Source organism: Schistocerca cancellata, chromosome 2 (assembly GCF_023864275.1).
Source record: "Schistocerca cancellata isolate TAMUIC-IGC-003103 chromosome 2, iqSchCanc2.1, whole genome shotgun sequence".
NCBI lineage: Eukaryota > Metazoa > Arthropoda > Insecta > Orthoptera > Acrididae > Schistocerca > Schistocerca cancellata.
Window position 1 is genome coordinate 601,058,642 of NC_064627.1, and position 144,179 is coordinate 601,202,820.

Sequence of the window (144,179 nt, forward strand, 5' to 3'; positions counted from 1 at the left end):
CATTTCAAATGGTTTTGCTATTTTTCACAGGTAAAGTATGAGTATTCACCAGAATCCTACAGTATGAATGTTTTCCAATTGACAACTGAATGAAGTCAAAAAGCAAAATTTGCTTGGACAAGCTGAACATTGTTTATTCAGTTCGAGTTATTATTATTATTATTTATATTAAAACAGTTCCCGAGAATCTATTTTGTTGACTTTCTTGGTCTAATTTTCTATATTTAACATGTCGGTTATGACATGCTTGGTGATGAATGTTTTGTCACCAGGCATATGGCATCAGGTGTGTGGCTTTTAGTGACAGTACTGCAGTCGATGTGTTAACAGCTTTTCGGGACCTTGAGCATGAAGTATATGCATCTAGAAGTCTTGTTTAAAAAGTGCAGCCAAAATTCTAATGTCTGTCTGAGGAATTTTCCTTTAATGGAATGTTTTTGCCCAAAATTCAGTTAATGTCTGGTAATTACTTAACATGGTAAGTGCTATGAGGCCAACACCAGCCACAGCAGAGCCGTCTGCCATGGCTGCTGGCAACTTTGTGACATTTAAGGGATAATATACAAAAGTGGGCTGTGCGAGAAGTTCAAACTAGTTTTCTTTGGTTAAAGCAATTAAAATCAAACTTTTGAAGCATGTTGAATATCACATACTCCTCACCATAATTTAAACGTTTACATTGAAATGGTTCTGACATGTGCATAATATATGGAATTGTTATGGTTTCTTGAAACCTTAAGAACCAAACCCGTTGGTTGAATTAACATATGAGTAAACCCATCACAATAGCATTATGTTATACATCAATTAGCTGTAGTTATAGGATAAGTAAACATGTACAGTAAACTTTTCATACAATTTTTTTTATAAAGCTTACAAAGGTTATAAAAAAGATGGGCAACAAGATAAACTTGTGTAGGCATCATTGTAAATACGTTTTTACTTCAAGAAAGCTGAATTGGATAATTATCTCAAGATGCCTTAAATTGCATGACACATATCACTAATCAGGTATTTTCTGTTGGAGAAATAGTACATGCATGTAGTTTTGGTGACCCAATGGCAGCCATCTTAAGGCTGTATGCAAACCACCAATAAACATGTGTACGTAGTTGGTCTGCATTGTGCAGGTCCCAGCAGTTTTTTATTAGATTCTGTGAATGTCTCCTTCAGCTCCATGTGGATGTCTCTGACATAAAAGTATTATGATAATTTTATTAAATGCTTTCTTGCTGTGTTGACCTATATCAATGGTGACACAAGAAAATTTTTACTGGATCGGGATTTGAACCCGTCACTCCTGCTGTCAAGGCAGTTGCACTGACTACTTCACTACCCAGACACAGTGCCCATCACGACTATGTGGATTACCTCAGCAAGTCTCCCATCTTACCCAAAATTCCATATGTCACTACTACTGCAGTAGTACCCTCACTACAGCAGTCCATCTCACTCGCCGTCTCCATGAGATATTCCTGCAAATGGCTCTGAGTGTATGAGTGCATCTGAACTGAAGAAAGTTACCCAATGCCAAGCTAGGCTATGTATAGATAAAATTGTATGCATGGTGACTGTTCTTTCGGCTGTCTGAAAGAATGGATACCATGCATATAATTGCAGAAATATAACTAGTTGTCTTATGACTGAGGTGTCCACGTCAGTCTGAAGAAGTCTGTGGAATCTAGTAAAAAACCTGGTGGCACCTGCATAATGCAGACCAACTATGTGATATATTTATCTGGTGGTTTATGTATAGCCTTAAGATTAATGGGATGCCGAAACTAGTTGTTATAGTAAAGAATTTATAAAAAGTAAAACAGCTGTTTGGTACAAGGTTTTTCACAAGAATTTGAAGCCAGCTGAAGTCCTATATCCTACCTCTGATGGATTCACAAAAAGAAGAAAAAATCATTCATTGCCCTAAGAATTTCTCCAAAAATATTACCCATTACATGGAATGACCAGATGCTGCATTCAGAACAAGAATTTTGGAGACCTATGCAGGACCAATGCCTGGTAAGTGCTAAATCAGAATATGACCTCTCCCAACACCTCTTCATTTTCTACCTCGTTTCCATTTTCTTCTTCTTCACCTAACTCTGAATTACTGTCATGGCTGCTATATAATCCAGATAAAGGCCCAACTCAGCGTTGTAGCTGGTTACTTTCCGTAGAAGAGGGCAAAAGGAAGTCAGAAGTCCTAAATTTTGCATTTAAGAACTTGTTCACACAGGGTGATCATACAGACACACTTGATTTTGCCCATCACACAGACTGGCATGTGATTGAACTTTAACGTGGCATCAGAGCTCACTCCCCAGAATTTACAAGAATTAGAGGACTTGTGTGCACAGATGTGGTGCCAACTCCCTCCAGCGACCTATCAAGGCTTCGCTGATTCTGTGCAAAAACGCATTGTCACTGTTATCTGTGCCGAAGATAGACATACCGGCTATTAGGTAGATGGTCAAAAGGTTCTGGTTAATCAGTGTGTGTAGCTATACTTAGTCAAGGATAGACTGTAGCCATTCATCGAGTTGATCACTTATTTTCATTTCTTTACGAGAATATAATATCGTTTGAATCTATAAGAACAGGAAACAGTTCACTAGAGAAATCCCACAAGCAGTATGGTGGGGTCAGTCTGGTCCCAAACTTACCTGCTCTGAACACAACCCCTTGGTTTTACAGTTCAGAGTGCAAAGGATGCACACCTGAAGCACTACAATTTTACAAGCATTCAATCTAAACATAAACAAAATTCCCTGGCATCCGTATTAACCCACCACACTGGTTATCAGTTAGATAGGCTACGCCAGATGACTTGGCAGACATTTGTAAAAGAAAGAAATGAAGGTAGTTAACTGAGGTGATGGAAAAAAAGAGGCAAGGGAAAGTAAAGAGTAAGTATCATTCAAGTAAAGATGCACTTGAAAATGTCATAAAGGAATTAAATTTTGTGAATTAATTGGAAAATATTTCAAAATCTTGCAGCGTACAGAAACAACTAACTTTCAGTTTATTTAAATATTACTATTTGCCTGAACAAAACACTTGCATAATATTGTACATACCGTATTTACTCGAATCTAAGCCGCACTCGAATCTAAGCTGCACCTGAAAAATGAGACTCGAAATAAAGGAAAAAAAAAAAAAATCCCGAATCTAAGCCGCACCTGAAATTTGAGACTCGAAATTCAAGGGGAGAGAAAAGTTTTAGGCCGCACCTCCAAATCGATACAGAGCTGGTTCATTGTAATATGAGACACAAGGGGGGGGGGGGGGGGGGGAATCGTCTCATTAGCGAAACAATGACAAGAGACGTTACTTACACTGCTGCGTTCTTTGATAATGATCAACAAGAATCAAATAATAGACAGGGTATGATAGAACATGTTCTGAACGAGAGTTAGGCGAAAATTTTCTCCGTTTGAAAATCTTTGCGGCCGCTTCTTTATTACATCAAATTCTGCACAGAAATTAGAGTCATCTTAGATTTAAAAATCTAGTCACTTGCCGTGCTTCATTTCTGACTGTATCACTATTAGGCATAAGAATAATACGAATATAAACATGACACGATACGTATATTCTTCCGCGTTTGCTGTTGTCTCACTCTAGTTTCGTAGTTTATTAGGCAAACAGGATTTAAATGAGATAGCAACAAACACGAAAGAATACATGGCAAAATGTTTATATTCGTATTATTCTTATGGTGAAGAGAATACTGTATGTGATTCAAATTTCATCAGGTTCCGATTAGCAACCATCTCTTCTCACAGATAGGAAAAATTCAGAACGTAGAGTTGGCCATATTGACAAACATCCCAGTCAGTCTTGCCAGTCAGATTTTCGTAGTACACTGAAATTGTGCTACATTCGAAGATGAACAATACGGAATTTGTATTTACTTCGTTGGATAATGTATGAAAATGCAGTGGTCGAAACTCGCAGCGGAGAAAAAAAAGCTCGTTTTCCACTTTTTTAAAAAAATTATTTACTGACGCAGAGGTTTTGGCGCCAGTATTTATCTTTGTGCCTACAAAGCATGCCCGCGTAGCGCTACATATATTTGACGGAAGAAGTTAGTTGTGGTGGCACGTACCAACATTTTTCATAACTTCCGCTTGCTTTGCACTCGATTCTAAGCCGCAGGCGGTTTTTTGGATTACGAAAACCGGTAAAAAAGTGCAGCTTAGATTCGAGTAAATACGGTACATTTTCAATAAAAAAAGGTTTGGTTGCCAGCAGCTTTTCAAGAAGTATGTATCTTATACAAATTCATCCCACCAAATACAGTAGGCCTAATAAATTGTAAAGTGAAAGAGTTAAAATGACTGTTTCGATAGTTTTCTGTAAAGTGATCGGAACAATTCTGCCATCACATAAGTAGCTGTTATAACATACCACTAATTGACTTGGTTGTAGAAGTGCTAAGTTCATTTGTCATATTTTGACAGATAATTAACAAAAATCAACTGAAAAACCATAAAAACAGTACATCATGCTAAATGATTTTTTATGCATTTAGGAAAACTAATAATCACAATTGAGAGTGCAAAGATCACATTGGAACAAAAGTACAGTTTTAATGCAGGTGGTATGGGCAAGAGATGGACGGAAGGGAGGCTTCCAAATTAATCTCAGCTTATGTAAATGTGAACCAGCAATCTCTGGTATTAATAAACTTAAAATAGGGAATAGAGGCTTACTGTAAGTCTATTAGGTATTGCGCATACAAATAATAAGTTGAAGGTGAAATTTTTTTATAGTGCATAAACAGGTTATTAAATTATTCCAGCACTTAGGTAAGAACACACAATATATCCAATATAATGTTATTCGAGTGGGGAGAAGCCATCTGCCTCTGTCAAACAGTAGTAACTCACATATTTAGCTTTTTTTTTGTTTGTTTTCATAGTTTAAATCTTAAGTTAGAAATGGTAGGGTGGATAGGGTGTGTGTTGGACACAATAGGAGCTGGCTACAGTTCATGATTGGCTGAAGGTGTTTTTAACTATGGTCAGCTGTCTTCAGGCTGCTGCATTCAGGTGTAATGGTGGCGGAGAAACTGGTGCATTGCTTGGAACAGCTCAGGTATCATTTGTTTCACCATAGGCTCTGCTGTTGAGGCACCTTCTAGTGTATCTGATGTGGTGGGTCTGCCCTGACCATAGGGTGAGTGGCAGTCGGTAATACATTTGCATCACTTGAGGCAAAGGGTCATCATTGAGACAGGTCATTGGGACGGGGGGAGTGGACTGCACATGGTAAAGTGAGCATTCATGATCAAGGAAAGATGTAAGCAGAACACGGATTAAAGGGTCAGTAGAAGGAGGGTTTGGGCATGGAGGTGTACAAAATAAGAGCAGAAGAGAGGAATATCGTTTGATTGTGGAACTTCACTCCAGAAAATACCCTCTATGTTTTGATGGGTATCAATGTCAACACTAATAGGTAAATTTGGATATCGTCTTATAATGTTTGATATTGGCAGTTATTAGGTGTAGTATGATGGTCTTTGTGATACTAGTCTGTTCTGTGATTTTGGAATCAGCTGAAGACATTTTTCCTTCTACACTTGTTTTGATATATACACTCCTGGAAATGGAAAAAAGAACACATTGACACCGGTGTGTCAGACCCACCATACTTGCTCCGGACACTGCAAGAGGGCTGTACAAGCAATGATCACATGCACGGCACAGCGGACACACCAGGAACCGCGGTGTTGGCCGTCGAATGGCGCTAGCTGCGCAGCATTTGTGCACCGCCGCCGTCAGTGTCAGCCAGTTTGCCGTGGCATACGGAGCTCCATCGCAGTCTTTAACACTGGTAGCATGCGTGGACGTGAACCGTATGTGCAGTTGACGGACTTTGAGCGAGGGCGTATAGTGGGCATGCGGGAGGCCGGGTGGACGTACCACCGAATTGCTCAACACGTGGGGCGTGAGGTCTCCACAGTACATCGATGTTGTCGCCAGTGGTCGGCGGAAGGTGCACGTGCCCGTCGACCTGGGACCGGACCGCAGCGACGCACGGATGCACGCCAAGACCGTAGGATCCTACGCAGTGCCGTAGGGGACTGCACCGCCACTTCCCAGCAAATTAGGGACACTGTTGCTCCTGGGGTATCGGCGAGGACCATTCGCAACCGTCTCCATGAAGCTGGGCTACGGTCCCGCACACCGTTAGGCCGTCTTCCGCTCACGCCCCAACATCGTGCAGCCCGCCTCCTGTGGTGTCGCGACAGGCGTGAATGGAGGGACGAATGGAGACGTGTCGTCTTCAGCGATGAGAGTCGCTTCTGCCTTGGTGCCAATGATGGTCGTATGCGTGTTTGGCGCCGTGCAGGTGAGCGCCACAATCAGGACTGCATACGACTGAGGCACACAGGGCCAACACCCGGCATCACGGTGTGGGGAGCGATCTCCTACACTGACCGTACACCACTGGTGATCGTCGAGGGGACACTGAATAGTGCACAGTACATCCAAACCGTCATTGAACCCATCGTTCTACCATTCCTAGACCGGCAAGGGAACTTGCTGTTCCAACAGGACAATGCACGTCTGCATGTATCCCGTGCCACCCAACGTGCTCTAGAAGGTGTAAGTCAACTACCCTGGCCAGCAAGATCTCCGGATCTGTCCCCCATTGAGCATGTGTGGGACTGGATGAAGCGTCATCTCACGCGGTCTGCACGTCCAGCACGAACGCTGGTCCAACTGAGGCGCCAGGTGGAAATGGCATGGCAAGCCGTTCCACAGGACTACATCCAGCATCTCCACGATCGTCTCCATGGGAGAATAGCAGCCTGCATTGCTGCAAAAGGTGGATATACACTGTACTAGTGCCAACATTGTGCATGCTCTGTTGCCTGTGTCTATGTGCCTGTGGTTCTGTCAGCGTGATCATGTGATGTATCTGACCCCAGGAATGTGTCAATAAAGTTTCCCCTTCCTGGGACAATGAATTCACGGTGTTCTTATTTCAATTTCCAGGAGTGTATATACAAACAATGTTTTTTATCCTCATGAATATTATTGAATTGTTGTGTGTGTTTGCATATTCAGCAAAGCATGATATTGTTTATAATGTTTGAATTCTTTGCAGTATTAGGCGTGTAATATATGTATTGGCTATCTATGCAAATTCCCAGTTGGAAGTAAGTTTGCTAATAATTCAGATAGAACACTACTGTATAAATTGGGATCGTGCCTATGACATGTAGTCCGTAGTCTTGTCATAATGCTGTGACATAATCTTTTCTGGATTTGTATTTGTTACGACTCAAAACCACCCCCCTGCCACCACCATTTAGTCATTTATTTTACTTATACCCTTGAGCAAACCTCCTCATCTTCCCACTGCTCTTTCACAATCGCCCCCCCCTCCAAATAAACATTCTATATATGAAATTAGGTCAATTCTGTTGAAGAAATCAACAGCCAAGTCATTAGGACAAAGACACAGCATGGCTTCCAATCTGTGATGCAATGGGTAAGTTAGAGTGTAAACAGGCAAGGAATCAGATGAGTCTTTCTGTCACCAAGGAAAATTAAAGAAAGGTTGTGACCTGACAAACATACTCTTAGGCTCAGTGTACCAGGGATTTATAATATTCCATGTGAGTATGGTATCAGTTACGTGGGACAGCCTATACAAACTACTGCTAATTGCTGTGTTGATCATCATCTCAAGCATGAAAAAATGAAAATCAGCAGTTTCCGAAAATTGTTTAGTGAGTAAATGCAAGAAAGCCTTTAAGCAGATGAGGATCTGGCCCAAATTTCTAGCTGTTGGGTCTATGTAATTACGGAAGCAGCTGAAATTAGACTGTATGATCACAACAATATACACACTGGCTATGTAATTATCAGTTTATTTATTTGCTATTTTTTAATACAAGAACAGACCACATGTTGCACATGAGGCAGCATATATGAATATAACACAATATTTTCACACAATTTCAAATTAATTAGTATAATTAAGCAATGCATGGAAGCATGCACGTCAGAAAGAAAATTAATTTAATTCCTTATTCAGCATTGTTTATCACAATGCCATGTGAACATAACCCGGATTCTGAGAACTAGACACGGTGTAGGAAGACGCAGTTCGAGCATAACAATGACATATAGTTCCTTGTTTACATAACAACGACCAAAATTGAAGCATAACACATACTTTGCCAGGAGCACAATATTGGGACACCCCCCTGGCAATCTGTTCTATGGACTTCTCTCTAATGTTGTCCGAGGCCCAGGTTAGTTGAAGGGTGATAATTTCGTTAGTTGTGGAACTCGTAAAGATTGGGTGTGGGATAATTGTTATGGTGACAAAGGGACATATGGCATTGCCTAATATTTACGTTTGCATTATATTTTCAAGGTACCATATTTATAGCACTTCTCACAATAAAACCTAAAAGAACAAGGTAAAATCGGAAAATATAGTTAATGAATAAGCATTCAAAGAATATTTTGATACATATCATGAACAATATCATACATAAACTGCAGAAAATGCAAGGAATATGTATGTAACTTTTACATATATTTGGTCCGCTTTTCGGCATTTGCCACAGCTGCAACCGGGTTAGTCTGTCACCGCATTATCGATTATTCGCATTCGAACCAGGTTTTTACATTTAATTCCCATAAGTTAAGCTCCACTGAATAATCTGGACTTCTTTCACGTTCCAAAATGACAGCTGTGGGCAATCTACATGTAATTTTTAAACAACAGGTGAGCGACCTCGCTAATGTCAATAGCGCTAATTATACTTCTTGTCACCAGGTGGCACTGCTACATACGTTCTGTCTCCCTGATGATGTCATGAGCCTCAACCAATCAGCAGACCCAATTCCCTGGCGTCCCCTAGACGCAAGTTCTCCACACGACCGATTGACGTATTCGTTCGATAGCATAGTTTTCCCTAGGCAAGACCCAGCGTAAAAATACAAATAATATTTACAAAACAACCAATTATACATCGACATAAATGCATAAATATATACAAACAGTAAAACAATTACAATATATAAAGAGACAGAAATGTCATATCTTGAGGTAACAAAACAAGGAAAAAAATTATAGTACGATAGATGGAAATAGGAGGATATGCATTTCCGGCGTTACACATGCCCCACATTGACTGAGGATGTTCGTGTAACCTAAACAGACTCAGAAAATGTCCCAAAAAAGAAACAGCGGAAATGCATATGCACAAAAATCAACAAAATTTAGCATTCGTCTAATTAACCATAAACCAATTTTTAGACGATAATAATTGAGTGGAGACACTCCTAATCTTATTCCACTCTGTCATCTTGCACAAAATAAAACAGGTTGACAACATATTAAAATTCATAGAAAACATAAAAAATGGTTTAGCTATTCCAAAATCGTCAAAATTCGTAACACTATCAAGAAATGGAATACTATTTACAAAATTAATCAGAGTACATGGTCATAAAAACAGGTAGATCAAAATATGCAAATTAATTATTAATTACATATTATACACATTTTTATGTAACCTTTTCATAATTAATACTCTCGCCATGTAAGTCCACTTAATGCTAAACAAGAAAATAATATACAGCAGATCGACAAAAACAAATATTTACAGCAGAATTCTTTCACATAGGCTGTCCGGGAAGAAAAACTACTCCGCCTCCCATACTCGCAAGTACAAAGAATGCCGATAGCGGCACAAGAGCCAACAGCGGCTCCGCCTCGCGAGTACTGTTGCGCCCGCCTGTGCGGCACGCTTGATTTCACTCGCCTGTGTAATGGCATTTCCAGAACGTCCGTTTCACTGAATTCTTTAGGAAAAACTCACTCCCGAGTAATCTCAAGGAGTCCCTTAATACTATCACAGTAGATAACTCAACACTGTCCATCATCACACGCATGTACTAGCCTGAAACTTAAAACAGCGTCTAAGTACATCGGCAATGACTAGTAAAACACACATTCATGAAATCTGATAGCTAGTTACAAAAGCATATTTACATTCCTTAATCTACTGTGACTCAGCTGAAAACTTAAACTAGCAGCTTGGATTTTTCAGATGATTACTATTCAGTTACTCTTAAATCATTTAGTCAAAATTAATTTCTTATTAATTACAACTTCTTTAATGTCCTCTTGGTTAGGCAAATGCATGGAAATCTAGCAAATCGTGAAATATTGCACTCTATATTTACATACTGTACAAATTACCCATTCTGTGGTATTAATCAATACTAGGTTGGTACAATTTCAAGTCTACAATGTTCCGTATACCTAATAGTCTTCCAGAGCTTGGATACTCTAAGCAATAAGCATTTGTGTGAGGTATACCAATGACTTTATATGGTCCATTATAAACAAACTTAAATTTAGAGATTTCATGGTCTATCTCGCTCGATTTCTCATGAGCTTTTACAAGTACTAAGTCTCCGATTGCAAACTTAGCAAAACGCGCTTTAGCGTCATGACGACGTATGCGAGCATCGGCTTTTAGCTTCATTACTTCTCGCAAACGATCTTTTTAAACACCAATACTAATGTCAATCCGTGGAGGGAATTTGATTATCTCTTCCACTAAACTTTTACTTCTGTCATCCAACAGGATTTCCTCTGGAGAAAATCCCGTCAATTCATGTCTCAAGGTGTTCATAATTCTCTCAAATACTGCTACATATCTACCCCATGCCCTATGGTTGTGATGGCAGTAGGTACGGCAAAGTCGGCCTAGCTCGCGCATATACCTCTCAGCGGGATTCCCAGCCGGACAATAAGCTGAAATATGGATCACCTCGACCCCATTACTTTCCATGCCTTCATTCCACAACTTAGAAGTAAATTGTGCCCCATTGTCTGATAGAATCGCCTTGGGCTTGCCAATATGAACAAAATAATCGTTCACAAGCTTTCGCTGTAGCTTTCCTAATCAGGTATAGTTTGATGAACTTGGAAAAAGCTTCTAGCACTACTAAAATGTAGGCAAAGTTTCCTGATGACTTGGGCAAAGGTCCGTACAAGTCCATGCACAGTAACTCAAAGGTGTCTTTAGGCCTTATACTTTGCATAGGACCACGACTCGTACAGTTGGTAACCTTCACCTTCTGACAGAAATCGCAAGTTTTCACTCTGCCAGTAACTCGTTTTAACATGTTGTTAAAATGCACTACTTCACTTAGCTTTTCCGTACATTTCTTCGGTCCACAGTGACCATACGCCAAATGGTAGTAGTCTATTATTTCCGTGACGTATTTGGTGGGCCAGCATACCCGCCAAATATTACTATCTTCACCCTTACGTATGTACAAGATATGATCGTATATCTTGTAATACTTCCTTAATTTCTCTCCTTCTGGACTCCTTTCATCATATCAGGTTTTCACCATATTTAAACAACCATCCTCGTTCTGATGACTATGTAGATTCTTACAGATGTTCACTATTAATTTGCGTCCCTCAACTTCTTTAAAATAGTATAATTTGACCACTCCATTTGACTCATCTTTCAATACATCTTGATTAGACTCGGGCAACCGCGACAGCGCATCCGTTACGCAATTGTCGGTCCCTTTTACGTAACAGATGTCATAGTTAAATTGCTGTAAAAACAGCGACCACCTAGTCAGTCTTTCGTGAAGTAGTTTACAATTCTTCAGATAAGTGAGCGCCTTATGGTCCGTATGAATAATCACCTTACGGTCCCATAGGTAACCCTTGAACTTCTTGAATCCCCACACGATAGCGAGACACTCTTTCTCAGAAATCGTGTAGTTTCGCTCACTTTTTGATAAAGTTCGACTCGCGAACGCTATTGTCCGGTGTTCCTTATCGTCTCCTTTACCAACTTCTTGGAACAGTTCTACCCCCACCCCGTAATTCGACGAATCCGTTCCCAGATGGAAGGGTAGCAATAAATCAGGATGAAATAGTATGTTAGATCTTAACAACTCGTCTTTTAATCTCTCGAAAGCAGCCTGATATCCGTCACTCCACACAAACTGAACATTTTTGCGTAAGAGGTTATTCAAATTTTCATCATTAAACACTTGTCCTTTTACAAATTTACGGTAAAATCCTGTTAGCCCTAGAAAACTTTTTAACTGTTTCCTAGACTTGGGTGGAGGACAATTCCTTATTGCCTCTAGTTTCTCTGGGTCCTTCTTAATACCAGCAGTGGTAATTACATGCCCTAAAAATTTCAGTTCCTGCTTCACAAATTCGCATTTCTTTAGCTTTAGAGTCATTCCGCCATGGCGCAATGCTCTAAAAACTTCATCTAACAGGTCACAATGGTCATGCCAAGTGGCATTGGCCAACAATAGGTCGTCAACATATACAGTTAATCTTGAACTCAAAGCCGGTCCTAGCACTTTATCTAGGGCCCTGATGAATACGGACACAGATATATTAAGTCCAAACGGCAGTACTCTATACTGATAACACCTGCCCACAAACAAGAAGGCGGTGTATGGCCTAGATTCTTCTTTGAGTTCTATTTGCCAATAACTATCCGTCAGATGGAGGCTAGTCATGAACTTAACGTCATGAAAACATTGCAAAATCTCCTCCATACTCTCTGGTCTGTGTTTCACGTTGTACGACCCTATTCAACGTGCGTGCGTCAATCACAATACGCACACTACCATCCCGTTTTGCTACAATGACCAAACCGTTATTGTAGGGACTCTTACTTCTTTCAATCACTCCCCATTCGATTATCTTATCTATCTCCCACTGCACTGCTTCCTTTTTGGACAGCGGTATAGCATACGGTCTCACGAAGAATGGTTCGTGTGGAATTACATGCAACTTGCATTTATATCCTTCCACAAGTCCCGGTTTGTCTGAAAACACACTCTTATTCCTCATTATTACTTCATACAGGCCTCGTCTTTGTTCGTGTGTTACGTTTGACACACCGTCTACAATACTTTCCAATTCACTTTCTACACTATTGTCAATGCCGAGATTCCTCACATTACAATAGTTCAAATTCATACCTACGTCAATAGCATCCGGCCAGTTAACAATGTGTATAGGCTGGTATTGCCTGTGCACACCGTCTCCTACCTCGTCAAAACTAACTACGATTGTTTTATCTTGTGACGTACATGTCAAAGTTTTGCTTTCGCAATTAATTACTGCACGATACTTTAATAGCCAATCTAACATGATAATTACTTCCGTAGTTAAGTCTGGCACGACGACAAACTCTTGTTCAAATCGTGCCCCACATATCTCGAAGTTGACAAAAATCTGTTGTGTGACCGGTTTACTGGCCTTCCCAGTAGCACCGATAATTTTCACTCCTGTTACTGGCACAACTACGATGCCAGGTCTGTCTTTCAGTAACTCAAATATTTTCCCAGATACAGCACTCAATTCTGCACCGGTGTCAATCAACACGTTTAGTTGTAGGTCGTGCATATTAACAGACACTACTATCTGTCTACACTTGTCCTCGACTGTTTCTTTATTTTCCCACAGTAAATCCTCGTCTATATCCAGGTCATTCCAGAAAAAACCACCCGGCTTTGATCCTAAATCCGGCTTATCTGGCGGCCTTTTCAGCCTCTGTTCACATACAGTTTTAATTTCAACACGTTTGTCCTGAGGCTTGGTCTGTAGCTTCACCTCCAACACCGAAACTTTTTCCTGTAACTCGTCAAATTGTGAGTGTTGCTTTGCTATCAATTCACTAATTGTCACCTTCGTTGATTCCTCTTTGGTCAGATTGATCTCATCTGCCAATCTACCTGGAGGAATGTGCCCAGTAGTATCTGCAATTACTTCCTCTGGATCTGCGCAACCCACACTGCTACCGTCTGACCGTATAACGTCAGCTCGAACCTCATACACGCTGTAATGTACATGCTTTTCTACCAACCGTGTCCAGCTATCACTAAAATTTTCGTAATCTTTCTCCTTAATACTCTCGCAATGTTTAAACTGGAGGTTTACGTCGGATGGGTCGGCTACTTCTACCACTACAACTTTCGGTAAGGTCTGCCGGTTAGGGCCACAACTTCCCTTACTACTTCAACATCTAACTCCTGCGGGACGAAACACGACGAATCTTGCTCGTGCTCCCCATTAACATCAACTATTTCTGGTAAAGTCTGCCGGTTAGGGTCAGAATTTTCTATCACTTCACAAATACTATCTTCCTGTGTGACGAGACGCGGCAAATCCTGCCCGTGCTCCCCATAAACACTTCTCCCGTACAGGCCCCTATAATCTCTTAGTTCGTCGTAAAAGCGACCGAACTGCCTTAACCAGACCTCATCCCTCTCTGCATCCCCTCGCTCGATGATGGACGTTTTATCCGACATCTGATCTTCTCTTAACACTTGCGAATCATCCTTAAACTCAATCTCCATTTCCGCTGTGGGTATTACAGCTGCCACTTTATAATCGATTTCCGGAACACTACTTAAATTGTTCTCACTGACAGTGAATGTATTTTCTACTGCCGTGTATACAGCTGATCTACTACTTGTGGGTGCACTCCTTTCTCTTAACACTGGCACACTCTCTCGCCATTGATTATTCCATACGGAATTTTCATGACGACGACACCTGGGTTTTCTCTTGTTATTGGGCCTCCAAAATTTCTCCACGCCCGGTCGGCCCACCACCGGCGCGGCTAATGTTTTCCCTGTCTTGTCCCAGCAGATACGCTCCCTGGATGCTGCTGAGGCGGCTGATCACACCCTCTGGCGTTATTACTATTCTGCGAAGCCCGTATCACGCTAGTATGATCTTGGTTCCGCCATTCCTGTTATTATTTGCATTGTACCGATTGTCATTACGGCCCGAACCACTATTGTTATTGCTGCCATGGTTGCGGTATGCATTATTCCCATGGTTATCGTTGTTGTGGTTGCTGTGGTACCCGTTGTTGTTACCACGGCCTCTACCACTGTCGCGATTATTGCGCCAATTGTCCTCGTCCTCAACTCTTTCCAGGAAATCATTGATTGTCTTGTAATTGCTTCCTACGTAGCGTTTTGTATCATCTGGAAGCTTCTTGTAGAGTTCCCAGACTATTTCGGATTCTGTGCGGCAATCACACAAATATTCCAACTTGCGGAACCAGCCCTCACAAAACTCATTCATCGAGCCGCGCGAATTCGCATCGAAAGGCCTCGATATGACAAATTCGCGCCAGACTCTTTGTTGTTTTTTCTCTGACCAGTATTCAGCCAGAAACAAATTTTTAAATTCGTCGAAAGTCAGGTTCGTAATGTCGACGTTTAAGCCCCAACGCTTGGCATCACCAGCCAACACGTCAATAACCGCATTAATATTCCTCTCATTAGTCCATGATCTGGGTAAAACTCTTTCACGATTCTTAATGAAATCCATCGGGTGTATACCGCCTTTTTTCAAGGGGTCGAACCGCTCCTCTTTCGTCAACAATTCCGAACTATGTGGACAGATTGGCACATAGCTCTGTTTTTCGTCAAGTTTCTTTTCTAATTCTGAAACTCTCGTAATTATTTGGCAAGTGGTTGTCGCAAGCGTTTCTACTTCCCTTTTTTTCTCTTCGCAGGTATTAGCCTGCTTCGTCACTTTAGCATCAACCTCAGACACTAAAGCCTTTGAAGTTATCACCTTCTTTTGATCCTCTTTTTTCACTAATTGAATTTGTTCCTTATTCTCGATGATCGGAGCAACTGCTTCTCCTACACTTTTCTCAATTCTGCTAATTTCGCAATAAAAACGAGTATTTATGCTCGCAATTTCCGCCTGAACGCCTATCATTTCCTGTTTAAGATTACCGATTTTGGTATTAATCACAACAATATCTTCTTTGATTTTATCAACTTTTGTGTTAACAACTCCAACATTGTTGTTAACAACATTAATAGCTTTGTTCTGATTGTCTAGCTTCCGTTCAATTTTTTCAGACTGACTCGTGATTTCGTTAATCAAAACATTCAACAAATCAGTTAAATTCCCAGAAACTACCGGTTTTACTTCCGTAGCGGCTTCCTCTTTAATTGTCCTCCCGTATTAGTCATCAAGGGATTCATATTTGATTTTCACTTCCGATTCCGAAACATTTTCTAAAGTTTGGAATTTCATTTCTGCTCTTTGTTGCGTTTCGGCGGTTGCGTCTTTCATGCTAGCCGCCTGCCCCTGAACAATGGGTTCCGCGGTGTGTGTTTCCCACTGTTCAACCAATTGTTCCGTATCCAAGTCTACCAAATTTTGGTAATTGTTGCCTTCACTCATTTTAATAATTTTCAATATAAATGCCAAATCTCAAATCTAATTAGGATTGCTCACACTAATATTCTCGCTGACGTATCTACCATTTCGTAACCAGTACTTTGTTACAAGATTTGCACAATGCAAAATTCATGTCCAGAACAACCTCAAATCCGAAGATTGTCCTGTCACGGTCGCCACGTGTAACCTCCCCCTCACTTATCGACCTTAATGACAGTGAAAAATTAAACCGCGTGTACCTAATGGAAATTTGGGAAAAGCAATCGTCACCGAAGTTAATCTGTCGGTAAAGAGGGAGGAAAGGGTTACATCTAAATGAAAGGAAAAATGCAAATGAAACTGGTGGAAATTAATTTTGAAAAGGGGTAAAGTTAATAAAGAAAGTAAATGTGCAGCCGTTACGTTAACAATTAACCAGCGGTAATTAGATATTTGAGATTTGGGGGAAATTACGGTCGCCAGTCCTAGGGACAATTACTATAGTAACTGAAAAAGAAAGGTTATTACACATATAATTAGCACTAGAAGCGTGGCAACTGAAGGTTGACACGTGTTGTGTGAAAACTGAAAGTTTGTCAGAAGTAATAAATTTCGCTACACTCTGACTTAATTTAGCAAAAGAATTAATAAAACCGGAAAATCGAAAGTTAATTTAGTGACTGAAGTTAATAGTGAGCTTTCTTTCTGAAGCACATCGAAATTCAGTAAAATACGGTTAGTCTTGGACTACGTCAACAATCATTTCAAAAGCTACTTGAATCTACGCAATTTAGAAATAAGAGATTTAACTTTGAACTTGAATTAAATGACTCTGAACAATTAACAATAGCAAAATTTAGTATGTACCAAGCTGAGCTGCAGTCACAGGTAAGCTAAAATACGGCAACAGAACTCGCACTCTTAATTTGTGCTTGTGTAATCTAAATATTGTGGCCAGCTATGAATACCTTAAATGAACTTTGAAATTAAAGCAGTGACATTGAATAATTGTACTTTAATGCTGGCGTCTGAATTTCAACGAAACTCAGGTTCATTTCGGAAAAGGAAGGGACCCTGCTTGGTAATGCAATTGGGACAATGAGCAACAAACGTTCATGCTAAGTTGCTGTAATTTTGTGATGCAACAATTTTAAAGTTTGAAAAGCTGAGGTCTGCCATACAGTTCTAAAACTTTACGTGCTTCCAGTGTTCCTTGTTGGTTGATTGAAGGTTTGAAGCCGTCGATCGAGGAGGTGGCGACAGTCACTCATTGTCGGCTGTCGCTGTTGCAGAAGCTGGATGTTGGCGCGCGTTCTTGACACGGTCACCAGGCAAAACGGGCTCTTGAGGTGCGCCAGCTAATGCTTCCCGTCCGCGACACCATGTCAGAAACTATCATAGCAAGTCGAGCGCAATTACATGCTGCCCAACCCCGAAAGCGCGGCAACTAGCGGGAGCGTCACACAACACACCTGCTCCACTGCACTACCCCAGCCAGACTCTCCCTCCCGCGCTCCACGCGGCAGAGTTAACACTACCAAAGATCCTAAACACTCTGGTTCTCCACACGACCTATTGACGTATTCGTTCGATAACATAGTTTTCCCTAGGCAAGACCCAGCGTAAAAATACAAACAATATTTACAAAACAACCAATTATACATCGACATAAATATATATATACAAACAGTAAAACAATTACAATATATAAAGAGACAGAAATGTCATATCTTGAGGTAACAAAACAAGGAAAAAAATTATAGTACAATAGATGGAAATAGGAGGATATGCATTTCCGGCGTTACAACATGCTGTATGACATATGGTACACTGTCCCACCAGCCTACTCGCTATGCATATATGGCGCAGTAGTGGCCTATGTGGCATAGGCCACATTGTGCCCCATTTCATATGGCACTGCACTGTGCATAAGCAACATCCGACGCTGCCACACTGTCCATGGCATCTGAATACATGTCCAGAGATTGTAGGACGTAATGGTAGGGCTTAAAGTGCTGTTCTGTGTGAATATTTCATTTTTTCCAATAATGTGGGTTATGCCACTACTGCACTGATAGCCTCATATTTGTAAGGAACAGGGTTCTAAGCATACACAGGTATTAAGAGTTAATACTGAAATAGACTGGATGCTTGACCTAACACAAGTCTACCTACCTCCTATCAAGCCTCAGATTAAACAATTGGTGTAAAAGAACCCCCCCCCCCCTTCATATGTCCCATTAAATAGAAACAATTTAATTAATTTACAATGGAATTAATTAAATTACAATGGAATCAATATTGTTATTCAGTGTGTTTTGTATATTTTTGTACACTCCTCGTTAAATGATTGCAATTAAGAAATAGACACAAAACCAGGTTTTGCTTTTTTTAAGACTTCATATTTAGAATTGGAAAAGGGTTTTGTTGTCAAAAACTTTTGAGAACTGTTGGCTTATAGGACTTAAGGGAAATTCACATGATAATTCACCTTCCCATCGCAATTTTTGTAGCCAATTCTGTACTTTATTATCCAAAATGTTCTTCATATATTTCTCAGATGAGTAATAAAACAGATCACACAATGTTTAAAAATATCAGGTCTATAGTTTAAGCATTTATACAACGAACAAAATTACTATTTTCTCTCTTCTTTTTTCCAGTAACATTGAAGATTACAAAAGAAAATGCAAAAGTACTCAGAAAACTAACATGTAAAAGCCAACTTAAGAAAAGTCAGTCAACAATCAAATTAAATAAAACACAGAACAATAATGAGGAATAAATGCAATTCAATGAGGAGCCCTTAATAATGAAGACGCAGATAGTGCGGCGTATTTTTTTTATGCTGTTTCACATTGCAGTAACTTCAATATCCTGAGAGTTCTCACAAGTGTGCTATCCCAATCATTAAATACAGTGGCATTATTTGCCTTCTTGCATTAAAGGCAAAAAAATGTGATTCCTACACCTAAAAACTGGTAAAAGTCACATCCTATCACAGTCCACGACAACATGGGAACTTATTTAGTGAACCATCAATCAGTTCAGCTTATTAATTGTTAACAATTGAACAATGTAGTTCCAAACTGTTACCAAATTAGTTAACATTTTGAAAAATCTTATGAAAAATTGAAATGATCTGTTCAATTAGGGACATGTACATTCTTAACACTATCCCATATTTGAGTGCATACAAAATAAGAAAATGCTGTCCTTATTTGTGTATCACAGATGTAGTACTGTCCATTTAAGAATTTTGTACTGTGTTGGTAAAACCATGACAGTACAGCTGGCATCTACAGAAGCAAGACAATCTCTGATGGTAAATGTATTGCAACAATTTCTGTTGTGTTACATTTAACGTTTTTCAAATTTTCTGGTAAAAGTGAATTGTGGCCAAGAATGAACTAAACAATCAGATCATCTATCCTCAGAAGTAAATTGGAACACAGAAATTTCAGTACCATATTTTTGTTATTAATATATAATTATGTACTTTCTTTAAATGAAATTCAGGAGTATTGAGTGACACAGAGATCAGAAAGAGACAAGTTTCAAGCACAAAGAGGAGACAGGGTTCCTTCTGAAAAAGTACAAGCTGCATTTATTCGACTCTAGCATCAAAATTTAAACAGGATGTTCTGTATATCATGTTTCCCTTGAAACTGTTGTTATATAATTTCAGTTGCGATTTCCTACTATCTCTCAATATTAAGTGCAAGGTTTTTTTTCTTTTTTTCCAGCTAAGGAGAGCTGGAATGTCAACAAGTGGAATGCAGACTACTGGTAGCTCATTCAAACTATTCTGAGGTTAGCTATCTCGGTAGTTTACAGGCCCTTGTTGTGTGTGTGGACCAAATTAAAATAAAACATTTAAATCAAATGGCATCTCCCAGGCAGACTTTCAAATTCTGTTAAATGTATTTGGTATTTCTGTGAAAACAAATCTCTGAATGTAAGAAAATTCCAGGGATAACTTAACTTATACATAAACAGCCTTCGCAAACAGGTCAATTCAGGAAATGGATTTCAAATTATGATGACAAAACCATAGCTAATGAGCTAGCTATGAAATGACAATCATGTTAAGAACACAATATTGCTTTTGCTAATTACAACAATAAGAAACAGATATACTGCTGACCAGTTTTGACAACTGCAATACAGGTGAATAGGGTGGAAGGCTTCTGTACAAAATAGCACTTGATATATAACACTGTATCTAACTACACACTCATCACTGAACAAAAATTTATTACAAGCACACCACTCTGTAATTACTGAATCGCTGATTTAGTGTTTGAACTGTGTTTGCTGGATGTATGATCCTCTTTTTATCCATGTTACATTCATTATGTCTGTGAATCAGTTGGGGAAAGTCTGAACTTGATACAAGTACTGGTAATGAGTCATTTGTACCTGTCTGTCTGACATTTTCATTTGACACATATACACCATCATCATTAGTAACTTTTCCTAAAGATGGATTTCGAATTATATAGCCATTAACCATTGTTTGTGGAGGTACAGTTAAGGCTTCTGATGGCTTGAAACCCAGTGGGATGGAACCATTTTCAACTGTGAACAGAAAGAAATATTTTTACTTATCTAAATAGGGCACTTTAGTATTACAAAATTTAAACTGATCACAATCTCAATGCACTTTTGTTTTTATCAGAATACTTCTATATTGTTTATAAAAACAGTGGTATAAAAATTACACAGTCAACTACTCAATAAGAAGACTATATAGTCGTTAAACCAACTCTGGATCAGTTTCCCCTAATTTAAGTACAGTACAAACAGTTGGAAATATCAGTTTTTCAGTTTTTTCACCAATAAACTGAATACATGCCTTATCCTGTGGTCATTTAGTACGCAAAAGTATCCATTGTCTAATTAAGTATTGTGCAATGTGTACTTACAAAACCATTTCCTACAGTATGACTGAAGGACAAACTGATTGCCCGGAAGATAATCCTAAAGTTTATATACAGAGCCCTGTTCATTGCACTTATAGTCGTCTCTATTTGTACATAAACTGACCTTTTCTGACACCTTTCTGCTGTTTATATTGTGTTGCCTACTTCATTTAAATGAGATTATTGAATGAATTTGCTTAGTTCTTAGCTTTGTTCAGGCAACAAAAACACCTCCTTTTGTCGCAAACTTCCTCCAAACAGATTTTTCTGATAAAATATTGATGTCAATAGTCAAATCATTATCACCTGTAACAATCTGTGACCCTTACAGAGTTTGATTAATGGAAGAGAGAGAAATTAAAACAGCATCTATGTGATTCATCATGGATTTGTTTAGCTACAATTAGCGTGCCATCAAAATGCTAGACAAACTGCAGTGAGAGACAGTTGCAAGAGAGATGGTGTGCATCACAGTGATCCTTATTCACAACATTCCAAGACCATGTTCCAAACTGACTCAAGAAACACAATCTCTCATAATGACTAAGATGTTAAAATTAAGGTCCTTCCTAAGGAATACTGACAGTCAATCTTCTTGAGTGCCATCTGTGAAAGGGACTGTGGGGAAGGAGGGTGGGATGGGGGAGGGGAGGATTGATACATAGGGTATGACCTTCAGCATGCAACACACAGTGGCTTGCAGAATACAGATATAGAACAGTTGTTTTAAAAGTCAATTTTATAAAATCAAATCTGTAGAAACTGTTTGCTTACTTTTAAGATTTCTTTCATTGCAATGATAATTTCATGGACTTCAATTTTCTGCAATTCCCTATATCTACTTCCACATTGCTGTCACATGTGTGAAGCGCACATGTTCATGAAATTCAGATAGCTACAGAACCAGATACGAATCTTGGTGCCTTGTCATATATATGCTCAAGTTGTACTTAGTGTAATTCATGTGACAGGCCTGCAGATGATGTGACTGAAATGTCAAAGCTGGTTGCCTATAAAACAATATCAAAATAATAGCTGTTGGTACAGTATTATTACATTTCATACACCAGCTGCTGTCCCATGCTACTGAGTCCAAGACAGTCACATTTACTTCCATATTTAGTTCTGAAAATAAAATACATCATGCTTGAGACTCATTTTTTCCTCCTTATGTCACTGGCACTAGATACTCTCAATAGAACAGTTATTTCAAATTCTTATGCAGACATAAACTAAACATTACATTTGCATGCTTGCCACCATTAACAGATGAAAAATGCAGTGCAACACCTACCAAAAATGGTTTGTGTGGCAAAAGGCACTTTACATTATCACAGTGTCTTAAACTTCTCAAATACTAAGTTACATATAATGGCCAGGTACCAACATTTGAGTATGTCTGTAGCATATACTTCAATACACACTTTAAATCCCTATCCCTAAAGAAACTGGGTAATCAGTATTTCTGCACCATAATGGTTGCCAGAATAGACACACTTTTACTTATGGAAATAGTGTGTGCGTGCGCGCATGTGTGTGTGTGTGTGTGTGTGTGTGTGTGTGTGTGTGTGTGTAAATAATGGTTACTTGGACAATAGTTTGCTTTTCATGTTATCTCAAATTGACAGTCAGCTTAAGTGAACACTAGTTTTTCCCACTGATATGACTGACACTCATTAGCATTTAAGTTAGTTGGTTGGTTGGTTTAAAAGGGTGGAGGGGATGGGGGTTAAGGGGCCTAACTGCGGGGTCATCGGTCCCTTGTTCCCAGTAGAACAATTACCCAAGAGAAAGAAGAAAACTAAGAAGACATATGGCACAATAACAGGAAAAAGGGAGAACCAGAAGAACGACAGAAGGACAACAAACATTATACTGGACACAACAGGACAAGAAAAGCAGAGAGAGATGCAAAAAACAGGGAGAAGAGACTAAAAACAAGAAAGCAGATTACCATGGCTGGCTGACCATGAGAATAAAAAAGGAGTAGCCAGCCACTCTACAACACATTAAAACCTCCACCCTAAAACTCCTAGGGTGGAGGACAAAGAGGGACAAAGGACATGCACTAAAACTCAGATCAAATGATAAAACCCACCCTCACAAACAGAACTTAAAACTAAAGCTGCCATTGAGGCATTGTTGCCCAGCACCGAAGGTAAGGTGCTGGGAAAGTTAACAGTCCGCCACAGGCAGGCTAAAAGTGGGCAGTTCAGCAAGAGGTGGACGATTGTCATTTGGGAGCCACAGCGACACTGAGGTGGATCCTTGCGACGGAGGAGGTAACAACGTGTGAGCCATGTACGGCCAATGGGCAGCCGACAAAGGACAACTGATTCCCTGTGAGAAGCCCGCAGAGAAAACTTGCACACATTCACAGTCCCCTAACAACACATAGTTTGTTGTGCATACTGTTACGCCACTCCGTCTCCCAAAGCCGAAAAACCTTGCGGCATAGGACAGAATGCAGGTCAGTTTTAGAGATGCCCGTCTCCAGGAGTGGTTTCTGTGTATTCTGTTTGGCCAGCCTGTCAGCAAGTTTGTTGCCTGGGATTCCGATGTGTCCTGGGGTCCACACAAACAACACTGAACGGCTGGACGGTTCCAGGGCAGAGATGGACTCCTGGACATTTGCTACCAAAGGATGGCGAGGATAGCACTGGTCGATAGCTTGTAAGCTGCTCAGGGAGTCAGAACAGAGAATAAACGACTCACCAGGACAGGAATGAATGTACTGAAGTGCACGAGATATGGCCACAAACTCTGCAGTGAATACACAGCAGTCAGTGGGCAAGGAATGCTGTTCAATATGGCCTCTGTGGACATAGGCGAAGCTAACACTACCATCGATCTCGAAAGGGGTGGGTAGTGTAAAACACACACACACACACACACACACACACACACACACACACACACACACACACACACCTTTCAGACGACCCTCGCAAACAAGTGTGACTGATTCCTCACCATTTGCCGTTCCATAGGAGTTGCTAAGACTTTTATTCAGGGGCTTCAAAAGTGAAGGTGCGAATGTCGGTTCTGCAGGAGACTTATCATCATACCTCCTCTGGCTTCTCACTCAAGTACCGGCGAAGTAGGGATCCTGGGGAAGCGGGGTGGGAGGGTTTTCCTGTCTTTGGGGGCTATCTTCTTTTCCTCCTTAGATCTTAGCAACCATCTCTATTTTTTCCTTTCTTATTTCTCATCTGAGTACCAGTCAATCTTTCCCTCTTTCCACACGCATATACTTCTATCGCTGAAGTCATTCTCATTCTCCGTGGTTTCCTACAACCTACTTCAAATAAGTAGGCCGAAGAATCAGCACATATCGACACACACAAAATTACACTTAGATACAAGCATGAAAATTACGGCCTATAAACCTAAAGCGATGTCAGAAAGGCCAAGGGAGGGAGGGGAATAGAGACATATGTACGTCTGGGTAGATGCACATATTGTATGTTTGACATATGACAGTTCTGCATCGCCCCTTTTTTTCTTTTGTCGCTCCTTATACATAGGTATAAGAACAGAGATTGTTCTATATCACACAAGGAAGTGTGACAAATGAAGGAGAGTAGAAATTAAGGAAGAACTAATGAGCACAAGCCGGGGAAGAACTAATGGTGGTGATTATTTAGGAATATCAGTCAAATATTTGCTCTGATGACTCTCAGGATAGTGGGACAAGTATAGAATAAAGAAAGGTATGATACATTGAATTATATATTAATATGAGGTCTGCTGAAAGCATGTAAGTTGAAAAGTAGTGGAGGACTCTAGGGTATCAAATAAGGCACCAAGAAATAAGTGTGAAGTAGAATTGAATTTTTCCTGGTAATATTTAGCGACAGTATACACAAAGATGTACACTAGGGCAATGAACCATGGGGTATACTCACGAAGTATGGGGGGGGGGCACCCAGCTTTTACTGACTGAAGAAAAGCGCAGATAAGCAGACCCAAGAGAGGCTGACCTATACTGTGCGGGCAGGGGCATCAAAAAGGGGATTGACCTGTACCACAGAATATAGGAATAAGAAAGGGGCAGACATACCAAAATGGAAAGAGGTAGTGCATCCATAGGACCAATCTTTTAGGTAAAGTATAGGTACTGTACCTAAAGGGGAGGACAGTATCGTGATAGAAGTCCTACAATTTTAGAGAGATTATTCTGGTAAGTTTAGATTCTTTACAACGACAACGTTATTAGGAGTTACGAGTGTCGGAAAGAACACATTAATTTTTTTCCAGTTTCCTCCAGACTACAAGTTACCGTAGGAAATGAGACTTAAGTACTAAAGAAAAAACAGTTTAGAGAATTATACTAAAGAATGAGGCAATAAATGTCTACGACACCTGGAGTTTGTGACTGGAAATCAAAAACGTTGCCTGCACGATTCATGGATGTAAAAGTACTCACTCCAACATTGGGTGAAATGCTTAGATAAGCATTGGCGAAATGAACAAAAACAAAAAAGGGAAAATCTAGGTATTAAGTACACAAGGACTAAAAGAGGTATATTGTATATCATTTAAATATAAATTAGTGTTGTGGTGGATATTAATGCACATGATGAATACGTGTAAAATATTGCGTGCTCAAGCTAAGGGGAGGGATATGTAGTGCTTCGAGAATTTTGGGGTAAATTCTAGAAACACCTGGCTCTCCACAGTCTAGAACACTCGATATTTTAATGACAAGGGTGAGAGAGCCTTCTTACTGCACCACACATATCTGTGTCAGACAAGTGGCCCTCACAAGTGGTTACCAGCAGCGCCTTGGAATTTATATAAAAAAAGTAAAAGTGTGTTTGTATAATATTCCGTGGTTTGTGGTGTCATCAGGATTGGTACACAGAGAGATGAAGTGTGTATTGTATAGAGGCTCTTACTTCATGTCTTGGCTCTGCAAGAGGCAGAACGTATGTAATTGTATGAGTGTTTAGTCGATTCTGACATTTATCTTGGAACCAGTTTGCTTGCTGGAGTCTGTACAGAATAATTGTTACTTTGGAATGAGAGTTGAAAATATATTGTTGCTTAACGGACAAGATTCTACGAGTACATGATTTATTTCAAGAACAGAGAATTGGTTAATATTATTCCCTTTAACCTGATACAGTCTTCGGAGAAGAATTAAATGATGAGAGTGACGTAGCTGATGACCCAAAGAAGAGGATCCGCTGCCCGCACAACGTATGAGTCGACTGGAAGAGACATGTGAGTCGTGCAACCCATCACAGCACTGTCTCTTGTCATCCAAGAAAGCGTTAGAACCCCAGAAGGTGTTGCTCAGACAGTGGAGAGTTTTAAGGTTCTGCCAGCACTCCAGCTTAAGCTGACGAAGGTGAGGTAGCCACATCAATCAGGTGTTGAAAACCAGTCCTAAGACTCAATAAGTCTCCACTACAGAAAGTGGATCAACATTAAGGTAAAGTTCAGGTTCCGGATGAATGGTACAGCGTCGACAGAAGTGCATAACACACGACTTCACGGCTGAAAACTAGAGCCCATGACTGCGTCTTGTGAATGGCTCCCTGTAGGCACCACTCAGCAACTCCAGTACTGGATGAGCAATACGAAATGCAGAAGTCATCCGCACAAAAATAAGGGAGACCTACGGCTCTACAGCTGCTGCTAGGCTGTTACCTATGTTAAAAAAGATGGCAACCAGGTGTTGGTGTCTGGAAAAGGCTGTTCAGATGGCACACTTGACGGACACAAGATTATCAGTGGTAGAGCGACCCTGGCGGAAGCTGCCCTGGCGTGGAGCCAGTAGCCCATGTGACTTATGGACCCAACCCAAAACTGCCAACACACGTTCCAGAAGCTTACAGAGTGTTGGTGAGGCTGATGGACCGATAGCTATCCACATCAAGCGGATTTTTACCGGGTTTTAGCACCGGAATGATGGTGCTTTCCTAACACTGTGATGAAAAGACGCCATCGCACCAGATCCGGGTGAAGATGATGGGGAGATACCGCTTGTAGTAAGATGAGAGATGTTTAATCATCTGACTGTGGATCCAATCCAGCCCAGGAGCTGTGTCTGGGCAATGTGCAAGGGCACTGAGGAGCTCCCACTCTGTAAATGGGGCGTTGTAGGGTTCACTGTGGCCTGTAGTGAACAAGAGTACTTTCCTTTCCATCCGCCTTTTGAGGGTGCAAAAGGCTGGGGTTTAGTTCTCCAATGCAGAGGACCGAGCATAGTGCTCAGCAAAGTGCTCGGCATTCGCATTTGCGTCGGTAGAGAACACGCCATTGATGTTAATGCCAGGGACACCTGTTCAGGTCTGGTACCCCAAAAGACGTCTGATCTATGTCCAGACTTAGAAAGGTGACGTATGGCACCCAATGGTCGACATGTACCTCTCCCAACAGCCCCATCTTTTTATAAGCAGGCGAACGCGGGCATGGAGTCGCTTGCAGTCTATTAGGTGCTCTAGGGAAAAGTGCTGCTTATGTTGCTGTAGAGTTCGCCGATGCTCTTTAATCGCCTCAGCAACTTCCGGCTACCATCAAGGGACTGTTTTTCGCTGGGGGCACCCTACAGAACGAGGGATCGAATCTTCTGCCACAGAAATTATTGTTGTAGTGACCTGCTCAATCACAACATTGAAGGCACCACATGAGGGAGGTTCAATGGTTACAGCAGAGGTGAAGGCTACCCAGTCTGCCTTGGTTAAAGCCCATTTGGGTAGGCGTCCATGGGCATGACGCCGGAGGAGTGGCAGGAAGATGGGGAAGTGGTCACTACTACACAGGTCGTCGTGTGCTCTCCAGTGGATAGATGGAAGAAGTCCTGGGCTGCAAATCGATAAATCAATGGCTGAGTAACTACCATGAGACATACAGAAATGTGTGGCAGTCCCAATATTTAAGAGGCAGAGGTCGAGTTAGAACAGTAAATTTTCGGCATCTCTGCCATGGCCAGTAAGCATGGTACTACGCCACAAGGGGTTATGGACATTAAAGTCTCCCAAAAGTAGGAAAGGTTTATGGAGTTGAGTAATCAGTGCAGCCAATGCGTTCAGGGGTACTCCACCATCTGGATGAATATATACGTTGCAGACAGTAACGTCCTGCGCTGTCCGTATCCTGAGAGCCATAGCTTCAAGAGGAGTTTGAAGGGGCACAGGTTCACTACATACTGAGGTCAGGAAATAAATGCAAACTCCATCTGACACACTATTATATTCACTACGATTCTTGTAATATCCCCCTGTAGCCACGAAGGGCAGGGGTCCGCATTGTTGGGAACCAGGTTTCCTGAAGGGCAATGCAGAAAGCAGGTGTAAAGCTTAACAGTTGCCGTAGCTCAGCCGGGTTGTGGAAAAAAGAACTGCAATTCCACTGGATGATCTGTTAGAGCAAACAGAAATCAATCCAGAATTGTTGAGCTGTGTTATCATTGGTGAAGAAAGTTGGTTTTTCCAGTATGATCTGGAGACAAAACACCAAAGTTTGCAATGGTGCTCAATGGGATCATCCAGACAAAAAAAAGCTCGCATGTCAAAGTCAAAAGTGAAATGCATACTTGTGTTGTTCTTTGATTCCAAGGGAATTGTTCATAAACTGTGGGTGCCTCTTGGACAAACAGTTAACCAATATTACTACAAAGAAATTTTAGAAAGACTTCTTAAAAGAGTTCTTCGTGTCCATGCCAACATTGCTGATAATTGGATTCTGTATCATGATAATGCGTCCTCCCATACTGCTCTTTCAGTACAGCAATTTTTAACCTCAAAACAAATTTTAGTACTACCACAGCCACCTTATTCACCAGATATCGCTCCATGCGACCTTTTTCCTATTTCCAAGAGTCGAAATGGCGGCCAAGGGACACCATTTTCAAACAACACAAGATGTCCAAAAAGCTGTGACGAGGGTCTTGGAGGATATTAAAGAAGATGAGTTCCAGAAATGTTAGCATCAATGGCAGAAGCACTGGAAAAAGTGTGTGCAATCAGAAGGGAACTACTTTGAAGGACACATTGGTAAACTTGACTAAAACGGTAAGCCACATTTTTTTCACATCAGTCTCATTACTTTGTCGCACCTCGTAGGACTCAAATTTCCTCTTAGCCTCAGTGTAGGTCAGGCGGTCCAGGGTCTTGTATTCCACTATTTTCTTTCCTTGCTGTAAAATGCTGCTGTCTGGTGAGCAAGGGGATCCATTGCTAACCTAACCAATGCTCTCTGCAGTTGACACAGATGGGAGGCGGGGCACATGGAGTACTGGGATGGGATGGACATCCACAATCTCACCTTGTGATGCTGGAAGTACAGTAGGAAGACATATGCCTGAACTTCCAGCACTTCAAGCACCGCATTGGGGGAGGGATATAGGGCTTGACCTCACAGCGGTAGACCATCACCTTTACCTTCTCGGGTAATGTGTCACCCTCAAAGGTTAAGATGAAGGCATTGTGGCAACCTCATTATCCCTTGGACCCCAATGGATGTGCTGGATGAAATGAACTCCTCATCACCCTAAGTTGGTGCGCAGCTCGTCATCAGACTGCAAAAGAAGGTCCCTGTGGAATATAATACCCTGGACCACATTTAAGCTCTTGTGAGGGGCAATGGTAATGGAAACATCCCCAGCGTGTCACAAGCGAGTAATACCCGTGACTGGGCAGAGGATGCTGTTTTTATCAAAGCTGACCCTGACTGCATTTTGGACAAGCCCTCCACATCCCCAAACTTGTGCTCTACAAAAAACTGAGGCTTCATCGAGACAAAGCAGTCACCATCAGCTTTCATACATAAGAGGTACTGGGCCAAATAAGTTTCGCTGCCATTCTTAGCCTGGCATTCCTCCCTCAGTGTGGCCAGGGAGGAGAACGATTTAGGATCATACTTCCTTGCATTGTACTGAGACTTGGAATGCTTACAGACTGCTGGCGTTTGATCACCAGCAAGTGAAGATGTGGCATACTTCATCGCACATCATCTGCCCTGATGCCACCCACTCTGACCAGGGGCCCTCCACAGGGGTGCCAACCAGTCGCAGCAAAGGCCACCTGGCAGGATGGCCACTGCCAAGAGTCCCGATGCCCCAGGATAATGGGCATCTACTCCTCGGCATACCTGGGGAGTTACCAGTGCAGGCATCAGCAGAGCAATCCCTGTGGAGTCAGGGGGCTACAACCAACAGGGTACATGGCGGTCCTACCACAACAGACTGGCTACCCTGCTGGATATGAGGTGCAAAGAATTCCATGGTCATCGTCGGCGCAGAAAACAACACTGCATAGTGGGTGGAGGAAAACACACCCAGGAAGGTGTACTCACTCAAGAGCTGCAGCATGAGAAGGACTGCAATCCCATGACGAGAAAGTGGGCTAAAGATCTCAATGCATGATGGACATGATGCACCATGTAGGGTGCCCTTCCTCAAATGGCTCACTCTTCGGAAAAATTTTGAAAATTGGAGGTCAAACCCTATAGGGGACCATCACAAAGGCCGAAAGGTGTGAGACTCCTTTTAGTCACCTCTTACGACAGGCAGGAATACCTTGGGCCTATTCTAACTCCCGCGCCTGCAGGGGGAGCGCATTAAAGTTCAAACCAATGCATGCTCCCTGACATTTATATGCGCGGAATTTAAGAATCAGTAAGTAGAAAATCGATGAACACCAACTTGGGGGGGGGGGGGGGGGGGGGGGGGGCAGGGGGAGAGAAGGAAAATCTACGTAAATTTGATATTAGGTTGAAATGTTTGTATGTTCTATTTATTATCCTATACTGATGAAATCAGTATGTATCTTATGACTCAGGACTGTTACATATACACCCATTATACAGAGGTGTGTACTTTAAGCCACTGTCATTTACTCTTTTCCTCTTCTGTATGCAAACTGTGCATGGTAAGTACAATTAGCAGTAAGCTGGCCGTGCGGGGTAGATGCGCGGTCTGTGGTGTCTTTTCACGGTCCGCGTGGCTCCCTCTGTCGGAGGTTCAAGTCCTCCCTCGAGCATGTGTGTGTGTGTGTGTGTGTGTGTGTGTGTGTGTGTGTGTGTGTGTGTCATCCTTAGCATAAGTTAGATTAGGTAGTGTGTAAGCTTAGGGACCGATTACCTCAGCAGTTTGGTCCCGTCAGACCTTACCACAAATTTCCAGCAAGCTCCATATAATCTGTTTTCCCAGCGTGGTCATTTTGCAAGATGTGAGGGGACAAAGTTATATTTTGCTTGACTCTACTTGGAACATAATGCTTATGTTGTTTTAAGAGTATAGTTATCTGCGACACACAATGTCTCTTGTTTATACCACTGAAATTTAAATAACATCTCCAAGATGCTCTTGTACTTAGTACATGAATATGTGATAAACATGTGATGTGATAAACATCAACTTTCATGTGGAACTTCTATATCTTGTACCTGGTGAGGATCCTCCACTGATGAGAAATGCTCAATAATAGATCAAAGAACTGTTTTGTAAGCTATCTTTTCTGTGGGTACAAAATCCCTTCCTTCGTTCACATTCATTGATGGCATTTTCATGATCTGGACTCATGACAGGGACAACGTTCACTCTTTCCTCCATAATCTCCACACCTATTCTTAAATCCACTTCAAGTGGTCCTTATCAACCCAATGAGCCACCTTCCTAGATCTCTATCTCCACCTCTCAGATGGCTCCATTAATGTCCTTTCATATCAAGTGCACTAACAACATACAATACCTCCACTTTGACAGCTGTCACCTGTTCCATGTCAAAGTCTCTCCTCACGGTACCGTTTCAGCCATGTTTCATGTGTTGCTACTGTTCTTTGTCTGCAAGATGTGTTTTCAATTACCCTGTGTCAGCGTATTTTTACTAAGGAGATTTTACATATTTTGGAGAAATCTTAAAGTGAATTAGAAAGTGACTTACAGGATTCTGATTATGATTTTCTGCCAGATGCAACTAATGATGAAAATAGTGAGAAAGGTAAGGTTATCATGTGTAGATATCTCTCCACAATAGTATCAGCAGTCAACTGAACCAACAGTGAAGATGGTTGCCAGAGACGAAACGGAATTGACAGTCACTAACACGCTGTCTTCTAGAGCTGCTTTGAACATATTAAAGGATAGCCACAGCATATCCTTGCTACCCATGGGATAATTCCATTATCAGTGCTAACTCAGTTCTTTTTTATGAACTGGTGCTCTCTCTCTCTCTCTCTCTCTCTCTCTCTCTCTCTCTCTCTCTGTCTCTCTCTGTGTGTGTGTGTGTAATACTACTTGGGTCCTGTCGAAGGAGGAATTAAAGGTAATGAATGGTGTCATGTACGTCAGACGTGCATTTTTGCTAAAAATGTTTCCTTGGATGATCTTTGGACACATTCTTGAGGGCTAATTATAAGACACAGATTCAGTGAACCTACAGTTTCAGTGAACTTATAGATTCCTCTCCTTTGATAAGAAGTCATTTCGGTTCCAACACATCCCAACTGATGAGTTCACTATTATTTCTGAAACATGAAATAAGTTTCTTGAAAACTATCTCTGCTGTTACTGTCCTGGTGAAATATTGCAACTGATGAGCAGTTACTTAAAAAAGAGGGGGGGGGGGGGGAGAGAGAGAGAGAGAGAGAGAGAGAGAGAGAGAGAGAGAGAAGGAGGAGGAGGAGGAGGAGGAGAAAAAAATGGTTATTTTGCTGTCTCAGTTGCATCTTTATTTTTATGATGACTGGCTTGGGTCAAATCTGATTGTCTTCAGATATATGTAGTTGCATGAGCAACCCATTGTGTCCCTGTGGAATTAAGAGATTAGAACATAGTTACTTAAAAAAAAGTTTATTCATCATACACCAAACAAATCTGACAAATACTGACTCAAGTTTTGGGCAGCTGCAGATGTGGGATCAAAGTAAATTCCATGTACAATGATATGAACGGAAACTGACCAGTCAACAAGCCACTCAAAGAGTTCTAATGGCTCTGAGCACTATGGGACTTAACATCTCGGGTTATCAGTACCCTAGAACTTATAACTACTTAAACTTAACTAACCTAAAGACCTCACGCACATCTATGCCCGAGGCAGGATTCGAACCTGCGACCGTAGCAGTTGCGCTGTTCCAGACCGAAGCACCTAGAACCGTTCGGCCACACCGGCCGGCTTGATAAAGAGTTTTACATTCTTTGCCTCATGGAACCATTTATAAATGAAGGAATGAACTTCACAGACAACTTCGTCACATCCCTTCAGCTTGCAAATAAACTTCAACAGACGAAAACATCATTAATTAGAGCAATGAACTAGATTCACCGAGAAATCCCCAACTACTTGAGCAACAATTCTGACACATTCCATCATTATCTTGAAACAACTGATAAACCAGAATGCACCCTGACAGTATACCAAGGGAAATGGAATAGAAATCTCATTATCTGAAATTAATTCTCTCACTGAATCTTTGAAATCGGCTGTATTAGGTATAGATCTACTACCAAATAGTGATGTATGAAAATTTGTGCCAGACCAGGACTTGAACCCAGATTTCCCACCTACTGCAAGCGGTCACCTTAACTGCTTCGACTAACAATGCAACTTCACTGACCTACTCAAACTTCCACATGTCATGCTGCCTACATCCGTATATCAGAGAGTTCACTAAATTCACAGTCAGCAAATTAATTTTGAAGTATTTCACACACTTTTAGACTGTCAACAGTGTTCTTTCAGACAATCATGTAAGTAATGTCATTATTCTCAGCCGACTGCATCCTGAAGCTGCAGTAAATGAAGGAAATAAACCAGAAATGGTTACCTTCTATAGTGCCGAGAAGGATGTTCAGATACTGTTTATCACATGTTTAATAAAGGTGTCAGTTCTTCAAGCAGTAAATGAACTCATGACTGGGGAACAACAAAGAACAGGACAAGTGCTACAAAACAAATCAACCGAAGGTACGACTGTAGGACCAGACAAATAATAAGAGTCAAACTGGAATGTGGAAAGATAGTAAGACCAATGATATCTTTTGGGGGGAAAACCTTCCTATGGAAAATATGCACAAAAAGTATCAATAATCTGCTAAAAGTGGGATTCCAATGTTTGGAATCAAGAACTGGAATAAAAGAATACATTTTTGAAACTTTATGAATAGGGTGCATTACTGAATAGATAAGCAAGATTTTTGTATCCAAAACAGTAATCTAAAAGTGTTCAAACTTGACAAAGCTTTCACTGAAATTTATGCATGCCATATACATGAATGGTAGTAAATGGGTCTTAGATTAACAATCTTGATTTTTAATGTGATACCCATTTATGGTTAAGCAACCCCTTCCTGCTGTTCTAGGGCTGTAACATTTTCCAGGGTCCTGGTGTCAATATTTTTTACTTAACGTATTCCTCTGTTCCACAAAAGTTTGACAATGTTACAGTAAACAGTGTTACAACATAACAGAATAAAACAAACCAAACTAAAATTTTATTATTTGCTCTTATTTTTTTACAAACTTCTTTTATCCTCAACCTTACCTGTACGTGTGCGAGTCTGGGAGTTTGCCAGTTCATTTTCAAACGTAACACTCAATGTTCCTTCTGAGTAATTTTTTGTGTGAACTCGTTGCCTGCCTATACGGTTATGTGAAATCCTGTTACAATCCCCGATTTCAGAAAACCTTTGTTAGGCAAAAACACAAGAAATGGCACGATTACTCTCAGTAAAAAAAAAAATAACAAGTCCCAAATAATATTGCTTATGATGCATTTAACAACTAGTGACATGAAAATCATATTATGTTTAACTCAAATCTAGTTATATCATACATATACTTATGCAAGACGAAGTTATGGACTTGTATTGCTGGTTGCAAACTGTTTATTATTAAACAAACAGTATCAGTTGCATAACAACAGAACTCTTGTCTGCACAGAGCAGATACTGCATAGTGAATAACTTTAAAAAAAGATAATATTAAGTATCCTACTTGCACCTGTTATTCAGTTGTTAGGGTAACACACAAATCTGTAGCAGTAATACTACAAAAAACAATACATGTATGGCATCGCTTGCTCGGAGACCCCGTCTGGGGTGGTTCGGCCGTGTGGTGCAAGTCTTTCTACTTCACACCACTTTGCTGAATTGCACATCAATGAATATGTGATGAAATGTTGATAACAACACAAAAACACTGTCTCCAAGTGAAGAAAATCTCTGATCCAGCTGAGAAATGAACCCTGTAACTCTTGACACTAATCCCTACCACTAATCCATAGACCATGAACTGCAGACATTAGCAGTACAACGTGGTAGTCTTGATAAAATTTATGGATCTAGACATGGGCTTTTTAGCAGTCTACACAAAAAAGTATGGTTAGAACAATGTTTAAGAGTTGCTGTCAATCTTTTGTTATTTGGCTTTCAGCCACTGATGGTATCTTTGTAGAAATTTTTAATGAACAAAATTATACTATGAAACAAATAATCAGTAGCCTCTCAGACCATGACATGCAGTTCCTTTTGCTGAACGTTACTACCGATCAGGATATAAATTCTACTTAATCTGGGTTCAAGACGATAGTCAGTAAGCCAAATATTGATTATTTAGGAAACTACTCCAAGTCATGAATAGGAGGATGAGTACAATGCTCATAGCACAGATGACGAATACAACAGTTTTATTAATAATGCTGTTAACTTATTTGAAAACTATTTTCCTCCAAAACTGACCCAAATTAGACCAAAGTCTACAACAAAGCCATGGATTCATGGATTACTCAAGCAATAAAGGTATCCTGCAACACAAAATGGAAACTGTATCTATCAGTCAGAAACAGCTATGATGTACATGATACAGATCATTACAAAGCATACTGCAAAATATTGAAGATAGTAATATGGGTATCAAAGCAAATGCATTATCAGAAAAGGGTAGTCACATCAGATAACAAAATAAAGACAATGTGGGACACAGTGAAGGAAGAGACTGATAGAACCAGAGATGATGATGAGCATGTAGCTTAATAGTAAATGATACACGGGTACAGATGTGTGCAGTGTTGCTGAACTTCTCAATAAGCACTTCATGAGAGTTACTGAAAAGATGGGGTTGTCAGGTGCATTCTATACTGACATGGAATATCTCAGATCAGTCACTACAAGTAACTATAATAATATGAGTAAGGCCTCCACAACACCAGCAGAAGTAATGTCTACCACACATTCCTTAAAATCAAAAAATTCTAGTGACTATGATAATATATCAACGAAGTACATTAAACAGTGTGCCTCTGACTTTAGTGACATTTTAAGTTATTTGTGTAACTAGTCATATCAGTGGAACATTTCCCAAATGGTTGAAATATGCAGAAGTTAAGACTGTATAAGGAGGAGATAAAGAAATACCGTCAAAGTCCAATTTCACTTTTGCCCATATTATTAATAATTTTTGAAAAGGTAATATACAGCTATTGTCTTAAACATCTTACCACAAAATATTATTCAAGTCACAATTCGGATTTGTAAAGGTTTCTATATTGGAAAGGCTTTCTATACACACAGTGAGAATGTACGTAATTCATTAGACATTAATTACAGGCTACTGGTATATTTTGTGATCTGTCAATGACATCTAACTGCATTGACCACAATATCATTTTAAGTAAATTAGAATATTATGGCGCAAACAGCAGATTCTGCAAAATGGTTGAAATCCTGTATCTCTGACAGAAAAACTACAATGAATGAGGAAGCCTTTCTCTTTATCAGCAGGCTAGTTGCCAAACTTAATACTGCAACTGGTCAAATGAATAAGACAATGACAATAAATTTGAACATTCAGTATACTATGTTAGTAAAGGAAATGTTGATTTGTGGATCCTACATATGTGAGAAAACAGAATAAAACAGGATAATGTATGGGGTGTTAGCACTGAAATGGGTCCAGCTGAAAGTTTATGTCTATAATGCGGGGAAGGCACTCCCCATGTGTCTGCTCAGGTGCAACAACTAGAAGGAACACTTAATTTTATTATGAAATATGCTTTCTCTCAAATTCTTGGATCTGTTTTGCATAGGGAAGTGTAATGCTGGTTCCCTCTCCAGGTTGGCCAGGGTGGCATATACTGCAGTTATATGGTCCATGATCAAGTCATCAGATTCAAACATGAGTTAAACCTCTCGTAATAGGATCAATTTATGAGAGTACTACGAGTAGCACATCCATTGTCTGCATAGCATAACTGACTCTGAACAAAGTCCTTGATGCAGTGGTAGCCTTCTTAACCATTCTTAATTTTTTGACAGTTTTTGTTCCCAAGCCATTGACATTCTGTGCCTTAATAGCAACCACAGATCAACCAAAGGGATTCTGAGATTTAATTATCCTCATTACAGCTTCCTTCACCTTCCAAACTGCAGATTCATTTTCTGAGATGTCAATGTGATTCAGAGTCCAAATAAATGTTATGATGCTTGACCAATCTAACCTGGATTGTTTGATAACAGCGTGTTCTACAGGTAGCACTGATCAATAGCCGCTAGGCAGCTCATTTAGTCCAAGCATAATATGACATCAACTTGGCAGTGAGAATACTTCACACACTCTGCAGTTTGTGGCCTTTAGTACACACACAAAAACAGGGAACTCTAAACTGGCTCCAGAGTCATCTGTACATGTCTGTTCTGAACTGGGACACTCTCCACATTTACCTGATAAGACGAGGCAGTCTGTTCGACCTACTGGTCTCCAGTTGTAAAAAAATATACATGTTCTCCATGTTTTAATATGGGCACAATTATACTTTCTTAAGGAAGCAATCTTCATTCTTGCTATAGAAAGTTCAAGGTTTCACAAATACTAATTTTATTTTCATTGCCAAGGTATTTCACATTTGAACTTTTGTCAGGTTATGCAGCTGTCTCTTGATACTGATGGTCCTGTTCACTCAATGAAACATGATATGGGACAGAAGTAGAGGGTCATAGTTGCTGGATTCAAAATTTCAGTTAAGTGTGAAGAAAAGTGTTTGCCATGGGTAAAATGGATTTAATACAGAGCAGAGAGGAGAGGAGGAAGCGTATGTTTTTCTACTACTAAATAATTCCCCATCAGTTTATTTATAGGCAAACTTTAAATAATATTTTGATATCTACATACATTAATAAGTATCAGAAAATAATGTCTTTCAGGTGACTTCCTTCTTATTGGACACAAATTCTGAGCTTCCTCAAAGCTCTGGACAGCTTTCTCAAAATTTGACACAGCTTCAGTTTCTCAATGAATGTAAATTTTCCAGTTTTTCCACATCCACACATGATTTTAAATAGCTCCAAAATAAGAAGTAACAATTCAATAACACTGGGAGAGAGTCCAAGCTACAAAACATCACTGAATCATACCAGTTCCTCATCATCTGGTTGGAGTCACATTTATCTTAAGTTCTCCCAATCCCTTTCCAGTTCTGGACCACAAGAAGTTGTTTAACATTTTGATATAGCCTGCTAATCTAACAGCAACTGTGGTCCCAACCCCCTCTTCAAAAAAGTAAAGGCCAACAACCCCTTTCTTGGAGACACTGCACCACACTGTTGTTACTTTTGTGCTGTGGAGAAGTTTTTTGTATTGTTCACTCAGGGCTGTCAATTCTGGTGCCTTGCGGCAACATACAAGCTGTTTCACTGACTTAATTCCACGTAAATTTTAATAAGAAGACATTTACACTTAGTGCAGCTGAAATGGAAACCAAGTTTGACTCCATATGGACTTTATTCATTTCAAGTAGTAAAGGGTACAGCAATCAGTTGCAATTACATTTATTCCACATCTAGATTTCGATCACTGCGTGGCCCCTTCAGTACAGTAAATGTAAGTTACAACTTTACAACTGTAAACTGCAGCCTCAACACCTGACATGAATATTCCACTTGGGACTATGGGCATATACAGGTGTTTTTAATGTTTTAACTTCCATTTACTGCTCTGAAGATGGCAACAGATCTGCAATGAACATCACTGCGCTTGATTGCTGTAGCCTATACTACTTCCAATGGGAATGCTTTTTAATTTATTTTATTTGGTTTTACTGATGGTCACACATAGCATATTACTTGAAATGAGCTATTGTGCTTGACTCTTGTCATCACCAATATGTGATTTTACATGTTGTAACACCTACAGCACCTCTCTGTGTTGAAAACACAAAAATAGCTCCCAAATTAGCTCCCATGTCCTTAAAATATCAATTCACAAAATGACCCAAGTCCCTCCACAAGTAGTAATTACGAAAAATAAATAAAAAACAAATAGAGGGAAATATCTAGTATAGAAAGCAAAAGAAAAGAAAAGGAAAATTTAATTATAAATTTTAGAAACATGGGAAGGGGGAAAAACAGTAGAAAATATTAAAATATTAGTTATTCCAATATGTAAGAAAATCAATTTTATAGTCATAGAACGTAGGTCTGGGACACCAAAGATAGTGCTTATTAAAGTATAAATAGCCATATGTTGTAATTACGATACTCCAATCTCTAGTCTGTTCTAGTTCGGAAGATATTTAGGACGTACAGCTTTAGAGAACAACAACAACTGGGACTTTATTAAACGGGGATCAAGAATAGATCATGACAAGATTGTTTTTGAGGATTGTCAATTCAAGACTTTGATTTGGACATTTATCAGATTAGATAAATGGGAAGGTGAACAGTAATCTCATTGGCTTTAATGTCAATTCGTGTGAATATTTAAATACTTTACTGAATTGAGAATTTTAACCGGATTCGGACTTTGAATTGTGATAGTGGGAAACTTTAACTTCACGCGACTAGTAATCATAGTGAATGACAGTTTGCGGATATTAAATAGAAATGACTTATTTACCGAAAGTTACAGGATATTATCCAACATCTTTGATGCTAATGGGAATCCTACTTAGACATCTAATTATAGAACTTCTTTGAGATCGTATGAGTGAACCTATTTATTAATAATTCTTGTCAATAAACTGACGTCGTTAATTTGAAACATAATACAAGTCTTGAACATTAATTTAACTTAGATTAATAAACGTTAAGGTTACGTGATCTATGCCAAGAGCAAACTAGCGATTTGTAACTAAAACAATTGAACGAAAGGTTAAAGTATCATCGTCTGTTAACATTGGTAGTAAAGCTACTAAAGATTTTTTCTCTCAGAGTTGGGAAGACTATACGTGTAGTGACCCACGTTTAACATTGGGTTTTAAAAGTAATCAAACTGATACTTAGCAGGGACAATATTAAATGAAAGTAAAACCCTTCAATGACAGTCAATGTGTAAAAAATAAAATCAAACTTTCACCTATTAGACGAAAAAGTGAAAACAGAAAAAGGGCTGCTACAATGTCCATGAAAGAAGAAAATTTTACAACTGTTGAAACCATGGTTAAGAGTTGTTAATAAACCTTTATACCTGCAATTCGCTGGTCGATTTTCTCACATTGTTGTTGTTGTTGTTCACATAATTCATTTAAAGTAACACACATTACATATTGAGCTGAAATTCATCTGCTTCTTCAGCTAAACACTCCAAAGCCTTTACACAGGCATTATACATTGTAAGAATGTTGCAATTTCTGATGTTTGTAGGCTGTCTGCCTTGGTTCTCCTGGGCAGCATTATCTGAAAACCTGAACACTTTTTTATTGATGTTAGGTCCACCTGATCTCAACATAAGCCATTTATTTATGGACAAGTTGGCTTCAGAAACTGCTTCACGTAATTTATGATGTAACACATCACTGTGAACTTTGCTGACTAAGAAAGCTGTTGAGTGATGTGTTGTTGTGCAATGCAAACTTCCTGATCTAGATTTAATGGCTGCCTGGAATTATTTATCTTTAATACTTTGGAGACCAAGCCCGAGCATTGCTCGGACCACAACTTTGTGTTAAAAAGACTGCACCCAGGGTACAGGTCAGGAAGCAATTTTCCCAGTGCATGAGCCACCTGTGGCTTGAAGACTGCACTCATTTCGCATGAAAACAATGTATAGACATCTCATGACCTGTGCCTTGACTGGAGCTGCCTTCTGTTGTCAATTTCTAGAATTATTTCAAAAGAAACACAAGAGAATGTAATAGCTGCTGTCAGTATGATCCTATTGACAGAATTTTGTGTGTTTACTTGTTAGGTTTTACAGTTTGCTGTAATCCTGCTACAAAAAAGTCGTATTTGTTGAGTGAGCAAGAACTTTTGGAAGTTTAAGAGGAAGAAATTGCTCAAAAACTCACCCTACACCAAAGAACTAAAGTATATACGAAAAATAAATCTTGGAACTTGGCTCTTTTAGTATATATTACTCTTGGAGATACATCAATTACATATGTGCTAGTAACGCTTTAAATAACTGCATAAATGGCTGGTTTCTTAGGTCCAATATTCTTCCACGGTTGCAGTTTTCAAAGTTTTGATACTTTCATGGAAACTCCATGTGTAATATGATGAACATGCTACTTCTAACATATATTCCTAGGAATATGGTGCCAGTCCATCAGTCATTAGGCATTTCATTTTTTTAGATGAAAGAGAAGAATGTTCAGGAAGAATGACAGGTATCATCATCTTAAAAAAAGTTATAAATGTCATTTGACAAATCCATATACCAACTGGAAAACACTGAGTTCATTGCCCAAATCAATTTAATGGTGGTGGAACTATCCGGGGTACTTAACACATAGACTGTTGACAAAGTATCGAACTTAAAGGTTGTGACTGATCTGAAAGTTATAATGTAACTGATGTTGACCCATATTTAATCTCGAAGTTACACTTATAAATTGTTGTAAGAGTCATTAAAAACTGGCTGAAAATCTTTTGTCTCAAAATTAATACAGCAAGAACACACACTGCAAAATATCTCACTTTCACTAACTTTCCCTCCCACGTGACACTTCACTTTTCAAACAGTCTTTCAAGCCAGTCATTATGGAATTTGGACTTTCCCACCTCACAGTTTACTTTCGAAATTGAACAGAATATCACAGCAGCACAATTAGAATCTGGAACAAAAAACAGAAGAAGGTGTAATAGAGGAACAATCGATACTAAACTTTTTTGCAAAATATAAAAAAAAGCCCTCAAAAACTGAAAAATGAAGAATCTATCTCAAATTTCAGAAGCCCCACAGGTTAGATTTCATCTTCTATCATCATTGGAGTATTCCAAAAAGTTAAATGAATGAACATGAATCCAGATACACTGAAACAAAAGTAAATAACTTAATTCCTAAAAGGGTGAAAAGGTTGAAAAGGTGACTGACTCTTCACCTTGAACTTCTCCTACAACACTGTGAAAACAGTCCATTTAAAATCAATAAAATAATCAGGAATATCTGGCAACTGATGTGTAAAACATTTCAGTAAAAGTACTAGAAACAAGCACATGAAAATAGATGCAGAATGAAAGCATACACATTTGAGCAAGGGTCTTCACATATCGTGTAATTTGACTGCTATTTAAATGCAAACCGTAAAACTTTACAGGTCCATTAATTTTGATCATATGGCAGATGAGTATACGTACAAGGCTGGAAACTCTTGCATATTCTCCACTCTGTAGTGTGGCATCTGCTGGAAAAAAAGTAATGACTTGCTGTAACATATCTTAATCAACTGAGTGTTTCTGTGTAACAAAGTAACGTGGTAAGATTTATACAGCAAAAAACACACATTTGTTACAGCACATCTCAACAGTTTTAAAATATATAGTTGCATATTACACAGTAAAATTAAACACTACAAAACAAATGAGAAAATGGATGGGAGGAGCAGGGAGGGAGGTGTGTGTGTGTGTGTGTGTGTGTGTGTGTGTGTGTGTGTGTGTGTGTGATAGAGAGAGAGTTTTCTATGAAACTGCGTCTATGCTATCCTTTATTTTTCAAAACACAGCAAGAAAGTTCGACAATCATTCTGTGATCCCTCCCTCACGTATGAATTGTCAGTAGCATTGATTGAGTGGTTAGGAAAGGTTCCATAAATAATAGTGTCACTGATCAGGATGTCCCTCAAGAACTCAATGTCCTAGTTTAAGAGGCCTGCTCGCACAGTTACTCAAAAATGTAGCACTTACTCTGATTTTATAAGGAAAGAGGAATGGACTGACCTGTTCAAGTCCATAAAATACCTCACAGATTCTGTTCATTACAAGGCCTTGGGCAACTAAATAACAAAATAGTATAGGCAACCAAAACATCTGCCACTGTTTTTCTTTACCCATATTACTTGGCAAGGTGAACAGGTTACCTTGCTGTAGTAAGAGCGAACTCCATCACGTAACTAAGTACAGAATCTTGAGTACAGTTTTTATTTATATATTATGTGGATAACCATCAATATGGTTGGATATACTTCACCTCTGCTTGAGTCATCCATACAATTTGGTTCTTATAGCATGACAGTCTTGAAACTGACTAACTCATTTATATTTTTAAAAAATGGGTATTTTTAAGTCTTGCCCCCTTCTGGAAAAATTTCTGTGGACACATATCTGAAAGTTTACACTGTTACTACCTCCTTTCCCTGCTTCTTGGATATATAAACTACACTGCTACCGCCGCAGTCTGGTAACCAGATCTTGCTGAGTCATGCAACTACAAGAATATTGTAGCAAAGCCATCAAGTACAATTCTTTAGGAGAACCAAAATTCAGCCCACATGAAAAATTTATGAAGAGACTCATAATGTACTAATAGCAGAAAATCCTGATGCAATACAAACAAAATGCGTAAAGGTAACCACCCACTATGTAGATGAATCAGAGTAATGAATGGGCACATTAAGAATTAAAAACAGACATGGAAAAGAGAACCCTAACATTTTGCATGGTTCATGTATAGTATAAGGAGATGCACAGAGCTGAATGGAAATTGTGAATGGAAAGCCAACTTTCTCACAATACTCTATTGTGTAAATTTTGAGAACCAGTACTATCCAGTACTGTACACTACAGTTCTGTTGCCCCCATTGTATGAGGGCGTGCTGATAAGTAATCCTCTGAATCTTTTATGTGAAAACTAAGATTTTTAAATAAAACAATCTATATTAGCATTCTACATTTTTATTTTTCACGCCTGGATATTTATTTCTCAACACAACCATCTTGGCAACAAATACATTTTTACCTACGAGAAACTGGTTATTTGAAACTGTCACTGTAGAATGTTTGACTTCGTTCATGGAGCCACAATATTACCTCTCCTTGCACTGCTTCATCACTGTCAAAGGGAAGTCCTTAAACATGTTCTTTAAGTTTTGGAAACATACAAAAATCGGGTAGGACCAACTCAGGAGTGTATGGAAGACGATCAATGACAGTAAACTCAAGGCTCTAGGATAGTTGCAGATGTCACAGCACTCCTGTGTAGTCTGGCACTGTCATGCTGAAGGAGCGGGTGTTCCAGATGTAGATGAACTCTTCAAATTTATGCTTTCCGCTTCCCACACACTGACAAGGCTACGATACACGCCACCACGTTACAGGCTACCATTTGAAGCTCTCTAACAGAAGAGGGTCACAACTTGCATCGGTGAAGCAAGAATGTCAACAGAGTAGTATTCATGGTGTGCAATATCTCAACTGACATTGAGAACTGAATAAAAAAATTTGGAGACATTACTTTTCAGAATACCCTCATATTTCGAGGAAATGGTGATCATGAAAATAAGGTGAGATAGAATAGGGCACGTATCAAGTCATACAGAAAGCGACACTGACAAAACTTTGCACATTGCATGGAATGGTGAAACAGTAATTTTTTGAGAGGGAGCTCTGTCCATAAACGCATCATATGGCAGCTGCTGAACACTGAAGTCCGATAATGGTGGTAGCCTAATTTAGTTATGCAACCTACTAGCGATCAATGTAAGGTGGATGTACAGTCTGCCATTATTAGTATTCTTGCACATACAATGCATTTTCCGAAGTTCTTTGTGGTCATCATAACTGGGTAGTCCAGTTGTGTACCAGTGCAGTAAAGTTGACAGCGTTACAACACATACTAGTACACAAATAACAAAATGACTGACTCAATTTATGTATGGTAAAGTTGACGGCAATGGCAGAACTGCTGCATGAATGTGTGTGAAAGGCTCTTGAACAAATGATGGTGGTGGTGGTGATTGTGATGATGATGATGATGATGATACTGGTTTCAGAGTGATCCGGTTATTGGTGCCCCTGTAGGATATGAATTAATGCTTAGTGAGGATAAATCTTCCCTCACAGGCAATCTTCTTGGGACAATGGCCCTCTGATATACATCAGGGAAAAAAAAAAAAAAAAAAAAAAAAAAAAAAAAAAAAAAAAAAAAAAAAAAAAAAAAAAAAAAAAAAGAAGAAGGGGGGGGGGGCGCAGTGGTTGCTTATTAACATATTAAAATGGATAGTAAAAATCACACATGGGAATGTTTGTCTACATTCACATTCAGGGCCTTTCCTCACACCTAAATAAAACCATTAAATAGTCATGACAATTCTAAATAAAATAAGAATCAGGCGAAGAAATAAGAATCAGGCGAAGAAATAAGAATCAGGCGAAGAAATAAGAATCAGGCGAAGAAATAAGAATCAGGCGAAGAAATAAGAATCAGGCGAAGAAATAAGAATCAGGCGAAGAAATAAGAATCAGGCGAAGAAATAAGAATCAGGCGAAGAAATAAGAATCAGGCGAAGAAATAAGAATCAGGCGAAGAAATAAGAATCAGGCGAAGAAATAAGAATCAGGCGAAGAAATAAGAATCAGGCGAAGAAATAAGAATCAGGCGAAGAAATAAGAATCAGGCGAAGAAATAAGAATCAGGCGAAGAAATAAGAATCAGGCGAAGAAATAAGAATCAGGCGAAGTAGTGACTATAAGAAAGCGTTCAGCTAAAACCTGAGCCATGTCATCAGTCATGTCCACCAAGACCCCATTTCTCCGCAAGCCCTAAAGCAGAGGTGTACTGCCCTCAGTTGACATCTGCCTTATTGAGTCCCAAACTTGCACAGTGGAAGTGGACTCATAAATGGAAGTTGCAAATTACTTCCAGGAGATCCACTTCATTTTTTTTTTTATCACTTGTCTCACATCCCCGATGGTACAAAGGTTTTCTGTAGATGCATAGAGTTTGAATTTCCGCAAAGCTGCATGCCTGTTTCTAATTGCTGAGTGATATTCCTCATTTCACCAAGCAACAGGTTGGTGTCAGAGGTTGTTGCTATACTGGTGAATGGATAAATTGTTGGTGTTTTTGGCACAACGTAAATTTTACTTTACGCGAAAACAAAACATTAATACTGGTTGACGTACCTCCTGTCAAGCACTGTACAAAATATGATAATTCCTGTAGCTGTTTCCATCCACTATAAGACAGTTTCACTATACTACCAACTATCTACCAGGATCAGCAAGGGAAAGCTTTCCAAAGATATGTGCCTGTTGAATGGATCACTAGCACTGAAATTTGAATGGGAAAATTTGTGGTAACCATGTTACAAGACTATGTTAAACTACTGTGTCAATTACGTACAAAGGAATCTTCTAATACTTCACGTCTGTACTGTTGCAGCTGTTTGAGGTATGACTGGTGTCTAGCATTTAGTATATTTTTTGCAATTTGCACTCTCTTCTTTGCTAGCTGCAACAGCTGTAAAGATGTTGTTGGCCGACGGACTGATGTACTGGAAGCAGAAAAACCCAGACGGTGTTTTCGTATGTTGACTCCCAATCCATTTCGCCACCCCATACGCTGCACAAAAGTTGGTTTCTAAAACAAAAATAATGACAGTGAGTACACCATGCACTGCAATTTATGAAATATTGGCTTTGCATATGTTTACTATAATCTGAAATTCACTGCAATGCAATTGAGACACAGAAGCTTAGTGTAAACTAGTCAGTATTTGAACATCACAAATCCAAAAAGCTTATCAATTTTAGAAAATATTTACAGAAAATCCACCCTTAGAACTAGTCAGTGCAACATGTGTCACAAGACAGAAGCAAGAAATCATGTTGAAAACTAGAGGAGTTAATGCAATATGTCTAAAAAATATGCATTCGGAATAACTCACATCCACACAAAAGTACAATGATCATACAGAAATTAATTATTATTATTTGAAGGGAAAAAAACTATAATTACAGAAAAAGGTTAATCTGTGGACCACCACAACACCTGCACTTCTCATTTCACACCTCTTGTTTTGAATGCCCATTACGGTTTATGCAGTGTTTCATGGTAATGATCAACATTCATTTTTTCGCCTCTGGGGATGAGGTCAATGAGCAGAATGCCCTACCTGTCCTACCGTATTTACTCGAATCTAAGCCACACTCGAATCTAAGCCGCACCTGAAAAATGAGACTCGAAATAAAGGAAAAAAAAATTCCCGAATCTAAGCCGCACCTGAAATCTGAGACTAGAAAGTATTTAATGTAAAGTATGATGATAGCTATCAAACTTTTTAGTTTATTTACAGTTTCAAGATTGAGATAACCATGTTTTCTTTCTAATGGGGAGATGAAACAGGGAGAGGGAGGTTAAGTTGTAACCAGCCAGACACACACACACACACACACACACACACACACACACACACACACACACACACACACAGACAGACAGACAGAGAAAGGATTCCAGAATATCCATTCTTTGGTTTGAATGCAATCATCATCTGCCTGAAAAATTGAAATTTTGCTATAAATGCAAATTCTGCCTCAAAATGTGAATACACAAAATTACCTAATAAGATACTATTTCATAGCAAATTGTTCCAGATGAAATATTTTAACAGAGACAGTTTGAAATAGCTTTATTTTCTACACATAAATATATTTAAAATGCAAGTAATTTTCAGTTACTGGCATTGCACATCATCCGAGCCCAGTTTGAAAAGGTAACTTGGGTATGACAGTGTTTGCAAGATACGAAGTGCACAAACGCAACAACGTGTAAGTGCAATCAATGCTCTGGTACCACACCAATTGTGGGGTCTGCATAACATACACACTGTATAATGCAAAGCAGTACTCTGCAGTGGGACATAGGATCTTAGAACAAAGAAACAAGTATCTCCGTCTGCTAGCTAAAGCCAAAGAGTTGGTGTCAAGTGGATGCATTTAACACAGCTGTTTTAGGAAATAGCTGTTTTGAACTGCACTTTAGTCAAACTATGTGATGTATGTGATGGTTCTTTACCATGCTATCAGGTGGCAAAGTAAAGTCTGGTCAGGAGGTACGACTTCCTATTTTTCAATCTTTCTCATCTTGTTATTTCACCACACTCGTCAGCTTCTTCTGACCAAACTTCATTACCCAAAGTGCTGCAGTTACTGCTGGAAGTGAAGAGTACAAACCCAACAGCCAATTCTTGAAATAAATACGAGGCTTCTCAGAAACAATTTATCATATATTGTACTCTTGTTTGAAATGACCAATAATTACAAATTTGCTTCAATCACAATTACACCGATAAGTAGTAAGTTGAAAAATGGCTGATCTTACTTAAAAGATTCCAACTGACTGAGCCTATAACAAGTTTTCTCTTGTTCCCATGACGTCATAGGCACTATCATGATCGCTCTTCCTCTGTGACTCGCACAATATCTCCAAGGCAGGACCCGATGGCATAGAATAAACTGCCCAACCAGCACGTACTGTGCATGTTGTACAATGTCCAGCATTGTTCTGACTTGCATATATGCTGTGTCCACCCATTTCATAATACATGTGCATAAATGAAACCTATGTCCAAAGAGTAGGTTAATCTAATTCATTGTCAAAATAAACTTGACAGTGGAGATCACCATTTATCCTTCTGAAAAATGCTTCTGCAACACATTTCATTGAAGTGATATGTTACACTACAGATTTCTCCCCTTAGATGAATGATGATGTCATTGCTGTGAAACACCGACCGAACCGTAAATACTCAAAAGTTCCAAAACCAGTTTTAACCTTTTTATCTACAAGTATCAATATCTTGTGTCTATTTGATGTGCAATAAATATTCTTTATTATATTTGATAACCATGAAATGTCACACACAATACGTTGTAAACTATCAATCACGGGCATGTACTTACCTCAATTTCACTTTGACTACTTTTTTTAACAGTACTGCCTCGTCCTCATTCTTTTAATATGGATATGGGACCTCAGATAAGCAATATTATTACCCCTGTTGCATTTAATCAAATATAATGCTTCCATAAGTCAGGCTTTTCTAGCCATGCTCTTAACACTGAAAAGTCACTGGATGTGTGGCACACCATGGGTTAGGAAACCGAGAGTCCTTTAGGAAGAGTATATGAAACTCTCCAAAACTTCTACATCTACATCTACATCTACATCTACATCTACATCTACATCCATACTCCGCAAGCCACCTGACAGTGTGTGGCGGAGGGTACCTTCAGTACCTCTATCGGTTCTCCCTTCTATTCCAGTCTCGTATTGTTCGTGGAAAGAAGGATTGTCGGTATGCCTCTGTGTGGGCTCTAATCTCTCTGATTTTATCCTCATGGTCTCTTCGCGAGATATACGTAGGAGGGAGCAATATACTGCTCGACTCTTCGGTGAAGGTATGTTCACGAAACTTTGACAAAAGCCCGTACCGAGCTACTGAGCGTCTCTCCTGCAGAGTCTTCCACTGGAGTTTATCTATCATCTCCATAACGCTTTCGCGATTACTAAATGATCCTGTAACGAAGCGCGCTGCTCTCCGTTGGATTCTCTATGTCTTGTATCAACCCTATCTGGTACGGATCCCACACTGCTGAGCAGTATTCAAGCAGTGGGCGAACAAGCGTACTGTAACCTACTTCCTTTGTTTTCGGATTGCATTTCCTTAGGATTCTTCCAATGAATCTCAGTCTGGCATCTGCTTTACCGACAATCAACATTATATGATCATTCCATTTTAAATCACTCCTAATGCGTACTCCCAGATAATTTATGGTATTAACTGCTTCCAGTTGCTGACCTGCTATTTTGTAGCTAAATGATAAAGGATCTATCTTTCTGTGTATTCGCAGCACATTACACTTGTCTACATTGAGATTCAGTTGCCATTCCCTGCACCACGCATCAATTCGCTGCAGATCCTCCTGCATTTCAGTACAATTTTCCATTGTTACAACCTCTCGATACACCACAGCATCATCTGCAAAAAGCCTCAGTGAACTTCCGATGTCATCCACCAGGTCATTTATGTATATTGTGAATAGCAACGGTCCTATGACACTCCCCTGCGGCACACTTGAAATTACTCTTACTTCGGAAGACTTCTCTCCATTGAGAATAACATGCAGCGTCCTGTTATCTAGGAACTCCTCAATCCAATCACACAATTGGTCTGATAGTCCATATGCTCTTACTTTGTTCAATAAACGACTGTGGGGAACTGTATCGAACGCCTTGCGGAAGTCAAGAAACACGGCATCTACCTGTGAACCCGTGTCTATGGCCCTCTGAGTCTCGTGGACGAATAGCGCGAGCTGGGTTTCACATGACCGTCTTTTTCGAAACCCATGCTGATTCCTACAGAGTAGATTTCTAGTCTCCAGAAAAGTCATTATACTCTAACACAATACGTGTTCCAAAATTCTACAACTGATCGACGTTAGAGATATAGGTCTATAGTTCTGCACAACTGTTCGACGTCCCTTCTTGAAAACGGGGATGACCTGTGCCCTTTTCCAATCCTTTGGAACGCTACGCTCTTCTAGAGACCTACGGTACACCGCTGCAAGAAGGGGGGCAAGTTCCTTCGCGTACTCTGTGTAAAATTGAACTGGTATCCCATCAGGGCCAGAGGCCTTTCCTCTTTTGAGCGATTTTAATTGTTTCTCTATCCCTCTGTCGTCTATTTCGATATCTACCATTTTGTCATCTGTGCGACAATCTAGAGAAGGAACTACAGTGCAATCTTCCTCTGTGAAACAACTTTGGAAAAAGACATTTAGTATTTCGGACTTTAGTCTGTCATCCTCCGTTTCAGTACCATTTTGGTCACAGAGTGTCTGGACATTTTGTTTTGATCCACCTACCGCTTTGACATAAGACCAAAATTTCTTAGGATTTTCTGCCAAGTCAGTACATAGAACTTTACTTTCGAATTCATTGAACGCCTCTCGCATAGCTCTCTTCACACTACATTTCGCTTCGCGTAATTTTTGTTTGTCTGCAAGGCTTTGGCTATGTTTATGTTTGCTGTGAAGTTCCCTTTGCTTCCGCAGCAGTTTTCTAACTCGGTTGTTGAACCACGGTGGCTCTTTTCCATCTCTTACGATCTTGCTTGGCACATACTCATCTAACGCAAATTGTACGATGGTTTTGAACTTTGTCCACTGATCCTCAACACTATCAGTACTTGAGACAAAACTTTTGTGTTGAGCCAACAGGTACTCTGAAATCTGCTTTTTGTCACTTTTTCTAAACAGAAAAATCTTCCTAACCTTTTTAATATTCCTATTTACGGCTGAAATCATCGATGCCGTAACCGCTTTATGATCACTGATTCCCTGTTCTGCGTTAACTTTTTCAAATAGTTCGGGTCTGTTTGTCACCAGAAGGTCTAATATGTTATCGCCACGAGTCGGTTCTCTGTTTAACTGCCCAAGGTAGTTTTCAGATAAAGCACTTAAAAAAATTTCACTGGATTCTTTGTCCCTGCCACCCGTTATGAACGTCTGAGTCTCCCAGTCTATATCCGGCAAATTAAAATCTCCACCCAGAACTATAACATGGTGGGGAAATCTACTCGAAATATTTTCCAAATTATCCTTCAGGTGCTCAGCCACAACAGCTGCTGAGCCAGGTGGCCTATAGAGACATCCAATTACCATGTCTGAGCCTGCTTTAACCGTGACCTTCACCCAAATCATTTCACATTTCGGATCTCCGTCAATTTCCTTCGATACTATTGCACTTCTTACCGCTATAAACACGCCTCCCCCTTCACTGTTCAGCCTGTCTCTGCGGTATACATTCCAATCTGAGTTTAGGATTTCGTTACTGTTTACGTCTGGTTTCAGCCAACTTTCTGTCCCTAGTACTATATGGGCGTTGTGATCGTTTATTAATGAGAGCAGTTCTGGGACCTTTCTATAGACGCTCCTGCAGTTTACTATTAGCACATTAATATTGTTATTCCCTGTTGCATTTTGCCTACTCCTATCTTGCCGCGTCTCAGGAGGCGTCTTGTCGGGCCTAGGGAGGGGATTCTCTAACCTAAAAAACCCCCATGTGCACTCCACACGTACTCCGCTACCCTTGTAGCCGCTTCCGGCGTGTAGTGCACGCCTGACCTATTCAGGGGGACCCTACATTTCTCCACCCGATAGCGGAGGTTGAGAAATTTGCACCCCAGATCTCCGCAGAATCGCCTGAGCCTCTGGTTTAAGCCTTCCACTCGGCTCCAAACCAGAGGACCGCGATCGGTTCTGGGAACGATACTACAAATAGTTAGCTCTGATTCCACCCCGCGAGCGAGGCTTTCCGCCTTCACCAATTCCGCCAACCGCCTGTACGAACTGAGGATGACCTCTGAACCCAGGCGGCAGGAGTCATTGGTGCCGACATGAGCAACAATTTGCAGTCGGGTGCACCCAGTGCTCTCTATCGCCGCCGGTAGGGCCTCCTCCACATCTCGGATGAGACCCCCCGGCAAGCAGACAGAGTGAACACTGGCTTTCTTCCCCGACCTTCTCGCTATTTCCCTAAGGGGCTCCATCACCCGCCTAACGTTGGAGCTCCCAATAACTAATAAACCCCTCCCCCCGTGTGCCTGCTCGGACCTTGCTGAAGGAGCAGCCACATGTCCCCTCACAGGCAGAGCGGGCGATGCCACACGGCCAGCCTCCACATTGACCTTCCGCCTCGTGCGCCGCGAATGCCGCTGAACCCGCCACTCCCCTTGGGGAGAGGGTGGCCCAACCGCGCCCGGTACCCGCGAAGATGTCTCGACAGCAGGGACAGCAGGGACAGTGGGTGAAGCATGTAACACCTGGGGTGTACCTTGCGACGCACCAGACTCCCCACTGCCGCTACACTCCGAGGCAGCAGCCTGAAGACGGCTGACCACGGCCATCAACACGCTCAGCTGTTCGCGAACAGTGGCCAGCTCCTCCTGCATCCGTACACAGCAGTCACACATCCTATCCATCCTAAGGAAACAATTTACTGAAGAGAGTTAATCAACCTTTAACTAGACTGCTAATTCACTAAAGGCGGCTGCTTATTCACTAAACTGTGGTTGCTAGCCACTTCTTGTAGAAAACAATGAAAATAGCGCTACCTGTCTCTGGACTGTATTGAAAACAAACTCTAGCACTACTGGCACTATGGTTGACTACAGGGACTCTCTCTTACTGTATTCAAAACAAACACGAAATCTATGGAACACTATTAAGAGCACTCGAAAAATAAAGCTTCCTAAAAGCAAATACACACGGAAGAAGAAGTGACAAGTAAGAAAAATACAGTTAATACTTAAATTAAGGTAGCTCGCTGCACAGCAGACGTGAAGCAGGCGGCAGTTACGACGACACTGGGATATTGCCCTGTGTATGTGTTACATCTCTTGTTATGAGGCCAGTTTCCTCACCAAACACCTAGAGCAATCAGACTACCACTGAACCAGAGGAGTTACATGTTTTGAACAATTAACAAGCAGTTGTTGTTGGGCATTCTATAATCAGATAGCTATCTCTACAATAATGAAGGATAGCATGCAAAACTCTGACAACTGTCTCTTTCTTCTGTTATCTTTAAATTAGGATATGGAACATATCAAGAAATCCATGTAAATTCCGCATCTTTGCTACTTTGGAGAAGTTTTGAAACTGACAGTACCAACTGATGTCAAGATACACCTCTTTCCACAGAAAGATTATCATCAAATAATATTTTAATTTTCCACAGTGATAGTGTTCCTATTTGAGTACTTTCCTTTTTCTCTCATGTGTAAAGGTCACCTTTTTCTTCTAGGTCTATCTCTTTCCATCACACCATACTTTCATACAGATTAGGTACAATATCCTGCTAATAGCATTTACAAATCTACCTTCTCAATTTTGCACATATCGTGGTAACTTACTCATACTGTAGCCCATATTCATGTCTGGATTTCAATCTGTCTTGTGAGATATATTTTACTCCTCTGTACCTACTCACTCACTACTGTTACTCTGAATACCCTCTTATTATATGGTTCAACAATCGTATGTGGTTACAACGGCTGTCTGCAAGGCCTTGCCTTGTGGCCAAAAGCTCAAATGTATAGCAGTCTTTTAGCTGTGTTTTCTGCAATTCTGTCTCTCTTCCATATGCGGAGTACCAATATATCCTTTCTATAATTTTGATGGTATGTATGTTATAGTGGCTGTTTTTCTTTTTGATTTGAAGGATCTACTAAGAAAACAGCCTTCAGATGTGCAGTCACTATAATTTTGTAAGTACCTTCATAATGATGGAAAAACTTGCTCGTTTCTTTCTTTAATTGTGAACTGTGATTAAAGACTTTTGTGGTATCATCCAGAGATCATGGTGCAACACTAAAAACAGCAATGCCAATTCATACCTCAGGCATTACTGAGAGCTCACTGCAATCCATAACAACCAATGGGAGGCATGCATATCAGAAGATCATGCCTCCCTCTCAGCAAAGCAACACCCTCATGCTGAGGTCAGTCTAGTGTTGGGTATGCAAGAGCTCACTCCAGTTCATCTCCTTATCTGAGGGAGTCAACATCACAGTATACAACTAACGAGTTGTTAAAGTTTCTTATGAATATGTACTTTGGTAAATGTTGAACATAACACCTCAAGAGAACAGTTTGCTACTCTGTGCACCAAGTGATGCTTTCACAGTCAATGGCAGTTTTAAATTATCAAGAAACCCCTCTGACAAAGACTTGTGTCAAAGTTAAATAAACCTTTTATTCATTTATTAAAATTATTTAATCGTATAGATGAAAAATCTACTCACCAAACGGTCGCAGAACACACACATAAAAGACTGTTATGATTGGTAAGCTCTCTGAGCAGGCAGAAGGGTTTCCGGGTAGATTTTGGGAAAGTCACCCAGAACTGAGGGTCAGGGGACACTTACCATATGTGATAAGAAAAGACTGAGTGTTAGGGACTGCATCAGATGTGATTTGAAAACCTGAGAGCTTAAAGGTGGAAGACAGGGTAATCTGCAAGACAGGGATTACTACTAAAATGTTTTTCACGAGATAGTGAGAGTGAGAAGCTAAGTGCATTGTACACAACAGAGGAGGGAACGGGTGGTGGAAAATAGATGGGAAAGACAATGAAAGATGCAGAAAACTAAAACGGAGTGAAGCAAAGAGTTGTTACAGTGAAGAAAAGCTGAGACGGAAGAACTTATCGTACATTAAGGACAGGTGGGTGGCGAGAACCAAGGACATGTTGTGGTGCTAGTTCCCATCTGCGGAGTTCTGAGAAACTCATGTCTGGGGGAAGAATCCAGATGGTGCGTATGGTGAAACAGGCGTCGATGTCACAAATGTCATTTTGTAGAGCATGCTCTGCAACAGGGTGTTGCAAGTTGCCAGTATATACTCTCTGCCTATGCACAGTCATCTTAATTGATAAATTGGTGGTAGTCATTCCGATGTAGAAGGCTGTTCAGTGTTTACATAATAGGTGGTATATGACGTGTCGTTTCGCAGGTGACTCTCCCTTTGATAATATATGTTTTGCCGGTTACAGGGCTGTTATAGGTGGTGGTAGGAGGGTGCATAGGGCAAGTCTTGCAGTGGTGACAGTCGTGAGATAGGAGGCATAGGGTAGGGAGATGGGTGCAGAAAGAGTATATGGTCTGACAAGAATACTGCAGAGACTGGGAGGGCAACAGAAAGCTATTCTAGGTGTGGAGAGCAAAATTTTTGACAGAATGGATCTCATTTCAAGGCATGATTTTAGGAAGTCATGGCCCTGTCGAAGTAGCTGATTAACACATTCCAGACCAGGATAATACTGAGTCACCAATGGTGTGCTCCAAAGCTGTTTTGTGGAGGGATCAGCAGTACCAGGATTGGAAGTGATGGCCAGGGAAATCTGCTTTTTAACTAGGCTGGTGGGGTAATTATGAGCAGTGAAGGCTGAGGTGAGAATGATGATGTATTGCTGTAAAGAGTCTGCATCTGAACAAATAGGTTTGCCTCGGATGCCATGGCTGTATGTCAGGGAACGTGTGGCATGGAAAGGCTGGCAACTGTCAAAATGTAGGTACTTTTGTTTGTTGGTAGGTTCAATGTGGACAGAAGTGTATAGCTGGCCTTCAGAATAGGACCATGTGAAATTTAACTGGGAGAAGGTATTAAGAGATTCCAGGAATTTTAGCATGTCAGCCTCACCATGAGTCCATATGGTAAAGATGTCATCAATGTATCTAAACCAAACCAGGGGCTGAAGACTTGTGGATCTCAGGAAAGCCCCTTCCAAGCAACCCATGAAAAGATTGGCACAGGAAGGAGCCACCCTGGTTCCCATGGCCGTAACCCTGATCTGTTTCTATGTCTGCCCCCTAAAGGTGAAGTAGTTGTTGACAGTATAAAGCTGATTAAGGTGAGTAGGAAGGATGTCATAGGTTTGGAATCAGGTGGGCACTGACTGAGAAATGTTCAGCAGCAGACATACCATGTATGTGGGGGATGTTGGTATAGATGGAGGTGACATCAATGGTGACAATCAAGGTATGTGGTGAGACTGGGATGGGCACAGATTTCAAACGATCTAGGACAGTTGGTATCTTTGATGTAGGAGGGGAGTTTTTGTACTATGGGTTGCAGGTGTTGATAAACTAAGGCAGATATACGTTCAGTGGGTGCTTTGAATCCAGCAACTATAGGATGGCCATCATGGATGGCCATTGTGGATCTTAGGAAGAAGGTAAGAGGTGGGGGTGCATGGTTTGGGTGGGGTGAGAAGTTCTATGGATTGAGGTGGCAGTCCTTGTGAAGGGAATGAGGTGTTAAGGAGGGTCTGCACGTCAGTTTGAATCAAATGGATGGGTTCTTGATGGCAGACACTGTATGTAAAGGTGTCGGACAGCTTGCGCAGATCTTCACAAACATAGCCCTTTCGGTCAAGTACTACAGTTTAGATCCTTTGTCTGCTGGGAGTATAATGATGGAGTCATGAACTTTTAAGAAATGTAGATCCTGGAGTTCTGTAGACAACAAGTTAGGGTCATGTTGTAGGAACCTGAGGAAGGGTTGTGAGGCAATGCTGGGTGTGAGGAATTCTTGGAAGGGATGATTTTGAGGTAGTGATGGTGGATCAAGTTGGGATCGTGGTCTGAACTGTTCAAGACAGGGTTCAATGTCAGGTTTGCAGTTGTAAAGGTTTTGGGGTTGGGTTGCAAAGTGATATTTCCAATGAATATTATGTGTGAAGGAATGGAGGTTCTTCACCAAAGCAGCGTGATCAAATGCAGGTTTAGAGCTGAAAGTGAGGTCCTTAGATAATACAGATAATTCAGGAGGGGAGAGTGCTTTAGATGAAAGGTTAAGGACACTGTGCTGTTGTGACTAGTCCTTGGGATTATGCATTCATGAAAGAAGCACAATTAAATGCTCGTTTAGGGCTGAAAATGAGTCCCTTTGATAGTACAGATAATTCAGGGGGTGAGAGTGCTTTAGACAAGAGGTTGAGAACATAGTACTAATGTGACGGGTTTTTGTGCTAGTGTGTTGTTATTGGTCTGGAAGGTGGTGGCAAATGCTGGAGGATGTTCAGGAGATTGGCCAAGATTTTTGCCACCCACTTGGCCTTAATTTCTGTTAATTTCTTTTGTCTCTTCAGTTCTTCACAGCACCTAATCCTTTCTTCACACCTTTAATTTTTTTTGCATTTTTCATTTCTATTTTCTGCCGTCTCCCTCCTGCCTCTATCATATACAATGCACTTAGCTTTTTGCTCTTATTAAATTGTGCTTTATGTTCTAGCAGTTCTCTGTCTTTCATATTACCTTATCTTCCACTATTAATGTCTCAGCTTTTCTAATCGTGTCTGATGCAGCCTTCATCAATCAGTCTTTCCTTCTCATCTTGTCTGGTAAGTCTCTGCTGACCTGGAGTTCTGGGTGACTTTTCTGAACTCTACCCATTTCCCTAAACCTCACCAGTCCTCTTCTCCTTCAACCTTCCTGCCAGAAGAAGGAGCCACTGGCTCCGAAAGCTAGCAAATTTTAATACCTTTTACATGTGTGTGTTCTTGTGCCGCCACTTGGTGAGTAGACTTTATCTATTCAATTACTTATATTTTTTCTAAATCTATTTTGTTGATATATTAACCTGTGTGGCCATCACTCCTTCTCATGTAACTCTTATCAATCTGTGTTCAAACTACCATCCATTTTCTACCTTATGTGCTAGTCCGCATGTTTAATTATCTGTACCAGCTAAATTAGCCAACATCTGGCCCCTAAATCTTTTCAAGTAGTGATTTCCATGAACATGGGTGGGTCCATTGTTCTTTACATAATTGTTTCATGTTTTGTGGCTTTTTTTTTGTCAGACCACTGTGATTGACTTTTACCACCATCTCTAATTTCAAGTAATTTTCCAAACACGATAGATTAAATGTTCTCCAATGGCTTTCTGTTTCTGTTAGTCCAGTTTTTTAAATTTTGCCTCTTCTCAAGACTTTCCCAATAATTTTTTTCCCAATCTTTTTTCGAATATCATAATAGGGCACGTTTCTGTTGAGACATTCTCACCCGTTCATTAGCTCTCTTTAACCCTTGTCTGTTCTCACAATTTTCATATGAATTTTTCCAATTTTTGCACTCTTCTCCTTGCTTTTCTTCTGTTTTTCTATGCTCTGCTTCTCTTCTTTGCCACTCCCACCATCTCTAACACTCCAAACCAACCTCCCTCACCATGAGGAATCCCATCACATATTACATCCATTCCTTTTGAAAACATGCATTTCCACTATTGGAACTAAGGTCCCACATTCTGTTTCTTGAAACCTACTTGTCCCTTGGAGTGACTCCCCAAGGCCTAACATTAAAAGTCCCCATTTTCGGATGTAATCCTACTGCACTTATTCTGCTAATCTGTGACCTATATGCCTCATCTACCAATTTCCACTCCATCAGACTTCTCTCCTTTCACAAAATCCTGCAGTGATCTGCCTGTCATGTTCCCTTATATGGTCTCATCCACCAAGCCAATTTCAGACTGCAACAACATGTCAGACTTCACCTCAAAAAGCTAACCCACTTTCTGCTAAACTACCTCAACTGTGGTGCTTCCCTTTTTGCCCCTCTGCAGCTTCCTAAACATTTAAACCATCATCCACCACTCCTCTGCTACAAGCCAAGCTTGGCCTTCACCACCGTCTCCCAGACCAATAACTCATACAGTGTTCTCAACTTTTCGTCTAAAGCACTCTCACCACCTGAATTATCTGCACTACACATGGGTCTCATTTTCAGCCCTAAACATCCATGTAATTGTGCTGTGTGAAGGAGCTACTTTCCTTCACAAGTAATGACAACTGGAAATATCATTTGTGGCCAAATCCCTAAACCATTCCAATAGCAAATCTGGCACTGAAGCCTACCTTTAACAGTTCCAACTACAGTCCCAACTTCATCCACCACCACTACCTCAAAATCATCCCTTCCAAGAATTCCTCATATCCAGCATTGCTTCATGACCCTAATCCATCCTCTGCACAACTCCAGGCTCTTTGTTTTCTAAAAACTGATGGCTCCATCATTAGCATCACAGCAGACAAGGGATCTACCACTATGGCACTTGACCAAAGCTGTCTGGCACCTCTACATACAGCACCTGCCATCAAGACCCCATCCTCGTGATTCAAACTGACCTGCAGTACCTCCTTAAAACCTCAGATTCCTCACAAGGACTAACACCCCAGACGATAGAACCCCACCTTTTACCTTCTTCCTAAGACCCACAGACACAATCACCCTGGCCGTCCCATAGTTGCTGGCTTTAAAGCACCCACCAAACTTATATCTGCCATAGTCGATCAACACTTGCAACCCATAGCTCAGAGACTTTCCTCCTATATCAAAAACATCAATCATTTCCTAGATCACTGAAATCTGTGTCCATCCCACTCCCACCACACAACTTGCTTGTCACCAGTGATGCCACCTTTCTCTATACCATGTACATGGTCTGTCTGCTGCTCAACATTACCTCAGACAGCACTCACCTTACTCTAAACCTACGACATCCTTCCTGCTCACCATAATCAAGCTTGATTTGTTTTAGAGCAATTGATTGACATCTTTGCCACATGGACTCATGGTGAGGCTGACCTTTTAAAATTCCTGGAATCTCTTAATATATTCACCCTATTAAATTTCACATGGTCCTATTCCAAATCCCATGCTTCTTTCCTTGACACTGGTCTCATCTTTACCGTAGGTCAGCTACTGTTCACATTAAACCTACTAACGAAGAACAATACTTCCATTTCGACAGTTGCCATCGTTTCCATGTAAAACGTTCCCTTCATACAGCCTTGGAATTCAAGGCAAAAGTATTTGTTCAGATGTAGACACTTTACTGCACAACAAAGCCATTCTCACCTCAGCCTTCTCCGTACATGATTACGCCACCAGCCTAGTCAAAAGCAGATTTCCTGGGCCATCACATCCAATATGGGCACTGCTGGGGGGGAAAAAAAACGAACAAACAAACCACTTTTGAGTACACCTCTGGTGGCTCAATACTATCATGGTCTTGGACGTATTAATCAGGTACTTCAACTAGGCTATGACTTCCTAAAATCATGCCCTGAAATGAGGTCCATTCTGTCATGGAATCTATCAACCATATACCAGCTGTTATGTAAACACTGTGCGGCCTTTTATATCGGCATGGCTTCCATCAAGTCATCAATTAGGACGAAAGGGCGTAGGCTGAGTTTGCATGCTGGCATTGCACAATAGTGCGTTGCAGAACATACTCTACAACATGACAGCCGTGACCTTGGTGCCTTGGTTGGTTTGTGGGGATTAAAGGGACCAGACTGCTACGGTCATCGGTCCCTCCTTGGTGCCTGTTTCGTCACACATGGTATCTGGATTCTTCCCCAGACATCACTTTCTCAGAACTCTGTAAGTGGTAACTGGTGCTCCAACATGTCCTCGATCCTTACCACACACCTGCCTTTCTCTTAGACAATGGAGACACAGAACCACATGAGCCCAAAGCAAAGGAACAAAGTTTTGAGAAAAATAGATGTCTGTGAAAATTAACCACCAAAAACAAAAATACAAGCCACACGATCTCTAAATATATAAGAAACACAACTCTGTCCTTTGGTGAACGACAAAAAAAAATTTATCTGCTGCTGTTAAATCATGTAATGGTTTAGGAATCTCTGGATACGATGAATAATTTATCTATCCATTATTTTCTTTAACATTCGGACCAAAGTCATAACTTATTAATATCATTTTTACTTCTCTACCTTGATTTCTAGAATAATATAATTGTCATAGCATACTCTACCATATACCAAAATGTCCATACCCCGAATCATATCCTCTACTACTATTCAGTACACACAGTCTCCAAAATAATTTATCCACTCTGAAGAACCAGTTCTTTTTATCCTTTACTAACATCTTCTGTCCACAAATTTATTACTTTTACCAAATGTTCATCAGTTTTCAGCCCATCTTTTATTTTCTGCAGTCTGCTAACAATACACAGTGACACAAATTCATCTTAACACTATTCTCGCTATTATTGTTCTCCAAAAATAAACAAATAACTGTGTAGATAATGCCACTGCCTCAGGTAAGTAAATAAATTCACAAAATCTTAACCTACATTGAAAATTACATAAAAATGTTTCCACTTCAGATACAGATTTTCAAGAGGCACACAACATGAGGCATGCCCTCTGGTATCCTCGGCATGAAATAACTGAACCGGCTCCAGGATTTGAGCAATATACACATCTTAAATTTAGGTTTCTGATTCTTTCACCAAACGGTACACTTCTTCCTCTTCAGCACCAAACACCTACATAAAGTAGCATGCCTAAAATTACACAGCATATATTGCTTATAAACCTTACAGCTTCCACAGATAAGAAGAAGTGCAACAGCTTACATAATACACTTTCATGGAATAATGCTCCATTCAAATCAATATTCTCCTTCAAATACTTCTTTTTTTTAAAAAAAGAAGAAGAAGACGACACACTAAATGTGCTTTGGTACATCCGCTCATATCCCATTCTCCAATAAACCTGTGCTTAAGGCTTAAAATCTTCATCAGCATACTCATTACAGTTAAAGTACCTTTCAAAGCTAGGTTTCCGTCCACAGAGTACTTCAGTACACTTTCTGGGACACACAAATGTTTGCTCGAAATCTACTTCTTAAGAATTTGTTATGTCATAAACTTCTGTCATTAGGGCACCAATAGCTTCTTCCGATCCTTCCTCACTATCTGTGCCAGTGTATCATAGCTTAATTATGTACCTTCTTGAGATTCCTTCCTTAGCTGAAGTCAACTCATCCCAAATTTTTGGTAGTTCACACTCTGTTCTACCTGTTTCTGCATTAGAATGAGCTGTATCTACAGACAGTTCACTCTGATGTCTTACTTTATTACAGACTATGTCAACTACTGGCACCTCCAAACTAACAAGTGTGGAGCCTGAAATTGTGGCCACATGTGAATCTTTGCTTTATGCCAACATTCTCAACATTACTTGATTGCCTGAGATTTGTACATGTATTGTGTTGAATGCCTGCCCAGTTAATTCTTTTAATTGTTTCAATTCCTTCTTCGCATCTCTAAATTGCTCATTCACTTCATTTTGGACTAAATTGCACTGTTCCAAATTTCCAAATTTAGCTCCTCAGTAAGGTAGAAAGTTTTGTCTGTAACTGCAATATGTTACTGTGGATCTCTCGCTTTTCCTAACATGGCGCACTGATAGGCTGTTTGAGTGTGGCATTTGTGCAAGTTTCTTGTTTGGTTTTTTATCTCATGTTTTAATTTGCTTTTAGTGTTGTCTCCTGTCACATTTATTGTTTCTATACTAGCAGTTAGCTCCTTTAGGTCATAACTCAATTGTGTACTTCAATGTTCTAAACCACATAGGCACATACATAACCATTTTTCTTGTTGCCACAGACAAACAACATCTACAATAAAACATTTATTTACCTTGGCTTAATATTGTAAAAAAGCTAGGTATGATGCTGTAGTACAGCCACAAACTCTGGTTGCAAAATCACTTGCAGTTTGCCGCCCCCCTCCCCCCCCCCCCCCCCCCCCAAACACAAACACCACCCCCAAAAATCTTTTGGAAACTACTCACCTCACATTTTATACAGTTCACAAGAATCTAGCCATGTGTAGATGCCGACTGGAAGCTGAATCCATCTGTAGATTGTGCTGTGTCACCAAATGTGAGTGTGCTGTTGACACTGCTGCCATTGCAGGCTGATGAGCTGCAACTGCAATCCACGACTGCTCTTGTAGATTGGTCGTGGGATTAATACGACAGAAGCCTTCTTTAATCAGTCAATATCTTCCATCTCATGGACTAGTAATTTTCCTCTCTGTTGTAATTTTAGTTAATAATTATTCATCGACTACCCAAACAGCTTCAAAATTCTTCATTCTCAGTGCTAGAATTTGAGTCTGAACTGCAGTGTAATCTTTGCTGTTGATCTTCATTACTATTGATAACAGATATCAACTCTAGTAAATCTCTGTACTCAAAATTCATCAATTCTCTTTAAAATTTCTGTTTACTATTCTTGTTATTTACTATTCTTCATAACTTCTGTTTACTCTCAGCCATATTTGTTCTGGGTTGTTGTCATCAGTCACTACATGCAATGTTCTGCTGGCTTCTTACCGTGATATTGGGTAGCGAAGTAAAATTTGATGGGAGCTATGACTTTCTGTTTTTCTATCTTGTTCAGATTATTACTGCAGCACACTTGCCAACCTTCTCTGATCAAACTTCGTTTATCGAAGTGCTGCAATTACTGTTGGAAGTTAAGAGTACAAAAGTAATATCCAATTCTCAAAATAAATACAAGGCTTCACATAAACAACATATCAATATGTAATACTCTCATTTACAGTGATCATGAATCATGAAATTGCTTCAGTATTTGGAACATCACATTTATGTCAATAAGGACTACGTCCAGAAATGGCATGTTTTATTCAACTGATTCCAACTGTATTTATAACAGGTTTTCTTTTGTCCGTGTTATGTCACAGGCATTGCCATGGCCACTCTTCCTACATGACTCACACCACATCTCTAAGGCAGGACCCAACAACATGGAATAAACCATTCAACCAGCAGGTACCGCGGACATGGTACGATGTTCAGTGTCATGCTGGCTTGCACATACACAATATCCATCCATTCGTTAATACATGTGCATCTATGAAACATACATACACACAGTAGGTTATAATAATTCATTACGAAAATAAATTTCTTATAGTGGCAATTATCATCTGTTATTGGTTTGAAAATGCCTGTGCAACAAACCTCTTCACCAAAGTTATATGTTACTCTACAACATCTCATTTCTGATACTGCCAACCTTAGCACGCAGTTCCCTGGTAACTGTTACCACGTGCTTTGTGTTGTGCATTACTTGATATTTTCTTATTTTTAATTGAGTGAAGAGACTAATCCTGGTCCAACACGGAGTCTGATTATGATCCTCACAATACCAGAAGGGGCTGACAACGATCACTACGACCATGTTCCAGTTTTGCCTTCGCAGAAACACATTACATTGTTGTAGGCTGGCTGCCCTGAGATTGGGAGGTGGTGCTTATTTCCAAGCACTGTTCCTCACCCTCCCTCTGGCAATCTCAATGCTACCTATGCTCATGTTTGCTGCCAATTGCCAATTTAATGTTTGTGTTCTGCACTATAGTGATCAGAAAACAAAACCTGTCAAAATATTGTGTCAGCATCTAAATTCTTCCCCTGACATGCGAACCGAGTTATTTTTGGTTCTATTTCTGTGTTAAGCATCTTATCACTTTCATCTGTAGCACTGGACAGTATGGGTTGCATGACTGAGTGCCTACAAAAGGTTGACATTGATATTCTGCAGAGTTTGTAACTATCAAACTGGTTGGGAAAAGAAAAAAAAGAAGAAAAAAAAGTAAAAAAAATGAATTCAACCAGAAAAGCATTCAGTTCATTGGCAGGAAAATGCTGTCATTTCTCATCTGATACAATCACTTGTTTAAAGCTTAAATAGAGTTGAAAGTAGAAAACTACAAAGACCATTAAAGAAAAAGAAGAAAGAGAGAGAGAGAGAGAGAGAGAGAGAGAGAGAGAGAGAGAGAGCACTGTTGTTGTTTTCGTAAAAAGCAAAATTTACAAAGCTCCCCAATCACCAATTTTTTGTAATAATCAATTTTAAAGCACTAAGGCTTTATCTTCAGGCATGTAGTGTCACATCCTCTTAAATTTGTATGTCCCCCTCTTTCAAACAAAACTTAGATATGAATTTTACAAAAATAAACGAAAACTATTTCATAAATAATTGCTTCATTTTCAGGTCCATAGTGATCTTGGTCTTGGGAAAACTTTTTTGCCATGAGAAATCCCATTTGTTGTATTGGTCACTATATGATACATAATGCTCAGAATTTAGGTGTAGATGAATACTTCTATTCCTCTTTCATGGCAGTGGAAGGCAGGAGTTTAAGTTCCAGACACTGAGGCTGAGGCAAAGTGTTTTGCTCTAGTTCTTCAATAATTATGGTGCGGTCAAACTGAGTGATGTTTAGTCACAAATAGTATCACAGTAGAGGTACGTCAGAGGATATGTTCACTTCTCCTTGGGAGTAAGGATCAGATTCAAAGAAATAATGAAGGTATGCCAATCGGTATTCTTTAAATTCCTGGATGAGGCGGATTGTGACGGGTATTAGTGTGGCAGAGGAAGAACAATTTTGAAGAAGTGGCAGTGGTCACATAAATCATGAATTTTTTAATAACTAGGTATGTGAAAGCAATGAGCTACAGACTGACAGATGGATGGCACAGTGGATGCTGTATGCTGGACTACAATCAATGGGAGACCCCGAGTTTAAACAGACAGAGTGAAATTTGAAACATACTTGTTCCGGTAGATTGCCCCATTTGCGAGTTTTTTGAAATGTGTAGCAAATGGTTGTGGGCACTACGAGGGGCTACTGAGATAGGAGGAAAGGGCGGTGAGACTGAATAGGTGACGAGTGGTAACACTAAAGAGAGCATGTGAGAGGAAGTGAAGGCTGGAGCGGTATCGTTTTCATGGTTTCAAGAGCGACAGAAAAAATTTCAGTATGCAGTCACTAACAATACATTGTTGCCTTTATAAAGAAGCAGACATGCACCATACAGATGTATTGAAGAATGAAAATTATTTTAACTAACCTGACTGCAAAATGAATAATTTTGACGTGGTCGACTTCTGCCTCGAGGTGGAACAACTGGTACAGAAAGCAGTGATGGAACTGGACTGTTACTTCTGTATGAGGCCTGGCTCCTGCTTCTTGATCGTGGGGGCAGGTTATCAGTTAAATGCTGCTGTCGACCTCGTTCTAGACGCCACTGCTGGCCTCTACATGCGTTGCGACTGCGGCTCCTACTGCGGCCCCTCTCATCTTGTGTACATTTTCTACTGCCATGCAGTTTAGGATGGCACAATCTGCTGGTACGGATTATGTCATCTGTTCAGGAAGATTATTAATGACTGTAAGTAAATTATTTAAATTACTTACACTATTCAATTAATTACATAATTTCTGAATTTGAAGAAATGACACACACACACACACACACACACACACACACACACACACACACACAATATGGATGTCATTCTTGATAAGAAATGGAATTTCTCAGCATCACAGTAAATTTTTTAAAGCAGTGGTCAGCTTTGCAGAGAGTGCATGAAGCTCATGGACAGGAATATTGCTCAGACTGCAGGGAGCTTGAAGGATAGTGCTTGTCAAGTTACTCCAGGTTTTGTTAATTATTTACCAATCAACATCTCACGTATATAGAAACCTGTCTTTGGTTGCACACAGATAATCTTGCAAAAGTACAAGACTTACAGGTCAGAATTTTGCTGATAAACAACTACAGAAATGGATGCATGCTGAATGATAACAGACAAGAGAAAAACAGTACAGTAAGTCCAGAACGAGATTTTCACCCTGCAGCGGAGTGTGCGCTGATATGAAACTTCCTGGCAGATTGAAACTGTGTGCCCGACCAAGACTCTAACTCGGGACCTTTGCATTTCGCGGGCAAGTGCTCTACCATCTGAGCTACCGAAGCACGACTCACGCCTGGTACTCACAGTTTTACTTCTGCCAGTATCTCGTCTCCTACCTTCCAAACTTTACAGAAGCTCTCCTGCAAACCTTCATGGGAGCATCTTTATACTCTAGCAAACAATGTATAAAAAATTGGATTACATAAATATCACACTACAAGATGCCTTCATAAGCAAAGAGAAGCCAACAGCAGTTAAAACAATCCATGAATAGTAAACCAACCAGTTTCAAATACCACTGCAGAAAAAGAAATCACCTGGAGTTAGGGGTGCCTTCCAAACAATACCAGCTGCCAAGTGTCTACAGAAGACCAGATACCTAACTGTAACAGAAAACAATTTCTTCAAGTGTAATTTGAGGGAAGGGGGAGGGGGGGGGGGAGATCTGTTGCTGTGGTCTCCCAATACATTCCACAAAACATTTGTTTCCTGATGACACCAGTGAGAATATGGTTGGTGTCTGATGCTGGCACCACGCTACTCTGATGATTACGAGGCAGTCTGAGGGTGCTGCGCTACCAGTGTCATAAAAGGAGACTTTTTGGTGGTAGAGTGTTTGTATCACACTCAGAACAAAAATCATTTTGTAGTTGAGTTTCCCAAAGTGAAATTCCCTGACAGAGTTTTAGCATTTTAGCCTGACAAAAAATGTAAGAACTTCTATATTTCTGAACATGTGTTAACTCAGAATTAGAGTGAAAAGAAAGTTATTGTCTCCTTTGCAGGATTTATGATCTAAAGAGTGAGTAAACAGATATGTTGTGTAAATAAATGAAAGTGGTATCACCACCCAATAAGCCTCACTAAAAGTGATTGATACTCTTCTCACTTCTCTTGTGGCTTGCACGGAGATCCAAAAATTCTTACTGACCCAGAAGTTGTGTGAATTCTTTTTTAACTTTATCACAGTCTTTAGCACTCATCCAATCCTGAGAAAAGAGTTTCTGCAAGGCATATGACATTCTGCTCTTGCTAGTCCTTGGGCTATTGTTTATCACGGCTGGATCACAAGAGCTTATGTATCTATAAATGCTGTACTTCAAAGGTGACTAGGAGGTGGTTTGAGCACATTTTGATCACAAAGCCCTGCGCTCAGTCCTGAAAGTTAAATATATTCGGCAAGCAGTTTTATCTTTTTCAGCTCAGACAGCACAATATTACCTAAGTTAATTTCTTTGGCAGGAATGAGACTAACTTTGTCATCAAATTTTATATCAAATATAGATTTTGCAGCAGATAATACATCAGGCTTAACTACTATTGACATATCAGCATGAATAAAATACAAGCATTGAATGGGAAAAGTGCCATGGGGAACACACTTTGGAATTCCCTAAAAAAGGTCATTACCTGCCCAAAACAAAGCCAAAGAAGGATTTTTTAGCTGGCAGTGTAGGATCTCCAAGTTACTTCAATATTTTTCACCAGCTATAAGTATCTACTTTAATCTTGTGCTCTTTTACTTTGTCTGTGCAAGTCTTCAGAAAGGGGATGTTGTCTACTTTCCAATCAGCTACATCTTCATTTCCAAGCCAATATACAAATCTAAACTTTTTTAGGGAAGAGTGGTTTTCTGGGCTTAGACTTTAAAGTCTTTTACAATTAGTTCTTCTTGCAGTGACATTCTTCAACACATTATACATCGATCTCAGAAAATGTACAACACCACAGTTAGTCTTAAGGCAGCGTTTCTGAAACTCAGGCAAATTGTAAACAAACTACTAGATCCCATATCAATAAAAGTTGATGCACTGTCCCATGAATTCTTTTCAGATCAAGACAAGTCCTTCAAGAACGCCCAGTTGACATTTGACCCATCCACTGATACTTGAGGCAGATTGGTGTAATATTGCGAAGCTTTTTTTATTAACACCATCCAACATATCAACAACAGTGACCTAGAAATGCAGAGGAAAAGTAGTGCATTTCAATTTGTTTGTTTACTTTGTACCAATATCAGAGCAATATCCATCTGCTGCAACACAGCCAGCTTGTTAAGGCTATAGTCAAATGAGATTACGAATGGAACATTTCCTTAAGATCTGTGAGAATATTTTTCCTAAACTGCAGAGCTAACTCATAAACGATACCCTATGATGTCCTTGTCCACCCAAACTGTTTATTACTGGCTACAATATGATTGGGGAACATGGCCAGAAACAAGGCAGCCAGTTTGCTTGTAGTAAAAATAGTGGGGAGGGGGGCACTTTATTTTTGACGACCTGCAGAATTCATAATATTTCCACCTTTGTAACATTATCCCAGATCAGGTACTTTGGAATACAATTCTTAGCCAATGCAGCAACAGTGGTAGTGTTGGAGGCGACACTGGGCTGACATTGCTAGGAGTACCACGAATTGGCTGTAACTGTGAGATCCCAGATTCATGAGGCATTGTCATCTCATTACGGGTCAAGAGATTGTCTTCATCATGCCCAGTTATCCAGCCAGGCAACAGGAAGCATGATCCATATCGGTGCCAGAGCTGTGAAGATAATCAAATATCCCAATAAAATGACACTAGCTGTGTGATACTATCAGGGGAAGAAAAGTGATCAGTAGATGGGTATGTCCAGTTTCAGTAATGACGTGTGCACGCAATGAAGAGGGATTAGTGAATCCAATCCTCTTGTATAAAAAGGAAGTGAGGACAACAAAACCATTGGAACATTGGAGTGTACCTTGCTGATCCTCCCTCTCAACTTCAAAACCAATGGCAAGTTTCCATAATGAATGCCAAGATTACAAAAGGAAAGGGTAGGTTACATCAAGTGGCACAAGGGTAGGTTGACACTGTCGATGGCTGGCAGTTACTTTGGAACACTACACTGTTGGCACGAGTTCCCAGCTCTAGCGATGCTCCTATACTACTCATTTACATTTTAAAGCATTATTCGAATATGCTTTTAATGGCATAACGCATCACTAAAATGGCAAACATGCCATCGTCGAAAATGAAATTTACACAAGTACAGGGCAAAGCGAGGTGACAACCTTACTCAAAACATGTGCCCAAACATTGGTCCTGGATTCAGAGAGCTACAGAGAGGTGCTTTTACTTTCCTTGAACTTTAACACTCATTGATCGTAGGGGTTTTATTAGATGGGCAGCCTCTAAGAGCCTACGCATCACTTACCGATCATAGCACTCCACTTATCTGACAAAAATGACAAATGTCCGCAGTCTTCACGGCTGCCAGAAAATGTCATGAGGTCTTGTACAGCACTGAGGATGGAAAGTTATTTGTTGATAATGCTACTGCAGAAAGCAAAAGCTAATGCACTTTTGAAGGAGAGTCAAAACTCGAACAATTGGACAAATAGCAATTATATTAAAGGGGAATACCCCCAGTGTTACAGAAAGCCTTTGGAGATGCAAGAGCTACGGTATACATTACAGCCTACTTCCATATTAGCTGGCCACACATGAGTAGATTTTCTTGACACGCCATGGATATTTCTGGTAGATTCTTGGATACCTGCAGACCCTTCCTGTGCGTTTGTGGAGGCCCAACTTTAAACAGTACCCACAGTTCTTTGGACTGGTGATCCAGCCTAACAGCCAGGTACGCACACATGTGGACCTTATGACATGACGCAGTGAGGAAGTTTGCTTAGCTGGTCTCTGCCCACACACCAGTTTCCGTCAGACTGCACCACTGCGCTCATGGTGGCTACCCTGCAACTTTTCTCAGAAGAATGCTGTGTACAAAATTAAACTAATATAGTAAATTTTTCATTAAACTTTGGAGATAAAGATCTAATTCCAATAGAGAAATTTGATTCTATACAGTATGTGGCCAAATTACTAGGGACAGTGCTCACATTTATGTAATTTATAATTTACAACAACTGTTTGAACAAACAAAATGGTTTTCAAAGAGTTGTTTTATTTTGATATTGCTACTGGTGGTATTATTATTTTATATATATTCTTTAAGGCAGCAGCACTGGAGTTGTGTGTCATTCATAAATTATGCAATCTTTCTTCTCATAAAAAGTACAGGTTGCTATATTGTCATTTTTAGTATTGCCTACTTGTTTTTCACTAGTTTTTGTATATAAAATAATAAAAAAGTAAATGATACTTCTTATTACAACACTTTGGCCAAGTTTTATCTATGGATTTAAACTTTTGTTCATGGTTTGACATGATAACTTAAAATTTTCTTCTTTTGGCATGGGCAAGGCTTCAGACACTTCTCGAAGAAAATGTGGAGAAATAGAAACACTGTTACTCCATTACACACATTCCCAGAGAGATATAGCAACTATTGCAGAATTTCAAAGTCTGTCATCAACCAAATGAAAATTAAAATTGACAATAAAAAACCTCTCTAAGCAGATACTGTAGGACGATGTGGCAGGAAAGGACCACACTCCTTGTACTGATCGAAAAATCAGAGACATATGTCTCTCAAATCTGAAAACGAGTTGCCCATTTGACTACTATGATGAAAGACGAGGCTATAAAAGTTTCGAAAAGGGCAGTCTGGAGTAGACTGGTTGAACAGAATCTACTGGGTCGTTGGCCCACAAAGAAACCAGGCCTCACCAACACTGTGAAAAAGAAACAACTGCAATGGCTAGACAACACCAAAATATGACTGTTGCAGGATGGAGTTGACGAAGTACAGCTTTTTTGAATAGAGACAGTTATTATTGATAACTTTCTACTGTTAATTCTAATATTTTACAGGTGTTGTTCTCAGGTGAATCGACAATCCAAATTTTGGTTGATAATAGTTCTTTTATCAGATAATGTACCAGAAAATAACTCCGTGCAGCTTGCCTTGTGGAGAGGGTTAAACACTCAGTATCGTAGAATGATCCAGCATCTCAGCCAAAAGCATGGGGCGCCTAATAACACCCTTTGTTTCCTGCCAGAGATACGAGATTTGAACCATTTTGTAGCATTTCCTGTTACACTATAATATTCTAATTTACTTACAAGGATATTGTGATTTACACAGTCAAATGTCTTTGACAGATCACAAAATATACCAGTTGCCTGCAATTTTTTATCTAATGAATTAAGCACATTTTCACTGTAAGTGTAGACAGCCTTCTCAGTATCAGAACCGTTTAGAAATCCGAACTGTGACTTTGACAGTATGCTATTTGAGATAAGATGGTTATAAAGCCGATTGTACAATACTTTTTCTAAAATTTTTGAGAATGCTGGCAAAGGTGAAATTGGACAGAAATTTGATGCTATTTCTTCATCTCCCTTCTTAAACAGTGGCTTAACTTCAGCATATTTCAACCATTCAGGAAATTTTCCACTGATACATGACTGGTTACACAGATAGCTTAATATGTTACTTAACTCAGAATCACATTCTTTAATTAACTTTGTTGATATTTCATCATACCCATTAGATGTTTTTGATTTTAAAGATTTTATGACTGATATTATTTCTGATGGGGTAGTGAGGGTCAAATTCATATTATGGAAGTTACTTGAAATGTCTGGTCTGAGGTATTCCATAGCAGCATCTACAGAACCTGACAACCCCATCTTGTCAGTAACAGTTATAAAATGTTTGTTAAAAAGTTCTGCAACACTATACACGTCTGTCACCAATGTATCATTTACTCTTAATGCTATTTGTCCCTCTTCATGTCTGTTCTACCGGTCTCCTCCTCCACTATATCCCATATAGTCTTTATTTTGTTATCTGATATGACTATCTTTTCCTTGTAATATATTTGCTTTGATGTCCGTATTACAGTCTTTAATATTTTGTAGTATTCCTTGTAATGTGCTATAGCATCAACATCTGAACTGTTTCGGATTGACAGATAGTTTACTTTTTGTTTTACAAAATACCCCTATTCCTTGAGTAATCTATGGCTTCTTTGTAGACTTTGCTCTAACCTTGGTAAGTTTTGGGGGGAAAACAGTGTTCGAATAAGGTACGCACTTTATTAGCAAAAGTGTTATATTTTTCATTCATGCCATGAGCACTGTAAACATCAGTCCAGTGAATGTCTCTGAGGAGTGTCCTAAAACAATCAATTTTTGGCTTACTGATTACCCTCTTGAGCTGAGATTTAACAGATTTTATATCCTGTTCAGTATTAACATTGAACAGAAGGAACTGCATGTCATGGTCTGAGAGGCCATTGACTATTGGTTTTGTAATATAATTTTGTTCATTGGACTTTTCTATAAAGATAATATCAACGGCTGTGTGTACAATTGGCTACCCTAGTGGGGAACTTAACAGTGGGAATTAAGTCGAATGATAGTGTTACTGACTCAAATAAGTTCTTATTGGGAGATTGTTTAAGGAAATCTACACTGAAATCACCAGCAACCACTATTTCATTGTTTTTGGTTGTTAAATGGGCCAGAGTACAGCTTCAAGGTGGTTTACGAACAGATTAAAGTTACCTGCAGGTGTTCGTATATACTTAATATTATGAAGGATTTTTTGTGAAATTCTACTTCTGTTGCACATGCTTCCATATGCTGTTCTACGCAAAATTTATGAATGTCTATGTTCTTAAATTTATGACAGTTCAAATGTGTGTGAAATCTTATGGGACTTAACTGCTAAGGTCATCAGTCCCTAAGCTTACACACTACTTAGCCTAAATTATCCTACAGACAAACACTCACACCCATGCCCGACTCAAACCTCCGCCGGGACCAGCCGCACAGTCGATGACTGCAGTGCCTCAGACCGCTCGGCTAATATCGCACGGCTTTATGACAGTTCCAGATGAATGTGGCAACTCCTCCTTTCTCAATTTCTGATCTACAAAAGTGAGATGCTAACCTAAACCCTGTAACACTTAAAAGTTCTATACCAGTGGTCACACGATGTTCAGAGAGGCAGATTATGTCAGCTGGGTTTGAAGACTAATTCATCTATGCAGATAATTAATTCATTAATTTTATTTCTCAGGCCTCGAATATTTTGATGCAATAAAGGTAGCTGACATTTCACATTGACTGAGTTAAAATTGGGTAGAGTAAATATATCTGCTGACTGTTGAAAATTCTTAACCAATAGCTGTTTATGCTGATGTAATAAGCTAGAATTATGTTTTTTGGTTTCTTTCTCAAACTGAATGTTTGTCTCAGAAGAAAGGGTTATGGGAGAATTGGTAGGAATGAGAGAGAAGAAAGATAAATCGAGTTCTGCAATAAATTTCAGACAGTATCAGTAAATACTCTGTTCACAATTCACAACAGGAGGATGTATACATGGAAAAGACTGGGAGGTTCAGGAAGACTTCAGTTAGATTACATCATAGTCAGGCAGAGATTCTGAAATTAGATATTGGATTGTAAGGCCTACCCAGGTACAGATGTAGAATCATATCACAATTTAATACTGCTGAAGAGCAGGCTGAAGTTTAAAGAGACTAGTCAGAAAGAATCAATGTGCAAAAAAGTGGGATAGAGAAGTGCTCAGGAATGAAGAGAGATGTCCGAAGTTCTCTGATTGTGATAATGAACAGCTGAGTAAGCAGTTTAGTTGATAAGTAATGGACATCTCTATAAAGAGCCATCACAGAAGTTGCAGAGAAAAACGTAGGTTCAAGGAAGATAACTGGGAAGAAATCATGGTTAACAGAAGAACTTCATTGGATTTGTCAACCTGGACTAAGCCTTTGACAATGTAAATGGTGCAAAAGGTTCCAAATTCTGTGAAAAATAGGGATAAGTCGTAGGGAAAGATGGGTAATATACAGCATTTGAGACGACGTCTTACAGAAGGATGTTGAAAATTAGGTGAATTGATAAAATAAGGAATGAGGAGGTTCTCCGAGAATCAGAGAAGAAAGGAATATATGGAAAACACTGACAAGAAGGAGGGACAGGATGATAGGGCATCTGTTAAGAACCAGAGAAGAACTTCCATGGTACTAGAAGGAGCTGTAGAGGGTGAAAAAAGTAGAGGAAGACAGAGATTTGAATAAATCCAGCAAATAACTGGGGGCATAAGTTGCAAGTGCTACTATGAGATGAAAAGGTTGGCATAGGAGAGGAATTCATGGTGGGCCATATCATACCAGTCAGCAGACTGATGCTTCAAAAAAAGTAGTGAGAGGGGTAAAAGAATGACAGTGAGAGAGTTGCCCTGTCCAGAAAGCAGCTGGAGGCCGGGGGACATGTTATGTGACCGGAGAGATACCATCTGAATCTGACCAGTGCTTCCACAGCCTCTATTATAAGAAAAGTACCTACACAGGCAAGATAAAATCTCATGAAAGAGAACAATGATGACGAGTCTGCCAACCAATGACCAATGTAAAAGAATAAGAATAATTCAAAAGATGGGACGGGCAGGAGCCAGACTGGACCACCAAGCTAGGGCAGCCACTAGCCCCTTGGGGCGGAGCAGGAGAGGGTGCACCCTTCCAATCCCACAAGCAGCCAACAAGGTTAATGTGCCCTACATCACAGACAGGAGTAAAAATCACTTTAAGGAGGAAAATGTAAAACCAAATCAGCTGCAATGGCAAAGTCCGCTAGCACCAGAGGTAGAATGTCAAAGTTTTAAGGTTTCGCCACAAGGCGTCCAAATTAGGGCAGTCCAGTAGGATGTGAGCTGCCATGTGACAGGCACCACAACAGTGGGGTGGATCCTCACATTGGAGGATGTGGCCATGGGTCAGCCAAGTGTGGCCAATGTGAAGCCAACAGAGCACATTAGTTTCCCAGTGTGAAGCCCAAAGGGAAAACTGCCACATGGTTGTGGTCTCCTTCACAGCTGCACTTTCTTCGGAGAAATCAGGGCACACCAATTTACATTCCAAGCCTCCAATAACTGTCCGCATAGAGTCAACCAAAGAGCCAACTTTGGTACACCCACCTCCAAAGTCAGCATCCAGGTAGCCAACTTGGCCAACCAGTCAGTATGTTAGTTCCCTGTGATCCCAATGTGACCACAGTCCATACATACAAAGACCACTGAACATCCAGTGTGGTGGAGGTCATACAGGAGTTCCTGGATAGGCACAGCCAATGGGCATTGAGGGTAGCACTGTACAACATCGTGGAGGCTACTCAAGGAGTCTTTGCCGGCCAGTTCATCCAGTGGCCATAGAGCCGTCAGTGTATACCAAGTCTGAGCCTGAAATGTGTTAAGGTCATCCAGGAACAAGTGGTAAAAGACAATGGGGTCTATTTGTAATTTATTTGTGTAAAACATGTAATTACATGCATAGCAATTGGTAGTACAATACAACAGTATACAATCTAATTTTACTTTATAATAGGAACTTAAGAATGTAGTCCAAATTATCTGACATAATAATACTTTAGATTTTAGTTTCTACAGTAGGCTATAGAAGCACTCCTCAATGAGCCACGATTTAGATGTTTTTTTGAATGTCTCTCCAGTTATGACCTTCAATTCATTTGGCAGTGCATTGAAGTATTTTGCTCCATTAATATATGGACTGTTTGCAGTTTTTTTTTCAGTCTTCTGTGTACCAAATGGTAATTTTTTATTTGTCTAGTATTGTGATCATGAATTTCTGCATTACGGCAGGTATATTTCTTATCTTCTACAGTTAATACTATAGTTTCAAACATATACATTGAATAGATAGTCAGAATTTTAAATTCTATAAATAATTCCTTACATGATGTTCTAGCATCTTTTTTGCCTAATATCTCAAGGCTCTTTTCTGGAGTTTAAATACTCTGTCTACATGAGTTTTGGAAGCCCCGCCCCACAGTGCAAGACCATATGATAGAAATGGATGTATTAAACCAAAGTACATCATCCTCATTGTTTGGATATTGACATATGGAGCTATTCTTCTTAAAACATACAGGCTAGATGATAGCTTTGCACATACATTGTCAGTTTGTTGTGTCCATAGTAGTTTGCTATCTATGCATATACCTAGGAATTTACACTCGCTACAGATTTTCCCCTACAATGCTACTATCTTGAGAATCAATACAAGTTTGCAAATCACCAACATTGGAGGGGATTATATTTGTTTTTTGTAAGTTGACTTTTAGAATGTCATTTTCAAACATTCTTTTGTGATATCTATAAAAATTTTTACCTCTATGCTGAGATTAAGAATATCATTTCCCCAACAAAGGCCTGAAATGTCATCTGCATACATTGAAATGAAGGTATCATTTTTTACTATCTTTGGGAAGTCAGTGACGTAACATATAAAAAGGAAGGTACCAATTATCGATCCCTGAGGCACACCAAATTTAATACTCCTGACCCTTGATGTATAACTTTTTAACGTTTCTCCACTATTGTGTGAGATTGAGGTACACCGTATTCTGTTTTTTAAATATGATGTAATGAGGTGCAATAATTTTCCACTTATGCCATCTCTGACCAGTTTTGACAGAAGTACCTTATGATCAACCCTATCAAAAGCCTTTGATAGGTCTAGGAAAACTCCAGCTACTTGCATACCTTCATCAATTGTGTCAAGAGCTTTCAGCATAAATTGAAGTGTTGCAGTCATGGTGCCACAACCACTTCTGAAACCATGCTGAATATCTCCCAGGATGTTGTGCTTATTATAATGCTCTAACATATATTTCAGAATTATTTTTACAATTAACTTGCTAAAAACTGAAGTTGAGGCAAGTGGTCTGTAATTTTCTACTAGTTGTTTATCACCTTTTTTGTACAGAGGTTTAACAATGGCTAATTTTAGTACGTCAGGGAACACTCCTTTTAAGACACTATTTATTAGACGCACCAAAGGATATGCTAGATTGTTTTTGCACTGTTTAAGAAAAATGGAGAAATTTCATCCCAGCCAGTGGATTTTTTTGTTTTTACATTCTCTGATGAGCTGCAAAATATCCTTGATTTCAAGTTCATGGAGTTGATTAGCTTCAGAATTGTCCTCAGCAAGACTTCCAACAGGTACTTTATCCGTGGTACAAAAGTCAGATTCTATGATATCTATGAAATAGTCATTAAAAATGTTACTGATTTCTTGAGGATTGGTGACATCAAAATTGTTATTAGACATCTGTATGTTAATATTACCTTTTAGTTTTGTTTTACTGTCTCTTATTTCATTTACTATTGACCAGCAGGTCTTTGAGATACAATCTGAATTTTGTATTTTTGAGTTAATCTTTTCAGCCTTCAATCTTTTGAGTTGCTTGTGAAACTGGTACTTGTATTGTTTGTATTTATCCCTGTGCTCATTGTTTTTGGTCTCTCTTTGCACCATATACATTTCTTCCATTTTTTTCAGTTCTTTTGTAGAATTATCAAATTCCACGGGCCTTGGCTGTCTTGCCTTATTCTTATTAATATTTATCTTTCTGATGGGAATAGTATTATTCAGATGATAAGATAATGTATCTAGAAAGGCATCCCATTTATTACTCACTCCTTCGGCTTGAAATACTAGATGCCAAGATTCATGACCAAGACTCTCTCTCAGTTTGGCAATGTTGATAACAGAGATTCCTTTTGTATTCATAAATTTTCTTTGGTTTTATACAAGGATCTCCCTTTAGCACTAATAGTTGGCCTAGATGGTCAGAGATGTGACCATTTACAACAGCAGCTGTGGCAATATTTTCACAATTAGTAATAACATGGTCTATAGAGCTTATACTAGTTGGAGTGATTCTAGTGGGTATGTCTCCCAACAGATCTTTTGCGCCATACGAATAGATACAGTCTTTGAAAAGTTTGCTTTCTTGGGAATCTTGTAACGTGTTGACATTAATATCCCCTAATAATGTAACATTCATATGCTCTTGCTTGGACATTAATTTACATAATACTGTATCAAGGGAATCAAGAAATAATTCAAAATTTCCATTTGGTGATCTGTACAATGCTAAGATAAAATATGCAACAGACAAGAATTTTAACTTAATTGCTACAATTTCACAGTGCAAATCAGTGGAATACTCTTTTACCCAAGCAATATTTTCCTAAGATTCTACTAGGTTATTTGTTCTCAGGTAGATAGCCACTCCTCCACCTTTATGGTTAGAGTGACAGTAAAAATCAGTTAATGAATAATTTGGGATTTTAAATAGGTGTATGTTATCCACAGATTTTTGGTGTTCAATGACAACTAGTACATGGGGTGTAATATCTGAAAGATAGTGATCAAAAACATTAATCTTACTGTGTAATCCCTCTACATTATAATGAAGAAAAGAAATATTGCTTTCTTCAGGCACATTTTGAACATGATCAACCCCTCTTCTGCTTTTTAGTTTCCCTTATTATTTATAATGTTGCAAATATCAGAAATGATCTTAGTGAAGATCTTGGAGTGTAACCTGTTTAACTGAGTACCATCTTTCCCCAGACATTTGTTGCTTAAAAACTTATTTGGATCAATAAATATATCTCCTAGATTATTACAGATCTCACGAATATTACAATTTATCCTCTCTATATAAGTATCGCTCACAGACCTTCTGTAGGTTTTCCGCTGACTACAATTTTTGAAGACCTGTATAAGTTTCTTGCTGATCGGATTAAGTTTCTAGTTTCACTGACAATTTCTTCCTCGGTGGTGCTGCGAAGTGAATTTGTTCCTACATGAATGTAAACACCTTTGTAGATTCTTGTGGCTTCACCTGAAGATCTCGGATTTGAATTTTGAATATTGATTAAGAGATTAATTGATGGATCCCGATACCAGGGCGAACGTCGAGTCTTGATTTTGGCACATCAACATTTTTTAGTTTTGAGTCACCTATAATGAGAAAGCCTTCTTTATTTTCCTTTTCAGTACTGTGACAACTAATTGGTTTTTTTTCCGTATGTGATGTTGTTCCAGTGATATTTGTTTCTTGAATGTGTGTTTTCACTTTGCACTTCTTCACAAACAGTGGATATTAAAGGTTCAGAAAAATGATTATCGTCACTTTGCGAGTTTTCACTGTTAAGATTGCTTACAACACCTTTCCTGCTTTTGATAGAAGATTTTACAGTTCAGTATGACCATCAAAAACCATGGCACTTAATGATTCAGTATACTGGATATCACTACTTTGCAAGTTTTCACCGTTAAGTTTGCTTACCACACTGTTTCTGCAGTGGGAGGAGGTTTCACTTTCATCTTCTACACATATAGCGCAGCTAGAAGATTCCGTAAACTGGGTGTAGTCTATTTGCGAGTTTTCACTGCAAAGTTTGTTTACAAATCTGTTACCACTTTTGAGATGGTGTTTTTCATTTTCGCATTTTTCATAATGACTTTTATTCATGTCATCAGCTCACTATTTACTTGTTTCAGTAGTGCTATTTCTGATTTTAGATTGACTATTTCAGTTTTCAGAGATTTAATAACTCGTTCTTTTGTGTTAACTGATGTTGCTAACGTTACATTTTCCATATGTAAACACTCGAAACATGACCACTGAAAATGGTCGCTGCTGAATTTTAAACACGTTTTCACACACTTTTCGTGTAGCCAGTAGTTGCACATCACACACCTGATTCCTTTTATAACACTTTTTGACATTTTTTACATGTTGAAGTATTTAACTTGTTACTTTTAAAGAGCATTGTGTCACTGCACTTGTCTACTGCCGCCATCTTGGAAATTCTATTGAGCGTTTTGGTCCAAACGAGATGTTTAGGTAGATCCGAGGATGGGATATGCACCTTGGGGGGCATACATGATTTCTCCCTGACAAGAGGCAACAGTGAGGAAAGATGGAGTTCAGCGCAGAGACTCTGCGTGCTAACTGCGAATTGCAATCGTGACTCCAGACCTTGCCTTTGTTGTGGGAGCTAGATCTCCCTAGCAGGAAAAATGACACAGTAGTTCGAATGTTTAGGGAAGCAGTGAATATTTATTGCGTACTTCTAATTTTTTTTTCTGGTGTGCAGCCAGATCCTGTCGACATTCTGCCACAATATTTCGGTCATCTCTTCAGGTGAGTAGACAAGTAGAAATATTGTGGCAGAATGTCAATGAGATCCGGCTTCACACCCAAAAATTAGAAGAGGAAGAAGAAGAAATATGCCAGGAAAATTTCTGAAGTTACATGTATTGCATAGTTTACTGGCAGTTGTTGGCACCTGATTTGTAGGGAAGGGACACCAGCCTCTTGCCAACATACAGAGTCATACCTAATACATTCACTGAGCTAAGTATCTAACTTTCTTAGGAATCGAGATGTGAAATGAAGGTCTTAAATACTGGCTTCATTACTGCTCCAACAGGTTTAGGGATGGTGTTTCTATGGGTATATTTGATTCTTGCTGCCTCAGCTTTGCAGTATTTACACCAGTCAATTGAATGTAGGTTGTTTAATAGCTTATCACTTTATGCCTTGGTGAAAAATGTTGCCCATATTGCTTCACTCATTGCTATCAGATTTTTTGTATTCTTTCTAATGGTTTGACCATAGTATTCACTTAGCTGGCTGACTGTTTTGTCAGTCAAACATCCTTATAGTCTTGCCATCTTTAAGCTTTTTACTTGAAAAATTTTGCCAGTTTTTATGCAAATGTACTGCTTACAATGTTGCAGACTTCACTGATTCTTCCCCAATTAATTTTATTGTTTCCCCTAAAGCATAACTGTGTCTCGAAAAATCAGTAGGGGGGCATGACACATTCGTAAGAGAACCCAAAGTTTTTACAGCCCTAGAGCCTTTACCGACGCATATCAGCCCACAGAAATATATGACTTTTGTCACAAAAAGATTATTGTTTTTACATCTTTCAAATTTCCAAAATTCTTTCTTACTCTCACAACTCTAACAAGAGACTTCCAAACTACGGACTAAATCATGTCTTTTGAAAACATTTGCACTGAACCATTTCTGTTTAACACATTTTCAGAAATTATCTTCTTTCCACCACAAAAATTACAGCATGCAGTTTGATTAAACTTTGTTTTTAGTGCACTTAAAACTAATATTAAATGGGTATCACTGGCACTGATTTCACTGTACATTTCATTACCATTCACAAGCTGCTTCTGAGAAGCACTTGGTGGTGAACTTTGTTCAGCATTGTTCACTCTACCCCATTCCCTGGATGTAAACTGCCAACAGGAAAAGTTTTGTAGCATCTACTTCCTTTATTTCTAATTTTTTAAGTATTCCCTCAGGTAGAGTCACATTAAAGAGAGGAACAACTCAATGTGCAAGAAGCACAAATACACATACAGGTAGTGATATCACTGCAACCAATGTATCCAAGCTCTGCAGCAGGATGTTTACAGTTGCAGAGACATCTTGTTGTAACTGAACAAGTGCTCATGGAACATGTAGAAATTACTTGCGCAGTAAATTATTTCAAACTAGATTAAAAACACTTACACTCATCTAAAATTCAATGAAACACACATCATATTAAAGAGAAAACTCCAAATAACAATTTTCCGAAAAAAATTACAAACTGACATTTTATACCCACACCATCTTTTGTACTCCCCTTAAGGTGTGACCCACACATTTACTTACGTTGGTGAAAATGAGAAAGCCATGTCAACTGAGCATCAAAGACCAATCCCAAAAAACACTGAGCTTTTGGTCCTTGAGGTAGAGTTCTGGTTGGGGATGGACAGACCAACAGCAACAATAATGCTTCATGCATGTCTTGGTGGCAGTAAACTGGATCCCATGGGAGAGCCCAGGGCTGAGCCTTTCGTATGGTACCCTGCAGTCGGCATTCAGCAGCACCCATAGTTGGGGAGCAACAGTAGATGCAGAATTGTCAGCATGCAGGAAGGCTAGCTCTGTAGACCCCACTGCTGCAGCTAGACCACTGATAGCTATTAAAAGAAGGGGGAACACTCAACATGCAGCCCTGTGGGACCCCATTCTCTTGTATATGGGGAGTACTGTGGGAGGCATAAACATGAACCTGGGAAGTATGGTGAGACAAGAAGTTTAGACAAAAATTGGAAGTTGGCTCCGGAGACCCTAGTGAGGATGTCGTGATGACATGCGGTGTCTTAAGCCCTACGCAAGTCAATGAATACAGCGATACAAAGTTGAGGCTGGGCAAAAGCAGAGCAAAAAAAACTGAGACTCCGGGTACCAACACAGCTCACATAAGTTACAGGAACCTGGAGAGAACATTAGTAAGGCTAACTGGGTAACATGTGTCCATCTCAAGGGGGTCTTTGCCTGGTTTCAGTACTGGGGCAACCATACTTTCATGCCACTGAGAAGGGAACTTGCCTTGCTCCAGAAATGGTTGAAAATGGCCAGGAGATGACATTGGCAATCCACTGATCACTGTTTGAGCATTTGGCTGTGGATGTGGTCTGGTCCTGGAGCCATGTCAGGGCATAGGGCTAGGACACTGAGGAATTCTCACTCACTGAAAGGAGCATTATAAGGTTCCAGGTGACATGTAGTAGATGGTAAAGAAGTCACTCTACTGACTGAGGACAAAAATGCAGGCTGATCATTCTCAGGCGCAGGGGCTCAGGCATAATGAAAAGCAAAATATTTGGCAACAGCATCTGGATCAGTCTAGATGTCACTATTCACAGAGAATTCAGGTACACCGCAAGGTACTGGTGTCTATACGGGCATTGAATTTTTGCCCAAACATACGAAGATGGGGTAAGTGGTTCAATGGTGGCAACACACCATTCCCGGCATACTCGTTTCTGTCATTTTATGAAATGGTGGTCCTGGATGCAGATCTGTTTAAAGGTAATGAGGTGCTCCATCAACAGATGTTGCTTATGGCAGAGAGCCCACCTGTGATCTCTAATGGCCACGTGATTTCGGGGGCCCTCCAAAGAATGTCTTCTGATGGATGGATTCCAAGGAAGAGGGGATCACTGAGTGCTCTGGACAACAGAACTGATACCTACATGTCTGTGAAGTGCAATGGCACTCGTAATAACAACCCAATCGGCTTTGGAGAAAACCCATTTGGGTGGATACCTAGGGAGGGTCAAAACAATTTGAAAACGACCAGTCACACAGGTCATCTTGGATTCTCCAATGGATGAATGAGAGGAGACCTGGGCTGCAAATGGAAAGGTCAATGGCTAAATGAAACCCATATGCCACACTGAAGGTTGTGTGAAACACAGTATTCATGAGGACAAGAGCGAGCTCTGCAAGCAAGTTTTCAACAGCTTGACTATTGGCAGTGGTTGTAGTTGCACTCCGTAAAGGGTTGCAGGCATACCCAATACTAAGATGGGTGGGGGAGCTGAGAAACCAATGCAGATAACGTATTCTGGGGCACTTCATCACTGGGAGGGAGATTCATGTTAAATTTGGTGAATTCCAGAGATGTCTTCACATGAATAGCCACAGCCTCCAAATTCGTGTTGAATGCCATGCATTTGCTGTAGACAGATCCAAAACACACACGCATTCGTCACCCAATGCTCTTTCATAGTCAGTGTGATGCTTAAAACATTTCCAATAGTGATGCAGGGTAGGGGTTCTGCATTGTTGGGAAACAAGCTTCCTGGAGGGCGATGCAAAAAGAAAATGGGAACTGCATGAAGATATTATAGCTTAGTCAAGTGATGAAAAAAACAGCTACAGTTCCAATGAAGGATCAAGCTATCTGTATCTTATGGGGGCGTACAGTGACCAAGGAGGCAGGAATGCCTCAGTATTGCCTGCTGTCACTGAAAGAAGATAAACCATCAACACACATTTGTTCTGAATGAGAGTACGTGGTGGGGACGGTGTATCCAGGACCATGGGGATACCAAGAATGCTGCTCAGATACAGTGGCAAAACATGTATTGTCTGGTGACATGAGTGCCATCTGAATCTCCCTCTTCTTGGTGGGCTGCTTCTTGTCCTTAAGAGGAGGGTGTTGCTTCTCCAGCTGGTGCTTGGGGAGTGACATCCCCAGTGGACTGGGAGTCAGAGCTTCCAAACAGATTGTGGGGGAAGCTGTAGGACCACCCCCAACCACCAGGTGTAGTCAAGCGACACTGAGGGCCACATGCACAGAGGGCAATGGCACAGTCACTAAAGAGGAAGACTTGGTCTTAGCAGTAGCATACATCATTGTCATATATGTACGCTGCAGGTGATTGTTCTACTTCTTGGCCTCTAGATATGTGAGGTGGTCAAGGGTCTTGCACTACTGGATTTCCTTTTCTTCATGTTTGAAATGGTGGGGTCTGGTGGATCGGGTGGCATGTTGCTCACCACAGTTGATACAGATTGAGGGAGGGGCAAAAGGAGCGTTTGTGTGCAACTGAAGGCTACAGTCCCTATAGATGAGGCTGAAAATTTAACGCAAACACACACGTCCAGATCGCATGCAATTTTAGCACCGATGGGCAGAAGAATATACAGCTTGACCTAACAGTGATAAGCCATCACCCTGGCCTTCTCAGGCAATGAGTCACCTTCAAAGGCAAAAATGAAGACTCTTAGTACCCACTAACAGTCTTTTGATCCCTGCTGGACACAAAAGACACAATGCACACCTCATCTCTCCAAATTAGCATGCAACTCGTCATCAGTCTGTAAAAGAAGATTTTGGTGGAAAATTATACCCTGTACCCTATTCAGACTTTTATGGGGTTTATACTGACAGGTGTATTATCCAGCTTGTTGCAGGTGAGCAGCACCTGTGGCTGTGCAGGGGAGGCTGTTTTAAGCAGAATAGAGCAACTTTTCATTTCTGAAATCGCTGCCACTTCCCCAAACCTGTCCTTGAGATGTTCAACAAAGACCAAAACACTTTTCAGTCAAAGAGGAAAACCCATCTGTTCTAAAACAAAACCAGTATTTGCGGGTGGGGGAGGGTGGGGGGAGTATTTCTCACCTTGTCTCTGAGCCCTATGTCCCTCCCATGGTGTAGCCAGGGACAGGAACATTTTGGGGTCATATCCCTCCACACTGTAATGTGCCTTAGCTTCAGAAGCGACTGCTGGGGTCATGCAGCCACCAGCAGATGAAAGTTTAACTCGCTTCACATGTGAATAATCCACTATGGTACCTTTCCTTCTGAACAGGGGCTCTCCCTATGGGTGGCATCCAGCCACAGCAATGGTTGTGTGTGTGTGTGTGTGTGTGTGTGTGTGTGTGTGTGTGTGTGTGTGTGTGTGTGTTTCAAGTTTACGGGCGCTAAACAGCGTGGTCATCAGCGCCAAAACGCATAAAAACAGGAACACATGCAGTGAAGGGACTAAGACAAACAGCGAACAAGGAGAATGGCTGAAAGACACAGACCTGACGCAGTTCCAAATCCCCACATACAGATGCAAAACAAGAGGAGAAGGGACACACTAAAAAGGAAAGGAAACACAAGGAAAAGAGAACAGAAACCGAAGGGAAACAAGGAGGTAATCGTGACTGGCTGACCTCTTACCTAAAACCTGGGTGAGCCAGTCACCCAGCAGCACATTAAAACCCCCTCCCTAAAATCCGAGGCAACAAATTGGACAGGACACAAAACCGTAAGAACTTAACTACAGTCGTTGCGTCATCTTGTAAAATAGAGGGCAAATCCGGTGGCAAAGAAACCACCACCCTCTGGTCAGAGAATAAAAGACAGTCAAGTAAAATGTGGCGGACAGAAATCTGGATGCCACAAGAACTGCAGATTGGGGGGTCCTCCCGCCGGAGTAAAAAACCATGCGTGAAGGGACTGTGCCTGATGCGGAGGCGAGTGAGGAGAACCTCATCCTGCCTGCATGACTGGTAGGACGTACGCCATGGCCACGTGGTAGCCTTGACCATACGCAGCTTATTTTCACCGACTGCCAGCCACTCCTCTTCCCACTGACGCATAACGCGAAAACGCAGGAGGGAGGTAACAGCATGGAGGGGGACGGCACATTCAACAACTTGAGGGAGGGAACATGCATCTTTGGCAGCCACATCCGCCAGTTGGTTTCCCCTAATACCCACGTGCCCCGGCACCCAGCAGAAGGAAACCTCCTTCCCTTGCCGTTGCAGGTGGAGGAGGGCATCATGGATGTTCTGGACGACCGTATCCTCTGGGTACAAGTGTTGCATGGTCTGAAGGGCACTCAGGGAGTCAGAACAGATGAGGAACTTAAGACTGGGAACACACCTCATCTGCTCCAATGCCCGCAAGATCGCAAACAATTCGGCATCAAAGATGGTAAACGCTGCAGGAAGCCGTAACTTGACGACTCGATCAGGGAAAACAACAGCACAACCAACAGAGTCCCCCAGTTTAGAGCCATCCGTAAATACTGGTACATGGTCGGGATGCTGGTTTAAAATATCATAAAATAAGGAGGTAAAAACAAACGCAGGAGTGCAGCTCCTCCGGTACTCCGACAAGTCTAAAAGGACGCTGGGCCTCTGGAGCAACCAGGGAGGCAGGCGAGTAAAACCTTGTCGTTGGGGGGCCACACGCTCCACACCAAGGGACTCAAGCAAATGCTTGGCACGAATCCCAAATGGTCTCGTTGCCCTGGGACGACTGGAAAAGAGACGTTCCAGAGGCGGTCGGGCAACGGTAGGGTACGCAGGGGAGGTAGGACAGGCAAGGAATTGACACACCCGTCGCGCCATGAGGAGTTTCCGCCAGATGGTGAGCGGCGGTTCCCCTGCCTCAGCACACAGGCTGGGGATGGGACTGGTACGGAAGGCACCAGTGGCCAGCCTGATACCCTCATGGTGTACTGCATCAAGAATCTTCAGATACGAAGGCCTTGCTGACCCATACACGGTGCAACCATAGTCAAGACGCGATCCGACGAAAGCCCTATAAAACTGCAGCAGACGCGCCCGATCTGCTCCCCAGGACCGATGGCTCAGACACTTTAAAATATTCAGTGCCTTCAGGGCCCGCACCTTGAGGTCTTTAAGGTGAGGCAACCACGACAACTTGGAATCAAAAGTGAGGCCCAGGAACCGCACAGTGTCGCTAAAAGGAAGAATAGTGTCCCTCAGACGCAATTCAGGGGAGGTAAAAAGACGTCGAGAATGATTAAAATGAACACACACACATTTGTCTGCAGAAAAGGTAAAACCTGTCTTCGCAGTCCATGCCTCTAATCGCTGTATCGTAAGCTGCAACTGCCGACTAGCAGTGACAAGACTGGAGGAAGAACAGAAAACAGCAAAATCGTCCACAAACAAGGAGCATTGGGCAGGACTCCGGATAGTGGACGTGATAATGTTAATGGCGACGGCAAAGAGGGTGACACTTAAAACGCTTCCCTGGGGAACACCATTCTCCTGCACATACAAATCAGATAGCACATTACCAACCCTATAATGAAAGAGGCGGTGGGAAAGAAAGGACCGAATGAAGATGGGGAGACGGCCACGAAAGCCCCACTCATGGAGTTGATTGAGGATATGGCGGCGCCAAGTAGTGTCATACGCCTTATGAATGTCAAAGAAGACATCAAGACAATGCTGGTTACGTAGGAAGGCCTGCTGGATGGCCGTCTCAAGCAGGGTCAAGTTGTCAATAGTGGAACGACATCTCCGAAAGCCATACTGAGAGTGGCTAAGGAGCTGCCTGGTCTCGAGCAGCCAAACCAGGCGACGGTTGACCATGCTTTCCAACGTCTTCCCGACACAGCTCGTCAAAGCAATACTTCGATAACTGCTGGGATGCGTTCGGTCCTTCCCCGGTTTGAGGAGAGGAATCAAAATCGCCTCCCTCCACGAGTCAGGGTATGTGCCGGATAACCATATCATATTAAAACAATTCAGGAGAACTTCCTTGGATGGCAGCAACAAGTGCTGCAGCATGCTGTACCGGATTTGATCGTGACCAGGCGCAGTGTCATGAGCCACAGACAGCGCCGAATCCAGCTCCCACATTGTGAAGGGGCAGTTGTAGGGTTCAGAATTTGGAGACCGGAAGTCCAAGTGACCCCTCTCGATGGCAGTTCGGTAGCGGCAGAAATCTGGATCACAGTTAATAGTGGCGGTAGATTCCGCAAAATGCATGGCCAGTGTCTGGGCAATGTCTCTCGGCGCCGTGCCGAGACATCCCTGATGCAGCAATGCCATGACAGGTAGTTGGCTGCGTTTCCCGGAAATCCTCCTGATGGCTTCCCATACTTTCGTAGAATTGGTGGAGCGGGAGATGGAGTTCAAGAACAATTGCCATGACCGTCGTTTGCTCTCTTTAATCACTCGCCGCGCTTTGGCCCTTGCCACCCGAAAGGCTGCAAGATTGTCAGCTGAGGGACGGCACTTGAAGCAGCGCAGAGCTGCACGGCGGGCTCGGATAACGGAACGGCACTCAGTGGTCCACCAAGGGACAGGACGCCTCTTGGGATGACCGTGGAATGGACAATTCAGCAGCATGGGAGATCACGGCTGTAACATGGTCTACCCATTCGTGGACGCTGGCACGGTGTTCCAAAACAGCCAGTTGGCTGAAAAGTGTCCAGTCAGCTCTGCAGAGGTGCCACTGAGGCAACACTGATAATGCCACAGCCTCATCCAGGAGGCGAATCCAAAGGGGGAAGTGGTCACTGGAATGGAGGTCAGCAACAACCTCCCACAGAGCAGAATCCGCGAGTGCTGGAGAGCAAAAGGAAAGGTCAATAGCTGATGACGACCCGGAAGCAGTACTGAAATGAGTGGGAGCATCAGAGTTGAGGATGCACAGTTCTTCAGACATCATGAGGCTTTCCAGAATGCGACCCCTGGGGCAAGTAGTCGGAGAGCCCCATAAGACATTATGAGCATTGAAGTCCCCCAAAAGAAGAAATGGGTGGGGGAGTTGGCTAATAAGTTCTGTGAGAGCCTCAGAGTCTATCACATCCTGAGGTGGTAAGTAAACTGAACAGACTGTGAGCCTCCGACCCACAAGAAGGTCAATTGCAACTGCTTGCAAGTCTGTAACAAGAGGGAGCTCAGATGAGGGGTGCATGTCACGGACAAAGACCGCAACACCACCCTTTGCTCTTTGCCCCGTCAGATCATCTTTTCGATATTCGGTATAGCCCCGTAAAGAAGGAGCATCAGTGGCCCGAAAATGTGTCTCTTGGAGACATAAGCACAAAGGGCACTCTCGTACAAGGAGTTGTAATTCGGCCACATGCGTCCTGAACCCATTCAGGTTCCACTGTAATATGGGAGCCAGTGATTAGGGTGGCTGAACTTTCACCCTTCCTCTGTTCTTCGGAGGAGAGCCCGTACTCGCCGGAGATTTATTCCTGGGGCGAGAAGATCGCCCCCGGTCGACATCAATGTCTATCAGCTCCGATGACGACCCACGGGAGATGTCAGACAGTACGATGGCCTCGTCATCGGACCGACCCTGACTAGTCTCCTCAGGTAGCAAAACCTTCACCTTCGGCGTCTTTGTCTTGGAGGGCTTAGAATGCAGAGCCTTGTCAACAGGTGGAGCTTTACTCGCCTGGGCAGAAGGCGCCACAAAGGGAGAGGCAGGAAGTACCCCAATGTCAGCAACCACAGCCTTGTACGACGTTGCAGGGAGAGCCACAGGCTGCAAAACAACCGCAGCAGCACAAGTGCACTGGCAAACGCAGGTATTAGTGCTAACACTAGCAACCTTCGTTTGCGTAGCAACTGTGGCCATTTGTACCAGTTTCTTCAGAGCGGAAGCGAAAGATGATGTAAACACAGGAGGTTGCATGGCCTTAAAGAGCTTTTTGTCATCACCATAGGGGATGCGCTTAGATGTTTTAATCTCCTGTATCTTCCGTCCTTCGAGATAGATGGGGCAGACCCGGCTCCAGACAGGGTGACTCCCAGAGCAATTCACGCACTTCACAGGCGATGAACAATTGGCTCCTTCATGGGCAGGCTGACCACATTTACCACAAGTGGCTATCCCATTGCACCCCAATGTAGTATGCCCAAAGTGCTGACATTTAAAACAGCGCATTGGGTTGGGGAAATATGGCCTTACTGGCAAACGTAAGAACCCCGCTTTAACATGCTCTGGGAGTCTCGGGCAACTGGACATGAGAATAAACGAGTTGGATTTGACTAGGTCCCCACCAACTCGTTTCATAATATGCTGCACGCAACAATACCGTCATCAGCCCATTCAGATTTTAACTCATCTGTGGGGATATCCACCAACTCCCTACATGTCACAACACCCTTACTATAGTTCAGAGTGGAGTGGAGCTCGGTCTTGATAGCGTACTCTCTGAGACAGGTTGCTTTCCGAAGAGAAGCGACTTGACGGGAACTGGAAGTCTCAACTAACAGAGTCCCATTGCGCAGTCGCTTCACAGATTTAAGTGTTCCTGCAATTCCCTCAAGATCCTTGTGGATGTAAAAGGGAGAAACCCTCTCAAAGCTACCCTCCTTCCGTTTAATAATCAAAAACACATTCTGATTATCAGCATGTGCTCTGTTACGACAGTCTGATAAATCTCGATCAACACCAGGCGCTGGAGGACTCGCAGCACGAAGTCGCTTCTTCGATGCGGTGTGTTGTGCTACCAGTGGCCCACCCAAGCCACTGGTAGGGGGAAATATAGAGGTCGAAGGGTCCACTGCGGTCCCACGAGCAGCTAGGGAGCTAAAGGTCCGCTCAGACAGAGCCCCGCGTGCCTGAGTAAGCCTTATACAACTGGGGTGCGGCAGGTGCCCCAGAGGTTGCCCACTTGCGACTGTTCCACCCCAACAGCCATGCATCTCATAGGCGCGGAGCACACCGGAAGATTGAGGGGTTTTTATAGAGGTTGTCCTTCCTCGCAATCCAGGCGGTCAAGCCAAGATTACCATTCCCCGCAGCACACAACATTCCACCGCCGCGCCATATGGTGGTCGCTGAAGCATGTCCGAGGGTTACGGTGACAGGAGACTGGCGGCGCTGACCAGTCCCCAGCTCAGGACCCCGGGGTCGCCAAGCCCGTACTCAGCAAATGAATGCTGAGCCCCTGGGGGCAGCAATGGTTACCTGGCCAGTAAATCATTCCTCAGAGTCCCCGTGTCTCAGTCATGATGGGCTTGGATGATTAACCAACAGTGCAATCCATGTGGGGTCAGCGAGCTGCCACCATGCAGTTACTTTACACCCCCCCCCCCCCCCCCCCCCAAAATGGAATCGTTACCATGCGGGGTTTTGGGTGTAGTATCATTACAAGAAACATCTTTAACTGAAATTTTCTCAAATTTGTTGTTGTATTCTTCTGCCTTGTGGTTTTAAGGGAAGATGTAATGGAAAATGTAAACATTTATTTAAAAATGATTACAGCCATATTTATTAATGTACAAATCCTAAATTTTGCATGTGTAAAGCAAAAGAGCTGTGTGTTAAAGGAAAAAGATTTGCCAGAAATTTGAATTTTTTTATAGTCTGCTTTATAAAAAGCCATAACTCAAATTCTAATGATGCAATTAATCTGAAAATTTTATTGTAGTGCTCTGAGAAGGTTATAAGACCACTAAACTACAGTTAGTCCAGGGAGGCAGCAACACATTGCGAATAGTTCCTGAAAATTTCATAGCATTAGCACACATACTTTGAGAAAAGGCTGCTAATAATGTAAAAAATGTAAAACAAGGAAAATTGAGGCTCAAAGATTTTCTTCTCACACTTCTACATGTAATAAGTGTAGTGAATCAGAGGACGTTCCCTTCCAGCCGCCGTTTGAGAGTGCGAAAGGCTGGGGGGTAATTCTCCAATGCAGAGGCTTGAGCAAAGTGCTCAGCAATCGTGGCTGCGTTGGTAGATAACACACCATTTATGGTAACACCGGGAACACCTGTTGGGGTCTGGTACCTGAAAAGACGTGGATAATTTCATGTGAAATCACCCAGTGGCCGTTGCCCTTATGTCACAGATTTTTCTGAATATTTGGTGTAAGAATATACATATTTATGAGTTAGGGTCAAAATATTTTTTCTGGAATTTAACCAAAATTGTAATTAGGAGACCATTTTGAAATGTGGGCCCCTTCTACCAACAGGCGTTGAGAAACAAACTGCCTTGTAAGTTTGTAACCACTATAACTTTTTTATTTATGAATCAATTTTATTCAATTTGGTGTCATTGGAAATTAAAAGAATAGAGCTATAATATAAAAATTTTGAAGTGTTATGTCTAAGCAACAAATTTTTGAAAATTTGCAATTAATGTAATTTCTCACCAATTCTTTTTGTAAATTTCAGGATTTTTTTTCCCAGCAGAATCATAAGTTTCACCATCCAAATTTTTATTTCAAATAATTCCTACTGCCATACTTTTCAACACAAGAAACAACAGAAGGGTGTTTGCCCTCTATTGTTAGATCTTACACTTTTTCAATAATGCTGAAATAATTAATTGTTCCAAACAGCTAATCAACAATACACGAAACAACAATGAAAAGTTCAGTCTAGCAGCAACACTGGCTGCATGTGTTAGGTTTTAGTGTTTCTGTGCCGTTTATATATCTGAAGGGCATTTTTTGTCTTGATTTAGGGCTTCTTACATAAGTGGCCATTCTGTCTGGTTCCATAATGTGGATATTAGAGATCACTTAATAAAGTGGTCATCAACTCTTTCTCATTTCCCCTTACAGATTCTTCTAGTAGATTCTTGACTAATTAGAGAACAAGAAAAAGTTTCAAACCATCCAGTCCTTTTCTGCAACATACACAGTTGATTAAGAATCACAATGGAAAACAAATGTTCTTTAGGTTTTGTGTCAGCAATTGTGTGTCAGAAGAAAAGTACTAGCAGGGAAGAGCTTGATTTAATAGGTATGTCAAGCCTGAATCAAGCTGATATTGAATTACTGAAGCTAAGAAGCACCTGTTAAAATACTGAGTGTGTTTGTTCTGCTCACAAAAGGCTCTATTTGGGAACATTTGAAGACAAAGAATATGCTGTGATCCTTTTAAGAAGCATGGTAAAAAGACTGCTAAGAAATCTTTGAAACCTATTTCTTTAACCATGGCAAGGAAATATAAAACTCTTGGACTTATCCCACATACCAAGCTGTGCATAACATGCCGTACAGACATTTTATCTTCTATGGGGGATACCCTTCCTGGGATGGATGAATGTGAAGTTGACGATCGAGAATATACACCAGATCCATCTACAGCTCTTCAAAAAGTTGTGAATTACTTGAAATTTCACCATTTAAGGTTACCAAAAGAGCACAAGACAGGCGTCCAGAATACACTGGATCCAAGTATCGTCGCTTAGCTTTAAAATTCCAGCAAACAGCATCAGAAGTGCTACATGTTCCAGTGAAAAATGTGTCTGAAGAAACTGGCAGTGCTGAATGTACGGACTGTAATATTTTAATGCAAAAACTTAGAGAAATTTAGCAGAAGTTCTGTTAAAGAAAAACTGCAAATACTTACCTTAGCACCAGCTTCATGGGGTACAGAAAAAATCCAAATGTTTTTTTAACACTACCAAATACATGGTAAAGAAATCGAGGGTATTGCTAAAAGAAGATGGTATTTTGTTGAAAGGGGTTATAAAGTGGGAAACAGAATAGGTAAGGATGTGGAAAAACGTGTCCAGAATTTTTACTGTGAAGATGATATAAGTCACATTCCTGCTAATAAAAAATACTGTGTCTTCTGTCCCTTCAGAAAATGGCAAAAGAGTGTATAAGACAAAGAGACTAATTTTACACCATCTGAAAGATGTATACTTCAGAGAAAAATACCATGAAGATAAAATTGGTTTTACAAAATTTTGTGAAATTAGGCCAAAAGAATGTGTTACTGTAAACAGTCGTGGAATGCATAACGTATGTGTATGCACGTATCATCAAAATGTAAAACTGTTAATGCATGCTGCACATGTGAAAGAACTTCTACAGAAACTTGTGTGCAATCTGGAAAACGAGGAGTGCATGCTGCATCACTGTTCTCAGTGTCCTGACGAATATCAACTGTGCAATTTTTTAATGGAGCTGGAGTCCTTACAAGATTGTGAAAATGTTGTATTCAAACAGTAGATGCAAATTGATCGACCTACACTGGAGAAATTAATGAAGACAACCAATGAATTTGTTGATTATCTCATGCAAAAACTTCAAAACTTAACACACAATCATTATGTATCAAAATCTTAAGAGTCACTACTTCAAATCAAGCAAAGAAACCCTCCCTGATACCACATGCATCATCATAGTGGATTTTGCAGAGAACTATACCTGTTTGCTTCAGGATGCTGCACACGGATTTCATTGGCGGAACATTCAAGTCACCCTTCATCGTTTTGTGGTGTACTTTAAAACAGATGATTGTATTAAATCAATGTCATTGTGTTGTATAAGTTACTGTTCACAGTGTGATACAAACTCATTCTACGTTTTCCAACAAACTGCTCTCACTTATGTATTGGACCAATTACCACACATCCAGCATGTTATGTACTTCAGTGATGGCAGTTCTGCACATTATAAAAACTTCAAGAACTTTTTAAATTTGTGCTATCACAAGCAAGATCATGGAGTAACTGCAGAATCAAATTTTTTTGCCACTACTCATGGCAGAAATGCATGTGATGAAGTTGGTGGTACTATTAAATGTTTAACAACAAGAGCAAGTTTACAGTGTCCATATGACAGTCACATTTTTAAGTCCAAAAGATCTGTTTACATTTGCCAAAACTCATGTTCCAGGAATATAAACCTTTTATGTTACAACAGAGGAGATAACAAAGTTCACAAAAATGTTACAAAAACGATATGAGACTAATTCTACCATTCGTGGGACAAGAGTGAATCATTTTTCAAACCTTAGAATGAAAACAAGTTGCTGATAAAGTGTGTTTCATCATCTTCTAAATTCATTCAAGTTCCTCCTGGAATTCAAAACACTGCCTCCAACACATTAAAGAAGAAACATTTGTCGCAGCTATCTATGATGACCAGTGGTGGCTTGGAAAAATTCTACAGATAAGTGAAGACCATAGAGATGCAAAAGTCAAGTTCATGAATCCAGGTGGTCCTCCCTCAAGTTATTCATGGCCACTTCACAATGATGTTTGCTGGATACCTTATGAAAACATTTTAATGACTTTGCCTGCTCCCAGTGCAAGCACAAGTACTGGTCGTTTATATACTTTTGAATCAGACATAATATTGTCCACTGAAAATTTGTTTGAAAGAATGAAGGAGGAGGAGGAGATTAGTGTTTAACGTCCCGTCGACAACGAGGTCATTAGAGATGGAGTGCAAGCTCGGGTGAGGGAAGGATGGGGAAGGAAATCGGCCGTGTCCTTTCAAAGGAACCATCCCGGCATTTGCCTGAAGCGATTTAGGGAAATCACGGAAAACCTAAATCAGGATGGCCAGAGACGGGATTGAACCGTCGTCCTCCCGAATGCGAGTCCAGTGTGCTAACCACTGCGCCACCTCGCTCGGTTGAAAGAATGAATGCTTTTTAGAATTTTATGAATGTGTTTTATGAGAACTGATCATTTGTGACCACCAGGTAAGAGTCACAAAATGAAACGTGTATATTTTTATGTTCTTTCTGTTTTAAATGATTAAACAGAACAAACACCATTCTGAGTATTTTTTTTACGTTGAAATGAATGACAATAGGAATTCTTCGAGACAAAATTTAAAATGGTGAAACTTGTGATTCTGACAAAAAAAAATTCATGAAGTTTATTACATTTTTTTTTGAAAAATGACTTTAATTGCAGATTTGCACATATTTATATGCACAGTTGCAGTATTTTTATAGTTTAGTGATATAGTTGGTCCTTTTATTTTTCTGATGACACAAAATTGAATAAAATTGATTTATAAATAAGGGAGTTATACTAGTTAAAAACTTTCAACCTGCCTTTCATACTGACGCAAGATGGAGAAAATGCTAGACATTTCAAAATTGCCCCCTGACTACAGTTTTGATCTAAAAAATCTGAAAAAATTATATTATCACTTTCTATTTATGTACTTTCTACACCAAATTTTCACAAATATCTGTGAAATGATGGCAACGAGATTTCTTTTTTTTTTTTTTTGGTGATTTTAAATGAAATGAGCCATGTTTGATCTTTGCCCAGACCTGGGAAGGTGCCGTATGCCACCCAACGGTTGAGATGTATCTCTCCCAACACTCCTGCTTCCGTCACTTGATAAGTTGGCGAACGTGGGCACGGAGCCATTTAAAGGCTATGAGGTACACCAGGGAACAGTGCTGCTTATGCCGCTGTAGAGCTTGCCAACGCTCCTTAATTGCTTCGGCGACTTTCGGCGCCTACCAAGGGACTGCCTTACACCGGAGGCACCCTAAAGAGCGAGGGAGCATGTTTTTTGCCACAGAAACAATTGCTGTAGTCACTTGTTCATCCACCACATCGATGTTACCGTGTGGGGGAGAGTCAACAGTGACAGCAGAGGTGAAAATTTCCCAGTCCGCTTCCGTGGGCCTGATGCTGGGGCAGTGACAGGAATATGGGGAAGTGGTCACTACAACACAGGTCGTCATGTCCTCTCCAGTGGATAGATGGGAGAAGTCCTGGGCTGCAAATTGATAAATCAATGACCGAGTAACTACCATGAGCCAAACTGAAATGTGTGGCAGCCCCAGTATTTTAGAGGCAGAAGCCGAACTTATACAGTAAAGTTTCAACATCTCTGCCTCAACCAGTAAGCACAGTGCCACCACACAAGGGGTTATGGGCGTTGGAATCTCCCAAAAGTAGGAAAAGTTTAGGGAGTTGATCAATCAGTGCAGCTAATACATTCAGGGGTACTGCACCATATGGAGGAAGATATACATTGCAGACAGTTATTTCCTGCGTCGTCCATATTCTGACAGCCACATCTTCAAGAGGGGTTTGAAGGGGCACAGTTTCTCTACAGATTGAGCTTGGACATAAATGCAAACTCCACCTGACACTCGATTATAGTCGCTATAGTTCCTGTAATATCCCTTATAGCCACGGAGGGCAGGGGTCCGCATTGCCAGTAACCAGGTTTCCTGGAGTGGAGTGCAGTGCAGATAGCAGGTGTAAAGCTGAACAGTTGCCATAGCTCAACCAGGCAGTGGAGACTAGGAAGGTGTGGAACATTCAATGAAGTAGTTTATGCCTCAGTCACCTGCTGCCACTGACTTATTGTTGAGCAGTCTATATCCATTATGTCTGAGGGTCTGGCGAGATCTAGGTCCTCAGCAGACGCCAAAATCTCCACCCCATCCTCAGACGCAGAGCTCGTAGGTAGCAGTGGTGTGGGGTGCCACTCCAACTTCCTTGGTCTTAGGGGGTTTTCATTTTGGATCTCTCTTACTGCTCCTTGGATTTCCCTTGCTGGGAGGACTTCACTGGCTAAGTCTCCGGGACTGAAGATGAGTGTGAAGCCCTATGACTAGCTGCTTTTGGGCTCTTCAGCCACTGATGGGTGTCATCTTTCCCACTAGCAGAAACATGGGAAGGGAGTGACCCAAGTGCCCCTTCCTAGTGAGAGAAGCCGAAGAAGACTTACGCTTCTCCAGCTTAGAAGTGGGGACGGACGGCCCATATTGTTGGAGGGGGGGGGGGGGGGGTGTTGCTCCCGAAGTAGGTGGTGCAGAAGCAACAGGGAAGGAAATGGGTCCCCACCATCAAGGGGGCAGGTGTAGTCTTCCGGCTCTGAGCTGTGACTGGGGCTGGCAGAGCTAATGGTGCCAGAACTGTTGTAGCGGTGGCGTAAGACTATGTCATACGCACAGGATGCAGGCATTAAAATTTTCTCTTAGCCTCAGTGTAGGTCAGTTGGCCCAGGGTCTTTTACTCCATGATTTTCCTTTCTTTCTGGAGAATCCTGCAGTCTGGCGAGCAAGGAAAATGGTGCTCTCAGCAGTTGACACAGATGAGAGGCGGTGTACATGGAGTATTGGGATGTGATGGGCGTCCGCAATCTCAACATGTGATGCTGGAAGTACAGCTGGAAGACATATCGCTGAACTTCCAGCACTTAAAGCACCGCATCGGGGGAGGGATATAGGGTTTCCCCACAGCGGTAGACCATCACCTTGACCTTCTTGGGCAATGTATCACCCTCGAAGGCCAAGATGAAGGCATCAGTGGCAACCTGATTGTCCCTTGGACCCCGGTGGACACACCAGACAAAATGTACACCTCACCGCTCTAAATTGGCACGCAGCTCATCATCAGACTGCAAAAGAAGGTCCCTGTGAAATATGAAACCCTGGACCATATTTAAGCTTGTCACAAGCAAGTAACACCCAAGACTGTGCGGAGGATGCTGTTTTGATCAAGACTGACCCAGATCTCATTGTGTACACACCCTCCACCTCCTCAAACTTGTCCCCTAAATGCTCAACAAAAAACTGGGGCTTCATGGCAAAGATTACCCATCAGCTCTCAAACATACAAGGTACTGGGGCGAATAGGATCCGCTGCCATCCTTAGCCTGATGTTCGTCCATGGTGTGGCCAGGTAGGGGAACGATTTGCGGTCGTACTTCTATGCGTTGAAGTGAGCTCTTGAATGCTTAGACACTGCTGGTGTTTCACCACCAGCAAGAGCTGGACTACACTTCATTGCATGTCATCCACACCGATGCCACCCACTCCGACCAGGAGCCCTCCTCACGGGCGCCGCCCAGGCAGCAAAGGCCACCTGGTAGGATGGGCATTGCTGGGAGTCCCGATGCCCCAGAGGGATGGGCATCTACCCTTTGGTATACGTGGGGAGTTAATGGCGCAGGCATTAGCAGAGCAATCCCTGTGTGGTCAGGGGGCTACAACCAACAGGGTACATGGTGGTCCCACAACAAAGGACTGGCTACTGTGCTGGATATCAGGTGCAAAAAAGTCCATGGTCATCGTTGATGCAGAAAGCGACACTGCATAGCGCATGGTGGAAAATGTACCCAGGAAGGTGTTCTCGCCAAAGAGATGGAGGATGGATGGGACTGCAATGCAACAACGAGAAAGTGGGCCAAAGATCTCAATACACAATGGACACCCTTCCCCAATTGGCTCGCTCTTCGAGAAAATTTTGAAAAATGGAGGTCAAACCTTACAGGGGACCATCACATAAAGACCGAAACATGTGAAACTCCTTTTAGTCGCCTCTTATGACAGGCAGGAATACCTCAGGCCTATTTTAACCCCCGGACCTGCAGGGGGAACGAATCAAGAATACACACAAGAAAGGCTCTAACTGATCTGCACAGACAAATTAAGACCTGAGAAACTGTCATTCAATCAAGCTGTTGCCTACAGCTGTGGTCATTACAATAAGAATAAACTGTAAATGGTGTACTCTCACTTCATTGAACAATATAATTCTATTATTTACTGAAGACACACATTCAACTCAGTTTATAAAAAATTTTCAGAATCAAAGCAGACATAAAAGAAGACTGGAAAATGCAGAATGAAAAAATGACAAAGTTATGAAAAAGATAGATTGCTACTCACCATTAGTGGACATGATGAGCTGCAGACAGGCACAAAAAAAGACTGCTAAACCAGTATGCTTTCAGCCGAAAGGTGTTCCTCTGAAATAGTCAAAACACACACACACACACACACACACACACACACACACACACACACACACACACACACACGATTGTTGTGTCTGGCCACAGAGGCGAGACTGATCTACAGCGCCTAATGGGAGAAGCAAGCTGGGTTGTGGGGCTACGGAGGATGCAAGGGTGGGGTGTGGTGGGGTCGGGTCGGGTGGGGTGGGGTCGGGTGGGGTGGGGTCGGGTGGGGTGGGGGTAGGTGTAGGGAACAGTGAAGTGCTGCTTCTGGAAGCCTACAGGGACATAGTGGGGAGAGAGTAGGGCAGTTAGGCACAGATGAGAGGTTAGACAGAGGGTGAGGAGGTGGAAGGGAGGGAGAGGAGGTGGAAGAGAGAGGGAGAGGAGGTGGAAGAGAGAGGGAGCAGAAAAGCAGAGAAAACACTGGGTGCATTGCTGGAATAAAAGGCTGTGCAGTGCTGGAGTGGGAACAGGGAAATGGACAGGTGGGTTAAGGACAGTGACTAACAAAGTTTGAAGCTAGGGGTGTTATATGAATGTGGGATATATTGCAGGTAGAGTTACCACCAGTGCATTTCAGAAAAGCTGGTGTTGGTAGGAAAGATCCAGATGGTGCAGGCAGTGAAGCAATCACTGAAGTGAAGAGCATTATGTTGGGCAGTGTACTCAACAACTGGATGGTCCAACTTTGGCCACAGTGCCAGTGGCCATTCATGCACACAGGTAACTTGTGGGTTATCATGACCATGTAGAAAGAAGCACAATAGTTGCAGCTTAGCTTGCAGATCACATGGCTGTTTTCACAGGTAGCCCTGCCTTTGTTTTGTTTTGCTTTAGGATGCAAAAAACAACTGGGGTCATATGTGCCCAAGTCAGAACTAGAGAACAGGAACACAGAGAGGAGTTGCACAACTATACATCAGTCCCAATTGACAGAAGAGACGACAGCTAAAAACAGGCATGTGGAAAAGGGCTAAACAAGACACCATACAGAAACAGAGGTCCAAAACTAAAAATAAATGGCCTTTCCAAAACTAAAAATAAATGGTCTTCACCACATTGCTTCGGTAAATAAAAAGTAAAATGCAGTCAACAGCCCGCACGTCATTCACTAAAACGCGTGATAAATAAGACAGCAAACCCAAGCTGGAATGTAAATGGTTAAAAAAAAGGGCATTCCATCAGGGAGTGGCGGACATTTAAAATTTGGGCACAATATCTACAAAGTGGTGGGGTAGCACCACTTAGCTAATGACGATGGGTAAAAAGGCAGTGCCCAATACGCAGCCAAGTTAAAATAATCTCCGCTGGGTGGGAGGGCTAAGAGGATGTCATCGAAGGCACTGGGAGAAGCTTAATAGGCTGAAGCTTATTCCTGTGAAGGGAGGACAATTGGTGATGCCAAAGGGACACCACCTCCTGACAGACAGCAATGCAGAGATCACTGGAGACAATATAGGGACTCGCGGGCTGAGGTACGAGGACTGCAGCCATGGCAGCAGCGTCAGCAGCCTCATTTCCTGGCAGACCGACATGACCAGGAACTCACAGAAACATGACACTGGCTCCAAGAGTGAGCAAGTGACAGTTTTCTTGCACCCGCTGCACTAAGGGATGGGCAGTGTACAGCACACATAGACTTTGAAGGGCACTGAGTGAGTCTGAGCAGAGGACACAATTGAAAAGCCTGTGTCACCGGATGTACTCTGTGGCCTGATACAGGGCGAAGAGCTCGGCTGTAAATACTGAGGAGTGTGCCAGAATCAGATATCGATAGACATGGGTGTCAATGATGAAGGCACACCCGACCCCACAATCAGTCCCAGAGCCATGGTCATGAAGGTCATGAAACTGAAAGCAATAGACCGAGAGTGGAGAAGTGTCCTTAGGAAGCGAACGACGGCCAAGGTTAACATTGGCCCCTTCACGAAGTCAAGATGGTGAAGGGTTTACACCTACCACGAAAGTTGCAGGTAGTAAGAAGTTAAGCCACAGTAAGAAGTGCAAAAAGCAGACTCCAGGAGGTAAACGATCAAAGGAATCATCAAAGGAAGAAGCATAGGAGGGTTGGCCACACATGGCAGACAAACAGCGTGCATACCTGCTGAGGAGAAAGTCACGGCGGTAGGACAGTGGTAGTTCAGCATACAGGCTCTCAATCATCTAGTGTAAAAGGCATCCATTGCCACAATGGAAGGTAGTGTTGAGACGGCATAAGAGGGACCGGCGTGCAGACGCAAACAAATCACCCATAGTCTAGTTTCGAACGGACAAGGGACCAGTACAAATGGAGGAGGGTGGTTCAATCGGCACCCCAGGAAGTACCACTGAGGACACGTAGGACACTGAGGGACCGCGTACAGTGAGCTGCCAGGTAAGATACATGGGAGGACCAAGAGAGTTTCCTATCGAGCATGAGCCCCAGGAATTTTGTAGTTTCAATGAACTGAAGGGCAACAGGCCCAAGATGGAGAGACAGTGGGAGAAACCATTTGTGCCGCCAGATATTCATACAGACAGTTTTGCCAGTGGAAAAGTGAAAGCCACTGTCATGCTCCAGGACTAAAGGCGATCAAGACAGTGCTGAACACACCCCTCAGTGAGGCTTGTCCATGGAGAACTGCAATAGATGGCAAAATCGTTAACAAAAAGGGAGTCTGAGATGCCCGGCAGGAGACAGGCCATTACAGGGTTAACGGCAACAGCAAAGAGGACGATGCTCAGTACGGAACCCTGAGGTACACCATTTTCCCCCTATGTGTAGATTACGGAGGACACCAGTTCTCCAACAGCTGTCTTAGGCCTTCTCCAAATCAAAAAACACAGCAACAGTCTGGGATTTCTGCAGAAAACCATTCATGATACGAGTCGACAAAGTAACAAGATGGTCAACTGCAGAATGCCGAACTCTAAATCCACACTGTGCATTCATTAGTTAATGGTGAGACTCAAGCCACCACACCAGTCGGCAGCTGGTAAGAGAGATGGGGCAGTAGCTGGAACGAAGGTTTTTGTCCTTACTGGGCTTAGGTATGGGTATGACGGTGGCTTCATGCCAGCATCCAGGACATGTACCCTCTGTCCAGATGTAGTTGTACATGTTAAGCAGAAAGCGCTTGCCCACAAGAGAAAGGTGCTGCAACATCTAAATGTGGATGGTGTCTGGCCCTGTGGCGGAGGATTGGGATGAACTGAGAGCATGATCTAGCTCCCTCATAGTAAAGGCGACTCACGATTTGGAGAAGAGAAGGGTATCACCTGAGCCTCCGCTCAATTTCGATGGAGGAAGGCAGGGTGATAGCAACAGGGTCCACAATGCCATTGTCAGTTAGTCAGGACGGAAATTGGGGAATGGATCTTGGTCCCAGAGAGTTGTCGGAGATTGGCACACACGACAGAGAAAGGTGTGGAACTGTTAAAAGAAATAGTGAATGAAATTCAGCTAGCTCTTTTGCTATCCCGAAGAATGTGACGACATTTTGCACGCATTTGTTAATAATTAACGCAGTTTGTCTGCATAGGATGGTGGTTAAAATCACGGAGAGCACATCTCTGCGTGTGAACTGCGTCGCAGCATGCCTCAGTCCATCAAGGGACAGGTACACGACATGTTAAAGAGAAAGTGCAGCAGATGGAACATTCTGCAGAAGTAAGGATAACGTTTGTGAGATATTCCACCTGATCATCACAACTGGGAAAATCTTGTTCTTTGAAGGTCACCAGGGAGGAATAAAGCTGCCAGTCAGTCTTAGTAAGCTGCCATTTAGGTGGGCACGCATATGGGGCAGGATCAGCAAACGGATGGCACACGGGAAATGGTCACTAGAGTAGGTTTCAGAAAGACCGGACTACTCAAGACGAGGGGCAAGCTGGGCAGTGCAGAAGGATAGGTCCAAATGGGAATAGGCGTGTAAGGAGTCAGAAAGGATGCTATGGCAGAAGAGGTTAAGTTGGTTAAGAAAGTCAGGCAAGAGGGCACCTCTCTGACAAGTCCTGGGAGAACCCCAAAGGGCATATGCACATTAAAGTCACAGAGTAGCAAAAAGGGGGGAGGTAGCTGCCCAATAAGCTGAAGGAAGTCTGCCCTGGTGGCAGAGAATGATGGAAGGACATGTATGGTACAGGGGGGGGGGGGGGGGGGGGAATCTGGTGGGGAAGGAAAAGGCAAACTGCAACAGCTTGCAGCATGACGCCCCCTTGAGGTGGAATGCTGACCTCAGGGGGAAGATCAAAACGAATCGGGAAGAAATGTGAAAGCTCAAACCGGTTGTACGGGCGCAATTTCGTTTCTTAAATGCAGAATACAAGGGGACACTGCAACGCTAAAAGCAGCCATAAATCCCCTTTGTGGGACTGAAGGCTGTGAACTTTCCATTGGAGAACAGTCATGATGATGAAGATATGAAGGGGTGTCACCTCGGCGGCTGCTGAGTGGCAGCTGTGGAAGTGGTACTACTACAGGACACAGAAGCAGGAGGATCCTGCTCCCTGGGGTCCACAGAAGCATCAGCTTGCTTGTGTGGTCGGTCTCTGGAGTCCGATGCTGAAGAACTGTTGTTGGTGCGTACCAGTGACATGGAGGCTGGACGGGCTAAGGTACCACGTGGTGACACCATTGAAGAGGATCTTCAAGGTGGTGAAGGAGAAGACCGTTTGCCTGTGGTGGACTACTTCGAGCCTTACCTGTTAGGTGAACACTCGGGTGTCGTTTGGCTAGAGGGACGGAGGAAGACTTCACAGGAGTACTCCTGCTGCCCTTTCCGGCCTACGGGTGTGTAACTGGTAGCTTCATCCCTTGAGGCGAGAGTTTGATGGCTTGTTGCACAGTTGGACGGGGGGATGGCAATGCTACCTTGACACTGAGTGATTTCACAACCTCAGAGCTGAATTGGAGGTCACATGTCCATGTCCTTCATGGAGCAAGGGGTAACAAGAACAGAACTATAGGTATCAGACAGGAGAATGCAGGGTTTGGGACCAGGCAGTAACTTGTGAGCGACTGGATAAAGCACCTTTTCCTTTACCTGGATATCTTGAACAGCTCACTCACCAAGATACACCGGACAATCCCGAGAGGCAGTGGCATGGCCACCATTGCAGCTGATACAGTGGGGAGAAGGAGGTGGACAATCGCCCTCGTGCACATCCCTACCACAGGTGACATGTGGCTAGATGTCGACAAGATGTTCTAGTGTGGTTGAAACGGTGACACTGGTAGCAGCGCATTGGGTTTGGAATGTATGGCCGGACAGTGAATTTCATAGCTTCTTTGAGCTTGGACAGAAGAACCATTCTATCAAATGTGACAGTGTGTTGGTGGGCACTAAGGAGGAATCTACCTTTTTCATTACACAATGGACAGCAATGACACCCTGATCAGAGGGGTAAGATTGGATTTCAGGCTCAGTTAAACCGTCAAGCAGCCTGGTGTAAATTACACCACAGGAAGAATTCAAAGTTCTATGGGCCTATACACGAACAGGGTAACCGGGGAGAAGTGAGAAAGCAAGCAGTTGTTGTGCCTGAGAATCATAAGTGATCTCCAAAAGCAAACGCAAAAGTAATTGGGATCAGGATTTCAAAGGCTTCTACACCTTTCTGAATAATAAACAGATTTACTGTGGCGAAGGACTGCGTCTTCAGTATATGAATCATTAGCCTCATTATGTTTATGTTTTGTAGAACTTCCGTGGGAAGATGATTGACACATCACGAGGAAATCTCCATGATTGCCAGCATCTCTGATGGCACACTCCTTCCAACTGGGGACCCCTGTTACAGCTCAGGCAATCACCCCTCCATGGGCCTGGCCTGTACTCGTGGGTACGTGCGAACCCTACCTGTAGACATAGGGCTGGAAATTTACGCGTTACCCGGTCACCTGTTACGCGTCAGGAGTGTGGTCCGATCTTCAGGAGCACACAGGGAGGGAAAAAAAAAGTATTCTCAAAGACTGAAGAGGAGGAACGAGAGGAGAAGGGAAACAAAGAAAGGAAAAGGGAGCAAAAAACAAGGTGAGACAGTCCCCCTCATCAGCGACACAATGCAGAACATTCCCAGTAATACCCCAGACATGCTCCTCAAGGGAGGGGAAAAAGAACAGCAAGAGGATAGACATGCAGCACGGAAAGGGAAAAATGCTGCAAAGGCTGGAGCCTGGTGATGACCAAGAATGAACCTGCCAAAGAGTGGCGAGCCCCCTGCCTTTGACGGGATAGGTGATGCTAGTGACTGGACTGGTGTAGGTGGTGGTGGTGGTGGTGGAGATGTATGGGACAGGCATTACATCTAAGTCTATTGCGGGGATATGAGCCATGAGGCATGGGGTTGAGAGCAGGGGTGGGGTAGGTATTGACAAGGATACTGTGTAGGTTTGGTGGGTGGCAGAATATCACTGTGGCAGGTGTTTGAAAGATTTCAGAGCACAATGAGACACAGTCGACTACCTCTTGTTGTGCCATGAAATGAGGAATGTCCTCTCTCCTATCCTTCCCACCTCCTCCACAGAGGTATTCTGCCACCCACTAAACCCACACAATATTCTTGTCCATCCCTACACAACCCCTGCTCCCAACCACTTGCCTCATAGCTCATATTCCTGTAATACACCTAGATGTAACATCTGTCCCAAATACCCTCCCACCACAACCTACTCCAGTCCAGTTACAGGCATCATCCATCCCATCAAAGGTTGGGCTACCTGTAAAAGCAGTCACGTAATCTACAAATTAAGTGTTTTACGTGAGCATGACAACCAACAAGCTACCTGTCTGCATGAATAACCACCAAAAACTGTGGCCAAGAAACAGTTGCTATGCATGCTGCCCAAACCATCACCCTTTACTTCAGAATCCTTCCTACCAACACCAGCTTTTCCATAGTGCACAGGTGGTAACTTTCCTTATAATATATCTTATGTTCCTGTAATCCCTCTTAGCCTCAACCTTCGTTAGTCACTGTCCATCACCCACCTGTCCCCTTTCCTGTTCCCATTTCAGCACTACACAGCCTTCTATTCCATCAATGCACCCACACAGTCTTTACTTATCTCCTGCTCCGCCCCCCCCCCCCCTGCCTAACCTCCCATCTCCCCACTACCCTTCCCCATCTCCACCCCCGTGCGAAGGCGCAGTGGTTAGCACACTGGATTCCCATTCAGGATGACAGGATGATGATGGTTCAAACCAACATCCGACCATCCTGCTTTAGGTTTTCCATGATTTCTCTAAATCTCTTCAGGAAAATGCTGGGATAGTTCCTTTGAAAGGGCACAGCCAATTTCTTTCCCCAATCCTATAGGATTTATAACCTCGCTGTTTGGTCCCCCTCCTCCAATCCATCAAACCAACCAACCTCCCACCAGCCTCCTCCTCAGCTCCACTACGCAGCTTGCTTCTCCCATCATGTGTTGCTACTTGAAACAGCATGACCTTGGTGGCCAGAGACAAAGGGTAAAGTGTGTGTATTCTGACTATTTCAGAAGAGATTTTTGACTGAAAGCGTACTGGCTTAGCAGTCTTTTTGTTGTGCCTGTCTGCGACTCAACATCTCTGCTATATGCTGAGTAGCAATCTATACTTTTCATAATACTGTCATGGGGGGTGGGGGGTGGGGGGGGGGGGGGGAAATCCTGCAAGTATAGTTACTGACCCGGAACATGCAAATATCTTCAATGCCATTCGACAGCATTTTGGCTGGGAATGAACTCACTGCAGTGGACTGGAAAAAATCAGTTTCCAGGGTACTGAAAGCATCTGGTAACTGGAATTTCGAGCTTCAGCCAAACAAGAGAATCATAATAACAAATGCACTGTAACTAGGGGAAGGAATTACTTTGAAGTACGAAAACTTCAAACTTTAAACTGCATAGCAAACATTATGAGAAAGACTAGAGGAAAACTGAACCCTTTTCTGTAACTTTATCCACTTGAAGGCTTTTCTAGGATGCTGTCCAGAAGAGTGACAAAATCACAGAGTAGTGCTGAATAAAATAAAGACAACTACATTTGGTGAGATCAACAATAGTTCTTAACTCCATGTTTTGGAGAAGAAGAAGAAGAAGAAGAAGAAAAAGAAAAATCTCCACCATTTTTTTGCCAATAACTCAAAGTTTAAGTTACACATTTCAGAAAGTTTTAGGGAATTGAAGAACACCTATTACTGCAGTTTCTAACGAAGGCAGTTCACTAACATTGAACATTAAGATATTGCAGTGTTCTGGCAGTTACTGAACATTTTACTCATTTTCACACGACGAGTTACACAAACTGATTACTAAAATCACTAGGAGTTCTTGTAAAACTCTGATTACTCTGTTCATTCATGAATTACATAGTGCCACAGACACACCCTGGCTGAGGCCACATTCCTTGACTTCAGGAAGGCATTCAATAGTTCCGCATTGTTGTTTAATGAACAAACTCTGAGTTTAACAAGTATTGGATGAGATTTGTGACTGAATTCACAACTACCTAGCACATAGAAATTAACACTTGATTCTAAATGGAATGAAACGGATGGATGTAAGCATAATTTCAGATGTGTAAATGTAATTTCAGAAGTACTCCACAGGTGTATGCAGGACTGTTACTGTCTAAAACATAAATAATACAGTGGGCAATGTTGGAAGCTCCATTCACAGATGATGCTGTCGTCTATATGAACAAAATGCAAGAAAAGCAACAGAGGACGGATGATAGATGCAAGGTTTCCCAATGGAAATAAATGCAATATGCTGTTCAATTCTGCTATCAGCAACCAATCACTGGAAATGGTAACTACTGTAAAATACATAGAATAATGTAAATTTACCAAATAAAACTAATTACATGAAAGGTAGATGCCTCGTTGGGACCCACAGGATAGAAAAAAAAGGCTTACTGAACACTTGTTAGACTGATTCTGTGAATTGCTTACCAGCCTAGAACCTTTATCAGTTTAGATTAATAGGAGAGATTTAGATGCTCCAATGAAGAATATGTTTCACGTCAGGATTGTTTGGTTTGTTTGACAGCATTACAGAGATTCTCACGGAAACTCCAGTATTTGATGATATGAAAGAGGCGTTGTGCACCATCAAGGGGTTCATAATTGCAGTTTTGAGTCTGTATGTTCTAGAAAGAGTTGGTACCATTACTTCTTCCACATCCATCTTATGAAATGACCACATAGAAAAAAATTAGAGAAATTGGAAACCATATGGAGATTTACCAAAAATCAACTTTGCCTTGCACCATTTGTGAATGAAATAAGGGCAAGGGGGGGGGGGGGGGAGGAGCAGGAGGGGTGATTAGTGGTACAAGAAGTACCCTCCTCTACACATTGTAAGGTAGCTTGCTGAGAAGAGATGAAGATTACTACTTAATACATTATGAACTGCCATGGCTAATCTGGATGAAAACATTACTCTGCCTGTGTCAGTATAGTCTTCCATTTTACAGTCAGCTTGTTTCCACAGTTACACAACCTCATGATAATGACAATGTTCTTGGTGCAACCTTCAAAACATGCAGGTGTTTTCACGCAGATCTATCTAAACGATGTGGTACAATGGGTAAGTGCCAGACTACAAATTTTGAACTCCAGGTTTCGATCCCCAGTTGACCAGGATTTTTCTGTCGCTTATCACTTCTTTCACCTCTGGCAATAAATGTGATTGTAAGAAATGCATAGCTGCACCCTGATTTGGTGTCCATAATGAACTATAGGTTTCTGGTTATGCAAATCAGTTTAAAGGCCAGAAGAAGTCAAATGCATACTACATCCCACAGAACCAGGCCTGGTGAAACAAAGTGCTGCTCATTAACCTTTGGGTTGTGGATAGCCATGTAGATAGCTATTAATATTACAGTCATTACTATACTAACAGCAATGACAACTAATAGGCCAAATGAAAATACTGAGTGGGCACATGTGACGAGTTTATGTTGGGTCCAACTTGGATGCCTAAATTTTGCAAGGCTCCACATAAATTAAGCAACATCAGCATGCTTCACTGTCCACCAAAGCTTCAACTAATCTCCAGGACCACTAGTGCTTATGAAAACTTTGGAAGCTTTGAGTCATGTTTCAAGTGATAAAGCACTGTCCACAACAAGCTAGTATTTATATTAAACCAATCAGATGATAACATTTATTCTTCTTCCACGTATTTTCATGGGATAACCTTCAGGAATGTGAAATAAGAGAAATAAATGATAATACAATGGAAGGATCCTGCTAAATAGACTGTACGTAAACGATTGAAAAATTATCCGTAGTACGACATGGCATCTTAAACGTGAACTGTGTGTATATAGGGTGAGTTTTTTTAAAAAAGTTTTTCTCCCAAGATCTAGTTTGATGCTACAAAGTTTCGAGAAGACAAAAATCACAGTAATAGATTTAATAACGCTAGGGATAAATATGCATAGACATCGTAACATCCCTCGCAAAAGTGAGCTGCCACGTAGTACGTAGTCCTACGTTATTCCTTCAAATTCTAATTTACCTCAAAATTGTAATACTAAGTTCGAAGTATCATGTTTTTCATTTGTGAAGTCTAAATATAACGCAAATTCTTAAGAATTACACAGGAAGGGCATTGTTCGCAATTTATAGGGAGAATTCGATCGGGGAAAAAAACATTAATCATCAGTTATCCTTTCACATAGTTAATCCTGTAATTCATGAAATCGCCAATTCGTTTACGAAATACACGTCTAATTTGTTATATCCCTTACAGAAAGCTGCTGGCTTTGCTTGTCTCCTGTATACACATAAAAATCTTTCGATTCGTATTTGGGAAAGGCCGCTTCAAATGCAGTCTCTACATTCCCATACGTACAGTATCTTCCAATCTGCTACACAAATTCTTACCTAGTGACATATTAATTTTATCAAATTCTTTCTCCATTAAACTCTTCAACTCTCTCCTCTAACAACCACACAACATATAAGCTGAACACAAAGAAAGTCATAGAGACTCATGCCACAGTTGTGAGCCAGTGTGACCAACAACGTGAAAGTTACACAAAATGTGATAGACATTGTTGACGGTACGGAACAGGAAGGAACGAAATGACAAAACATTCCAATGTTTATTCCAAAAGACATCATTCACACAGGCTGTCAATGAAAGGGCCGTCAAGATCAAAGTTATACAGAAAGAAAATTTTGACGTTCGCGGTAGTGTATGAAGCGGTGTCGTAAAATGAGTACGGTACAACTGGCGCTCGGCTGAAATCAGGCGAATAAATATGGGCGAACATATACATTAGGACTGTGTTATAGGTCAATCTATTATTACAGTCATTACTTGGCATTCACATTCTAATTCACAACCAAATTATCAACTTCCACGCTAACCTAGAGCTCGGGATATGCTATAGATCTGTCTGTCACCACAACCGAATCGACCGAATTCAGCCGAACGCCAATTGTACCGTACTCATTTTTAGTGATTGATGTCGCCGTCCACTAACATAGATGTTTAACTAAATAGCCTATAAAGATAATAGCGGAAACTCGGGTCGAGAGTATGTGGCAGCGATTGCAGCATATCTTGGTGCTTGGAAATGAATACTAAGAGATTGGCGTATGTAAACCAACGTAGGAGTTGAAAGCTAGTTTCTGTTTGTACACGAACTGGAAATGGCTAGTAGAGGTGTTATTTGTCCCATATATGGTCTCAATAATTACCGGGAACGAAGTGATCTGTAGTCTTTCTACAGATTCCCGAAGAATAAAGAAATGAAAGTATTAATGAAAATTTGTGGTTAGTGTCTTTCAGTGAGTTAGTTGTACTTCTTATAATTGAGAAAGTTATTATTTCTACTTGGCTTTTGTTACTTTTAGATGTAAAAAGTGGGTTATTCGTAGTATGAGGGCAGATCTTGACGAAATATTTAGAAAAGAAGGGCCAGACCATTTAAACAGGAGTCATGTATGCTCTGATCATTTTGTAGAGAAGGACTTCATGAACAAGAATTTACTAAGCCAAGGGTAAGAACTGTTTGTAAAACAATAAAATGGTAACGCCTGTCCAGTGATTACTGTTGTTACATATAACATTTTTTTCTCATTTCGGTATTTGGCCTAGCCCTGTTCGTTCAGTTTTGCCCGATAGAAAGGAAAGTAATTTCATACCAAGTCCAAAGAAGAGAAAGCGACAAGAGGAAATGGAGCAACAAGAATAAGTCGCTGTCAGCTAACCTGTGCAAGCTACTTCTGCAAGTAGAAGGAACTAGCGGACGTCTGCTTGCTGAGGGTGTTTTCACGTCAAATAATCTGCAGAATTAGTTTCTCCAAGCGACTTGCGGAAGTTTATTTGCTGGTGGACACATGCCTTTAGACGATGAAATCGTGGAACAAAGTGAAAGAAATGATATCGAACCGTCGCCGAATCACCATCAGAGAACTTGCTGATGATGATATATCCCTTTCAGCCCTGAATTTGTTTCGTTTTATTTGATTTATACACTACAATTAGATCAGGAAAAATTCTTAGAATGTCTTTTTCGTTTAGTTTACAAGAAAAGGATCCACAAGTTCGTGCAGGTTAGGGTTTATTTACAAAATTTATTTACTTTATGCTTCACAAGTTCATAGGACTGAGTGACAGACGAACTGCGAGTTTATCATGTCATCACATACAGTTGCGACAATAAATGTTGTATATTGCTTTATTGTTAATACTGGACATAATAGAAAACAAAACTAATTTTGTTGTTTCAGGTGCAGTTATAATAAAACAAAAATAAAGACCAAAAACACATTTCCACTTGATAAACACACAAAAAAATGAAAACAAAGCCTTACAAAAGATTACACTACAAATACTACAGTTCCCGCTCATTGTCATCTTGTGTAAAAGAATGTTTACGAGAAAATTGTCCCTCCTCGTAACTGGAGACACTTTTGAATGCCGTTAGGCATACTCCTTGCCAAATTAACCACACAAGCCTGTAGGATATTGTCCCATTCCTCAACAGCCTGCTGGGACAGGACGACTGTAAAGTGTGCGTCCTGCCATGATCCACGCATTCTCAATACAGATGAGATCTGGAGAATATGGAGTCCATTCCATATGACTGATTCTATGCTCAACTAGGAAGATGATGACAAGATTGTGACGATTTGGGCGTGCTATGTCTTCCATTAGCGTGAATCCTCCAATATGTTCACTAAAGGGAGGCATAATGTGTACAAGTATGTCGTACCTATACTTCACATCAACCATCCTCTTATGTATTGGCACAAGGGATGTCGTTTGGCCACACGTGATTACACCCCAAAATATGACTGAACCGCTTCGATATTGGTGGCAGTCTACTATACAGATCGAGTTTAAACGTTATCCTGTTCCCTTCACACACGAGCATCTAAACTGTCAGGGTTGAGACCGGTATGGGTCACAACAAAATAGAATGTTGTATTACACTTCTGCCTAGTCCACAATGAGTGGTTTCGTGCTCATGCGACACGAACCACTCTCTGAACAGAATTTAGAGGAGGAGCCTTGAGTTGTCTACTGCTCGTAGAGCGTATTTCGTATCGTTTGTGTTGGCGCCTGCACTCCTTTGACAGGAACTGTCGCCGTAGACTGTAGCATTGTGTTGACGGTTTCTGCTTGCTGTTATATGCAAACATCGACCCTGCACACCTGCTCTTTTTTTTCGCTACTACGTCTGCGACTATCACCAGTTGATCCCGTCGATAGAAACTTGTTCCAGATTTTTGAGTGACTACATGGCGCCTATAATCGTACCTTATTGTTGTCAGAGCCGTCCTGAAGGAACACAGCCTTCCTAATGACTCACAGCACAAGTAATGCAATTTTTACGGGTGACATGGTTGCAATAGACTGCACATACTAACCCTCGCTTTAGAAACATGGACTGTTTTCGCTAGATTTACAAGAAAACCAATGTATTGATATCATAACGCATTTCTGGAACAAAAGGTTCATTATTAAAGTTTCGGCAGTTTGCAACATATATTTGGCAGTTTTAATTACATACTTCATTATTCATTTGCGTGTGTGCTACACTGCGTAATAGACTTAAGTGACCACTTTTCGTTACATCGTAATTCTCTCTCATTGGGACGGTTACGCTTGAAATTCGGTTCAAAGGTGCGTATAGCCTTCCTCTGTAATGGTGCAAAAACGTGGTGCCCTACGACGTCACCCTCAGGCTCGACGATGCTTCACCGAGCAAGGTGTCGACACATGCTAAAAGAAGGCCACACCTCAGAAATTCATGTCACTTGTAACGTAAGTTAATGACGTCACCTTGGCACCGAACCTCAGCACGATTCTGTCCATCACCACTGTGGACGTGACACCTGATGGGAATGTCGTCACAGCCCCCCTCATCCACTTTTCACCCTTTCTTATGATGCCTCTGCGATAGAGGTTAGAACCATAGCGTACAGCGCAGAAATCACAGGGTTTTTTATGAGTGGCCAAGGAAAACATTCTAGACACACCGCCGCTCGAAAACGACGCTGGTGGTGGCATAACAGGGCGTCAGAGAAACCACCCCTTTCCCTGTGGAGTTGATTCCCACACATTTCGAGGTCGAGGACGACAGTTCACAGTGTGATGACCAACAGGAAGACGTTTTTCACAAGCTCTGGCACTCCTTGACACCCTCGGGCGCTTCAGCGCTTCCCTAAGAACGTTGTGACGCTGCATCTCCATTGGACATGATCGTATCCATTTGGAGTGCAGCGAGACCACAATTTCTGCTCCGAGCCACTAGGGACCGTTCAACACCTTTCGACGAAATCTGAACATGATCGAAAGCAATAAATGGTTCTTGTGCTTTTTCATCCCTCCTATTTTGTGTCCTCCTGTGTCTGTGGCGTGATCTCGGTGGAGGAGGGAGGGGGGGGGGGGGGGACGACGACATTGGCACATGCATGAATAAAACAGCAAATGGTTCTTGTAAGACCCCCAATTCGACAAAACCCTCGGTGCCACCTACCTGGCTTTGTTGAGAACCTTAAAAACACACCTGTACAGACAGGACTCGTGGCGAGAGTCCTTGGCTACTGCAGGCAAACTTTGCTGTTGCTCTTTCGCCTCTATATTGTTGCTCTTGCTCCTGGTAATAGGCCACCAGGAATCGGAGAGTGTGAAAGGGGTTGACAGTCTGAAAGTGCCTAGAACCTCGTCATAGGTTCTGTTCGTACAGGCAAATTTTTAAAATTCTCGATAAAGGTGGGCCGGTGTCACCGAGGGTTTTGCCGAACTGGGGATTCTTAAAGGAACCCTTTGCCATTTTACTCATATGTGTGTCAATGTCGCATCCCTCCGTGGTCAAGCCACAGGCAGACACAAACAGGAGCACTGAAATGGCATAAGCACCCATTGCTGCTTCGGATCACGTTCAGATTTCGTCGAATTGTTTTGAACAGCTCGTAGTGGTTCCAAACAGTACACGAGAGCAAAAACCGCGGTCTCGCTGCGCTCCAAACGGGTGCGATCATGTTCACTGGGGATGCTGCATCACGGAGTCCTTAGAGAAGGGTTGAAGCGACCGAGTGTGTCAGCAGTAGCAAAGGTTGTGACGGACGGCTTCCTGGCGCTCATCACTCTGTGAACTGTCGTCTTCGACCTCGAAATGTGTGGGAATCAACTCAGCAAAGGAAATGGGGTGTTTTCACTGACGCCATGTTATGCCACCACCAGCGTCGTTTTCTTGCCGATTCTAGGTGGCGGTGAGTCTGGAATGTTTTATTGGCCACTCATAAGAAAACTGCGTGATTTCAGTGCTGGACCTTGCACTGACATCCTTCGCAGAGGCGTCGAAAGAAGGGGTGAAACGTGGGCAAGAGGAGCTGCGACCTCCCGATCATGTGACACGTCCACTGTGGCTTTGGGCAGGACTGTGGTGAAATTTGCTACGAATGTGACATCTTTAACTCGCGTTACAAGTCACATGAACTTGTGAGATGTGGCCTTTTTTTCGCAAGTGTCGACACTTCGCTGTTGGAAGCGTCGTCGAGCCCGAGGGTGAAGTCGCAGTGAGCCATGCTTGTGCACCATTACGGAGGAAGATAATACGCACCTTTGAGCAAATTTCAAACTTAGGCGTCGCAATGGGTGGAAATGGCTGGGTTTCGGAAAAAAATGATAATTTAATTCTGTTACACAGCGTAGACTTTGAATTTAGATAATTAATTAAAATCGTAGGTTAACAGTCACTGAGAGATCGTTAGTAATGAAGAAGCAGACAGTGATAATATCAGTTCTGTGTGTGACACCATGAAACATGTTTACTCATTTATGTGTAAACTAGAATAGAAGAAGAATTCCTTTGAGCAACAACAGAGTTCCAAGTCGTATTGATGAAATGAGTTATGTTACAGAAGGATGTAATGTAATTATCTCCACACACCTGGATGAGTCAACTTAACGTAGTAATGAAGTATTATTATCGGCAAATGTTCGTTTTGTTATGGACCAAAAAATCCATGAATGACTGCTCTTCACGATGAAAATGTCAGTTAAGGTGAATCGATATTTAATCTTTCGAAAGATTATTTCATGGAGAAAGCGATCTCTTTACCAAGTGTAAGATCAGCGGTAGCAAGTGAAGCACCTGCCATGTTTGCGCACTATTGTGGTGTTGTAACACATTTAAAACAAAATGTACAACGTGGTATTGGCAATACACTCTGTCATCCATCGACAACATTTAGTTGGTTAACATCTGGTTGGTACATTGCATCAGTCCCTTCAATTTGGCGTTAGTAAATAAAATCCGAAGAAAGGCATTGAATTCTAGGTTATTTGCGCGGTCGTGTGAAGAATATGACGAGAACATGTATCGATTACTTCTTTTCACTGAAGTATACTGACTGTCAGAGATCTTATGTCTGATAAGGTTTTTATTACTTTTTGAGACTCTTTTAGAGATTTTGGATGCTGAATATCCGGTTTTCAAAGAAACTTTAATCAACTGGAATCCAGAAAAAAACTTATTTGACATATTTGTTTACGAAATGTAGTAAGGTTAACCTGCAGTTACTAGATGACAATTTAAATTTGATAAAAGCAAAGTCCATCATTTTAGCTTCCCCTGCCAGAATTAAAGTATGAAGTAACAATGGACGGTGCGAAGTTCCCCGTTTCACAGTTTGTCCCAGAAAAACTGCCAGGATGATTACTTTTCAACCTACGTTCAGCATTTAAATGTTCTTCGCACAGCAGTTGAGACTACGTTTGGGTATGTGTTGACGATGGAAATACCACAGTGGACCAGCAGTCTATAAGTGATGCTGAAGAAACGAATGTCATATTACAAGAAGAACTGATTGGAATAAGCATTAACTAAGAACTTAAGGCGCAATTCAGAAATGAATATCAACAATTCTGGCTTCAGAGAGGTACACCTATTACTTTTCCTGCACCATGTATTATTGTCAGAAAGTTTCTGATAGCTTCTCTATCTTCGTAACTCGTGAAAAGTTGTTTCAGTGTGATTGCCAACGTTCTTTAAAAAATTGGGACTCACTGGCTGAGAAGATGTAAGAGTAAAACAAAATAAATTGAAGACAGATATTGAAAATGTTATAATAAAGCATCAGGATCACTCCTCACATTAAAAAGTATTAATTTTACTACATTTGTATTTTTTGTAGTATGAATCAATAAATATATAATATGCTTTTTAATTTGCTCACTCTACACCTCTACCATTAAACGCGTCAGAGGAAGTAGCACTGTACCAGATGTCAAAAACACATTTGAAATTGGTGAATTTGTAAAAATTAAATATACAGGGTGATTTTTTTCCACCGTGTACAAACTCTAGGGATTGATCGATCATAGGATATGGAATAAAACAGGTCTAATGAACTTATGTCCGCAAATGCATGGTTTCCATGCTAGAGACAATTTATTCAATCGTCGATTAATAACATAGATAAGATAAAAACGCATCATGGGGAGAGCTGGAAGCTATCTAAAAGAAATGTAACAAGGATTGAAAAGTGAATAATATCTAATGCGGAATATTTTGAAGGGGTTGACGTTGATGTAGAGGAATAAATAAAATTATTTCCAAAAAACAAAATTTCCTGTTGTTATGTGAAAATATAAATGTTTCTATTTAAAAAAATTTAGTGTGGGGAACTCATCACCCATTCCTTGGATCCACACCTGTCTGAAATATAAAGCCAATGAGCTTGACTTTATTCTGAAAGGGAAAAAAAGTGATACGTATCAAGTACTGCTAGGTTTTAATTTAGTTGCAAGTTACTGCAGACCCAATCAAATTTATTTGGGTTCCTCAACATATGTATAAGTAATGATCTAGGTTTAAGTCTACAGTGCTTGATGTTAGTGTATTTTTGAAGCAGCTCACGCCTGTTTCTATATACTATTCTACAGATAAAGATACCAAACAATTTGTAGAGAGCTTTGATAAACTTACTCTGCATAGAGAAAAATATACAAACCACAATATATTAATTTTTAGAGATTTGAACTTTAATGTAATAAGGAAGACCTCCGTAGATGTTAATGTGCTTAACATGTTAAAATCTCATGATGTCTTCTGTGTATGTTACAGTCTTACACAGCAACTTTCAAACTCTCATATCCTGACAATTATTATGAACATATGTAAAGATGATTTTGAACTGGGGCTACTTAATGTTGACTGTCTGTCAGGTCACAAAGGTATATGGATCAAACTAGCAATTACTGAACCACAACAAAACTCAGTGTTTCAGGTTAATGTCTTAAAATATAAACAGCTTCAGGGAGAAGCTGAAGGTACTAAACTGGATTAATGTAATATACGCTTCCAACCAGTGGCAGCTGGTGATCATGTGCTAATATTCTATATCACACTGTAAATATCGCACTAGAAGTATGTCATTTTTCTTCGAATGCAAGCCAAAAATCGCACCAAAATTATGCCATTTCTCTTCACTAAATTGCACTAAAATTAAGTCACTTCTCTTCAGATGCATTCTGCTGTACAGATAAAATGGATGAAAACATTTTTTGTAGCACTGCCTCCGCCATAACTAGAAACAAATGTCAAATGAAATTATGGCCAGCCGCGCTACGACCAAACCTAGAAGCGACGCATTTGTCTGTTTCCAACTACGCATGCTCTGATGTGACGTCATTCCTGCGGCAATGAGGATGTCACGTGTCTTACAGCACCAAGTCAATATTTTTCTTTGATGAAGTAGAGTCTAACCTGTGCTGAGAGACAACGTTCTGCCTACTGTTAATATTTATCATCCAATTTTAAGAGAACTATCAGGTGAAAAATATTAATTTTTGCACATCTTAGAGTCTCGTATACTCGCTCGATAAAGGGCAGAATTTCTTTTCGTTATTCATTATAGTTACTCTTCTGCATCAAATTATATAAACCACTGCACGAAATTTTAAAGAATTTGCAGAGGTAAAAACGCATTGCGTAAACTTTGTGTATGTTTGAATTTAGCCCGTACACAGCTGTGTATGAAATGTAGATAAGATATCGCAATTTTACTTAGAATTGAGAGGAGAACGATATCTCATTTATTTCTTGAGTTATTTATTTTTATATCCGTCAGACGGTCACGTGTGGTGTGCGTAATTCTGTCCATGTGGACTTGCCTGTTGCCATGAAATCCTCATCATCCGATTTTAAGAAAACTATCAAGTAAAAAAACTTCTATTTTTGCGCATCTTAAAGTCTGATATCTTTGCTCGATAAAGGACTGAATTTCTTTCCATTATTCACCATAGTTACTGTGCTGTATCAAATTAAGTAAACCACTGCATGAAACTTTCAAGGGTTTGCAGAGGTAAAAACACAATGTGTAAACTTTGTGAGTGGTCGATTTTAGCCCATACATTGTTATGTATGAAATTTAGGCAAGATATCGAAATCTATTTTAAAATCGAGAGTAGAACGATGTTTCAGTCTCGAGTTATTGGTTTTCATATCCGGTCCACAGTTGCGTGCGTCGTGGCAGTTTCCACCCCTGCAGATTAGGAATCATGTGGTCATAACAATCGTCATATTTTATCAACGCTTCAAGATATTGAAACGAGGATTTTTTTGCGAATTATAGCGTGCAAAGAGGTACATATATTATTATGATAATTACCTGAAACTTCTTTATTCACCGCGATACAGAAGTAACTCGACTGCAGCAGTAAGACGGTCAATGGGACAGGATGCATGAACAGCCAATAGAGCTTAAGTCCTCTAAATATTTACACGTAGAGTAGGTCGTTTTGAGCAACAATTCATGTATGGGTCCCATAGCTTATCTTTGCCTAGCAAGCAAACAACGCTAATAATTCAGATCGATTACAAAATAATTTAAAATATAAAATAAAGTATATTATTAAAATTTCAACGTTAAATTGTGTTAACTGATATTCAAAACATACGTGGGAGATCGTATGTCTGCGACGGCCATATGGAACATAACGACTCCAGCTGTCAACAAGGTGCATAGTTTTTTTAGTGTGTTCATCCGATCCACGATTCGTGTTTCGGAGGAATTTCGGGTGTGACCGCAGTGTCTTCGCCACTGAAGAAAATGACTGACACTGCAAGAAAAAAAAGAAAAAAGAAAAAAAGCCGGTGTTCTCGCTCAAGAAGGACTCGCCCGTTTCAACCCACCACCCTGCAATCCACGACTGCGTAACGGAAGAAAGTGGAATAAATTCTGATTCTGTACACACAACACAGATAGATTCTGATAGTTAATGTGTCTTTATTAAATTTCTAAGACCGGTGAGTCAGTCTGACAAGCTGTTGAGGAAGTAGGATAACGTAGTTGAATTTGTGGCCAGATATGGATCGAAAAGTGTTTCTATAAGAAGAGATGTTATCGCGTATAAAACTGTGAGAGTCTTGAATGTCCCTATCAAAGTAATCAATTAATTAAAGACGCTGTTTCTAAATGTGTAGACGTAAAATCTATAGTTCATGGAAGATGGTCAAAACTGTATAAGATGCAATGACTCAATGGTATCCGGTCAGTGGTAATGGAAATTTGGGGTACTTGGTCTCACATTTCTGTAGGTGGTCACAAAGCTCACATTGTATATCATGTTCAGGGCCAGACGTCTCGCATTTGCAATGAATCAGGCCACTTCCGACAAGACTGTCCCTGTCGTGTTGCTGTACTAAAAAATAATTTAATTCAGGCCCAAAAACTCAAACTCACTGATGTTTTGCCGAGTAACGGAAAATCTCTTTCGGTTGTTAGTGACATAGCAGGTACTTCTGATACGCCCGTAAAATCTGACAAAGATTTTGCCCCTTAGAAACAGAGAAAATTCACAACTCTAACGTGTCAGTGAATGCGATCTGCAAAACAAAAAGACATCGCTAGAAACAACCGAAGACAGTTCGGGTGACGGCTCGTCACGCACATCACATTCCGACAGTAAAAAGCAGGGGGGCGCAGAAAGCTATGCGCAGAAAGCAACGTGTTTTCTCAGTTGTGCGCATGACGTCACGGTGGAAGCAGCTGTGCCAAACAGTACACAGTTCGAATTGTGTGTGATTGTTTTTCTTGTGTTGTTTGTGTTTGAAGGAGTATTTTGATTGAGTTCTTTCTTCTGAGGTACTCAGACAACAGCGGAAACATTCGGAATTCGAGAGTGCTAACGGTTTTTGCTGTAATTGATATTTGATTCGGAACTGAAATAGTTAGCGATAGTGGACAGCGGAATCAACATTGTGTTGCCGGCTCTATAGTTTATGGTTCGTCCTGTGAAATTCTTATTGGAGAATCTACAAGTGAGTGAGAAAATTAATTTTTACAATGCCAGGCTGTGCTGTAGCGGGCTGTTTTTCCTACAAGTGGAGCACAAAGGGAACTGACGTAATGTATCACAGTTTCCCGCGTAATGAAACATTACAAAAACTATGGTTGTCGAAATGTTGTAGGAAAGACAGTGTAAATGTTGCGCATGCAAGAATATGTTCTCGCCATTTCGCAGAAACAGATTACTTAAGGGATTTACGTCTGAATTGCTTAATTTGCCCTGAAAAAGAATGCTCAAGCCAGATGCAGTTCCTTCGCGCAATTTGCCGTGCAGTAGTGCGACTGTCAATGTGTCACCCACGACAGAAGACAGAACCAAACGGTATAAGAAACGAGAACTACATGTTTGGTTTAAGAAACGAGAACTACATAAGAAATCTCTGGAAACTCTGGAAAAGCTGTCACCAAATAAGAAACATCATAATAAGAGCACATGTACAGATGACAGTTTTTTTTTTCAGACACAGATAAAGTTACTTTGATGAATACTATAGCGGCTTTAGAAAGAAGGAATGCTGTTCTTACAAACAAGTGTGTGCAACTTCGAGTTGTTAAGTAAATTCATTTCAATGCGATTAAGTGAATAGTTTCTGATTTGTTTGAGCCAAGGTTTCGAATTTCAAGTGTGTGTCAGTGTGGTTGTGATCTGACATTTTACCGATGTGTGAGGCATCAGTTTTAACTGTAATATTTTAGCAGCAGAAAAGCAGTTTAGACATCTCATTTCTGGTATAAAGAAAATCTTCCGCCAAAAACTTGACGTAAACGCGCATGCCGTGTCGTCTGCTTGTGAGCGCTTGCTTCCACGCTGACGTCACTAGGCCAGCCAATGGCAGAGCAGAGCGCTTACTGCCCAACCTTATTATTTAGTAACTTCAGTAAAAAGAAATAGTGTAATGTGGAAGAACTGAGGAAACAGAGAGCATACGAGTAGAACTTATGACATCAGCAGAGGCAACTCAGCCACTGTTCGATGTCGGTACAAAACCAGAAGACTTGCACGAAGACATAACGGTGGGTGAAGCTGTGACGAGGATGTCGTGCTCAATAGAACCAGAAATGATGGAGCAGAAACACTCGGGTTGTTGTTGAAATATGCAAACCAGTCCCAGACATTCCAATCGAAACTGAAACAGAAAATAAACAGCCAAGGAGAACAACCAAACACGAAACTGCTGCGATCACTACGGAAACAATGCTAGACAAGGACACTTTTCAAATCAAACACGGTGACTCAAGACGTCGATCGACGAAAGATCAAATAGCAACCTAATTCAAAGATTTCAAGTAATAAAGGAAAACAAAAACTGGAGAAAAACAACACAAAGTCTAAAAAATTATGAGTTAGTCAAGGAAGGATCTCAAGAAAAGAATTCAAAATATAAGTAACGCAAAACCCCTCGGTTCTAATGAAATCAGCATCGGAACGAAACATTTAATGTAATTTAAAAATTAAGTAATGTTTGTTCGAAAAAAATGTTATTGCTGATTTCAGTGACAGCAGGATTTGGGATTTATTAACTGTTCCTTTTAAGTGTTCATGTACTCTTTTATTTTCTTGTTGGTTTTTATATTTTTCTCCTTTAAAACGAAATTAAAATGACACAAGCCTATACGATTACAGCTCTTAATATTAGCAGGATAACGCCAGAACCAAAGGTTGCTGCTCTAAAAGAATACTTTTATGAGTCAGAGACTGGTATATCCTTGTTGCAAGAAGTTGTGATGTTTGATCTTAAGATTGCAAGCTACGTTGCAATATTTAATGTTTCACTCGAAACAAACGTAGGGACTGCCATTTGAGTCATTTAAGGGATACCTGTTTCTGAAATTGAAAGACTGAATTCCGGCAAAGCAACAGGCATAAAAGTTTTTGACTTCATCCTTATTAATCTTTATACTCCTTCAGGAACCTCCAATAAAAAGGACAGGGCAAGGTCTTTTGAAGAAGAAGTTATTTACTTATCCAAAAGACCTTCTAATTGGGGGTGATTTTAACAGCATTTTAAGCAACAAAGATCAGATTCTGAATGTTAATGTCTTTAATAAATTAAAGAGCCTATTTAATGACTTAAAACTTAAGGATGGCTGGGAAATCAAATACCTCACATTTGTTGGCTTCACAAGCAGTGGAACAAGGTGGCATCAGCGCATTTTGTTAATGTGGGTTGCCTACATCAGGGGCAATTATGCTCTCAGGGGCAAACCTATTGTTCTCCTTTAACTGACAGGTACTTAACCTATTGTTCTGCTAAAAGGAGCCTTCCTTTTGATTGACAGGCACTTAACCTATTGCTCCCCCACCCCCTCCCGCTCCCTTCCCCCCTCAAGAAACCTCCAACCCACCCCTCCCCCTTACTGCTACAGATATACTTTCAGATCTGAGTTATTGGAAGAGCTCCTCTCTCTCTTATCAGTTTGATTGACTACTTAATTAAATTGATCAATTAATTAACCTCTCCCCCTCCCCTCCTACCCTCACTCCATGAAATTGTCAGTAAGAAAACTCAGTTGATCGGTCATTTGGAGGGAAATCGGTTGCTGTGTATGGAATATTGTTCAAACAATGTAGACAATGTGTGGAATATTGTTTATTTCAACAATTTAGGGTATTCAAGGCAGTGTATGGAATATATCGACATTGGTGGCTCTTTGGTGGAGAGGAAAGATCTCATAACAGGAAATTCAAGGGTATATTGTTTATTTATAAACAAATCAGTTTGTGGGGGTTGGATTTCTCTTGCCCATCAGTCTCTTCTATTTGGAAACATGTAGGTCTTGTAAGAAGTAATTACATGGGGCAAACATGTTGCATAACCTAATGTTTGGCACTGTACATTGTTCTATTAATTGGTTTTCCATGTCACCCCCATTTTCTTAAACTATTGTAACGCCATTGATACCAAATTAAGTAATTAGTTATGTCCTCCCACCATTTTCTGGCACACTTTTCGAATTTCACATGCTTTTGAAAGCCATTTCTGGCTCATTCTTCTTTGTCACCCACCTCCTTAAACTATTGTACTGCATAAAAATTATGGAAATTAACCTAGTGGTTTGCACTTAACATGCTGTACTGATCCATGTCACCCAATCACACACACCCTCCCCTTAACTATTGTACCACTAACACCATGCTGATATAAAAAAATTATGCAAATTAATTAAATCGATATTCTTCACATGTGTGGGGTGTTGTTGTGGTCTTCAGTCCAGAGACTGGTTTGATGCAGCTCTCCATGCTACTCTATCCTATGCAAGCTTCTTCATCTCCCAGTACCTACTGCAGCCTACATCCTTCTGAATCTGCTTAGTGTATTCCTCTCTTGGTCTCCCTCTACGATTTTTACCATCCACGCTGCCCTCCAATACTAAATTGGTGATGCCTTGATGCCTCAGAATATGCCCTATCAACCGATCCCTTCTTCTAGTCAAGTTGTGCCACAAATTTCTCTTCTCTCCAATTCTATTCAATACCTCCTCATTAGTTATGTGATCTACCCATCTAATCTTCAGCATTCTTCTGTAGCACCAGATTTCGAATGCTTCTATTCTCTTCTTATCTTTATCATCCACGTTTCACTTCCATACATGGCTACACTCCATACAAATACTTTCAGAAACGACGTTAGACTGCACTCGCACCTCATAAGTCTGTGACGTCCAGCGAAGTGTACCACCACCGATCACAAATGATCAGCAGAGACATACCCAAACTACGTAAAATCAGGGGAAAAAGACTTGAACTATTTTGATGCAAAACTACCAATCACCGAAGAATGTCATTATTTCTAAATTAAGTTGATAATGAGAGTCACCTTGTATGGCGAGTAATTTTTGTTTTTGTTTTTTCTGTAGTCGGATTACACTCACTAGGTAGGTCAAATGAGAATCCGTGGAGGGAACACGAAGTTCTTTTCGAGGAACACTATTGAGAAATGACATCTGAAGCTGACCACAGAGAGATTCTACAGCCCACAACATACATTTCGCGTGAGGACCATGTTATTAAAACACGATCGTCGCGACTACGTTACCGTCACCATGCAGAAAATGCGGTCTTGAGTCTACATATACACACACAATAAATAACACACAATAAATAAGAACAAAAATATATAACTTTCGCCCCTTTTTCCCTGCTTAAATCCGACTGTAAAATAATATCAAGAATCATAAACAGCAGATTTTCGCATTTGGCAGAAAAGACTGTAAATCAACATCAGTCATGTGCACTAGCAGTACCACATTCCAAAGCACATCAGCATGTAGATATAGGGTGACAATTATTGAACTATATGAAATAAAATCGTCATAACTTCTGAACGGTAGGCGTTAGGACGTTCAAACTGCACGGTTGGCGGCGTCTCATGATGGGAATTAATGTGTGTATGCATGGATTGGTTTAGCGACGAAGCCAACTTTCATTTGGATGGTTTTGTCAACAAGCGAAACTGGCGCATCTGGGGGACTGAGAGTCCGCTTTTCGCTCTTCACCCTCAACGGGTGACTGTGTGGTGTGCAGTGTCCTGTCACAGAGTAATAGGTGCGCGATATTCGTTGATGGCACGGTGATTACCGAACGGTACATGAATGTTTTGGAAGATGATTCCATCCCCATTATCCGGAGTGTCCCTGATTTCGACAAGATGTGGTTCCTGTGAGACGGAGCTCGACCCCATCGAAGCAGGAGAGTGTGGATGTTTTGGAGGAGCACTTTGTATACCGTATTCTGACTCTGTGGTACCCGGAGGCCACTGGCATGGGCCTAGATTGGCCGCCATATTCTCCGGATCTGAACACATACGACTCATTTTTGTGGGGCTATATTAAAGACAAATTGTACAGCAATAACCCCAAAACCATTGCTGAGCTGAAAACAGCTATTCAGGAGGTCATCGACAGCATCGATGTTCCCACGCTTCAGCGGATTATGCAGAATTTCGCTATTCGTCAACGCCACATCATCGCCAATGACGGGAGGCATATCGAATATGTCGTAATCTAAACCCGAATATGTGTAGTAATGTTTACGTGTTAAATAAAGTGTGTGCTCGCCGTAGTTTCTAACTAATTTACATTTTTTTCATACAGTTCAATATTTATCACCCTGTATATAATTACTGTAATCTCCTTGACTAATATGAAATGTGCACTCATGTTTAATGCTTGTCATAAATCTTTTGATCGGGTAGACCAGGGTTTCTCAGTGAAACTATGAGAAACATGGGTTTTTAAGGACGAGCTCTAAATGCAGTTAAGAACGTTGCAACGGGAATCAGGGGTAATTCAACAGTAAACTGTCAGAAAACGAAGCAGACAAGGAGCTCCTCAAAGAAGCCCTCACTCTATGCTCTTATTTGTCCTACATCTGAATCTGTTCCTCCATAATGTTCGTGCCATACTAACAAGAACGACATTATCAGGACACCAGACAGTCGTAAGAGCATATGCCGATGATTTAGGGCTCGTATTGAGAAATTATGATGACATTTCCAAAGTAGAAATAACTAGCTGCGGTACCCGGCTTCGCTCAGGGAGTTCATACGAGATTGTGTGGTACCTGTAATAAGTACCACATGAGTGACTGGAATTCGAGTGTAGGAAAAGGGAGAGAAAGAAACATAGTAGGTGAATATGGATTGGGGCTAAGAAATGAAAGAGGAAGCCGCCTGGTAGAATTTTGCACAGAGCACAACATAATCATAGCTAACACGTGGTTTAAGAATCATGAAAGAAGGTTGTATACATGGAAGAACCCTGTAGATACTAAAAGGTATCAGATAGATTATATAATTATAAGACAAAGATTTAGGAACCAGGTTTTAAATTGTAAGACATTTCCAGGGGCAGATGTGGACTCTGACCACAATCTATTGGTTATGAACTGTAGATTAAAACTGAAGAAACTGCAAAAAGGTGGGAATTTAAGGAGATGGGACCTGGATAAACTGAAAGAACCAGAGGTCGTACAGAGATTCAGGGAGAGAATAAGGGAACAATTGACAGGAATGGGGGAAAGAAATACAGTAGAAGAAGAATGGGTAGCTTTGAGGGATGGAGTAGTGAAGGCAGCAGAGGATCAAGTAGGTAAAAAGACAAGGGCTAGTAGAAATCCTTGGATAACAGAAGAAATATTGAATTTAATTGATGAAAGGAGAAAATATAAAAATGCAGTAAATGAAGCAGGCAAAAAGGAATACAAACGTCTCAAAAATGAGATCGACAGGAAGTGCAAAATGGCTAAGCAGGGATGGCTAGAGGACAAATGTAAGGATGTAGACGCTTATCTCACTAGGGGTAAGATAGATACTGCCTACAGGAAAATTAAAGAGACCTTTGGAGATAAGAGAACGACTTGTATGAACATCAAGAGCTCAGATGGAAACCCAGTTCTAAGCAAAGAAGGGAAAGCAGAAAGGTGGAAGGAGTATATAGAGGGTCTATACAAGGGCGATGTACTTGAGGACAATATTTTCGAAATGGGAGAGGATGTAGATGAAGATGAAATGGGAGACACGATACTGCGTGAAGAGTTTGACAGAGCATTGAAAGACCTGAGTCGGAACAAGGCCCCCGGAGTAGACAACATTCCATTGGAACTACTGACGGCCTTGGGAGAGCCAGTCCTCTCAAAACTCTACCATCTGGTGAGTAAGATGTATGAAACAGGCGAAATACCCTCAGACTTCAAGAAGAATATAATAATTCCAATCCCAAAGAAAGCAGGTGTTGAAAGATGTGAAAATTACCGAACAATCAGTTTAATAAGCCACAGCTGCAAAATACTAACACGAATTCTTGACAGACGAATGGAAAAACTAGTAGAAGCCGACCTCGGGGAAGATCAGTTTGGATTCCATAGAAATGTTGGAACACATGAGGCAATACTGACCTTCAACTTATCTTAAAAGAAACATTAAGAAAAGGCAAACCTACGTTTCTAGCATTTGTAGACTTAGAGAAAGGTTTTGATAATGTTGACTGGAATACTCTCTTTCAAATTCTAAAGGTGGCAGGGATAAAATACAGGGAGCGAAAGGCTACTTACAATTCGTACAGAAACCAGATGGCAGTTATAAGAGTCGAGGGACATGAAAGGGAAACAGTGGTTGGGAAGGGAGTAAGACAGGGTTGTAGCCTCTCCCTGATGTTATTCAATCTGTATATTGAGCAAGCAGTGAAGGAAACAAAAGAAAAATTCGGAGTAGGTATTAAAATCCATGGAGAAGAAATAAAAACTTTGAGGTTCGCCGATGACATTGTAATTCTGTCGGAGACAGCAAAGGACTTAGAAGAGCAGTTGAACGGAATGGACAGTGTCTTGAAAGGAGGATATAAGATGAACATCAACAAAAGCGAAACGAGGATAATGGAATGTAGTCGAATTAAGTCAGGTGATGCCATAGGGAATTAGATTAGGAAATGAGACACTTAAAGTAGTAAAGGAGTTTTGCTATTTGGGGAGCAAAATAACTGATGATGGTCGGAGTAGAGAGGATATAAAATGTAGACTGGCAACGGCAAGGAAAGTGTTTCTGAAGAAGAGGAATTTGTCAGCATCGAGCGTAGATTTAAGTGTCAGGAAGTCATTTCTGAAAGTATTTGTATGGAAGTGAAAAATGGACGATAAATAGTTTGGACAAGAAGAGAATAGAAGCTTTCGAAATGTGGTGCTACAGAAGAATGCTGAAGATTAGGTGGGTAGATCACGTAACTAATGAGGAAGTACTGAATAGGATTGGGGAGAAGAGAAGATTGTGGCACAACTTGACCAGAAGAAGGGATCGGTTGGTAGGACATGTTCAAAAATGGTTCAAATGGCTCTGAGCACTATGCGACTTAACTTCTAAGGTCATCAGTCGCCTAGAACTTAGAACTAATTAAACCTAACTAACCTAAGGACATCACACACATCCATGTCCGAGGCAGGATTCGAACCTGCGACCGTTGCGGTCGTTCGGCTCCAGACTGTAGCACCCAGAACCGCACGGCCACTCCGCCCGGCGGTAGGACATGTTCTGAGGCATCAAGGGATCACCATTTTAGTATTGGAGGGCAGCGTGGAGGGTAAAAATCGTAGAGGGGCACCAAGAGATGAATACACTAGGCAGATTCAGAAGGATGTAGGTTGCAGTAGGTACTGGGAGATGAAGAAGCTTGCACAGGATAGAGCAGCATGGAGAGCTGCATCAAACCAGCCTCAGGACTGAAGACTACTACAACAACAACAACAACAACAACAACAACTGTAATAAGAGGATAAACGTTAAAGTATAATGGAAATGAAGTCCCATGCTTGTTGACAGAGCGTAGGGGAACGATACGGGAGACCCGCACCGCCGTACTAGGCATGGTCCTAGTGGAGGTGGTTTACCGTTGCCTGCCTCCGACCGTAATGGGGACGAATGAGGATGATGAAGATGACACAACGACACCCAGTCATCTCGTGGCAGGTGAAAATCCCTGACCCCTCCGGGAATCGAAATCGGGACCCCATCCTCGGGAAGCGAGAACGCTACGGCGAGACCACATGTTTATTGAAAACATATTCTATTTTTCAATACTTGTTTATAAACAGCATTTTTCATTTTGTTATCTGAGGTACGTATGTACAAATTTTTCGAATTTCCTGCTCGAGAGCAAGCTACATATAGTTGACCTAAGAGAAGCAGGAGTCTTGAGGTTAATGCCGCAATATTTTAAAATTAGTACTTGCGGTTTGTTAATTTTAAAACTGGAGACTAATCCGATTGGAAATGGCAGACTTTTAAACTGGATTGGCAGTTCAGTAGAGATCAGTGGTGTTGTGGGGATAAATAGAGAGTGTCCTTGGTACTTTCCAGTCATAAGTTTGGCTTCGATGATGTTATTCGATAGCTGTTTGACGATCATCCTTCTTCCATTACATAGTTTTGGTGAGTTTGAGTTTTCTGAGTAGTATGATCGGAGATCCGATTTTAAGTCGAATGCAGTGCAATAGCTTTCCTGGTACCTGCAAAGAGGTTAGCAGTTCTGTAGGGAAGTTCACAATTTCTTCAGCGTATTTGTATGCGTGGCTAGAGACGTGATATTTTTAAGCATTCATTGATCTTGTCTGTTTGTGTTGACTTGGAGATAACTGAAAGCGTTTGTAGAAAATTCGAGTATGAGTAGAGCTCCTTCTATCACTTAAGAGTTTCCTCGCAAATCTTGGAATGTTCTGTCCAAGTCATTTGCTAAGTGTACGATATCTGAAGTAACGTCCTATTACTCAGTTATGTTAAGGTATCATCTGCTGTATTATTGTTCCCTGCACAGAATTCATATTTTCATTCGTTAATACAGAAGAAATGTCAGAAATGTTACGTGTGGAGTAATGCGTAGTTCTAGGTCTACGTGTACAGTGGTATCAAGGCAACTTTTTAGGGCATACGATCTACATAGCCTTCCACAGACACAGCATCGGTGGCAAGGAAAATATAACTTGAATGTACTGATCGTACCCCGTAGCAATTAGTTCTGCAAAGAGATCGTCAGTGTATGTGAATCAGTCTCAATGCAAAATTTGCTGTTGTGTTATTGTGTGGTTAACGAATGACGTAAACGGGCACTTGTATTAGTATACTACAGGATACGTTGCAAGTGCGCCCATATAAAATATTTACTGGATTAAATGTAGGACGAGGTATGTGATTCAAGAGATAAAGAAAACGGAAAATAGCGTCACTAGACACAGAATCAGTGGTCCAGTGGTTACCCAATACGTGCATTATGCAGCTGGACAGAAAAACACATTGTTGTAACAAAAGAAAATTGTACTGAAATGCAGGAGGATCTGCTACGAATTGACGCATGGTGCAGGGAATGGCAATTGAATCTCAATGTAGACAAGTTTAATGTGCTGCGAATACACAGAAAGAAACGTTCTTTATCATTTAGCTACAATATAGCAGGTCAGCAACTGGAAGAAGTTAATTCCATAAATTATCTGGGAGTAGGCATTAGGAGTGATTTAAAATCGAATGACCATATAAAATTAATCATCGGTAAAGCAGATGCCAGACTGAAATTCATTGGAAGAATCCTAAGGAAATGTAGTCCGAAAACAAAGGAAGTAGGTTACAGTACACTTGTTCGCCCAGTGCTTGAATACTGCTCACCGGTGTGGGATCCGTACCAGATAGGTTTGATAGAAGAGATAGAGAAGCTCCAACGGAGAGTAGCGCGCTTCGTTACAGGATCATTTAGTAATCATGAAAGCGTTACGGAGATGACAGATAAACTCCAGTGGAAGACTCTGCAAGACAGACGCTCAGTAGCTCGGTAGGGGCTTTTGTTGAAGTTTCGAGAATATACCTTCACCCAGGAGTCAAGCAGTATATTGCTCTCTCCTACGTATATCTCGCGAAGAGACCATGAGGATAAAATCAGCGAGATTAGAGCCCACACAGAGGCATACCGATTATCTTTCTTTCCACGAACAATAGGAGACTGGAATAGAAGGGAGAACCGATAGAGGTACTCAAGGTACCCTCCGCCACACACCGTCAGGTGGCTTGCAGAGTGTGGACGTAGATGTAGATGTAGATGCAGGTTCAAGAATGCTAGCTACGATAACTAGTAGTGAATATCTTCTGTCATTACATCGGTGTAATAAAGTAACAACGTCATGACCTGACGTTTAGGTGAATGACCACTATACTTCTGCGATGTTCATTAATAAGGATCAATCCCGTGACTGTGTTATTGTAAATTTACTGGTGTGCCAAGCTCTGTGACAGTCTTATTGTTAATATACTGGTGTGCCAAACTTAAGGACGATAGTAACTTTTGCATGATGTACCACTGTCAAATAAGATAGCTCAATGAAACTTGGACCACACACGGATAGAACCGCTCCAGTATAGCACGTAAGTAACTGAAATAAATATGCAATGAGACAAACGGAAACACTGTTATTCAAAGACAATAATTATACTGAAGTAATAGCGATTCATGATGGTGCCCTAGACATTACCAAAGGCAGGATATTGTTCTTAATAGGGTGCGTGATGACCACGACAGCAGTGCAGTTCTGCAACGCTCTCCCATGCTGGCCACGAGGTTGGTAAAGAGTTCTCTGGTAGAGAACAACTGCTGGATGGTCGTTGGTGCATGGGAATGTGCTGCAGTGCGTATCCTCAATGCAGCCCACACATGCTAGATGGGATTTAAATCGGGGGAAGGGGTGGGTCACTCCGTTTGCCAAATATCCCCTCGTTCTAAGAGCTTCTCTACCTGTGCTGTTCGATACGGAGGCGCATTGTAACCCACAAAAATGAAGTCAAGGCCACATACACTTCTGAAAAGACTGCGAGGTGCTGGGGCAAGCAGTGTGTTTAACACTAAATTCTTCTAGAATCTCCATATGTAAATGATGCTCTAAGCCCCCCCCCCCCCCCCCCCCCCTATTCTAACTCCGACTTTTGCTGTTGCACATGGATTAAAAAATATACGCGAACTGACTGTAATCAAACCTGCAAGTGGAGTAGAAAAGAGTTTGGCACCTGCAATAATTTAATTTGATAAATAAGTTAAATAAAGGAAGGTTTCATTAACGTAGTGAGAAATGATGGGTTGCTCTACCGATTAACAGAATGAAAGTTCTGTCCAAAATAACAATATGATTTATTAAGACTAAACACAAAATAATAAACAAAAACACATGAAACATTTATAATACATCAAATTGGCTCAAATTGGATACTCAAACAAGCGCTATGAAGGTGAAGTGGTCCCTAAACTAGATTGTGAGGTTTAAGACGAAGTGGTATGTGGAGCCAATTCCTTGCCACTCAAATCTTAAGAGAGACACACAGCTAACCCAACATTAATTACTGCTACTCAAAACAGAACAAAGTTAGAAAAAGACGAACAGGCGCGCTCTGCTGAGCTCTGATTATCACCTAGGAAAATCCCTATCTGCCGGTGCTGCGGACATACATTACCAAACTGTCTTCTTAACTGCCAGAACACGATCTGGAGCACCGGAGGCGATGGCTGGTTGCTTCGACGTCCTCGACCGAAAGGTGAGAGCCGACTACCTAGAGCACCCGTACAGGCCGAACACACAACATTCCCGCCCCCACGACAGTGGCCGTGGTTAAACGTTCCAATCAGCAACTCGAAAACCGGCGGAAAATTTCACTCTATTGCCGGAGCACTACCATTCCACCAATGGAGATTCTTGGCGCCAATTTCTGCGCTGATTTTGCTACGTCACGGAGCTATGCCCTGAGCAAGCCAATCACAGTTACTATTTTGCAGAAAGCGCGGGAATTTTCCCGCCACAACTGCCTGGGTACACAAGTCATTCCCACGCCTCGCTGGTAGCCCGCCAGAAAGTGTTTTCGCTAAGTTTCTGCGAAGTAACGGAACCTCTAGCCCAGCTGCTACTTCAGACCCCTCCGGGCGTGTCTTTTGACAATGTCGGCGTCTGCAAAGCATTCACTCGACTTCCTCACACCCGTCGGCTTAACGCTTTCCAGATCAGCAGAGCCCGCCTGTCACCGGACCACCCGGGTGACGAGAGACGCTGCGTGGGAAGTCCACGTGTGAAGGAATAGCAACTTTTCACTGCATGCAATTAGAGAGGAAAATCGTAAGATAGAAATATGAGAGGGGGCTCATGCCACTTCTCAAGACGCACATAGGGAAATGATACACTGTTACAATAATTCTAACCAGTGAGTGTACCTATTTCCAAAGATTTGGAGGCCAGTACACAAGTGAGATGCCGGGGTGGAGAAGAGTTTGTACCTCTTTAATTCAGACGAATTTTGCATGAGAACGAGACATGTACTCGACCCCCTCCTTATATACCAGCTAATTAATTATGCTCACAACTGTAAGGGAAGGAAATGATGGTGGACCCTGCTAGTTGGTAAAATAAGGAGTGCACACTCACAATAATTTAATAAAAATCGTAATCTACTAAAAAAAACTTTATCATAATAAACAACAGGAAATGGGATTCTGCCTATATCTACGAAATGATATGCGGATTAAATATTACAATGAGATTTATTATATCAGATCATAAATGCACATGACTGTCGACACACACACAGAAGGTAAAGGATAGGGTACACTGAACTATTATGAGAACAAGAGTTGGCTCGAGAACAAGGGGCTCCTACTCTCTATGATGCAATAGACTGATGATAATGACTGGAGGTCCTAATGAACCAAATATTAATCTCCCATCAATATAGTGGTATCGCAATTAGTAGTAAGAGCTCAAATGGGATCACAAGGAGAAACAAGCAAGGTGGGCTTGTAGCGAAGTGAACGTGCATGCTGCTGAGGGATCCAGAATAAAATTGATAAGGTCCTACAATGCCGGAGCCGCAAAGTACTGTACCAGTACTGAAATCTGCAGCATGTCGTCGGTAGGCTGTGTCCTGATGATGTAGGCACCGACTTCTGCCGTGCAGCAACTCTGTCAACCCCTGGCCGCGAAAACTGTCCGAGAATTCTAAGTTCTTCCGAAAACGAGCGACCAAGTCGCGAGACTGTCCGACTCCGAGGAAGATCAGCTCCCAAATCCCCCTCTGCAAGAACGAAGCCAGCATTGCTCAACTCCCTACTCTCCTCGAAAGCACGAATCAGCATTCAGTTCTGGTTCAAAAATTCCCTCACACTGTCTCAGAACATCATTTGCGCCAATAGCGACTGTCTCAGAACAACATTCGCGCCAATAGCGACCGTTCCCTCCAATTTCAAGCAGGGCTTTATGACATCAACTAGCCTCAGTTTAAGTTGACCAATCATGCCTCTGTTATTCAGCTGAGGGCACTGAACTTGCTGTTTGACCAGCTACGAAAACAACCTGCTTAGACCACTGGCCATCCGGTGCCAGACAGTCGCACCCAGCAGGGCACAGTCCACAAGTATTCTCAGAATCATGAGGACAATGCAGGCAGTCGGTGCCTGGAATCTTCGTTCTGGATGCGCCGGAACGGTAAACACATAAACTGCGGCGACACTCAGACGTCTCGCAGGTCGTTTCGCCCTGCATACAATAGGCGAAACTCGACCGACGTCAGTCGTTCCGCCAGGTGCTTAAGCCTATTGTATGAACCCCACAGCATTCAGTAAAGTGCAGCTCCCAACCATAAACACAGTCTGCTGCGTCCTACGATGCTCGCCTCGCCCAGGCCACCCATGGAAGTAAACCAACATGCATGGGAATCAAGTGAAAAGTAGTTTTTGGGCTCTCAGTACAAATACTCTCATTACAATAACCTTATTCGGTCTGTTACTACCGTGCAATGACATAGAACATTAATAAAATTGATGAAATTGAGAGGAGACATGCAAAAGAGAGCCTGGAACCTCTCACACATATGTAACATTTTGCCACTGTAAGGAGCCGGATTTTATGGATGTCTTACTTGAAGTGGCCAACGGCCTTGCCACAGTAGTAACACCGGTTCCCGTCAGGTCATCGAAGTTAAGCGCTGTCGGGCTGGGCTAGCACTTGGATGGGTGACCATCCGGTCTGTCGAGCGCTGTTGGCAAGCGGGGTGCACTCAGTCCTTGTGAGGCAAACTGAGGAGCTACTTGATAGGGAAGTAGCATCTCCAGTTTCCGAAGCTGACATACGGCTGTGAGAGCGGTGTGCTGACCACATGCCCCCCCCCCCCCCCATATCCTCATCCAGTGACGCCTGTGGGCTGAGGATGACACGGCGGCCAGTCAGTACCTTTGGGCTTTCATGGCTTGTGTGGGAGTTTTTACTTGAAGTAATTAGATCAGCACTTGTATTTTAACTGCGGTAAGAGATTGAGTACAAACTATTTAGAATACTGAAATATGCGGGCAATGAGAATGACGTTACTAATTGCCCGTATTTCATGCTCAAGGGATAGATGGCAGTCAGAGTACAGCACAACGTTCTGATGAGAAACCGCAGGAAACGAAGACAGGTACTGAGAACTAGCTGACCATTCCACGGCGCATGGCAGGGACGGAACAGCGTTTTTGCGCGGCCTTCCAGAGTGCGGTGTCATTGGGGGCGGCCACGTTCCAGAATCAATGGCACAGCAGGGGAGGCAGGGCTGCCGGATGAGAGCCATGTGTTAGCAGTACAAGTTTGTACGGGCTCGGGCTGAGGGAAGATGGAGTGGGAAGCGCAGCCTGTTGCAGCGAGATGGCTTCAGCCCAGCCACAGTCCTCAGCTTAAATGTGGAAAAACCAACAGCCATTGGCTCTTCTGAAACACTAGGCAGGAGTGGGAGTTTTGCTGGAAATTTGCACTCAACTACTATGTGTACTAGCACAGATTGGCGGAAGGCTGATGACTCGGAGTAGGAAGGGAGGACTTGTTTAGAGACGAGCCATGTGATTGGACACGGAAGTGTGGTCCTTCTGCCGTTCTTTTGCAATAGCGGAGCTGTAAGTTTTTTGTGAAAAGAGCGGTGAGAGTCCATGAGCGGAGGTGTCTCTTTGTGCGCCATCTTGTGCACAATAGAGAGGCACTTGGACTCCGGGTGACTATCGATAGATGTACCAGCGTATCTCTGTGAGCTGTATATTTGTCACTCTGTAAGCAGAGTAGGGAAATTAAGAAGCTCTAAGAGCAGCTGGACATTAGAAGTGCTTTTTATTCTCGCATACTTGTAGTGAGACTCTGTCTTTATCTGGCCAGTGGGCAAGCTGCTGATCTCATCGCACACAGTACGATACCAGAGCAGTTTACAGAGAGGAGTATTACGGTCAATATTAGTCCAAGTGAGCAGGCATGTTTCAGAGTCGCAGCGAACGTCTACTGACTGCGGGAGCCGCAATCAGACACTCAGCAGCAGTCGCTTTCACTGTCGTTTCGGGTGTTGTGATATCGCAGCTCGGCAGAGTATAGGGCCTTAATTCAGTAAATGCGTTGAATTCCATGTAGTTGTGTTGTATTCAAAAGCTGTCAGATACATTTGGAAGCTGGTTATTTTTTCTCGCTATAACTTGACGACATCCTTTTTGTTACTACACTCCTGGAAATGGAAAAAAGAACACATTGACACCGGTGTGTCAGACCCACCATACTTGCTCCGGACACTGCGAGAGGGCTGTACAAGCAATGATCACACGCACGGCACAGCGGACACACCAGGAACCGCGGTGTTGGCCGTCGAATGGCGCTAGCTGCGCAGCATTTGTGCACCGCCGCCGTCAGTGTCAGCCAGTTTGCCGTGGCATACGGAGCTCCATCGCAGTCTTTAACACTGGTAGCATGCCGCGACAGCGTGGACGTGAACCGTATGTGCAGTTGACGGACTTTGAGCGAGGGCGTATAGTGGGCATGCGGGAGGCCGGGTGGACGTACCGCCGAATTGCTCAACACGTGGGGCGTGAGGTCTCCACAGTACATCGATGTTGTCGCCAGTGGTCGGCGGAAGGTGCACGTGCCCGTCGACCTGGGACCGGACCGCAGCGACGCACGGATGCACGCCACGACCGTAGGATCCTACGCAGTGCCGTAGGGGACCGCACCGCCACTTCCCAGCAAATTAGGGACACTGTTGCTCCTGGGGTATCGGCGAGGACCATTCGCAACCGTCTCCATGAAGCTGGGCTACGGTCCCGCACACCGTTAGGCCGTCTTCCGCTCACGCCCCAACATCGTGCAGCCCGCCTCCAGTGGTGTCGCGACAGGCGTGAATGGAGGGACGAATGGAGACGTGTCGTCTTCAGCGATGAGAGTCGCTTCTGCCTTGGTGCCAATGATGGTCGTATGCGTGTTTGGCGCCGTGCAGGTGAGCGCCACAATCAGGACTGCATAGACCGAGGCACACAGGGCCAACACCCGGCATCATGGGGTGGGGAGCGATCTCCTACACTGGCCGTACACCACTGGTGATCGTCGAGGGGACACTGAATAGTGCACGGTACATCCAAACCGTCATCGAACCCATCGTTCTACCATTCCTAGACCGGCAAGGGAACTTGCTGTTCCAACAGGACAATGAACGTCCGCATGTATCGCGTGCCACCCAACGTGCTCTAGAAGGTGTAAGTCAACTACCCTGGCCAGCAAGATCTCCGGATCTGTCCCCCATTGAGCATGTTTGGGACTGGATGAAGCGTCGTCTCACGCGGTTTGCACGTCCAGCACGAACGCTGGTCCAACTGAGGCGCCAGGTGGAAATGGCATGGCAAGCAGTTCCACAGGACTATATCCAGCAACTCTACGATCGTCTCCACGGGAGAATAGCAGCCTGCATTGCTGCGAAAGGTGGATATACACTGTACTAGTGCCGACATTGTGCATGCTCTGTTGCCTGTGTCTATGTGCCTGTGGTTCTTTCAGTGTGATCATGTGATGTATCTGACCCCAGGAATGTGTCAATAAAGTTTCCCCTTCCCTGGACAATGAATTCACGGTGTTCTTATTTCAATTTCCAGGAGTGTATATTCTCACCCCCCTTCCACCACCACACACCGTAACAGCTGGACCACCAAAACGATCGTGGCCTACTGCAGGCTGCCCCTGGGGCGCTAGCGCCTGCGATCGCCCTAGGCCAGCGCCCAGCGCGCGTAGCCGAATTCGTATGTTGCTGCAGTGGCCGAGCCGTGTCACTTAGCTGACCGAGTTGTCCGCCCGCCGCGCCTCGCCATGCCGCTATACGCGCGCTTCGTACGGAAGACAGACCGCCGCGCCAGCAGCGGTCGAAAGCATTGATTTGACACCAAGTCGTTAGTCAACAGACGTAAGGTTCAAAAATGGCTCTGAGCACTATGAGATTTAACATCTGAGGTCATCAGTCCCCTAGAACTTAGAACTACACCACTGGCCATCAAAATTGCTACACCACGTAGATGACGTGCTACAGACGCGAAATTTAACCGACAGGAAGAAGATGCTGTTATAGGCAAATGATTAGCTTTTCAGAACATTCACACAAGGTTGGCGTCGGTGGCGACACCTACAGCGGGCTGAAATGAGGAAAGTTTCCAACCCATTTCTCATACACAAACAGCAGCTAACCGGCGTTGCCTGGTGAAACGTTGTTGTGATGCCTCGTGTAAGGAGGAGAAATGCGTACCATCACGTTTCCGACTTTGATAAACGTCGGTTTGTAGCCTTTCGCGATTGCCGTTTATCGTATCGCGACATTGCTGCTCGCGTCGGTCGAGATCCAATGACTGTTAGCAGAATATGGAATCGGTCGGTTCAGGAGGGTAATACGGCACGCCGTGCTGGATACCAACGGCCTCGTATCACGAGCAATGGAGATGAAAGGAATCTTATCCGCATGGCTGTAACGGATCGTGCAGCCACGTCTCGATCCCTAAGTCAACTGATAGGGACGTTTGCAAGACAACAACCATCTGCACGAAAAGTCTGACGACGTTTGCAGCAGCATGGACTATCAGCTCGGAGACCATGGCTGCGATTACCCTTGACGCTGCATCACAAACAGGAGCGCCTGCTATGTTGTTCTCAACGACCAACTTGGGTGCAGGAATAGCAAAACATCATTTTTTCGGATGAATCCAAGTTCTGTTTACAGCATCATGATGGTCGCATCCGTGTTTGGCGACATCGCAGTGAACGCACATTGGAAGCGTGCATTCGTCATCGCCATACTGGCGTATTACCCGGCGTGATGGTATGGGGTGCCATTGGTTACCCGTCTCGGTCACCTCTTGTTCGCATTGACGGCACTTTGAACAGTGGACGTTACATTTCAGATGTGTTACGATCCGTGGCTCTACCTTTCATTCGATCCCTGCGAAACCCTACATTTCAGCAGGATAACGCACGACTGCATGTTGCAAGTCCTGTACAGGCCTTTCTGGATACAGAAAATGTTCGACTGTTGCCCTGGCCAACATATTCTCCAGATCTGTCACCAATTGAAAACGTCTGATCAATGGTGGCCGAGCAACTGGCTCGTCACAATACGCCAGTCACTACTCTTGATGAACTGTGGTATCGTGTTGAAACTGCAGGGGCATCTGTACCTGTACACGCCATCCAAGCTCTGTTTGACTCAATGCCCAGGCGTATCAAGGCCGTTATTACGGCCAGAGGTGGTTGTTCTGGGTACTGATTTCTCAGAATCTATGCACCCAAATTGCGTGAAAATGTAATCACATGTCAGTTCTAGTATAATATATTTGTCCAGTGAATACCCATTTATCATCTGCATTTCTTCTTGGTGTAGCAATTTTAATGTCAGTAGTGTACTTAAACCTAGCTAACCTAAGGACATCACACACATCCATGCCCGAGGCAGGATTAGAACCTGGGACCGTAGCAGTCGCACGGTTCCAGACTGAAGCGCCTAGAAACGCTCGGCCACCGCGGCCGGCCAGACGTAATTCTACAGTGGATCGAGATGGATGGTCAACAGCAGCAGACAAAAAAAATGAGGATCGGTGCGTCTGTACTAATTAAACCCGAGTGGGATATTCATTTCTTTTGTACTGCTGTCGAAAATCATTTTAATACGTGTCACAAAGATCAGTTCGAAAATTGGTCGCAAGAGGAACGCCAGTGAAAGCTTGAAGAACTGAAAGAAAATTTCAACCAGCATTGCACTGAAGTAAGTGTTTCCTATCGTATGTCCCTTTACAATTAATAAATATGATAAATAAAACTATATTTTATAATCTGATATGTCACTTAACAATGTGCCAGTTATCTAATATCAGACTGTCAGCAAAAAGGAACATTTCATTTCGATTAATTTTTATATTTTGGTAGCGCTATTTTTTGCCACTTTTTGAAAAGCAGTCACAAACGCTCTCTCTGATAGCAAAGTGTCATTAAGAGTCAGTCTTTGTTTTTGTGTATTCGTGTTTTGATGGACGGGAAAACATATGATGTGGTTTGATCTATGTTTTCAATTAATTAAAATGCAAATATTCCAATAGATAGAAATTTAGTTTGCGACCACATGTCGCTGTCCTTGCTAACGTCTATGACCGCTTTGCAGAGGAACTGGTGGAAAACGCACCTAAAACCAACATTTTTATTTGGGTTTCAATGAATGAAACAGTTAATTGTTAAAATGATAAAAGTGTTTTATAAACAGGATTGTACAAAATTAATTGTAGGGTTTCTTTTTTGCCGTGGTAGGAGCAGGAAACAGGTGGGGAAAGTTTGCGCGCAACTTACAAATGCTCACTGAGAGTTGCGAAAGCACGAAAACATTTTGCCGCTGGGAATCTCAGCAAGTATTGCTGATTGACTCGGCGGCTTGTATTTGTCCAGCAGACCTCACGGAAAAAATTGGAAGTCTAGCTCTTTGGGCGCAAACTGTTGCTCGCCGAGTCGAAGATATGGCCTCAGATATGGAGCAGCAATTAGTGGAGAGAGCGGCAAACTTCGTTTTATTTTCTATTGCTCTTGACGAATCCACAGACGTTGCGGTCATATCTCAGCTCGCCATATTCATTGTGGGTGTCGACTAAATTCTCGAATTTCTCGACCTTATGCCATTAAAAGACACAACCACAGGTATGGATATTTTTCTAACCATGGAAAACGTGTTAGAGTCAATGGGTTTAAAATGGGAACGCCTGACCAGTGTAACAACGGACGGAGCGCCTACGCTACTAGCGATACGCACTGGATTCCTGAGTTACGTCAGGTTAAAATTGGCTGACGTCAGTTGTTCGTTATTAGCGGCAGTCAATTGTCTGATACATCAGGAGGCGCTTTGTGCGACGATTGTCAACATAAAAAATGTTATGGACACAGTTGTTCGAACGGTTAATTATCTTCGCTTGCATGGACTCACACATAGCCAATTTAAAGGATTTCTGGCTGATATCGAAGTGGAATACCCGGACATTCCCTACCAAGCCGAAATAAGATGGCTGAGCTGAGGGAAGGTGCTTCATCGGTTTTTCTACGTGAGGGATGAAATCAGTACCTTTTCGGATATGAAAGGACGTCCAGAAGAATTACTTCGTAATCTAAGCCGGTGGCGAATTTGGCTTTTTTGTGTGGCCTAACTGGTCTTTCAACATTTCACTGCAAGGCGAAAATCATTCTGTTGTTGATTTAGTGCAGACGATTCAAGCATTTAAAAAAAACTTATTTTGTGGGAAAAACAGTTGCGCGAGGAGAATTGTGGACACTTTCCTGCATTAGACAGCGTTAAAAAAGATATGGATTGCTTCAGATTATGTTCAAATCATTTGTGAATTACAAGAAGAGTATGAAAATAGATTTTTAGAGATAAGTGAGCTTCAACCGGCGTTAGATATATTTGTTCGCTCATTTTCCCTTCTGGCAGAGGACGTCACACAAGTGTTTCAACTAGAGCTGATTGACCTGCAGTGCGATAACCGCCTGAAGAACCGCTTTCTTATGTGTAAAACTTTGCATGACTTTTACAGCTGTTTTCCACGAGAGAAGTATCTTCTTTTTGCACAAGCACGCGGCCAAAGTTCTCGCAATGTTTGATTCCATGTACATTTGAGAGCGCTTTTTCTCTCTTTCAAAACTAGCTAAAACTAAGAACCGTTCACTACTTAGCGATAAAAATTTGATTAATTCTTTGAGGCTAGGAGTCACGCGGAATATTGTACCGAACATAG

General features: G+C 41.6%; 1 protein-coding gene and 1 pseudogene across 6 annotated transcripts; one reads left to right on the plus strand and one right to left on the minus strand.

Moving 5' to 3' along the window:
- Nucleotides 1–18,800: 18,800 nt before the first annotated feature.
- On the minus strand, nucleotides 18,801–111,771 carry LOC126147227 (uncharacterized). Of its 6 annotated transcripts, none has more exons than XM_049915678.1 (6): nucleotides 111,675–111,771; nucleotides 66,605–66,900; nucleotides 46,667–46,903; nucleotides 42,685–42,728; nucleotides 34,659–34,801; nucleotides 18,805–20,817 (listed from the first exon to the last, which is right to left on the minus strand). In XM_049915678.1, the coding sequence occupies exons 1-6, from the start codon at nucleotides 111,709–111,711 to the stop codon at nucleotides 20,495–20,497; spliced, it is 1,080 nt and encodes a 359-aa protein (XP_049771635.1). In that variant the 5' UTR covers nucleotides 111,712–111,771; the 3' UTR covers nucleotides 18,805–20,494. The 6 variants fall into 6 exon arrangements, with proteins under 6 accessions (XP_049771638.1, XP_049771639.1, XP_049771635.1 ...); XM_049915677.1 differs by having other exon boundaries at nucleotides 42,685–42,731; XM_049915681.1 differs by lacking the exon at nucleotides 34,659–34,801 and having other exon boundaries at nucleotides 18,801–20,817; nucleotides 42,685–42,731.
- Nucleotides 111,772–137,031: 25,260 nt separating this feature from the next.
- On the plus strand, nucleotides 137,032–137,149 carry LOC126163655 (5S ribosomal RNA; annotated as a pseudogene).
- Nucleotides 137,150–144,179: the final 7,030 nt, after the last annotated feature.

Bases quoted from the DNA above. Each gene is read 5' to 3' on its own strand.
- LOC126147227 (XM_049915677.1), bottom strand. From the start codon at position 111,711: ATGGAGAAAGAATTTGATAAAATTAATATGTCACTAG. The intron at 66,901-111,674 runs GTAAGAATTTGT...CTTCCTGAACAG, and splicing joins TAAAATTAATATGTCACTAG to ATGACATAATCCGTACCAGC. The intron at 42,732-46,666 runs GTACGTAATTGA...CTTTTTTTCCAG, and splicing joins AAGTATTAGAAGATTCCTTT to CAGATGCCACACTACAGAGT.